Source organism: Trachurus japonicus, chromosome 8 (assembly GCF_045865225.1).
Source record: "Trachurus japonicus isolate A0001 chromosome 8, Traja_1.0".
Taxonomy (NCBI): domain Eukaryota; kingdom Metazoa; phylum Chordata; class Actinopteri; order Carangiformes; family Carangidae; genus Trachurus; species Trachurus japonicus.
In genome coordinates, this window is record NC_140914.1 from 4,168,971 (window position 1) to 4,273,859 (window position 104,889).

Consider the following 104,889-nt stretch of genomic DNA (forward strand, 5'->3'; position numbering starts at 1 on the left):
TAAAAAATAACTCACTAATTCAACACTGACTAATGTTATTGACCAGTTGACTATGTTTGATATTACATCAGTCTTCTATACTGTTTAATTATGATCAATGAAAATAACTAGAAATTTCTATTTAGATTTAAAAAAAAAAGAAAAAAAAAGAACTAATTCCAAAAAAAAAAAGTATTTAGTATATTTGTTTGTATTCAGTTCCACAACTCACTTGTTTTCTGTGATAACATTTACAATTGTAATTTATAGATCATTTAAATGTAAAGATATGACAGATATGTCACCTTTAAATTAATGTTTATCAATGAAACAAGTGAATTCTAATGTGTAAAGTGTTAAATTATAAGAATTAAAAACAAGGAAAGAAATAGGCTAGAATAAAAAATCAATTATGTAATATAATTGTGTTATTTTTATATGTATATCGAGTTTTACAGTGAATAATTTAAATGTTGATAATTGAATGTTTAACAGCTATTTAAAATGCTTTAAAATTGATCATAATTTAACACTACAGGTCAACACATCTTTGTTTAGACGTCAACTGTGTTTGTTTGAATCTTTTTTCACCCGTGAGCTCAAACATGAAACGTTTGCACTGATGGTGAGTTACAGGAGTTTATGAACTTGAACCTGACAGGACTGTTTATCATATCACACGTTTATCTGTTATCGATCTCTCTTGCCTTGAAATTCCAATTGCACTAAGATACTGCAACTGTGATTTTATTTACCGTATGCATATAGCTTACATGAAGGATACTGCAAACTTACACTTTCATTTGTATAAAAGATTCTATTGGGCTGCACTGTGCAGGCGACCCTGACTGTGTGTGTTTCGTGTCTGTTTGTCATGGTGTGCATTTAAAAACACTTGTATGATATATACAATGATTTGTATATTGGGCCTTTTGTCTGTTGAATAAATTCTTGTTTCCTAACATTTTGTGTTATGGTGTTGTGTGATATCAATGTGTGATTGATTGGCTCAGTGTGTGGGAGTAGTAGTGGTAGTGTATTTATCAGAATAAAAACATAAAATAACATGATTATCAGTTATTATTATCAGTTTTATTAAGTTTAAATCCTCTGCTATTAGAACAACGCAAGGTGCGACAAAAAAAGATTACATACTGTAATCCCATGTTGTTATTGTTGTCCAAATGTGTATTTATTAACGTGGACACACATCACATTGTCGTCGTCCAAATGTGTATTTATTATGTATGTATTTATGGACAGTTAGTATGTGTATAGAATGTGTTCTACCCCATGTGGTACAATATTTTATTCCATTGTTGTTCTTTTTAAAGGTTGCCTTGTACAATCTGGCAGAGGGACAGTCAATGAAAACTATCTTTTTAAGCTAATTCGGGTGCATTTACATGTGTTTTTTCTCTACAATGTTTATTAATGTGCATTGTCCCTTTTCAAATAAACTAAACTGAAACTGAAATCTCAGAAACTCTGACAAAAAACCCTCTGTTTTTCTTTAAAAAAAACAGTAGTTCTGATTAAGTGACTATATTATAATTTATTTGTTAAAAATATAAAATAAAAATAATGCAGAATGTTTAGGTTCTAGGTTCTGTTCTTAAAGCAGATACCCAGGGGGCAAAGCAAAAAAACGGACACGGAGCGTTGTAAAAGGTTTGACACCAGAAATGATCTCTAGGAACTTCAAGGATTAAAACCTGGGTGGACAACCCGGTCAACTAGCTGCTGGAAAGCTACAGGGGCCAAAACCCCTTTCTTGGGTCATTTTGTTGGCGAAATGATGTAAATGCAAATATTTAGGTACTACAATGGCATAAATAGTCATACAACTATAAAATTTGGCAGAGAGTATCTTGACACATAGGGGGAGGCAGGAAAAAAAGATTCTGGGGTTTGTTGCAACTCGATTTTAAGATATCACCCTCAACATCCCAAAAAAGACAAAAAAAAGTACTGTTCGCCTGACAAATTCTCATGGAAATTATTATTTTTCAGCACTTTATGGAGAATATCTATGCTTAACATGTATATAGAAAATTTCCTTAATTCATAAGCTTCCATTTGAATCCCAGATAGCCTTTCTACTAGCTACTGGAAAGCTACAGGCTGTCTCCAAACAATGCAACACCTGTTGTGAAAAACTACATGTTAACTGGCCTGATCAGAAACCATTCTGTTTCTGGCAGGGGTGGAAAGTAACGAGTTACATTTACTCAAGTTACTGTAATTAAGTAGCTTTTTTGTGTACTTGTACTTTTTTGAGTAATTTTTAAAATCAGTACTTTTACTTTTACTTGAGTACATATTGTTGGAAGAAATGTACTTAGTTACATTTTAAATAGCTTAAGTTACAAAGTAAAAAATATATAGTGTGGGTTGTCAAAAGTAGCTACGCTGCTGCCGCCTCGATTTCTCCCCCTTCACAGACGCACACAGCAGCAGGCAGGTCATCTATGCAGGCAGGTACACACCTCTTTCCCCCTCACCGCTACGTGAGTTAGTGCATAACAGGGCTCATCGCTATATGTTGTCGTCTTATATTAGCCATTAGCCACAGCTAGCGGTTAAAAGCTGACGTTAATGATTAAAGACAACGTTATCAGGCATGTCCATCTATTCGGCTACGTTTATGGTGACCGTGCCAGACACACCGGGGCTGAAGGCCGGACCGGCGGTCCGTTGAGTTAAATGTAGGAGCCCAGTCAGATCCATGGCCATGCTCAGAGGAACAGACAAGCAGCCCACTGCTTCAGAGCAGTTACAGTAAAGAGGCAAGAGAGAGAGAACCTACAGTAAAATCCCCCCCCTCCTCCTCCTCCTCCTCCTCCTCCTCCTCCTCCTTGAGAGCAGACAGGAAAGACAGTAGCCTAAAAAAAAAAACAGGTGTGTGTGAGTGAAAGAGGGAGAGAGAGATTTTTCGTTTCTTTTTTTATCCATATTGAAAATGGTATTGAGTATCGAATATTTTCCTTAATATCGATATTGAGTTGGAAATTGTAGTATCATGATCATGATCGTGACAACCTTAGTGCCAGTAACTGCAACTGTCCATCTGATTGGCTCTGGACAACTGCAGTGTCAGAAGGTCAGAATCAAGTTGGTGCCACAGGAGCTAAAAGATGATGGAGACCAGTGTATCGATGGAGAAGGGACACATTTGGAACACAGAGACATGCACGGAGAATGTGAGGCCAATCTCTGGCCATTATAGCCCCCCCCCCCCCCAAAAAAAAAAAAAAAAAAAAAGTAACTAAGTAACTTTTACTCTGAGTAAATTTTAAATGAACTACTTTTTACTTTTACTTGAGTAGATTTTTACACCAGTACTTTTACTTTTACTTGAGTAAAATTTCATCAAGGTAACTGTACTTTTACTTGAGTAGATTTTTTTGGTACTCTTTCCACCCCTGGTTTCTGGTCTCCCCAAAGTGAACAGATAGATAGAGAAGACCGTTGGCCACAGCAAGTGGGGCTTTGGAGATAGAAAGGCTATCTTGGACTCAAATGGAAGCTTATGAATTAAGGAAATTTTCTATATACATGTTAAGCATAGATATTCTCCATAAAGTGCTGAAAAATAATAATTTCCATGAAAATTTGTCAGGCGAACAATACTTTTTTTGGTCTTTTTTGGGATGTTGAGATATCTTAAAATCGAGTTACAACAAACCCCAGAATCTTCTTTTCATGCCTCTCCCTATGTGTCAAGATACTCTCTGCCAAATTTTATAGTTGTATGACAATTTATGCCATTGTAGTACCTAAATATTTGCATTTACATCATTTCGCCAGCAAAATTACCCAAGAAAGGGGTTTTGGCCCCTGTAGCTTTCCAGCAGCTAGTTGACCGGGTTGTCCACCCAGGTTTTAATCCTTGAAGTTCCTAGAGATCATTTCTGGTGTCAAACCTTTTACAACGCTCCGTGTCCGTTTTTCAAAAAACTGGGATTTTGCCCCCTGGGTAAGAAGTAGCTAAGTGATATATTTGTGTTAATCTAAGTCTTAAATAGTTATATCTTCCGACAGCAATCACTTACATAGAGTGTTTGGTCTGAAACACGGGTCTGTCAGTCACTCTGCTCTGCTCTGCTCTGGGGTGTTCACACCAAACGCGATGAACGCGATTTTTTCGCGCGACAAATGAGAATCCGTCGCGCTATCGCTCGTGTTTTGACGCGTGACGGTTTTGTGTAAATTCGCGTCATCGCGTCATCGCGTCCCCCCTCCCCTCCCCTCTACTGTCAATCCAGCTAACAGGACGGATGTAAAAATGTGTTGAGACACAGAAAGTGCACTCATTTTACCGTAGGCTTGACAATGGACGAGGTGAAGCTGATCCTTGACGTCCTGGTGTAGCAGGTAAAAAAAACTCCGCTCAGCCCTGCTCGTATCGCGGCCGTTGTACCTACTTCAGACTGACTGTTGCTGAGTTTGAGGACTTGCTAGCAGCTAGGGTTGTTGCCAGGATCTCCAGGCAGGACACCAACTAAGTTAAAGTTTTACAGGCGCTTCATTTCAGCTGCAGAGTGCCTGTCCATCTGTCTCCGGTGAGTAGCAGTCGGTAGCAGTGTATTGTTGTGTCAGAATCTCAACGCTGATAGGCTGTCGCGTCACAGCGTCACGCAATGTCGCGTCAAAAGTTCAATATTTTCAACTCGGGCGTTGATGCGATTTTCGCGGCATCGCGTCCATCATGCCGCGTGTGACGCGCGTATCGCGTTGCCCGGCGCGATTTCGCGTCTAATCGCGTCTGTGCATTGACTTTACATGTAATCTCGACGCGCGACAATGCAGCATCACGTTTGGTGTGAACAGGAGAAAACTTTTCTCGTATCCTACACGTTTTATCCAATGAGGAGAGAGAACGGCATGACAATAATATTATTGACCAGTTGACCAATATTTGATATTACATCAGTCTTCTATACTGTTTAATTATGATCAATAAAAATAACTAGAAATTTCAATTTAGATCTTTTTTTTTTTTTTTAAATAAGAACTAATTCCAAAAACAAAATTAACAGAACTATATTATAATTTATTTGTAATTGATTTTAATTTTTTTATTATAATTATTTTGTTCAGTTTAATTAAACGTAATTTTTTCATTGTTTATTTGCATGGTTTCAATTTTGTCAGAGCCCATAGTTCCCAGGTTCCGTGAACGCAGCACCGCCCCCGTTGAAATGAATGTGGTGTTTTCTGATTGGACCTCATCCCGGAAGTCGGAGGACAGTTCCTCTCTCTCTGTGTTTTTGGTTGAATTCGTCTCGTTTCCACCTCCAGGTTTCCACCACCGACCTTCACCAGTGTTTCTGTGCCCGCGTCTGGATGGACCGGAACGGCGGCGTGTTGTCGAGCTGCTGCCGGGTCCTGGTGCTCTGTCTGTGGGCCGCGGCGAGGGCAGAGCCGCCGGAGGAGAACCGAGGAGGAGGAGGAGGAGGAGGAGGAGGAGGATGGTGAGTTCACGGACACAAAACTGACGTGTTGCTTCTATGCCATGCTGTTTCTAAAAAGCCTTTTATTTTCAGTTTTCAGTCTCTAAATCTCTATTCTGACATTAATTAGACTAATGATGTCTGCTGTGATCCCCGTTTATGTTTAGTTTATGTACAAAATCTGCAGATTTAGTGTTGGTTTTTCCAGTGTGATGCTGTTGTAACACTTCCTGATTCACTTATGCTCAATTTAGTCCTTCTTCCATATGTGAACAAGTACCTAGCAGACACAGACCTGTAGCAGACACAGACAATTTATGAAGGAAAAAACTAATTTTGATATAAGAAAGTACTTCCCCCTCCATTTATATAGCTCTGTCTGCTTTGTGGTTAAAGGGATAGTATAATTTTTTTAAAGTGGGGTTGTATGATCTACAAATAGCCCCTAAATACTTTAATTGCAGTAGAAGACTCTCTGCACTCCTCCCGTTAGCAACGCCAGCCCATAATAGCCCTGCCCAGAGATTTACAACATACATTGTTGTGAACAGACCCAAAGAAACGGCCTATTTTCACAGCCTAAAAGAGGTTTTACGTGAAAAAAAAATACACAGTTCCATCGTTCGCTATAATATATAATTTTTTCCAGCCCTTCAAAGTGCAGAAAAAACGCAGTTTTTATTTGGCCGTTTCTTAGGGTCCATTCACAACAATGTATGTTGTAAATCTCTGGGCAGGGCTATTATGGGCTGGCGTTGCTAACGGGAGGAGTGCAGAGAGTCTTCTACTGCAATTAAAGTACTTAGGGGCTATTTGTAGATCATACAACCCCACTTTAAAAAAATGCTACATCCCTTTAAGGTTATCAAACTTAAATCATGTTTATCATGTGCCTATGTAGATTTCCTTCATGCAAGTTGTCAGTGCTAATGTTTTAGATGGATCTGGGTTAGTTGTAACAGCAATTTAGTGTGTTAACCTACTCCAACCTGTTTTGCAGCAAGAAGGTAACTTCAATTCAAAAGGACAAAACACTCAAACAACACAGGACAGAGACGTGTTGCTGAACCATGCTGTTTCTAAAAAGCCTTTTATTTTCAGTTTTCAGTCTCTAAATCCCATTCTGACATTAATTAGGGTATAGTATGGATGTCTGCAGTGATTCCTGTTTATGTTTAGTTAAGTGTAGGAAAATCTGCAGATTTAGTGTTGGTTTTTCCAGTGAGATGCTGTGTGTCTGGTTTACTCCTTCCATATGTGAACAAGTAGCACCCTGTAGCAGACACAGACAATTTATGAGGGAAAAAACTAATTTTGATGTAAGAAAGTAGGCCTACTTCCCCCTCCATTTATATAGCTCTGTCTGCTTTGTGGTTAAGGTTATCAAACTTAAATCATGTTTATGTAGATTTCCTTCATGCAAGTTGTCAGTGCTAATGTTTTAGTTGGATCTGGGTTAGTTGTAACAGCAATTTAGTGTGTTGTTATTAACCTACTCTAACCTGTTTTGCAGCAAGCTACTCTGACATTAATTAGGTTATTGATGTCTGCAGTGATTCCCGTTTATGTTTAGTTTATGTACAAATTTAGTTTAGATTTAGTGTTGGTTGCAGTGTGATGCTGTTGTAACACTTCCTGATTCACTCTGCATATGCTTAATTTTCTTCCATATGTGAACAAGTAGCAGACACAGACTACTTTTGAGGGAAAAAACTAATTTTGATGTAAGAAAGCACTTCCCCCCTCCATTTATATAGCTCTGTCTGCTTTGTGGTTAAGGTTATCAAACTTAAATCATGTTTATCATGTGCCTATGTAGATTTCCTTCATGCAAGTTGTTAGTGCTCATGTTTTAGATGGATCTGGGTTAGTTGTAACACCAATTTAGTGTGTTAACCCACTCTAACCTGTTTTGCAGCAAAAGGACAAAACACTCAAACAACACAGGACAGAGACGTGTTGCTGCTGAGCCATGCTGTTTCTAAAAAGTGTTTTATTTTCAGTTTTCAGTCTCTAAATCCCATTCTGACATTAATTAGGTTATTGATGTCTGCAGTGATTCCTGTTTATGTTTAGTTAGTGTAGGGAAATCTGCAGATTTAGTGTTGGTTTTTCCAGTGAGATGCTGTCAGCTGTGTCTGGTTGTAACACTTCCTGATCCACTTATATGCTCAATTTATTCTTCCATATGTGAACAAGTAGCACCCTGTAGCAGACACAGACAACTTTAGAAGGAAAAAACTAATTTTGATATAAGAAAGTACTTCCCCCCTCCATTTATTTGTGTGATAGCTCTGTCTGCTTTATGGTTAAACTTATCAAACTTAGGAATCATATTTATTGTGTGCCTAGATATTATTATATGTATCTTAGTAGCGTATATATCTTTCATGCAAGTTGTTAGTGCTAATGTTTTAGTTGTTATAACTGTAAGGTAAGCAGGTCTGGGTCAGGTCTAACAGCAATTTAGTGTGTTAACCTACTCCAACCAAAATTTTAAATGCATTTATGTTTTCTTTGAATTCCATATTGCTTAGGGTCTTGAAAGACAAAGACGAGAGGGTTAAGGTTCAGGTTATGGCTGACTGTAACTAATTTACTTGAGACACACACCTACACAGTACACACCTTTACACACACCTTTATGTAAAAAAAAAGAAAGTAATTTAAAGGTCCAGTTTTAAAGGACCATAATTGTCAAGGTTTATTGGCAAAATCTGAATCTACTACCCATGAATATATTTGTATAAGTGTATAATCGCTATAAAATAAAATCTGTTTGGTTTCCATATAATTATTATTTTATAAATATAGCAAGGGTCTTGCTTTAGAGAGTGTCACCACTCACTGACTGTGGTTCAAATCAGACGCAATACAACAATACACATGCTCCATAAAAATACGGTGTAATATAACTGTAAAACATGTTGAGAGCATGATGACACAGGGATAAAAACAAACAGACAAACAGATAAATTAAGTTAAAATACATAAATAATAAGCTAAACCTAAAAAAAAGAGTAAAAAATTGCACTATAACTTATTTATTTAAAAGACAAACAGCAGCAGGACACACTCCTGCTCAGCAACCAGTCAATAAAATATAAAATATAGTTTTAATGACAATAAAAACCGTCACATGAGAGGAAACTGTAAGAAAAGTAAATCTAAACTCAGTCATGGAGCTCACAAACTGAGACGGTTAATGTCTAAGAAGACAATTCATTATATAAAGTGACCGACACAGATGTAGTTATTATAGCAGACAGCTCAATGTGGTTTACATTAAAAAAAAAACATTAAACAGTAAGAATTGGAAACGGGGGAAAAAAAGAGAGAGGAAGGAAAAAAGAAGAAAATAAGACTAAAATAGAGCATAAAATATGAGTTGAGTTGATTCGAGAGAGGAGACTTTACTTTCGTTCATTTAGACTACGGGATGTACCCAAAAAGTGAAAGTAAGGAGCATTTATGGGTACAAGTCGGGAACCGGCCTACTATACATATTTCAAGGGTGCTGAATCCCAAAAAACTGGTACCCAAGCGAAATTGTGAGTTTTTGACCTTCTAATTTGCATATCAAAATGGCCACCAAATTGCCTATCTTGCTCAGTCGTTGGACCATTTTCCCCAAGTTTTTTTGTAAGTAGGCAATCAAAGATGAGGAAATTAAGTTTCTAGATCGATAGTCTAGGGTCAGAGCAAGGATATAGTGTAGGCTCACTGCTTTTTTTATGTATACATGTCATATGTATACATATGTCATATCAACAGGGAAAATTTCAGAGTAACATTTATTGAATATTTATATCCACTTTAAAAATGACACATAAATGCTTAATTCCACCTTAGAAGTTATACATTTGCATGTATATGCATAAAAAAAGCAGTGAGCCTACACTATATCCTTGCTCTGACCCTAGACTATCGATCTAGAAACTTAATTTCCTCATCTTGATTGCCTACTTACAAAAAAAACTAGGGGGAAATGGTCCAATGACTGAGCAAGATGGGCTTTGGCGGCCATTTTGATATGCAAATTAGAAGGTCAAAAACTCAAAATTTTGCTTGGGTACCTTTTTTTTGGACTCAGCACCCTTGAAATATGTAAGGTAGGCCGGTTCCCGACTTGTACCCATAAATGCTCCTTACCTCTTTTTTCTGAAATCCGTCTATCCTGTATTTGTGTCACCTGATGTCACATGATGAGTTTTATTTTTAAACCTTTTGATTGTACAAAGAAACACAGTTAATAACGAGGGACAAAAGTCTGAACAGAGACGGAGCGGCTCCTCCATGAGTCACCTGGTTAGAAAGTTAGAGGTCACATACCAGACACACCTGAGCTGCTGTCAGGTTCAGTACAGACCGTACCGATGACATCGCTCACCTGACGGATCGTCTCAGCCGATAGCGAGGAGACCTGACGGCTGCTTCAGACTTCAACGTGTTTCACTTTGTTCACATAATGAAGATTTAGTTTCAGGAGTTTCTTTAGTTTCTTCGTGTTTCCAACTCTTTTACTGTTGAACTTCAGCCTGAAGCATTGAAACAGTTCTTCCTCACCTTTTTTTCCCCCCCAACCATTTCATGACTTTTATTTCAATTCTTTAAATGACAGATTTTTAAAAAATATTAGAATTAGAATTAGAATTAGAAAAACTTTATTGTCCCGCCAAGGCAGGAAATTCATCTTTGGTCTCACTTATAGACAAAACAGTCAGAACACAAACTCTTGCCAGCAAGGCTCACATGAGACAAAACAAAGTCAACAGCGGTCACATCACATACAGATAGTAAAAATAAAAATAATATAAAATAAAATAAAATAAAATTTTTACTATATTATATTTTACTACATATTTTTGTTCATATTTCCACACATTTTTAACTCTTTCACGTCATTCAGCCTCCTCCTACTTTTACTCTTCAGCTGCTGCTTCTTCTACATTAGTTTTGCTTTAACTGTCAGTTTTCAATATATTTGAACTTCAGTTTTTTTCTGTTTTTTCAACTTTTTTTAATTTGCTTGCTGTTCCTTTTATGTACTTTGGCTGTGAGGCACACTGCAGGAAATGTGCTGTATAAATAAAGTGTCTTATTCTTTTAGAATTTTAAACAATTTAGACATTTTTCAACATTTCGACCTCCTTCTCACATTAAATCTTCAGCTCCTGCTTCAGTCACATGAACACAGCTTCAGTGAAGTTTAATAACCGTCAGCAGACGTCAACTTAACATGTCAACAATGTGCAGGATTTACAACATTTTTTAAACCTTTTAAAGCCGGTCTCCTCTCATTGCTCACTGGTTCTACTTTGCAGCCATGACTTCAGCTACTTACGTTTATTTACCTGCATTTTCTACTTATTCATAAAATACCAAATACTTACAGCATTTATGGAAGTGACAAAAAAAAAGACAAAATCAATTATATTTACCATAAGCATCAAAAGAAGTCTACAAAAAAGATTGAAAATAAATATATTTAAAGTGAATTGAGTTTACAATCAGATGCAACAAAGAAAAGTGTCAAATCTTCACGTTTCAGTGGTTTTTAAAAATAATCTTTAGAAGTTTTGCCTCAATAACTAAATGTTCAAACCAGTCGTGTGTTGATTTTTCTGTGCTGCTGCTTCAGCTATGAGATAATAACACAACGTTACCACACAGAGTTGTTTTAGAGGGAAACACAGAGACTGAAGATGAAAAACTGTCCCTGAAGGCAACGCGCATCAGCGGTTTTGCATGAATTTCCCTCTACAACAACTCTGTGTGGTAACGTTGTGTTATTATCTCACAGCGTGGTGAATGTGCAGCTCACAACTTGTCCACCAGAGCGTTGTGGAGTTGTTGGATTGTGTATTTGATGAGTTTGATGATGAGGGAAACCATGAAATCCCATAATGAGCCTCCGTAGCGTAGCTCTGAGCAGCTCACGGCTCTACTCCGCCGTTCTAAAAATAGCTTGCACCGACAATTAAAGGTAACGAACCTACTGCTATGACTATAGGGATTATGGCAATGGGCCAATTTGACAAAATGTTGAACTATCCCTTTAAATGTTCTTATCCTTGTTTCTAAACTCTCTGTTGTCAGGTCACTGCCTTCAGATTTCCGGTTGGAGGATGAAGGTCCCTGTAACATCGACGTGTTCGACGGCTCCTCGCTCTCGTACCAACAGTTCATCGAGAGGTAAAAACGTCTTTGTGTGTGAACTGAAGAAAGAAATTAAAGCAGAAGTATGCGATCCGGTCGTTTTGAAACCGTAAATTACAGCTTCAAGTCACGACTTACGACTTTGTAGGGTTCCAGGCAACCCACTCGTGTTTCTCCGACCTGTTTTACCTGTGAAAGTCACTATAACGGCCACTCGTAACTTCTGACCCGTGAACTCGTACCAGATCGAACTGGTACCACTTCACAGGTCGGAAAAACACGAGTTACGAGTTGCCCTGAACGCACCATAACAGTCCTCGTCGCTACGTCGCCACATTCACGCGCATCCCTTGGCTGCACACACAGCCCTGCATGCCGTTCTCTCTCCTCATTGGATAAAACTTGTAGGATACAAGGAAAGTTTTCTCCTGGGCTCAGAGCAGAGCAGAGTGACTGACAGACCCGTGTTTCGGTCCAAACACTCTATGTAAGTGATTGCTGTCGGAAGATATAACTATTTAAGACTTATATTAACACAAATATATCGCTTACTTCTGCTTTAACCGAAAGTGTTTAAAATAAAAACAAACAGTCTGACTGAGAGGAACGTCGTGTCCCTGTCTCCGTAGATACGCCTACAGCCGGCCCGTCATCCTCCGAGGCCTCACCGACAACACGGTCAGTATCTGCTGCTGTTGTGACATCACAAAGTCACAGGAAGTCTCGACGGCTCAGACAGTTTCTGAACGCATCTCTGTCTCTCTCTCTCTGTCTTTAAACATTTTTTTTTTTTAGAAATTCAGGTCGCTTTGCTCCAAGTCGAGTTTACTGCAGAACTACGGCGACCGGAGAGTGAGACTCAGCACGGCCAACACCTACTCATACAAGAAAGGTACCTATCTATCTATCTATCTATCTATCTATCTATCTATCTATCTATCTATCTATCTATCTATATCTATCTATGTATCTATGTATCTATCTATCTATCTATCTATCTATCTATCTATCTATCTATCTATCTATCTATCTATCTACTGTATCTATCTACTGTATCTATCTATCTATCTATCTATCTATATCTATCTATGTATCTATGTATCTATGTATCTATCTATCTATCTATCTATCTATCTATCTATCTATCTATCTATCTATCTATCTATCTATCTATCTATATCTATCTATGTATCTTTCTATCTATCTATCTATCTATCTATCTATCTATCTATCTATCTATCTAATCTATCTATCTATCTATCTATCTATCTATCTATCTATCTATCTATCTATCTATCTATCTATCTATCTATCTATCTATCTATCTATCTATCTATCTATCTATCTATCTATCTATCTATCTATCTATCTATCTATCTATCTATCTATCTATCTATCTATCTATCTATCTATCTATCTATCTATCTATCTCTATCTATGTATCTTTCTATCGTTCTATCTATCTATGTATCTTTCTATCGTTCTATCTATCTATCTATCTATCTATCTATCTATCTATCTATCTATCTATCTATCTATCTATCTATCTATCTATCTATCTCTATGTATCTTTCTATCGTTCTATCTATCTATCTATCATTCTATCGTTTGTTCTATCTATCTATCTATGTATCTTTCTATCTATCTATCTATCTATCGTTTGTTCTATCTATCTATCTATCTATCTATCTATCTATCTATCTATCTATCTATCTATCTATCTATCTATCTATCTATCTATCGTTCTATCGTTCTATCTATCTATCTACTGTATCTATCTATCTATCGTTCTATCTATCTACTGTATCTATCTATCTATCTATCTATCTATCTATCTATCTATCTATCTATCTATCTATCTATCTATCTATCTATCTATCTATCTATCTATCTATCTATCTATCTATCTATCTCTAGAAAAATGTCTGTAATATTTACATTTTAGAAGCTTTTCATTATCAGTTTGTCCTGAATTATTGACAAGAATGATTGATTTACATTCAGACGTTCTAAATTCAACTTTTTTTTTTCTCCAGTTTGATTATATTATTTTATTTCCTCCATTTATTTCTTATTCTTGTTCAACATAAAACAGAATAATCACAGAGGAGTGAACTGTCAGGTTTCTACCTGGTTGTCCTGACATGTTTTTGATTGATTGAACTCTTTATTTAAAAAAGGAGAGGCAGAAGACAGTCATTTAATAAGTCAATTAGTTTAAGGATGCAGTTACTCAATAAATAAATAAAAGGAGAGACGCATAGCCAGAAACTTGTTTTGTTTTATCTCTGTCAGACGCCGTTGACTCAGATCCGCCCGTCTGTCTGTCTGTCAGTCTATTGTTGTTGTTTGTTGTTGTTGTTTACTGGTTGATGTGTCTGTGTTGACTCTGTTCCAGTGGACGTCCCGTTCCAGGAGTACGTGGATGTTTTGCTGAAGCCTCAGTCGGCCGGCGCCCTCGGCAGCGGTGAGTTCAGACCTGCTGTAAATAAAATGAACTGTTAGCCTGTTAGCGTTAGCCGTTAGCCTGGTGCGTTGCTTTATTGTGTCCCCCAGGAAACAAAACATTAACAAAAAACCACTTCTGTTGTGTGTTGTTGTGAGTTTTTGTCAAACTGATGAAGTTGTTATTATGGTGCCACATGAGAGACATTAAAGGGGACATATTCTGCTCATTTCTGCTTCTTGATGTCTAAAAGTAATGTTAGTAACATGCTTTGGCTAGAAAAACCAAAGTACTGAGCACAGCTGGTTCTCTACACACCAGTTTCACAGCCCTGCTCTAAACGGTCGGTTTAGAAGCTTCGCTCTGGTAGCTGAGGTAACCATGGTAACCATGGGAGCGAGGGCTTGAATATTCACATCACCCGACTTGTGAAATTAAAAACGGCTTGTTAAGAGACACATTTTCTGACTATGGTAGTTTACAAAATGTTGACGTAGTTGTCAAAACTGACGTTAAAGGGGTGAGGACGCACTCTGGATACGCAAATACACATAGTAAAACAATGAAAAAGTGAGTTTTGCACAATATGTCCCCTTTAAAGGTTGTTGTTCTTACAAGAATGAATAAGGAGATGTATCCGTTTTCAAAAATGAAAGTTTACTAAAAGAAAAAAACAGCCTGAAAATGTGAATTATGTGAATTGCCTGAAAATTCACATAAAAAAAACGACTCGAAAAGTAAATTTGTAAATGATAAAGTTTCAGAAGGTTGAAGGTGTGGATCCATGAGAAGATGTCAAAACCATCTCCTCTCTCAGCTTCTCTCTGGAGCTCTAGTAACAACAGGTCGGTGTCAGCCAATCAGAAGAGAGGAGGAGGCTCTGAGTCTCTCTTCTGATTGGCTGACTGTTATCTAAAGAGATCCAATAAAAAAAAACAGAGCAGATTTCAGAATAAAACACTCAGAGAAACCAAATCCTGCAAGTTGTTGTTGGATGGTGTTGTCCAGGTGGTGAGGGGGCGGGGCTTAGTTGTGACATCACAATGTGACAGGAAGTCCTGACGGCTGGTTTTAAGGCTCAGTTTCTCAGTTTCAGGAGAATCCAAAAGTTCATCAAATACAAATTGAAGGAGCAGAATCTCACACACAGACACACTAACTGCTGATGTTGTTATAGTTTAGTTAGTTTCTTTCTAACCTCCAGCTTCCTTTTCCTCCTCAGACACTCTGTATTTTTTCGGAGACAACAACTTCACCGAGTGGCAGCGTCTGTTCGACCACTACGAGTCTCCACCGTACGTCCTGCCGCTCACCAGCGGAGCCTTCAGCTTCGGCATCGCAGGTCAGCAAACACCACGACAACACACCACAACAACACAACACAGCTACAGAAGAACAGGAATAAGATTGACAGGGTTCCCACGCATCCTGGAAAATCTGGAAAACCTGGAAAACGTTTGACCAGTTTTCCAGTCATGAAAAACACATGAAATATGAGAAAAACAAGTCAAACATCCTGGAAAAGCTTAAAAGTTGTCCTGGAAAATGATTTATCACAGCTACCACAGCTCTATTTGACTTTTTCAGACCCTGCTAAGGATTTCGTTTCCCAAAAAAAACCATGTCTGTGCTGTTCTATGATATATTTTTCATATTTTTTTTTGCATTTAAGAGATTATTTCATAAGTTAGAGCCATAGACTGCACATCTTTAAATGAGATTTCTGGGAGCGAGAATGAGAGAGGAATAAACATAGAAACAAACTGATTAAATTTACAAAATTAGGTACCATTGACGAAAAGAACACAGTGTATGCCGTAAAAACTGTAGCAGCTGAAAATGTCCTGGAAAAGTCCTGGAAAACGATTTCAAGAGAAGAGTGGGAACCCTGATTGACTCTCAAAGGGAAATTAATTCGTCTGTCAGCTCGTCTACCAGTTGCAGAAATCTCAGAGGAATCTCACTCACTGAAACCATCATCATGATATAATAATATAATAATATAATAATAAAAGATAAATGAATCCTGTGTTTGTGTCCAGGAGCAGGAACAGGAGTTCCCTTCCACTGGCACGGCCCAGGTTACTCTGAGGTCGTTTATGGAAGAAAGGTACATGATTCTGTCAATGTCTACCTACTTCATTCATTTTTTCTGCTGTTATATGTTTTTGTTTATAGTACTCATCTTATAATGACCGTGGGATATCATTGTAATAATAATCAGTTTTTTCTTTTCTTTTCTTTTTCACAAGTTACAAAGTTATTGATATGAACAGGGCTGCAACTAACGATTATCAGTATTTAAACGATTAATCATTTAGTTGTTTGGTCAATAAAATGTTGAAAAACATCAATCAGTGTTTCTCAAACCACCAGACGACATCGTCCTCAAATGTCTTGTTTTGTCCACAAACCAAAGAGAGACTCAGTTTATTGTCATAAAGGAACAAAGAAACCAGAAATATTCACATTTAAGAAGCTGAAATCAGAGAATTTGGACTTTTTTTTCTCTTGAAAAACTACTCAAACTGATTATTAGATTATCAGAATAGTTGACAATTAATTTTTTTAATTTAAAGGTGTACAGAAATGGCCGTTTGTCCTGTTTGTCGTGCCGAGTTGTCACGAGTTGCCACACGAGTTTACCCGAGTCAGGAAAACTAATTTGATTGGTCGTTATCAAGCGGGCGGGATATTCAAAGCTTGGGGCGAGACCGAGCTCGGTGTGTGTGTGTGTCTCAGACGTTTGAATGACGGATGACGGATCCAATATCAGTGGCTGATGAATCGTGAGCAACGTGATGTATAATCCGTGCGCCTGCATTATCCAATACGGAAACCCCCCCCCCCCCACATTTTCATCCTGGATTTACTCAAAAATAGAATTTTGCACAAAGTTTGGGCTCCATCGTCTGATAGATGAGTTATTACACTAATGTTAAAGGGACAGTATTGACTTTATTGGCTTTTTATTGACAAATATCGCTTTCATAAATACGTATTTCACTAAAGTGGAATCGCGCCCGCATACAAACGAGCGCTTTCTCGTACCTTAGAATGAGATGTTACAAGTCGTTACAAACATACAGGGGGGGGTTCACCGAACCTTCTCTGCCATGTTGAATCGCCATGTTTTACGTTCAGTGTCACCGTGGCCGTCAGTAACCACAAACTCGGGCCGCCGGAGCTTCTCGGCTCGGGGAGAAAGTTTTCCAGACAGCGCCTGTTAAAACTGTCACCACCGTGTAGCTAGTGTGAGGAAGGACGGAGGCACTGGTGTTGCCTTCAGGTGCAGTCAGACACCTGAATGACGCCGTGAGTGACGCCGTCGGCAAACCGACTGGATGTTATTTTACTCGACGAGAGAAAGCCGGTAAAACGTGGGTCAGGTAAACAATACGACATCGCCATGACAACATATTGTCACGCCTGTATTGTTTTGCCTCGTGCTGGCGGACCGTTTGTTTACATAGAGGCTTGTTTATCCTGATACATGCAGCGTGTGTTGTTTTTCTGACTTCTGCCCGAGTTTACGTAAACGCAACAGCAAGAATACGTGCCGACATGCAACCGCACCGCTAGATGGGGGTAAATGTCACATACTGTCCCTTTAAGACCCACAGTGGAATCAATTGATTAACTGTTGCAGCTGTAGAGATGAATAGTCCCTCATTGTGACCGTGTCCCCGTTGAACTCGTCCTGCAGCGCTGGTTCCTCTTCCCGCCGGACAAGGAGCCGCACTTCCACCCGAACCGCACCACGCTGTCCTGGCTGACGGACACCTACCCCAACCTGCCGCTGGACGAGGCGCCGCTGGAGTGCACCATCCGCCCCGGGGAGGTAACGGAGTGGACGACCCGCTGACTGACTCCCCCTCCACCAGTGTTGTTTTTGGCAGGCATTTTAGATTTAGTCTTAGTCTTTTTGACGAAAATACTTATTAGTTTTAGTCAATTTTAGTCATTTCTACTGTATATGTGATAGTTTTAGTCGACGAAAACTTAATTCAATAAAGGAATGGTTTTACACATAATGTTTCCACCCAATGGCAAATACTTTATGGTCTCTAAGGATTATGCATCAGCCTACACACAGATAAAGTGGTAACAGTAGCCTGGTGCATTCAGTTTTTTTTCTGCTGGATTATATTTAAAATACGTCCATATATCTTCTGGTGGAGTGACGGCAGGTGTGTTGAGCAGAATGCGCTGCATGCCAGGTGGTGGACGTGACCACACAAGGATGGGATGCAGCAGCGTTGCAGATACTTGTTGATTTTAATTTACAGATTACACGCACAATAAGCAGAAATGTTGTGCATTTTGAACGTCTGACCACCCGTCAGCGCCGCTGAGTGGCTGCACCGCGGTCACCGGAGCAGCTGATCACCACCTGCTGCTCTCTGCTGCTCTGATCAGAAGCACCGGGCGGCGGTGCACTGCGGCTCGTCTCAGCAGCGTTGTTCTGTTGTTGACGGAGCCGTTGCTAAATCATGTGAAGCTTAGAGTCTAATGACAATCCATAATATGGAATTTAGAGGCGATCACAGCCCTACCACCAACATTTACGTCTGTTCTCATCTCGTCAACGAAAACTCACACACGTCTCGTCATGTTTTCGTCATCTGAGAGCAATGATGTTTATCTCCTCACCGTCTCGTTATCGTCATGAAAAAAAGAGGCGTCAACGAAAATATTTTGTCATCGTTAACGAAAACAACACTGCCCTCGGCCCCCTCCTCCTCCTCCTCCTCCACGTCGCTCACCTGCTTCCTGTTTCCTGTCTCTCCTCCAGGTGCTGTATTTCCCCGACCGCTGGTGGCACGCCACCCTCAACCTGGACACCAGCGTCTTCATCTCCACCTTCCTCGGCTGAGCGTCGTCTCCACGGCGACGGGAGGAGAGTCGACCGACAGAACCGATGTCAAACCTCATCTCTGTGGTTTGACGTTGATGTTTTAAAGGGGTGTGGTGGCAAAAATGAGTTCTCTTGGTTCAATGAAGAATTAAAAAGAAACAGGGGAATTGCTGTTTTTTTTAACCATCTTTGACCTTATTTCTAGCATAAAATACGATCATTTACTCACCCAGATAACTTACAACAACATACAACCTACAGACCCCGGATGTTGATAACAGCTAACCCCGGACTCAGAGGGGAATAGCACTAGCCTATCAGAACTAAATATTGGTGAAATTAAGGAGTTTCTCTGCAGATAATGTGTTATTTAGAGCCTGTAGACTCCATTATACGGATATACGCGCCTCTCGGCTGGAGCTCATTTCATCACAACCACTTGTAACGACACCAAAGTTATCTGGGGGAGGAAATGATCGGATTTTATGCTAGAAATAAGGTCCAGATTGTAAAAAATGGTAATTATCCTTTAAATTCAGGGATGAAGCCGCTCAGAAAAACTGAAGAACAAAGACTCAGACGATAAGAATCTGTCTCAGAGAGAATTAATTTAATTTAATGTGTTTACAGATTTTAAATCATTGTTTGATGATGAGAGGGGCTGAAGATCAAGGACCAACCACAAACCTGCAGCTCCAACTGTAATGTTTTAATTTAACTGAATGAATGAATGAATGAAAGGACCAAACTGAGCAGGTGAAAAATAAATGTTATTTTTGACAATATTTTTATTGGTGTTAAGTCTTTTTCTTTTCTTTTTTTCCCTAAATAAAATAAGTAGCAGAGTAATGGATAATAAAATCACTTCATAAAACATGAAAATGAGCCGGAAATGTTTCAATCTGCAGGATTATTGATAAATGAGTCGATTCAGTTCAGAGGCTGAAAATGTTTTTAATTTGAATTTGATTCTTTAATCTGAGAAAATTCAAGTTGGCCGCCGCCATGCGACGTTTAATGAGTGAAAGAAACAAAAACAACGACAGACAGAGAAAAGAAAACATGAACATTTTACTGTGAACACTTTCAGGTCACATTAAACAGAAACTCAAACACACGACATCCACAGATACAGAGTCTGAAAAACAAAATGTATGTAAAAAAAATAATAAAAAGAAGAAAATTCACTCGACAACAAACTGAGTTTAGAAAATAAAAATCACAAAGACACATTTAAGTAAGTCATTAAAAAAGGAAATAGATTTTAAGTGACATCGGTGTAAAAAACAAGAACTGGAAACACACACACACACACAGTGACGGGACGTTCCAGTTTCCTCTCCTTCAGTTTGCCAGCAAACGCATCGTTGGTCCTAATTTTACACCTGAACCGTTCAGACGGAGCAGCAGCTTCCACGTGTAATCTGATTGACCTGACAGAGTAATCTGATTGTAGTGAGCCCATCCATCCATCCATCCATCCATCCATCCATCCATCAATAAACCGGACCAAACAGGATTCAAAAACCACCTGCGTCTCCACGGTGACGCTTTACATCCACTACGTTGACGCTGAGCTGATTAAAACACACACACACACACATATAAGCTACAGGAGGAAGTGACAGTGCCTCCGGTGGCCGAGACGAGAATTACAACAACAAAGCTCCTGACAAAATCTAAACTTTTGTGAGTTGTCTCTGTGTTTCCATGGTAACAGCAGTGGATCGAACAGACGTTTTTAGAAGGACGAGATGCGTCTGCTCGTTAAAATCTAAAAATTTAATGAACCAAAACACTCGACACGTCTCAGACTTTATATAAATAAACTCAACTTTAACTTTCTCACTGATGAATTCAAACATGGACGATGAACTTAGAATAAACTCCAGGTCAAAGAAAAACAAACTTTAGACTATTTGTTTCTTTATTTCTGTAACTTGGTTTGTTTTTAATTCATTTCTCTTTGTTCTTTTTTTGTTTGTTTGTTTTGTTTCTCTTTTAAACATTCTTTTCTGTTTTGTTCCATAAAGTGCCAAACTTTTATTTCCTGGAAATAAACGTGTCTACATGTTTGAATTAGAGGAAGAATATGACTTTATATTTTCAACACGGGACGGTAAGAGTTCATTAATTTACTAACGATCTTTTCTCTGCTGCATTAATCAGTGGGAAACGACACATTTGTCTCCAGGAAATAAAATTAAAATCTACTGATTTGTCTGTTTCTTGGTCGATAAACTTTAGTAAAACGTAAAATCAGAGACGGAGCTTCTTCGGCTTCGGCTTCGTCAAAATAAAATTCCCTTCCTGCTCGTTGGTCAGTAATCCTCCACCCACCCGTTCTCCATGATAAAAGCATCAATGACTTCCTTCATGGCCAGGTTGGGGATCAGCTGGTCCTGGGTCAGCGGCGACCGCGTCACCGGGTCAAAATGTCCGACACGCTGAAACAGAAGAGACACAATTTAACACACACTAGAGCTGTGAGAACGAATTTGCTATTCAAACAGAATTATTAAAGGGATAGTTCAATATTTTGTCAAACTGGCCCATTGCCATAATCCCTATAGTCATAGCAGTAGGTTCGTTACCTTTAATTGTCGGTGCAAGCTATTTTTAGAACGGCGGAGCAGAGCCGTGAGCTGCTCAGAGCTACGCTACGGAGGCTCATTATGGGATTTCTTGGTTTCCCTCATCAAACTCATCAAACACACAATCCAACAACTCCACAACGCTCTGGTGGACAAGTTGTGAGCTGCACATTCACCACGCTATGAGACAATAACACAACGTTACCACACAGAGTTGTTTTAGAGGGAAATGCAGAGACTGTTGATGAAAAACTGTCCCTGAAGGCAACACGCATCAGCGGTTTTGCATGAATTTACCTCTAAAACAACAATAAACCTATAATATAACCAATTTGCCAAAATGTTGAACTATCCCTCTAAGTATTTTATAAATGGGAACGGTGGAAACTGATGTTCCAACGCGTTCCTTCTGCAACAACGTGGAAGCGAAAATCTTTGGTTGATTAAATTATTGGTTAGATTATTTTCCACATTTATGTTACAATTAAAAAACCGAATTTAAATAGCTTGTCTGCATGATGAGTTGACGGACATTGTTGATACTGGCACTGGGTTCAGTGAACAACGTCTGTTTGTAAACGGCAGTGGCCCGGTCCCCTACTTATATTTAGATAAGTCTTTATTGTCATTACATAAGAGTTAGGGTTAGTCCAACAATGCAACGAAATTGGACCACACTCCCCCCTCGATGCTGGACAATACAGTCACACAATAAACCAGCAGCAATATATAAATAAAGGGACAACCAGGAGTTTCTCCATCGGCAGAACCAAAAATTCTGCGACAATAAAAAAGTCTCATATTAATGTGGATGAATCTACGCTACCCACACTTGTTAATGGGCCCATTTTCTATAAATATATGGTTTTGTCTCTATGGTTATTTTGTTATTATTAGTGGTGGAAATGCTGGTCGAGCCGACCAGCGTTTCCTTACTTTCGGTTTCACGGACGCTGCCCGGCGAGTCATGAGAATAACGCCGCCGAATCTCCGTTTATGGTGGGAACTACGACGGTATGTGATCGTCTTCCAACCTCTGACTTTAATTCTTGATGAATAAAAACATTCTTGGCGAGACATCTGTCTTGCATCGGTCCAAGAATTTCACCGTGCGCGCGGAGGCTCATGGTAAATGTAGTGTGAGAACACTTTGCTTTCCAAAACTCCTCGTTGTCCCTTTAAATGAGTTGGTAGAAAAGTGCAAAGTGCAAGGAGGCAGGTCATCATGGTCACAATAAAAAGATTTAAAACAATACAAGAAAAAAAAGTCCTAAAATAAAAAAGTACACTGATATGGGAAGTGCAAACAATCTGTATGCAGTATGTTTAATATATGAACCTGTGTATTATTTGAATGGCTTTATACACGGCAACAGGTCCAGTTTAATGTAAAATTTTCTACAATATATATAGTAGGGGGTCCCTGCCCTGAAAAACGGCCTCGCTTTAGTGGACGCAGGACGCAATAATAAACTGGTAGAGGTGTAAATATAATGAGTTAAAAAAAATATTAATAATTTGAATATTTAACATAAGAAGTGTTTGAAATTCAAATCTGATTTGACACTCACCTGCAGATGCTCCTCGATGTCTCGGCGGTCGTACGTGACTCCGCTCGGCGTGATGCACGGCTCCCTCATCAGCTCGAAGCTGATCTTCCCGCACAGGAAGTCTGGGATCTCACGCTTCTGTCAAAACACACGTCACAAATAAAACAAAACAAAACAAAACAAAACACAACACGCCGGCGTTAGATGTTCAAGTTCTGAGACAAAACAAGACAGACGAGACGGGAAAACGGAGCGTCGGCAGCAGAGCGACTCGCTCACCTTCCTCTTCTCGTCGACCTGACAGAACAGCTCCTCCATGTCCGACAGGTACTTGTCCTGCAGAGACACAGAGCTCAGACGTTACGGCTGCTTTCACTCCACTGTAAGAAACTGTTTCTCCTGTCATCGTTGATTTTATTGATTCTATATCGAATATGAGAGCCGAAAATAAATTGAATATATTTATCTACTGTATAAGTGAGTGCAGGTTTCTATTTCTTTTTTGCGACATCCTTTCTTCCGTGCACCCAGATCTGTTTATGTTTAAATTTTCTGAATTTTCAAAAAAGCAGCTCAAATGGTAAAACATTCAAGGCACAAAGGGTAAGGTCAGATAATAACATGAGAAGTCACAAGTGTTCCTGGAAAAATACATTTGGGATACAGAAAAAAACAAAAAAAAAAACACAATAAAAAAAATAATAATCCTATAAATAAATCTGAGGGAAACCTACATGTTTGGTGTGGATCTCGTTCAGATTGTGTTGAATGCCGTCGTCGGACTTGTCGTCTTGTTTCTGTCTGCAGCCGTCCAGCTCTCTGTGGACACAACAGGGTTATTATAGTTCACTAAAACTAAGACTAGCAGTGAAAAAATAAGTTTAGTAAACTGAAATGGAAATTAAAATGATAATTGTTCCAATGAACGAAGTAAAACTCAAGTAAATTTCATCAGATAACAGCAGCTTAGTTGTAGTTTTCTTGTCGATGTCTAAAGCTGCAGGAAGAAAACGACTTGGAGTTACGACCCACAGCGAGATAAGAGTGAATGGAACCTGATGAGGACTGATGGGAACATTATGGGATGGATGCAACTAAAAATGGAACAAGTTCATCTTCAGAGGTCTGACAGAGGCTTTCTCCTAAAACCTGAACTACAACTAAGACTGAATAAAAAACTAAATAAAAACTACAAATAAGACTAAATAAAAACTAAATAAAAACTACAACTAAGACTAAATAAAAACTAAATAAAAACTACAACTAAGACTAAATAAAAACTAAATAAAAACTACAACTAAGACTAAATAAAAACTAAATAAAAACTACAACTAAGATTAAATAAAAACTAAATAAAAACTACAACTAAGACTAAATAAAAACTAAATAAAAACTACAACTAAGACTAAATAAAAACTAAATAAAAACTACAACTAAGACTAAATAAAAACTAAATAAAAACTACCACTAAGACAAAAAAAACTAAATAAAAACTACAACTAAGACTAAATAAAAACTACCACTAAGACTCAATAAAAACTACAACTAAGACTCAATAAAAACTACAACTAAGACTAAGACTCAATAAAAACTACAACTAAGACTCAATAAAAACTAAATAAAAACTACAACTAAGAATAAATAAAAACTACCACTAAGACTAAATAAAAACCAAATAAAAACTAGTAAATTCCTCTAAAATAAGAACTAAAGTAAACCTGCCTCCTCTTCTCGGCCTGGATGAGTTTGCTGAGATAGGCGTGCAGCTCGCTCTCCTGGTTGATCCTCTTCTCCTCCAGGCTGCTCCACCGTTTCTTCTTGGCCGTCCTCAGAGCGCTGGGGATGTCGTCGCCGAAGTTCAGACGCTGCTCTTTAGCCAGGTTGTAAGCTGGAGGAAAGAAAACAAAACAAAACAAAACAGCACATGAACAGAGGTGTCTTGTCTTCATTTATGATCGAGCTGATGATCAGGGTTGTAAAGTTAGAGCTAGGAAATGTCATAGAAGCTTCACAGAACACGAGTTTTACAAAAAATCTGGACACAAACACTAAATTAAGCAACAAATTAAAAGATTATTCAGGGTGTATACAGGAATCTTGAAGTTAATTTTAATACCTTTTAAAGACTTTTTCAAGACCTTTTCAATATTTTTCAACACCTCACCGCCACTTCAAGCTGTAACCATTTACATCAGTGACACTTTTAATGTAACAGTTTTAGTTTGTGATAAAGACTATAGACCACTATGATACAACAGAATTCAAAATAGGCTGGGATAATAAATAAAAGGCAAAGTTTATCAAAAAAAAAAACATTGCTCTACTCTCAAAAAACAAAAACAACAATCTTCTTTTCTTTTTTATGTACCAGTTCATCTTTGTTTTTTAATAAAATGAATAAATTCAAACACTTTCACAATGTTTTTTAGGACTCAAACTCTTGGACAGCTAATTCAGAAAAAAATACCTTCAAAATGTAAGACTTTATAAAGTCATGAAAAGACTTTTTAATACTTTTTAAGGGTCTTAATTTTCCCCAAATTGATTTATCACCTTTTAATACTTTTCAAGACCCCGCGGATACCCTGTTATTTCTACAAGGAGGAAATAAAAGTAAATGCATCAAATGAACTGGACAATCAGGGTAACGAGCTCCAAATGTTTCATATCTAATGTAACTTTAACTCTGATTTTATTTGATGAAACTTTACAGCTCCACATAAAAGAAGCAGCAGGAAACAAAATTCTTCTTCTAACTTCACAAACCGTAAAGTTTCAACCATAAGAGGTCAAATATTGATGTTGATTTTATTGTTAAACTCTATAAAACATTATTTTCTGGGCTGCTGTTGTTCTAAATGTTCAGTTTTGGTTTAGTCCTTATTTTATCACTGGTCCATTGCTCTTCATACTGAGTCGGTATAGTGGCATCATGCAAATTGGCCCATTGCCATAATCCGTATAGTCTTAGGAGTAGGTTCATTACCTTTAATTGTTGGTGCAAGATATTTTTAGAACAGCGGAGCAAATACCGAGACTGCTTGATGAAAAACTGTCCCTGAAGGCAACGTGCATCAGCTGGTTTTGCATGAATTTCCCTCTAAAACAACTCTGTGTGGTAACGTTGTGTTATTATCTCGTAGCGTGGTGAATGTGCAGCTCACAACTTGTCCACCAGAGCGTTGTGGAGTTGTTGGATTGTGTATTTGATGAGTTTGATGAGTTAGAAACCAAGAAATCCCATAATGAGCCTCCGTTTGTAGTGTAGCTCTGAGCAGCTCACGGCTCTGCTCCGCCGTTCTAAAAATAGCTTGCACCGACAATTAAAGGTAACGAACCTACTGCTATGACTATAGGGATTATGGTGATGGGCCAATTTGACAAAATGTTGAACTATCCCTTTAAACATGAAACACTCTTTTTCAATATTTTAATCAACATCAGTGTATTATTATTTTAGTTTTCTACAGACAAGATATTTACTATTTACACATTCTGATAGTTTCCAAAGGGAAAAAAAGATGAAAATAAAAATAAAGATGATGTCTGTTGTTTCTCTGAGTACGAGCTCAGCAGACGATCACATGTTCGAATCCCCCCGACCCCCCGGTACCTTTCTGCAGGTTGCCGATGGCCTCGTCGTAGTTCTCCGTCTCCAGGTGACACTGCCCCATGAAGAAATGCGCCTTCACCGATTGGCCGTCCAGCTCCAGGGCGTGTCGGCAGTCGGCCAGCGCGCGGTCGTACTGCTGCAGCTTCACGTGGCACAGCGCTCTGTTGGTGTAGTAGGCCGGCACCGACGGACAGTGGGTCTGGGGAGGGGGAGACACAGAGATACAGAGATCGTGTTTCCATCCACCTGTTGATCCAATTATCTGAAGATCAATAAAAATATTAATGCAAATAACGCCGGTTCAAGTGCGTCTCCATCTAAGACCTTTAAAATCAAATAAAAAGCAGCGTGTAATGACGTCATGAGCTGTTTTGCGATCAATTTCGATTCTCTTATGTCCCGTACATATTGTGGATGTGGAATTGACAATAAAGCTGAGTTTGACTTTGATATTCCTGTATCGAATTGATTTCTTGCAGTTTAAGTTGGTTCCATTCATGTTTGTACTAAACTGCAGGACAGAAAGACGTCCATCCTTCATCCTTCTGTCGCCTGTTCACCTGCAGCTTTTCTTTGTTTACTCCGCTGTTATGTGTCTATAACAGCTGGAACACGGAGCAGAACTGACATGAAACATGATCACAACTCACATTTATCTGGTAAAAAACTGTTTCCAGGATCAGAATTTGGCGCATAAACTTTGTATCGATCAAGGTGAGATCGACTATATTAACTTTTTACAATATTCATGATGTTTAATCTAATTTTACTGTTTCCATGAGGCTTTTTTAATTCAATATTGCTTAACGCGAATAAAAACATGTGGATGGAAACATGGTCACAGAGACACAATAGCTGCGTTTCCATCACAGGTTTTCACAAAATAAGAGCGATATTTCTGAAATTTTCGAAACAGTACAATTGCTATTTGCAAGTGTTGCAAACTCTCGTAAAGTCTAGTCTCACGATATCCCATAATTCTGTTAAATTCTTGTCCCGTGAGACTTAATTTTGAGGAAGATGGACATAAGGGTTTTACGTTTCCATGGTGTTGGGACAGCGATCTCAGCTGTTATTGTTTTTAACAGAAGACGAAGGCAGCAGTTGACTGCTCAAAGGCAAAACCCCTATATTATATTATATAATAAATATATTATTTATTATTATATTATGATGTGTAGCAGCGGCCACGAATCAGGGTTTTCTGGGAGAGGATGTGAATGAGGATTTCACAGACGAACTATGGTACAACATTTCAGGACGCCCTGGGATATGTTCAATCAGCTGTGTGATTCTCCAACTGAAATAAGTGTTTCCATTACACGTGCTTATAGCTGAGAACTTAAAACTTTATCTATTTTATTTTATTTTACTTATATTTGCTCTTGCTTTTAACTCTGTTTTTAGTGTTTTGTTTGTTTTTATTCTGTCTTATGCTTCTTTTTTTAATGTTTTGTCTTTATGTAAAGCACATTGAGTTGCCTTGGTATGAAATGCGCTATAAAGATGCCTTGCCTTGTTACAGTATATCGATACGTCTGAAAAAAATAAAAACACTTTATGAGAGCGTAAAAATGTCTTAGCGATATTTGAAATGTAGGTGTTTTCATTAAGCCTGTGCATATTCTCATTTGTCCAGGTCATAGTATCTCAAAGGAATTTTAAATCGAAAGCAACCTGACTTGGTTATTTGTCTAGGAAGACGTTTCACCTCTCATCCAAGAGGCTTCATCAGTTCAAATAACCAAGTCCAGTTGCTTTCGATTTAAAATTCCGTTGAGGGTGTTTCCATTACCAGTTTTTTATTTCCATATTTAGGTTTTGTGTATTTCTACAGCTACTGACTGTCCATCTCCTCCTTACTATGGCTCTGCTGTAGCAGGCTGCAGCCTCCTGGTACTTGCGGCTGAGGAACAGCCGGTTGCCCTGCTCCTTCAGCTCCTGGGCCGACACCGACGAGCTCTTCTCCGGACTCTCCGACATGATGTTGCTGCCGTGGACCGGGCTCGCTGCTCCGCCGGCAGCCGCCTCTGCCTCCGCGCTCCGCTTCCCGATCCTGAAAACAACATCATCATCAGGCAGCACAGACACCCATCAAGACTATTGATCCAATACATTTTCAATAAGTCAACATCTGAGCTTCAGATAAAGATCACACATTGAAAAGAAAATCTGATTTTTCTTTAGTTAATTCATTAAAAATGGTGACATTACCCAGGGCTGGATGGTTCTGTCCATTTAAACCACAGTATAAACTGAAGCATAGACAGCATATAGAAGTTATAAATACTGAAGAGCAGCGTATGTGTGTTTTGTGTGACCTCGATATAGTGAAGGATGAATTTCACTCTCTGTTTCAATGTCCTCTGTGTCATTCAGGTGAAGAACTAGATTTATTGAAAAAGCATGGACTCTGGGATAGAAAACATTACATCCTACACCAGACTACAGACTATTATGTTTTAGTTATTTTGATAAACTGCATGAGTCTATTGACACATATTTATGAGGAGACTTGTTATCCATCTTGATTTGTATTGTCTAGTGTATTGTAATCCCATGTGAGGCTCGGCACAGTAAACAAATCAATCAATCAATCATACATACTATATATCATATAATAAGTTATATAATATATAACATGTAAATGTTTCTACAGAAGTAAAACACTCTTGAGCAGCTACAGTACTGTGGTGGTTATCGATCAACAGAACTGAACATTTATTTAGAAAAACTGCAACAGGAAGATCTATCTATCTATCTATCTATCTATCTATCTATCTATCTATCTATCTATCTATCTATCTATCTATCTATCTATCTATCTATCTATCTGTCTGTCTGTCTATCCATCTATCCGTCCGTCCGTCCGTCTATCTATCTATCTATCTTGTTGGCTAACTCTGGCCCACTTACAGTTTTTCTTTTAACTCTGTTGATTAGTGGTGCACTGTCCCTATGAAATAAACTAATAAATGAAATGAAATGAAATGAAATGTATCTATCTATCTATCTATCTATCTATCTATCTATCTATCTGTCTATCTGTCTGTCTGTCTGTCTGTCTCATAGGTCTGTCTATTTATCTGTCTGTCTGTCTATCTATCTACCTATCTACCTACCTACCTACCTGTCTGTCTGTCTGTCTATCTATCTGTCTCATAGGTAGGTCTATCTATCTATCTATCTATCTATCTATCTATCTATCTATCTATCTATCTATCTATCTATCTATCTATCTATCTATCTATCTATCTATCTATCTATCTATCTATCTATCTATCTATCTATCTGTCTCTCTGTCTCTCTGTCTGTAGACGTTTAACAGGCCTGGATCGATGTTTCCTATCGATCCGGGTTGATTGTTCCTGTCTGTCTCGATGCTAACGTGTAGCCGCCGTTAGCCGCCTCCCTGTGGTATCGATCACCTCCGCCTGTCTCACCAGTCGGTCGGTGTCTGTCGGTAACTGTCGGTGACCGGACTCTCTGTGGTTTAACACCGTCACCTTGACGACGACGTCCGCACCGGAGCAACAGACGAGTTTCCACCGGGCAACGAACCATCAACCAACCGTTAACTGTGAAAACACGACACACACACACACACACACACACACACACACACACACACACACACACACACACACACACACACACACACACACACACACACACACACACACACACAAACAGCAGGTGAGCTAACGTTACCTGTCTCACCTGCAGCCGCCCGCCGCGTGACGACACTCTGCTCTGGCCGCGAGGAGCTGGTGGTGACGTCACGTCTGTGACGCTGTTGTTGTCACATTAAAACCAACGGGTTTTAACGTCCGTTAGCTCGCAGGCTAACGGCTAACGGCTAACGGCTTTAGCCACAGGTTGGAGAGACGTGCAGGCACGAGCCAACTGATGTTTTGGTTTTGGTCTGTGACGTCAAACGCGTCATCGGCGCCAGACCATGGATGACACGCCCACCCACAGGGGAGAGGAAGTGGGGCTTTTATTTTGGAAACGTTCTTTGTTTTTGTTTTTATCACGGAAGAAATTGCTTTATTTTGGGAGAACTTTTTTTATTATTACCCCCCAAAATGTTTTATTTGATTAAAAAATAAATGTTTAAATTATGTTCTCTGAGCCTGAAACTATTTTAGGCTTTTCTTTTCTCTTTTTTTAAATGAATATATATGAATTTTGTGCATATTCTCATTTGTCCAGGTCATAGTATCTCAAAGGAGGTTAAATCGAAAGCAACTGGACTTTTTTGTTTTAGTTATTCCTAGTCAAATAACTAAGTCCAGTTGCTTACCTCCTTTGATATTAATTTTATAAAAACCTCACACTCATTGACATTTTCTAATTATGATTTTATTAATTATTTCTAAATAAAGCAAAATTTTTAAATTGTAGGTTTTTTTTTTTTTTTTTTTGGTAGCCTCTAAAAAATATTATTATATTCATTTCCCTTGTCTGCATTTTGTCTTCTCATAGTTCAACACCACCAGAAGTGAGAGCTCTTTATGAGATTCATGTAGTTTTTATCTCGCAGCCAAAGATTTTTATATCTGGATGCGTGAATGTGACTGTCACCAGCCCTCCCTGGCGCCTTCAATAAAATGAATTATCCATTGTTAATAAGTGAAGAGCTGTAATCACTAAATATATAGTTCACATGTAGCCTCCATTTTCTTCCCTGTAATAACATGCAGTGGCTAAAATATTAATATCTGAACTCTATTTTATATATTCACTTATAAATGCTTTTATTTTGTAATGTGAATAATTATTGCCTCCCAGGTTAACACAGTCAGTGACCAAATGTATAAATAGCATATAATATAAATATATTTACATCCCATATTATTACACATAATATTTACATAGGTATTGGTAAACATGACATTAGAAACACTTTATCAGTAATAATATCTAAGCTTCCTGAATACTGATTATACATCTTATTTATTGACTAAGTGGAGGAACACACAGGAAACAGTGAGGCTCAAACCTGGAAGTGAAAATATAAATATAACACGAATCACAACAGAATATCTCCATCTTCCTTCACCCTGTAAATATGAGAGATAAGCCGGAGATAAAGAGCTAAACACATTTTAATTAATCGACCAAGCATCATCACAGCTTTCAAACATTTGCATAGTTTTTTAAAATCTTCTCTCTAACAACATGACGGTAGTTTTGGATTCATGAGCATAAAATATTTACTTCCATTCATTGTGCAAGTTTTTAAAACGTCTCCTCTGGATTCAAACACCACGAGTATCCAGCATAGTTTATTAAAGTTGATAAAGTGCTAATGCAACCACACGGCGAGTCTCTGCTGCGTCTCTAAAACTAAAACACTTCATTTATTTATTTAAACGAACCTACGTGTTACAAATGTGCAGTGAGACTGAATAACACTGAGGAGATTAACACTGTGGTTGGTGTTACACCTTGGCAGCCATTTTGGAGCCACACCGCTAACTAACATAATAATAATAATCGTAATAATCATAATAATAATAATATAACGTCTATTCATCTACCACCAGTGCAGGCGTTGCAGTCTGGACCGAGGACCAGCCTGTGCTCTGACATAGACTAGACGGGATGTACCCAAAAAGTGAAAGTAAGGAGCATTTATGGGTACAAGTCGGTAACCGGCCTACTTTACATATTTCAAGGGTGCTGAATCCAAAAAAACTGGTACCTAAGCGAAATTGTGAGTTTTTGACCTTCTAATTTGCATATCAAAATGGCCACCAAATTGCCTATCTTGCTCAGTCGTTGGACCATTTTCCCCAAGTTTTTTTGTAAGTAGGCAATCAAAGATGAGGAAATTAAGTTTCTAGATCTATAGTCTGGGGTCAGAGCAAGGATATAGTGTAGGCTCACTGCTTTTTTTATGTATACATGTCATATGTATTATGTCATATCAACAGGGAAAATTTCAGAATAACATTTATTGAATATTTATATCCACTTTAAAAATGACACATAAATGCTTAATTCCACCTTAGAAGTTATACATTTGCATGTATATGCATAAAAAAAGCAGTGAGCCTACACTATATCCTTGCTCTGACCCTAGACTATCGATCTAGAAACTTAATTTCCTCATCTTGATTGCCTACTTACAAAAAAAACTAGGGGGAAATGGTCCAATGACTGAGCAAGATGGGCTTTGGTGGCCATTTTGATATGCAAATTAGAAGGTCAAAAACTCAAAATTTCGCTTGGGTACCGTTTTTTTTGGACTCAGCACCCTTGAAATATGTAAGGTAGGCCGGTTCCCGACTTGTACCCATAAATGCTCCTTACCTCTTATAGAAGGCCCTTTTTCTGAAATCCGTCTAGACTAACATGTAAAGTGCATCATGTGATCGTCTCTTCTACGTGTTTTCGCCGTCATCGTACTCTACATGTGTTGGCTCGAGCAGCTTCTTTGTTTTGGACGACGGACGTTTTCTCGGAGGCGAAGCTGCTCTGAAGACAAAAACTACAAACATTTCACTGCCTCGTTCATCTGTCATGTGGTTTCCAGTCCTGAGCAGGAACACACAGTTTAGTTTAGTTTAGTTTTTTGCACAAATGAGAACAAAATAAAACATTTATTGAAGGGACAGTTCAACATTTAGTCAGATTCTCCTCTCACCATAACCCCTGTAGTCATAGCAGTAGGTTCATTATACCTTTAATTATCAATTATCGGTGCATGTTGTTTTGAGATCGGCGGGGCAGAGACGTGAGCTGCTCAGTGAACACAATGGAGGTGAACGGTGCAGGTCCCCTACTGCCCCTCATCAAACTCATCAAATACACAATCCAACAACTCCACAACACAACGCTCTGGTGGACAAGTTGTGACCTGCACATTCACCACGCTATGAGATAATCATGTAACATTATGTAACATCACGACACATGACGCAAATACTCGAAACACTGGTAACCCTTTAATTTACAGGCAGTTAATTACGTGCAATGTCAAAAAATAGCCTAGAAATAACAATTAATTGCGTCATGTCTAGAAATAATAGTCTATTTCATAGCAATGTAGAGAAATATAGCCAAGAAATAACGATTTATTGCATAAATATCACAGAAATATCGGTCAATTTCAAGGACTTGGTGGAGAAAAATTCTGACCTTTCCCAAAAACTTAGGTTTTGCGTATTGTAAACACATCCACTGACTGTCCAAAGCACGAAAAGCATGTGTAATCTTTTGCCTTTATGGAAAACATGACATTACTATGAAACTGACCGTTATTTCTAGGCCTTTTCTAGACATTATGACACAATTAATTGTTATTTCTTGACATTATCACCAAATTAACGGCCTATAAATTAAAGGGTTACTGGAACTACTTGCGCTTTTATGTAGTTTTATGTAGTTCCGGCTGCATTTCCCTCTAAAACAACTCTGTCTGGTAACGTTGTGTTATTATCTCATAGCGTGGTGAATGTGCAGCTCACAACTTGTCCACCAGAGCGTTGTGGAGTTGTTGGATTGTGTATTTGATGAGTTTGATGAGGGGCAGTAGGGGACCTGTACCGTTCACCTCCATTGTGTTCACCGAGCAGCTCACGTCTCTGCCCCGCCCATCTCAAAACAACATGCACCGATAATTAAAGGCCATGAACCTACTGCTACGACTATAGGGGTTATGGTGAGAGGAGGATCTGACTAAATGTTGAACTATCCCTTTAAGAGTGAGCAATTTATTTTATTTTGGTAAACTGAGTTCAGGTGGCGTGGTTTGATGAACCTTCAGAATAAAATCCTGGAGATAAACACAAGTTGTTTTAAAATGTTTTTGATCCCTCCTCTGTTGCTCACCCTGAGGTTTCTCAGATTTTTCCCTGTTAAAAGGGTTTTCCATGGAGTTTTTCCTCAGTGGATGTGAGAGATTAAGGACAGAGGATGTTGTTATGACGCTGTGTAAAGCCCTTTGAGACAAACTGTTGGTAAAAACGGGCTATACAAATAAACTTCACATAATGACTCACAAATCTGGACGTCCAGTATGTGTGTGCAAAAAAATGTTTTTTCCTTTTGTTCTGTACTAAACTAAACTATTCTTTCACATTCTTGTTGGTTTGGTTTTGTTCATGAGGCGTCTCTTCATGCTCTGCTTGCTTTTCTGCAGGAGGTGGAAGACTTTGAGTGTTTCACAGGGTTTGAGGGTGTTTACAGATGTTTATGTTCTACAGGCATGAAATAAAAGCTACTGTTGGAAAATTAAAAAGAACATAATTAAAGTGCTCCAGGAATGTGTATTATGTTGTGTTTGTGTTGTTTTTGTGTGGCCAACTTTTTTTTGCACTTTGCAGCTGCACCTGAATAAAAGCAGCAGAAACAACCGTGTTTCATAGGGAACTACTTTTGTCCACCAAAGAAATAGTCCCTGTGGAGGAAGAAGACAGAGTCTTGGAAGTCGTTCTACGTCCCGTCAGAGTCAGTGAGATGTTTCTGTCTCAGAGCAGCTCTCAGTTTGTTCAATAGACCGAATCTCCTTGTTGTTTACATTCTACTTCCGGGTAGAAAACCAGCACGTAATTTGAATGAGATCAATAGTAACGAACGAGAGTTTAGCTATATATCATATTTTTCACGCCCTATCAGCGTTTAGACAAATCTGAAATGATTGAAGAAACATTACTATTTCTGTGTGTGTGTTTTGTGTTGCTATGTGTTGTAATTATTCAGTTTGGGGGAATCACGGTGTCTAGAAAGCATCAGTGGCTCAGCTGACAGGGACAGCTAACGGTAGCTAAGCTAACAGCGGTAGCTAAGCTAACAGCAGGACGTCAGCTGTTAAAACCCTCCCGTTGTGGGACACGACATGAAACTACTCCAGTTAGCTCAGTCATGTTGGAACTCAGATATCCGCTGGAGAAAATGTTTTTTCATGGAGCGTTTATTGAGTCACTGAGTTATTAAAGTTAAACAGTTAGCTAACCGTTAGCCCGGCTAATCTATGATAACCATGACTAATTACAAAAATGTGCACACAGAAATAGTAATGTCTGTCCAATCATTGGTTTTATAGACTTTACAAACATCAGATTAGTCTAAACGGTGATATAGTAACATGAAAAATATATATAGCGAAACTCTCGTCCGTCACTATTGTTCGAATGCTGGTTTTCTACCTGGAAGTAGTTGTAAACAACAAGGAGATTCGTCCTATATGATATGATGTAAAAAAGTCCAACACCGAGGAGACGTGGACCTGTCCTCGCTCCGTCTCACAGCTGTTGGACCCGATCCCGATCCCGATCCCGGTCCCAGAGGTCAGAGGTCAGAGCGGTCGAGGCTGGTGCAGACCGGCCGTCTCGGGGCTCAGGGCCGGACTGTGCGTGGCCTTGGAGGGACTCCAGTTCCCCAGAGACGCCTGCACGGCCTTACGGTGAGCCAGTCTGTGTGTGATGGAGAAGCCGGCGTTTCCCTCCAGCTGAGACAAAACCACCAGCACCTGTCTGAGAGAGAGAGAGGAAGTCACATGACTGAGCACACACACTTAGTCTGTGTGTATATGTGTTTGTGTTGTTAGTGGCCTGCACTAGAATCTGAGTCTGAACCCGAATCAAACCCAACTTTTAAAAAATGTTTAAAACCTCTCCTCCCATAACAACCTGTAGGCTGTTATATTGCAGATATTAAAATGGTTTAACTGGATGTTTAAGCTATATTTAATTTAATTGTAATATATATATATATTAATAATTTATCTTTGTGAGGGTCTAAGGGCAGAGGATGTTGTTATGATGCCATGTTAAGCCCTTTCAGACAAACTGTCTGTAAAAATGGGCTATACAAATAAAATTGCCTTGTCTTGTCTATTCATTATATTTTGATTGAAAGGATTACCGTAAAACACCAAATAAGGGCCCGGGCGTTTATTTGCTTAAATCGCTCAAATCAACAGGCGTTTATTAGGGACCTGCGTTTATTAGGGACCTGCGTTTATTAGGGACCTGCGTTTATTAATAGTGTTCAACCTGGACCTCTTTCTGGGGAAAGAGGCTTCACTCTGTGGCGGCAGGCGGCGGTGGAACGATACGTGCGTTTCTCGAGGCATTACTGTAAATACGGCCAGGGCGGACTCGTTCTCTCTCTCGCTGACCTCCGTGGTCCTGACCCGCACAGGTACCAGGAGACTGAGACCCCCCGTCATGTCGGTCCTTCACCCTTCTTGATCCGCCGCAAGTTGCAAAAACCCTGCGGATGTCCAGTCTCTCCACTCCTCTCCCACACTTCAGCACCTGTTGGCTCGCCTCGCACCACCGTCCTTTTTTTTGTTGTTGTTGTTGTTGATTGAATGAAGTAGGTCTATAACTAATAACAATGCAACGTATAGCCTAACTAAATAGGACGCGCATGAGTAATCAGAGAACAGTAGGCTGTTTACGCTACTTTTAAAAGGAGTGAAGTCATTTAAAACGAGGAGCGAGCCGAGCCGAGCCGAGCCGACACGGTGCAGCCCAGGACAGGAGCTGAAGTGCGGCTGAGAGGAGGACAGACCGGGCAGGAGCAACCAGCTGACGTCTCGTCGGTCCTCGGCCGACTTTAATGTCTCGAGACACCCGCTATATTTGCATAGAACAATGTTTGACCCGCCGTTTATTTGGGATGGGCGTTTAATATAAAAAATATTTTGCTACACCCGGCGGTTAATTGGGACCGGCGGCAATTTGGGACTCGGCCATTATTTGAAGTTTTACGGTAAGTTAAATATCAATTTATTTAACTTAATGACCATATTCTTATATTTAATGAAACCTGATGCAAAGATGTAGTTTTAGCACTTAGCACTTTTAATGGCATAAGTGGGCTTTATTTAATTTCATATCAATATTAGGTTTATTTAGAAAAATGTTTGAAGAATTTTTTGGGTTGTTAAATTGATTATTTCGTTTTTTGAAGTGACTGAACGAACCCTGTCGGCTCGTCTTCAAGGGCTGTGATGATTTTAAACTGGCTTCAGTCTCTAATCTTTGTATTCATGTGTCCATGTCTGTGTCGGGGCGTGGGAGTGGGAACGGTGTGTGTGATGTGAGGGACGAGGAGCGGCGTGCTGCGTTCAAGTGTCACAGTTTTAAATTGGTTAATGTTTAAACACAAACACATCTTTCTAATCTGCAGGTTTTAAAAAAGCCAGAAGTAAAGATGTGTTAGTTGTCCCTCGGGCTGGATGTGTGTGTGTGTGTGTGTGTTTGTGTGTGTGTGTGTGCGTGTGTGTGAGTGAACCTGTGCAGCGGGGGGATGCTGTCGATGGTCTTGAGGCTGCTGCGTGTCGACACCACGTTGAAGCTGTCGCTGCAGTCACACGACACGTGCAGGTGGTGACGGGGATGACGGTTCTCCACCATGACGATGAGCCCGGCCCAGCCGTGGGTCAGGTAGTAGCAGGTCATCCCCTCCCGGCCCTACACACACACACACACACACACAGATGTTTGTGTACGAGCCTATGGTTAATAAAACAGTTAAAGGGGAACTATGTAAACTCAGTTACCGTACTTTTCAGACTATAAGCCGCTACTTTTTTCCCCGCCCCGGTGTCCCAGCTCTCGTCTCTGCGGCACCGCGACACAAACGCGCTCCGTAACCCGTAATGTTTTGTTTATGACGGTTAAGACTACACAAACACACGCGTCATAACATCGTATATGTTATGTAACGTTATCCACTGCTCCATTTATTGATTTTTCGCCGGCTTCCTTGTAAACAAATGCACATGGAGGAGAGGAGCGTAACCAAAACAGAGGAAAAGCGAGTGGACTTGCACAGTTCCCTACTGTCTTTCTGTGTCTTATATTCAAGTGCGGCCTATATATGTATTTTCTTTTAAATTTTAGCTGGTACGGCTGATACTCAGGTGCGCTCTATAGTCCGGAAAGTACGGTAACTTTAAATATATTCATTTTCAAACTTTTTTGTAGACTTCTTTTTCTGTTTACGATGATGATGTTATTGTAAATACCATTATGATTTTGTCTTTATTTGTTACTTCTATAAAGGCTTCAAGTATTTCATGTTCACAAAACACCATGAATAAGTAGAAAAAGCATTTCCTGAAGAAAATGCAAGTGAATAAATGAAAGTAGCTGAAGTTATGGCTTTAAAAAAGGGTTGACAATCCTGCACATTTATACTGGAATCTAAGGCCGCGTTCAGACTGCCAGCCAAAATCCGATTTTTAGCCCATCCAGATTGGAACTGGATGGCTCTTTTTAAGTCTGAACAGTCCCAAATCACATGAAATCCGATTTTTGCAAAACGGATCGAAACCACCTCCAGGAGGTAGTTTCAGATCGCATTTGGACAGATGCGTCTCAGTCTGAACAGCTCCAAACACTCAGATCGGTTTTGACTGTCCGTGACGTCACTCTCCGCGGCGCTGTCACAGGTCCCGTATGGTCCCGTGAGCTCCAGTTAAATATCAATTTCCTCCTTGTTACTTTTCTTTTATACAAACTACCGTGTTGTCGGCGACAGGAGTGACGGCGACGGCGCGCTCCAACTCTGGGGTGCTGGAGTTTCCCGTCTCTGTGGCTGCACACGCACACGCACACACGCACACACACACACACCAGTCTCTGGTACACGTACACGTACACACACCAGGCGGGCTGAGGTTGAAACTAGCGGGGCAGTGCGGCTGCAGCACCGGGCAGATCACTGTGCTGCAGCTGATCTGCCCGGTGCTGCAGCCGCTGCGTCCGGGAGGCATCGCCTGTCACATACAGCGTAGCCTCCGCTCCGACGTCGTTGCTACAGCAACCTGTCAGCTCGGTCAATAATGTGGCCCAGTCTGAACAGAGCCAAATGCGATTTGGACACTTGCTAAAAACAGTGTGGACAGTCAGCCCTAAAAATCGGATATGAGAAGGAATCAGATTTGAATCAGATATGCCTGCAGTCTGAACGCGGCCTAAGTCTGGTGTCTCCTCCTCTGTGTCTCTAACCCTCCTCTCCTCCATGTGTTTCATCTGTTTCCAACAACGAAGCCGGTGAGAAATCAATCCATGGAGCGGTGGATAAGGTTATTTATCATCTACCATGTTACCATGTTGTATATCTGTGTAGTCTTATCTGTCATCAACAAGAGATTACGGGTTACGGGTTAGCGCGTTACGTTTGTGTGGCGGTGTCGCCGTGGAGACGAGAGCTGGGACACCGGGTCGGAGGCTCTGATCTTACAAGGTTGGTTTTCAGCCAAGAGACGCTCCATTCTCCCTGGAACTAGTTACAAGGCATCGGTTTAAAGGGATAGTTCAACATTTTGTCAAATTGGCCCATTGCCATAACCCCTATAGTCATAGCAGTAGGTTCGTTACCTTTAATTGTCGGTGCAAGCTATTTTTAGAACGGCGGAGCAGAGCCGTGAGCTGCTCAGAGCTACGCTACGGAGGCTCATTATGGGATTTCTTGGTTTCCCTCATCAAACTCATCAAATACATAATCCAACAACTCGTCCAACAAGTTGTGACCTGCACATTCACCACGCTATGAGATAATAACACAACGTTACCACACAGAGTTGTTTTAGAGGGAAATTCATGCAAAACCACTGATGCGTGTTGCCTTCAGGGACAGTTTTTCATCAAGCAGTCTTTGCATTTACCTCTGTTTTTGTGAATAAAAAGTTTTTGCAGCATAAAAACACAGAAGAACATGAACATGACAAACACACTCCGCCTGCTGAGCTTCTGTATCAACAGTCACCTCGTGTCTCTCTCCTTTGGTCTCCGTCAGCTGGACGATGGCGTCGGCGATGGTGGTGTTGGACGCCGTCACCTGCTCCACCATCACCAGCCTGGAGCTGTAGACGGCCAGCGTGAAGCCCGGAGCCTCGGCCCGGCCCCCGCCCGCTGGAAACACACAGCTACAACACTTAGACAGTGTCCCACAGAGGGAGGGGGGTTAAAACAACTGGACTACAACACATCTAGGAAACGCTTTAATTTACAGGCCGTTAATTACGTAATAATGTCAAGAAATAACTATTAATTGCTTCATAATGTCTAGAAATATCCTAGAAATAATGGTCAATTTCATAGTAATATATAGCCAAGAAATAACAATTGATTGCGCAGAAATAGCCCAGAAATATCGGTCAATTGTAACGACTTCTGGCCTTTCCCAAAAAATCCAAAGCATGAAACGCATGTGTAATCTTTTACCTTTATGAAAAACATGACATTACTATGAAATTGACTTTTACTACTAGGCTATTTCTAGACATTATCACGTAGTTAACAGCCTGTAAATTAAAGGGTTTCCCACATCTACAGCTGTCGGTGCAGTTAATGTAACAAGATGATTAATAATCAATCATCTGAAGTCACCGCAGCTGTTCAAAGTTAATAATTTGAGGATTTATTCTTGTTTTCAAATTAAAATGTGTTTACTTTAGGTTGTGTTTGTTTTTGCTGCTTTCTCTTTGGTTTAGGAGGCAGGTGATGTGGTGAGGTGTGTTGTCAGTCTTGTTTACATAAAGTCTTTGGATCAGGTTTCAACTCTTCTTTTGACATTTCCTTGTTTGAGGAAGTTGTTTGAAATGATTAAATAAGCACATAAAGCCTCATGCAGCAGCAGCAGCAGCAGCAACATTACAACCTTCATGACGGAGGATCAGACTTAGTTTCAGACACGTGCTCCTAATAACATGGGAACTGGTTGTGTTGTGTTTGACCTCCTGCAGAGAATTGTTGCTGCTGCTGCTGTTTTGTAGTTACTACCTTTAAAGGATAATTCCAGGTAAATTCAAATAAATAAAAAAAACTGTGGTTTTGTGGGATGTAAACAACCTTGTAGCGCCACATCATGTAATAATGTAATAACGCTGCATTTTGTAATAAACTTAACTGCATTTTGTTAGAAGTTGTTACTATTGCTTTACTACTCTATTTGTAGCTGTTAAATATTTTACCCCATGTCTTTACCCCATGTATTTTTTTAATATGTATTTAGTATTTCTACCTCATATGTATTTTTTAGATTGGGTGGGTGTCTTTAGCTTAATTTTATATAGTAGATAAGTCTGTAATTTTTTAGATGGATCAGTTTTTATTTTCTGTTGTTACAATGAATTAATGATTGAATGCACTGCTGCTGTAACAGCTGCAATTTCCTGTGAAGGATTATTAAAGTATGTGTCTGTCTGTCTATCTTTTCGTTATTACAAAATTCGGGTGTTGCACTTTTTTTTAAATGAAAAACAATGTAATAATTCTGTGCATTATGTAACAACTTATAACAAAATGTGTCAAAGTTTAGTACATATTGCCTTTAAGAATTGTATTACAAAATGTGGCGCTACAAGCCTAAACAGCCTAAGATCCGTCAGCTCCCATTCTACGCTGCTGTGGTGATGCATGGACAGACAGAACTACTGTAGAACAGGAGACAGTTAAAAGAAAATCTAAACATTCATTCTTTTAGAGCTAAAATATTAGAAACTAGAGCCCCAGGTTGAATTTACGTGGAATTGGCCATTTAAGTGTACCTGTGCAGTGTGTTTTGACAGATCTTTGTCATGTCAATAAAGCTTGTTTGAATCTGAATCGAGCCGACGGAGCCTGACAGGAGCTGCGGTGTGTTCATGTGTTTACCTGCTCCCTCTGTGCTGCTGCTGCTGCCGCTGCTGCAGCTGTGCCAGTGGTTGAAGGCGCAGCACAGCGCCGCGTACTCGCCCGGCTCCAACATGACGTCGCAGCCCACGAACCTGCGGACGGAGCGGCGGCTGTGAGCGAGCAGACGGCCCAGAGCCAGAGTCCCCGAGCCGTCGTAGGAGGCACGAAACACCAGCACACACAGATCCAGGAGGTGACTCTCCGCCGTGTCCCAGCGCCTGAGGAGGAGCAGGGAGATCAATACCTGATTAATACCAGACCAATACCAGATCAATACCACATCAATACTAGATTAATACCAGATTAATACCAGATCAATACCAGATCAATACCACATCAATACTAGATTAATACCACATCAATACCAGATCAATACCAGATTAATACCAGATCAATACCAGATCAATACCACATCAATACTAGATTAATACCACATCAATACCAGATCAATACCAGATTAATACCAGATTAATACCACATCAATACTAGATTAATACCAGATTAATACCAGATCAATACCAGATCAATACCACATCAATACTAGATTAATACCAGATTAATACCAGATCAATACCCGATCAATACCAGATTAATACCAGATTAATAACAGATCAATACCAGATCAATACCAGATTAATACCAGATTAAAACCAGATCAATACCAGACCAATACCAGATTAATACCAGATTAAAACCAGATTAATATCATATTAATACCAGATCAATACCAGATCAATACCAGATTAAAACCAGATTAATACCAGATCAATACCAGATCAATACCATCAGACCAATACCAGATCAATACCAGATTAATACCAGATTAAAACCAGACCAATACCAGATTAATACCAGATTAATACCAGATTAAAACCAGATTAATATCATATTAATACCAGATCAATACCAGATCAATACCAGATTAAAACCAGATTAATACCAGATCAATACCAGATCAATACCATCAGACCAATACCAGATCAATACGACTGATAACAGATCAAATGAAGTCTGGACTGACATTTCATACAGTTTAATTACTATAATGTACATTTCTGTTTTTTTTTACGACTTTAATCTTCTTGATCTTCGTCCAAAACCAAACAAAACATGATTTGTGTTGATGTAATAATTAAAGGGACAACGAGGAGTTTCTATTTGGTTATAAAAAAGTCTCATATTAATGTGGATGAATCTACGCTACCACTTGTTAATGGTCCATTTTAGATAAATATATGGTTTTGTCTCTATGGTTATTTTGTTATTATTAGTGGTGGTGGAAATGCTGGGCGAGCCGACCAGCGTTTCCTTACTTTCGGTCCAAGAATTTCACCGTGCGCCCGGAGACTCATGGTAAACGTAGTATGAAAACTCCTCGTTGTCCCTTTAACGACCCTGACCTCTTGTTGTCGTGTGGCTCCGTGCTCCTACCTGCTGCCCTGCTGGAACAGCGCCAGCTCCACCGACGTCCGCTCCAGAACCGTGATGGACACCACCGTCACCGGGACGTCGGCTCCTCGGGGGAAAACGCCGGGGACACGAAGCTCCTGCCAGTCGGAGTGGATCTTACAGATGTCGACCGAGTCAAAGTACCTGATGGAGACAGACACACAAACACACACAGAGGTTCTTCTGTCTTCTACATCTCCAGGAAACAAAGTGAAGCCTCGTTAAAGGGACATTGTGTAAGTTCTCCTGTTATCTAATCACGAAAATCGATTATTTCGTTCAAAAGTACATTTTTCAGAGATCTAATAAACATTTCTTCAGGGCTGAAATCATCCGTTTTATTTATTTATATAATCAAACCACTTATTCCATCTCTTCAGACATTCTGGTTCTTGATTTCTGACTCTATATGTAATTTTTTCCATTTCCAGAATATTGTTTACAGTTAATTTCCAGTTGTTAAAAGAAGGTGAGATAGATTTGAGAAGAGAACTGAAGAGAACAAATTTGTGTATGTATATATTGTATTTTTGTTTCTATTTTATGCCTTTTTTTTTTCCTCCAACTGTCTTTGTCCCACCCCCCCTCCCCTTTTATTATTAATACTCCCCTTACTATTATTATTATTAGACTACTATTATTAATATTATTATCTTATTTTTATTTTTTATTCTTATTTTGCTTTTTATTTTATTTTATTTTATTCATTTATTTTTCCTTTCATGTTTTTCACTAAAAAATGTCATAAATGTTGCAGGAATGTTCCAGTGACTGATAAGATATGTGCTGGAATATGAACTTGAATTCTGCAATAAAGTATTAAAAAAAACGAAAAGAAAAAAGTACATTTTTCATTCATCAGTAATCCCCCCGTAACGCAGTGAGGAGGAATGGAGCGTTACACTGATGCTGCATTCACCTGCAGTCGGGCAGACGGCCGTCGCTAACAAACCAGATGTCATTTTAGTCACAGAAGTCCAGAGAAAGACGGTAAAACAATACCACATCGCCATGACAACATATTGTCAGGTGTATTGTTTTGCCTCGTGCTGACGGACCACTTGTTTACATAGAGGCTTGTTTATGCCGTTACGTGCAGCGGCTGTCGTCCGTCTGCCGTCTAACCGATTTCATGTGAATGCAGCATGAAAAATACGACTGAGTTGCTTGCGATCTACAACCGCACCGCTAGATGGGAGGAATTCCTACACAATGCACCTTTAACCCATCGACCAATCAGCCGTCGGTTTACCTGATGAAGTCCCAGAAGTCCATCCAGAAGAGTCCGTCCTCGGCTCTCTGGGCGCTCAGCTCCCTCTTCAGCGGCGGCGGCCAGCTGGGCCAGTCGTCGGCCCACGGCCCGGTCCAGGAGAACCGGCCCCACGGGTTCCTCAGCTGCAGCAACCTGGACCAAAGGAACCAGGAGAACAGCTTGTTTACACAATATCTTGATGATTTGCCTTGAAAAAGTCTTGATAGCCCTTGAGCTTTTCCACATTTTGTCATGTTACAACCACAAACTTAAATGTGTTTTATTGGGATTTTATGTGATCGACCAACACAAAGTAGAGCTTCATTGTGAAGTGGAAGGAAAGTGATTCATGTTCAAGATAACAGTGTGGCAGCTGGCATATGTGTTCATCCCCTGAGTCAATACTGTGCTGAACCTTCCTCTACAGTTCCAGCTTTAAGTCTTTTGGGGTTTGTCTCTAGCAGCTTTTTTACAGCTTCTGCTCACATTCTTCTTCTTCTCTGCAGCAGCTCCAGTTGAGTCAGGCTCAGAATGGATGGAGAGCGTCTGTGAGCAGCAGGTTTCAAGTCTTTACCACAGATTCTCAGTAAGATTCAGGTCTGGGCCGTTGTAACACATGAGGCGCGTTTCCACTGCAGGAACTTGGGGGTAATATTACGGGGCCAGCCCTGTTGGTGCATGTCTCCACTGCAGGAACCTCCCCCACAGGGCCGCTTACAGGAACCTTTACGGGGCCGAACGGAGTCCCTGCCTGGGGGTCGGTACTCGGATCGGCCCTGAAGAAGTCCTGGTGGGGCTGGAGATTTACTCTGTGCTGATTGGTCAGACTCAAAGCAGGATCATGTGATGCTAAGAGGAAGCCCCAAAATAAGATGCATAACTCAGTAAAAGACGAGAGTAGCAGTAGACCTGGTAAAAAAAAAAGAGTGGTAAATAGGCGATCGCGGGATTACGTGACGAGACGGCTTTTTTTTTTTTAATACAGCGTCTATACTGACAGAAAAAAACAACAAGAGCAGTAAAAAAACAAAAACAAAAACAAAAACGCTGCACAACGACCACACAATGATCGAAACTGTTGCACGTCGCCATCCGAGCCCGGTGGGTCCTGTCTGCAGTGGAGACACGGCCACCGAGAGGAGAGGGCCGAGTGAGAGGACGGTTCCTGTAGAAGTTCCTACCCCCTCCTTTTACCAGGAACTCCTGCAGTGGAAACACGGCTATGGATCTTGGTCTGATCTAAACCAGTCCACTGTGTCTCTGGCTGTGTGTTCAGGCTGGCCGTCCTGCTGGAAGCTGAACCTCTGCCCCATTCTCAAGTCTTTTGCTGCCTCTAACAGCTTTTCCTCCAGGATTGCCCTGTATTTAGCTCCATCCATCTTCCCATCAGCTGTGAGCAGCTTCACCCACAGCATGATGCTGCCATCACCATGTTTTACACTGGGGATGCTGTGTTCATTTGTGCTTGTAACGTGACAAAATGTGGAAAAGTTGAAGGGGTGTGAATACTTTTGCATGGCTCTGTAAATCTGTGTAGTGTTGAAACAAAAAAACATTCTTTTTTTTAAAGATAAAGAGGAAGTGAGCCTGGGGGTAGATTTTCAAAATAAAGCACTTCACCGTGTGTCCTCCTCCTCACCTGTGAGAGTCCACGTCCCGCACGTCGAGGACAGAGTAGGCGTGTCGCGGCCGCAGACCCAGAGACTCGTACTCGCTGTCGTCCACCTTCATGTTGCCGCCGCCACACGACGCCCCCATCAGGAAGCTGAGGGAACAGACAGAGTTTATAATATAAATATTTATCAGACATGTCTTTTTACTTATAAGGTCTTAAAGGAGGAACGCATTCCTGCTCATCACCTCAAAGACTATTTCACTACAAACTCTCAGTTCCACACTTAGCAAAAAAAGGCTCATCTGTACAAGGTTATAAAGGACGTCTGAAACACCATTTAATTTTTGTTTTGTAAATGGAACTGCTCTGGCGTAAGTAATGGATGTTCTGATATTTTATCTTCTTCTGCAATCTCCTTGAAATTATTTCTTGTTTGTTTTATTTGGTTTGTTCTTTAGTAGATGTTTTTTGTTTGTTTTTAAATTTTTAAATTGTACTCTTTATGGTTATTCATATATTTCGATTATTATTCTTTTTGTGTAATTTCCTTGTAAATTTTCATTTATTTCTATGGTCTATATACTTCTGATTGTTCATTTGTATATTTTGTTTTCTTTATTATAATATTACTATATTTTATTGTTAACTATAGGTGGAGGCACCTGATAAGCTCCTTGAGTTTTCGCCTCTTCCTGCACTTTAAACAGGGTTCCTACAGCTTAAGCCAAGTTAAATTTAAGACTTTTTAAGACCTTTTTAATGCCACTTGAAATTAAATTTAAGACAGACATGCATTTGCATTAAACACAAATGCAAGTTAGGGACAATTTTACCCACTTTCCTATGTGGTCCAAGGTGAAGTGACTGCTACATGAATGATTGGGGAGGGGGGCTATGAGTGGGTGAGTGACATCATTACTTATAAGTTTTACTATTTTATTAGTTTTCCTATCATTTTATTGCATTTATCGATTTTTACTGTTTATTACATTTTTTTTATTTATTATTATTTTATTTTATTTTGTTCTGTATTCATTTTTTACTTTTAATCTTTTTAGTCTTAGCATATTTACGGTATAATTTTAGTTATTTTTTATCATTTCATTTAATTATTTTGTTTTATCCAGTCCATAGTGTTTCCTCACGGCAAATTGTAGAGTAAGATAGCGCTTCAGTTGCCTTCTTTTAAAGCTTTATAAAGTGTGTGTGTGTGTGTGTGCGCACGCACGCACGCGTGTATCTGCGTTACTTTGGGTTTTTATTTTTGCTTTGTTTTGTCTGCTTTTATCGTGTAAAGCACTTTGTGCTACATATCTTTTGTATGAAAAGTGCTCTATAAATAAAGTCTGATTGATTGATTGATTGATCATTTAACAGCTGTGTAGTTGTGGATAGGAGATGATAAACTAAAAAGGACACGTTTGCTTGTTCGTATGTTTCCATCCAAAGTGATTCAAATAACTGGGAAATGCGCATTAAAAGAAATTTGAGTTCTGTGTGTTTCCATTAAAAGTACGGACTTTGGTGAAAACTACAAACCCGCCCGAGTTTACCACAGCTGTCCCTTCAAAATAAATGCATAAAAAGTAAAAAAAAAAAAAAACTCGGGAGCTGGTGGCGGTGAGAGATTTAGCGTTGACGGCCGCCACTAACTTCTCTATGTCGGAATGTTACCAATTATTTTGAGATTTGAGACTAATTACAATCATAAAATCCCACTTACCAAGTGTTAACATTTTTAAGACGTTTGAAAAATTGATTTAAGACATTTTAATGCCAATTAAGGCCTTGTTTTTAGATCAATGAATTCAATGCCTTTTAAGACTTTTTAAGGATCCGTAAGAACCCTGTTTAAATTGCTAAATTGTTACTTTCACTTGTGTAATTTTTAACTGTGCAAATAAATAAAATCTAAAAAAACCTCCTCCCTCTCTCACCCTGCTTCTTTGGAGCTGAGCATCTTGGCCCAGATCAGGTCGGTGTCGATGGGCTCCTCTTTGGGGTTGGTGGCGCTGAGCTGCAGGGCCAGAGACTCGCACGGCGCCCCGGTCAGCGTGGACAGACCCTCGATGGCGCGGCCGGCCTGCAGGGCGAAGTACGAGCCGTGCAGCTTGGCCAGAGCTTTTTCTATCAGAGGAACCCAGAGCTGCTTCCTCTGTGCCTGTGGAGACACAAAGATTCATGTTTGTTTATGAAAGGTTTCCTGTTAATACTTGATATCGCAACCAACTGAATAGCGTTCTTTAGCTCGGCCCTTTACGACTGTGCTTTTCCTTCTATGGTCGCTGAGAAATATCAACAACTTTACGGCCGAGTATTAGGGCCACATTGAGAAACCTTTTTTTTTTTCCCACAGACTTGGAGGATAAAGTCATAGTCAATGTCAAGTCATCATATTACAAGAAAAAGTCATAATTCTATGAGAATCAAGTGGCAATTTTATGAGAAAAAGTCATAATTTTACAAAAAAAGTAAAAAAAGAAAATATGAGGGGAAAAAGTAATGATTTTACAAGAAAAAGAAAAAAATCATAATTTTTCGAGAATAAGTGGCAATTTTATGAGAAAAAAGTCATAGTTTTACGTTAAAAGGTCATAATTTTACAAGATTAAAGTGGTAATTTTATGAGATAAGAGAAATGTCACAATTTTACATAGAAAAGGTCATAATTTTACGTAGAAAAATTCAGAATTTTACAAGATTAAAGTGTAGAGTGTAAAGAGGTGCAGAAAGGCGGTTCACCTGAGAGAAGAGGAGGTGGCCGCTGTCGTCACACGGCAACATGTCGTCCACCAGCACCGTGGTCCAGGAGCCGTCCTTACACAGCCGCACCTGATAGGCTCCTTCGGCGCAGAGCGAGCGCGTCACCATCACCTTCTCCACCAGCTCCGGACGTTCAGCCAGGACGGCCAAGGCACTGAGGAACCTGAGGTCACACACACACACACACACACACACACACACACACACACACACACACACACATGATGACCTCATTATTTCATGGTGCCATCACCTCCGTAACCCTTTTCTGCCCATTAAATAAAAACTTTCAGGCTGAGAGATTAAAGGTCCAGTGTGTAATGATTGTCAAGGTTTATTGGAGAAATCTGAATATACTACCCATGAATATATTTGTATAAGTGTTTAATCGCTATAAAATAAAATCTGCTTGGTTTTCGTAGCCTTATAATTATTCTTTTATATCTACATATAACAAGGGTCTTGCTTTAGAGAGTGTCGCCATCTTGCGCCGCCATGTTTGTACCGCAGCATGTTTGTACGGAAAATCCATTTCCAACAAACATTTAAACAAGTGGCTAGTGGCTTAAAATTAAGGACTTTAACGAAACTTAATGAAACGTCTTTAAAGGGACAACGAGGAGTTTCTCCATCGAAAGAACGAAAAATTCCGCGACAATAAAAAAGTCTCATATTAATGTGGATGAATCTACACTACCACTTGTTAATGGCTCCATTTTCGATAAATATATCGTTTTGTCTCTATCGTTATTTTGTTATTATTAGTGGTGGTGGAAATGCTGGGTGAGCCGACCTATTCATGAGAATAACGCCGCCGAATCTCCGTTTATGGTGGGAACTACGACGGTATGTGATCGTCTGACTTTAATTCTTGATGAATGAAAACATGAGTCTGTCTTGCGCCGGTCAAAAAATTTCATGGTGCGCGGAGGCTCATAAATGTAGTGGGAAAACGCTTCGCTTTTCCAAAACTCCTCGTTGTCCCTTTAAAACTAGCAATAACATTCACGTTTGGTGGTCAGAGGTCAAAGGTCACAGCTAGGGTGACCTCACAAAACACTTTTAAGCCACAAGACATCGCACATCGATAATGACAGACTGGGACTAGTCTAAGTGGCGGAGGGATACGACCACGAGGCGGCGGCGGCGGCTCTCGGTTGCTTCCTGTTTCCTGTTTCCTCTCACCAGCAGTTACCCAGAAGTCCCTGCAGGATGTCGGACGGGCGAGGCATCCGGAACACGGACCACTTCACCGCCCGCTCTCGGAAGTTGCAGCAGTTGATTTCTTGTGGACGAAGCCACTTCCTGACGCGGTGCTGGACGCTGTCGCCGGTCGGGAAGCCCACGGACTTCGGACTGGGAGGGAAACTGTCGTCCACAAACGTCACCGCGTTCTGAAGAGGAAGAAGAAGAAGAAGAAGAATCGTCATTACAGCAGAGAGACAACTTGAAACTACGACAACTTTTCCCAGACGAAGGTGATTGTCGTCACTGTTGTTGTTATATAACCTTTACCTTCTTCTTACTGCCCCCTACTGGACTGGAAGTGTGAATGCATTTGCCCTGACTTCACTTCATTACTGTAAGAATCGTCCACTTGATGATACAAGCATGACATTTTTACTCTGTAAGGGTCATTCTTTTGGCGGCCATATGGCGGCCATTTTTCAAGATGGCTTCCAGGTATTGTACCAATATGTCCGATGTAAACATGTAATTATCAAAATCAGCTGATTTTGGTCAAAAGTATTTTATTATGAGTGTCACATTTCATTATTACAAGTGTTGTTTTTGTCATAACAGCTGTGAAATGTTGTATTGAAGATGGCGTGAAAGATGGCCGCATTGAAACCAGTTGGAATAACTCATGATCTATTAAAAATACAGTAGAAACACAGTTTTTTAGTTCTTTACAAAGGTTTTGGGGGGTTTTAGATCCCAATAGACCTGTTAGTTTTCTTGTAAGAGCAGAACTTTAGTAGGTGGAAGAAAGTTGAACCCCAAAAACCTTCATATAGAACCAAAAACTGGTTTCACGGCGGCCATCTTGGACGCCATCTTCAATACAACATTTCACATGGCTGTTATGACTAAAACAACACCTGTAATGATGAAATGTGAGACCCATGAAATACTTCAATTAATTGATAATTACATGCTGATATTGGACATATTGGTACAATACCTGGAAGCCATCTTGAAAAATGGCCGCCATATTGAATTTTCTCTTTTTTCTCAGCGCTCTTTTCCAAAAGAGTGATGCTTAGCGAGTATTGATGCCAAATTTCATGCTTCACTATCACCAAGTGAACGATTCAAATGGAAAACGACATTAATCTGCTGCACAGTGGAAACAATGAAGCTGGTGACATCAGGGGCCATTGGGGTTTTTTTCTTTCCATAAAAGAAATGAGCATTGTTTTTTTAATTTTCTATACAACAATTATCACAACATACAACCTCATGAGTTTGGCCTCGTCCAGTTTTCTCCCTGAACTCAAATATTTTCATTCTTTGTCTCAGTTTAATGCTGATTTTGCCTCTTGTTTTCAACTCGTCGTCTTTTCTCTTTTCTCTCTGTTCTCTGTGACTCATGAGCTCCTTCACCTCATGTGGAAACTATGTAACAGCCGGAGCTGGAGTCGTCCTCGGTGAAGACGGTGGATACTCAGACGACAACAGCTGGATGGCGTCACGGCCCAGGGTGGAAACAGCTGTGCACATCTGCTCCGGTCCAGAGAGCAGCTACGCAGCTACGCTCACATTAACTGGTGTGTGGGTGAAACATTGTGTTTTCAGATTCTGTTCAGTTTGAACACGACACAACTAATTCAAACAGAAAACAATAACAACAACTTCCAAACCTCTAAATAAAGAAGATCAAAAGATGGGTTCCTCTTTTCTACATCTCAGTGAATTATTTTTAATCCACTAGTACAGATTTACTCTGCAGCTCCAGTTTTATTCAGATGAATGTTTTAGGTTAGAAAATATCTAAAAACCTCATGAAAACATTCCAGATACATTTTAAGATTCAATAAAATCTAATTTTAATACCAGTGCGTGTCTGAAACAGCTGAAAAAGAAAGATGGAGGCTTCACATTTGTCCTGTTCTACTACAATTTCTTCTTTATTTTGTCTTTGTCATATTTGTATTTGCACTTTTCTTGTTCTTGCATAAAGACGCAAAATCTAAATCCTAGGAGGTGTGATTACTACTTGGCAATAATAGATTTCTGATACGGATTCTGGAGTTGAAGTTTCATACTAGAAGTTGATCATCTTTCAGATTAAATCTTGGAACTGGGTTCAAAAGAGGAATTTTGGAGAGAATCCATGTTTTAGTTTTGATCTTGTTTTGGAAAATCAAAGATTTCACAGATTTTCACAGCTTTTTATTTTTATATTCTTTCTTTTTAAATTCTATATTTATAAAAACAAACAAACAAAAACCCAGCACAAATGTATTATGGATTACCTAAATTTGGGATTTCCATGATCCAGATTGGAACAACATGAAGTCGATATTTTATAATATGCTAAAGTAGTGAACAAGGCAATTTCTGTACTTAACGAGTGAGACCGGCGCTGAGTCCGAGCGTTTCAGAGCAAAGCAGGAAAGAGCCAGAATGGAGGAGCACAGGCGGCTTGTACAGTATGAGATAGTTATGGAGTTTTTTTATTGATCAAAACTAACAATATTGCCCCACTGGGGTTTCATTTCACATTAAAAGCCCTTGAACTACACTTGAGTTGTGAAATCAACCAAACATCATAGTAACACTGTAATTGCCTGGATATCTGCTTTCGTATCCCTTCAACTGTCATTTTGAGATTTTAATGTTGTTGTATGGTTTTGCTTTGTTTTGGTCTTTTTTTTTTCTTTTTTTGTTTTCTCCCTTGCGTGTCTATATTAATCTTCTTTGAATATATTTTTATTTTTACAGGTTTGCCTGTTTTTTTTTTTCTTTCTTTCACGTGTGGAATTTTTGTTGTTGTTGATGTTGTGGTTGTTTGTTTGTTTACCACGTTCTGTGTAGTATAAGGCGTTTTTATGCTTTTGGACAAAGCTTTTCCTGTATAAATTGAAAAAGTACGACGGAGCATTAGGGCCACAAACTTCGAGAATAAAGTCGTAAATTTACAACTTCATTCTCGTAATTTACGATTTTATTCTCATAAATGTCTGACTTTATTCTTGAGGTTTTGTTTTGTTTTTCTCAATGTGGCCCTAATACTCCGTCGTAATAAAGTAATAAAGATATCTTTAAAAAAAAAAAAAGAAGCCCCTGACATAGAGAGCCGAAGCGGAAGCAGGAAGTAGGAAGTAACGGCCCCATGGGTCCTCAATTCGAAAAAAGTCTCCATACAAATGAACGAGACTCCGAGTTTTATTTCGTGATCCGATTGAATTGTGTCATGAGAAAAAAATATTACCTCTACCTGTTTAAAACATCACGTTTTGTGCCGAGAAATCAGCAGTTTATCGTAAAACGGCAACAGAAGAATGTATTTTGTGTGACGACGCTCTGCGGACTACAGATCTGGTGTCCCACAAAAAATACGTCACCAACTGACACGGGAAAGGAAGGACGCCATGTGGTGACGCGACCTGTAGTCTTTCTGGTTACGGACTCTTCGGAATTTTATTTTACAATAGTTTTACGATAAACTGCTGATTTCTCTTCATGAAACGTGATGTTTTAAACAGGTAGAGGACATATTTTTTTCTCATGGCAAAATTCAGATTCAACGGATCACGGAATAAAACTCGGAGTCTCGTTCATTTGTATGGAGACTTTTTTCGAATTGAGGACCCATGGCGCCGTTACTTCCGCTTCCGCTTCGGCTCTCTATGAGCAGAATAGTTCGTCTTCAAACCGACTAGACTTCATCACAGTGAATGGCCCTGGTTGTTGTTGTTGTTGTGTGTTTGTGTCGCACCTCTCTGCAGAAGCTGACGATGTTCTCCCACAGCTCCTTGGCCTCTCCCTCGTCGCTCTGCCTCAGCGCCTCCACCAGCATGCTCTCCTTCCTGCGGTGCGGCGGCGGCGGCGGCGGCCTCAGCAGCGCGGCGTGCTGCTGCGGCGTGTGGCAGGCCAGGCAGTGCTTGGCCCGGACCTCGTTGATGAGCGTGCACGCCGGACACGACCACTCCTCCGTCCTGTTGACGGGCGGGAACAACACGGAGGAGGCGTCGGCCGCCGGCGACAGAGGCGACATCTCCTCCTTCAGGATGCTGAGCCTGCGGCCGGACGGCGGCGGCTGCGACGGCGGCTCGGGCTGCGACACGGCGAGGGAAGACGGAGACGGGCTGATGCTGTGAGTCTGACTGAGGCAAACATCTGGAGGAGGAACCTCTCTGCGGCTGCAGGGAACCGGGTGGTTGTGACCTGACGATAGAGAGGTCACAATTACTGGTTTTCATTATATAATCGTTAAAGGAATAGTTCACTCAAAATTTAAATTAACTCATTATCTCCTCACCCTCATGTGGACTAAGGGCTGGGATAAGTTTCAGAGTCCTCCGTGGCTTCTCTGAGTTACAGGGGGTCTCGGCGTAGCAGTGCATGTCCATATGACGGTTGCAAATGGATACCAACTGTCTTCGTCACAAAAAGACACACCAAAAAACATCCAAATACCTCCATGCTGCTCGTATGTAATGTCCCTCTTGTATGGAAGCCCCGATTCCCGGTTCGTCCAAAGAGGAGCTTCGAGAAGCTTCCGCTACAAAACAAGCTTGAAATATAGACTTATTTAAAATTTTTTCGGAACAATTTCGCATTTCGGGGCTTCAGCACAAGACGGACATTACATACGAGCAGCATGGAGGTATTTGGATGTTTTTTGGTGTGTCTTTTTGTTACAAAGACAGTTGGTATCCATTTGCAACCGTCATATGGACATGGACTGCTACGCCGAGACCCCCTGTAACTCAGAGAAGCCACGGAGGACTCTGAAACTTCTCCCAGCCCTTAGTCCACATGAGGGGGAGGAGATAATGAGTGAAATTTCAATTTTGGGTGAACTATCCCTTTAATCGCGGTATTTAACGCCACAATTAATTAATCGTAAAGATTCCTAAATACTGTCAGATGATGTCAGAACCATATCAGCAGATGTGGGGCGCCAAAGTGAAGGTAAATGCGCAGATACCGGTTCATTTATATTTACAGTACCTAACATCACACTGAATTGGGAGGAATTTAAATGTAAGTTTGTAATTTGTAAAAAGAATAAAATAAACTTAAACAATTTGTATAGATGACACTTAATGACTTAAAGGGATACTTCACCCAAAATCAATAATTCACCAATCATCTACTCACTGCTACAACAAGGTAAAAAACAGAGATCACTATAACTTTTTCTGAACAACTTTTTCATGTGGCGGCTTCAGGACACTTGGGTCAGTACAGACGAGCAGTATGGAGGTATCTGGATGTTTCATAGTCTGTGTTTTGGACGATTCAAAGGTGAACTCTATCCACTGCCATTATATGAAAACCCGTTACCAGCCGGACCCCCCCTGGAACTCCTAAAGCGTTTTGATGACTCTGAACGTTCTCCAAACCCTTCCTTGGCATGACGGAGAGGAGATGATTGGTGAATTATCGATTTTGGGTGATAATTATATATAGTAACATTTGAAGCATTTCCCCAGGGGGATTAATAATTGGTCATATATTAATAGATACTTAAAATATTTAGCAATTTAAGTATATTTTGCTATATTTGATTTTACACATTCATTAATAATTGTGATAATCGTAACACCGTGACTATTTCTAAGTCTATAACCGTGACATCACTACCTGACGAGGACGAGGAGGGCGTGGTCGTGTAGGACGCCTCCACGGGTAAACACTCTCTGGTGGATATGGAGAGCGAAAGCCCCCCCGCCGCCGCCGCCGGCTCCATCTCTGTCTGCTGCTGCTGAATTGAATTGAATTGAATTGAATTTATATTTATTTACGTGTCGTGCACCAATTAAGGCGCCCATGCAGCCTATAAGGGCTTACAAGACACATTATCATCATATTTAGACACCAAACTAAATCATCAGAGCACAGACAAAACCAAACAAAAACAGAAACCACATGGAGTTCACATAAATAATTCACTCTTTCTTTTTGACCAGGCACTTTTTATGAAAGTAGCTATAGTAAAGAACCATTCCAACTTTACCTCATCATCAACCCAAAACAACTCAGGTTTCACATTTTGCATTTTCTGAAACAAAAACTGCCTGTTCTGGCTTCGTCATATAACGGACAATGAAACACAAAATGCAGTTCATCCTCAATTACATTTAAATTACATAATGTGCAGAGTCTTTCATCCTCAGGTACTGAGTTAAACCTACCAACTTCTATTGCCAGAGGGAGAATCCAGCCCTCAACTGGGCACATAAAGATCTCTTGGATCTATCCAGTGGCAAAGTCACATAGGGTTCTGAACAATATACATTTTTCAATTGGCAATAGGTTCTGAGCTTTGGTTTAAACCAGATATCATTAGCCCATTTTTCTTTATACTCAAGAAATAACTTATGTTTTACAAAATTAACATTACAAAGCAAACCTGCTGCTGCTGCTGCTGCTGAGCTCCCGTCTGGTCGCAGACGTCGGGCATGAGCAGCGCCTCGGCGGGGATCTGGGGGAGGGACAGTTTGCGTGGGCCGCCGCAGGCCGAGCAGGACATGGAGGTGGGCGTGTTCTGCAGCGTGCACCTCAGGCAGTCCCACGTCAGGTCCTGCTGCTCCGCCGCCGCCTGCTGCCATAGATATATACAAGAAGACTAGATGACTCACCCACCGCTGCTGCCCAATGACAAAGCGTAGCCAGTACGGCGGCCATCGTGGGACGGGCAACTCTCTCCCTCAGAGCATTAAAGGGATAGTAGCATTTTTTTAAAGTGGGGTTGTATGATCTACAAATAGCCCCTAAGTACTTTAATTGCAGTAGAAGACTCTCTGCACTCCTCCCGTTAGCAACGCCAGCCCATAATAGCCCTGCCCAGAGATTTACAACATACATTGTTGTGAATGGACCCAAAGAAACGGCCTATTTTCACGGCCTAAAAGAGGTTTTACCTGAAAAAAAATACACAGTTCCATTGTTCGCTATAATATAATTTTTTCCAGCCCCAGGGTTAGCGCCCGCCGATCAGCAGTTGGTTCGGTCCGAATAAAAACTGTGTTTTTCCTGCACTTTGAAAGGCTGGAAAAAATTATTAGTGCAGAGAGTCTTCTACTGCAATTAAAGTACTTAGGGGCTATTTGTAGATCATACAACCACACTTTAAAAAAATGCTACTATCCCTTTAAGTCTATGGTGCATGTTCTGCTATAATGACCATAACTTGCTCAGTTTTTGTCCGATTTCAAAACGGTTTGATTTTTTATGAACGTTTATGCAGTTATGATGCAGCATACTTAAAGCAGAAGTAAGTGATATATTTGTGTTAATATAAGTCTTAAATAGTTATATCTTCCGACAGCAATCACTTCTATAGAGTGTTTGGTCTGAAACACGGGTCTGTCAGTCACTCTGCTCTGCTCTGAGCCGAGGAGAAAACATTTATCGTATCCTACAGTTTTTATCCAATGAGGAGAGAGAACGGCATGCAGGGCTGTGTGTGCAGCCAAGGGACGCCGTGAATGTGGCGACGTAGGGACGAGGACTGTTATGGTGCGTTCAAGGAAACTCGTGTTTTTCCGACCTGTGAACTCGTACCAGTTCGATCTGGTACGAGTTCACCGGTCGGAAGTTACGAGTGGCCGTTATAGTGACTTTCACAGGTAAAACAGGTCGGAAAAACACGAGTGGGTTGCCTGGAACGCTACAAAGTCATAAGTTGTGACTTGAAGCTGTAATTTACGATTTCAAAAGCCTGCCTGGAACGCAGCATTAGCCAAAACGACCGGACCACTTACTTCTGCTTTAAAATCACGGATCATTTTAATCATGTACTTTTATTTTGTAAAAGTAACATTATAGTGACATTATGCAAATAGTTAAAGTAATAGCTACATACTGATTTATTTTTCATAGAGTTATGAATCGTTTTTTTTTAATGAAGATGACTGGATCACCTATCTACTGCACTGTAACTGCAGCCAGAGGCAGAGACAGTTGCCCGTTCCAATATGGCCGACTGTGAGCGACGCCTGCATGTGTGTAGTCTGATCGATCTCCCCCCTTGCCTGCTGCTGCTGCTGCTGCTGCTGCTGCTTCCTGCTGTGCTGCCGGCTCTGCTCGGCGGCCGGCGGCCTCAGGGGGCCGGAGCAGCTGCTGGAGCGCTGGGGGCGGAGCTGGAGCTGGAGCTGATGATCCTCCAACGAGTCGTAGCCGCAGAGCGAGCAGGCCGGGCTGCCGCGCGAGTTGGCCAGCGTGCAGCGAGGGCAGGACCAGCCGCCGTCCTCCCTGCCCGACCCCCCCGGCCCCGTCCAGCGGGCGTCGGGGCGGCGCCGCGGGGCCTCGCAGATGGAGCAGCGGGGGGCGCCGGCTGCGTTCAGGAAGGTGCAGCAGCCACAGGCCCACTGGCTCCTCTGCATGGGCATCGAACCTGAAGAGAAACTGGAGGGAGAACAGATCAATATGTATCAGAATCAGAAAAACATTTGGTAACACTTTACTTGAATAGGTATTCATAAGATTGACATAACACTGTCATAACTAGGGGTGGGAGAAAAAATCGATTCACATATATATCGTGATATCTTTTTTGACGATTTTTAAATCGATTTTTTTTGGATTCTTTTTTTTTTTTTTTTGAAATTTTTTGGAATATTGTGCAATGTGCATTTGTTCGCCTTTTTTACATACAGAGAGTACAGGTTTTGAAAAGGGTTTAAGTTCACTTTATAATGGAGTATGTTAATTTATAGGCCACTACAGTATTTGTGTGCGGATAAATGTTAAAAATTCAGACTAAAAATCGAGAGAATCGGCAATATTGTAGAATCGCAATTTAAATCGAATCGCCATCCAAAAAATCGTAGAAGAATCGAATCGGGAGAAAAGCGTATCGTTCCAGCCCTAGTCATAACCATGACATAACAGCTGTCATAAACATCAATGAATACTTATGACAGCTGTCGTTAAGTGTCATTTGGTAAGTTATGTCACTTTTGATGCAAAGTTGACATTGTTTGAGATGTTTTTGTTCTGACAACTTGACATAAAGACAATTTAAACTGTCATAGCAGACCTAATGGACAAACTTTAAAAATGATGTCAAGTTGTCAGAACAAAAACATCTCAAACAATGTCAACTTTGCATCAAAAGTGACATAACTTACCGAATGACACTTAACCACAGCTGTCATAAGTATTCATTGATGTTTATGACAGCTGTTATGTCAATCTTATGAATACCTATTCAAGTAAAGTGTTACCAAACATTTATTGTCCCCTGCAAAGAGCTTTTTTGACGTGTTCACAGATAGAAAAAGAAGCACAAGTTAAAAACACAGTACATACAATACAGAATAAAGACTAACCCTAACCCATAAAAAGAGTTCATGGTGAAGTGATGAGATGAATGATTTTTTTCACTAAGTTTGTCCTTGCTTGAGGAGCCTGTAGTGATTCCATTCATAACCATCCAAGAGCGTCTGCACCTCACACAACTTTTAGACGGCATTGATAAAGATCTGCATGTATAAGCACTATCCAGGCTGTATGAGGACAGACAGAGGTGTAAACATGTGGACATAAAGTAAAGTACCACTTCATACGCTCCACTGTGACTGATGGAAAGGTGTGTTTGGAGGATTGTCCAACTGACCAGATGGAAACAGATTGGATGACTAAACCTGCAAGTTTGCTAAGTTTATGTTTGGAGATGACAAAAAGAAAATTATTATTTTGTAAATGAGATAGATAGATAGATAGATAGATAGATAGATAGATAGATAGATAGATAGATAGATAGATAGATAGATAGATAGATAGATAGATAGATAGATAGATAGATAGATAGATAGATAGATAGATAGAACTTTATTCATCCCAAAGGAAATTCTTCTGCCAGGATGCTTCAAAGGGAAATGTGCAAGGAAGATGTTTTTCTTTTTTATGTAATAATGTGAGAGCAAGTGGGGGTGTTGTGACGTGTTGTTTTCATTGATGATGGGCAAACTTAATTTGTGATGGACGCTGACAGGCCTGTCTGCTGGGCATGGATAATAAATTAATAAATAAATATTATGTTTTAGGTTTAGGTTGGTTAGTTTGTAGGGAATCTCTACAAATTTGGACTAAAAGATGAACTGAATTACATTTGGTGATCAAAAGGTCAAAGGTCAAAGCAAGCTGCTGCTACTTTTCAAGCATTCGTTGTTAATTGATTTGAACATTGGCCTTGTTGTTTGGTACACGATAACATGTATTAATCATTTTATCTGTCTTTACTTTTCTCTCTTTTTAATATGTTCAAAATAAAGAATAATCAATCAATCTATCCAATCTCCAGTCTGACTCTGGGACTTAACCTGGAACTAGTCCGTGGTGGCGGAGGGATACGACTTCTCCTCACAGGTAATAATAATTAAAGTTCTGAGCTGATTTTGTCTCATTATTAATAGTCACGTTCACGTGTCGGCAGCTGAGCCGTGGTGAGGAGCAGAAACACGAGAACTGTCTTCATGTGAAAACTCTGGATTCAATCTCTGGAGAGCAAAAGGCAGAAAGAAGCCGCCGGAGCCGCAGCAGCAGAGGAGGAGGGAAAAATCCAAATATAAACGACTGCATTAACACTTCTTGCATTTTCTACCCTGTGGCGGCTCAGGGGGAGAAAATTAAAATGCATGAATATGGAAATGATAGAACAGAAGCAGAAGAAGAAGAAGAAGAAGAAGAAAAAGTAGAAGAAACAGAAGCTGCACCACAGTTTAAACTGTTTCTGTTCCCTCACGTTCGGTCTCGGCCCGACGCCAAACACAGAGACACAGCCACACGTCTGAGATCCGTGCTGCTGATTGTGCTCGGAGCAGACCCAGATTATCTGAGCTGAGCCGAGGACGGCGTCGGGCCGGAGGAGCCGAGGTGGAGGAGGGGGGGCGGGGGGTGGAGGGGGGGTTGTCTCTGTGGAGACTGGCCCACATTTTCTCAGTGGCTTTGGCATCGGGCCTGAAACTCCCGGCACAGAGCGACCTGGACGGAGCGGAGCAGAGCAGAGAGCTGCAGAGCTCAGGTGTTTCACCTGGAGCACAGACACTGTTCCACAGTCAGATCACCTGCTGCTGAATGTTAATATTTACTACACTATAAACTTCACAATATTATCTGTCCTCTGTCTTCCATGCTTATGATTTTTTATGAATTTGCACTTTAAAGAAATAGTTCACCAATAAATGAAATCTAGTCATCCCCCTCATGCTGATGAACAGGGCCGTTGCTAAGAATTCTGGGCCCCCTGAAAGAATACTTAAGTGGGCCCATGACTTTTCCACTTTTTTTTTCTTAGACTACGTATGTATTATCATTTTTTATTTAGCCTACTTTGTTTTGATGCTAATGCAGATTACTATGAGTATTAGTCAGGGTCTTATGCAGAATAAATCAGTCATACAAAGATTAGACTACTGGGGTTTTTTATGGGCCCCACTGGGCGCTGGGCCCCTAGAATTATCATCACCTCTCTCCCCTATACAACGGCCCTGCTGATGAATCCGCTGGAGTAGTTTTTTATTCCTCAAAGTGCATCTGGAGACCCGGGAGGCCGGTTCCTCGTCCAACCAAAACTTTACTGTATATGAGAGTAATAGGGCCCGACACAAAAACGTCCATAAAACTACACAAAAAACATTTAATATTCCTCCACACTGCTCGTCCACTGCAATCCAAGTGTCCTGAAGGGAGACAGTCCAGAGTTTACTGGAAATGACGACATTTAGGCAAGTCCGGTTTCCAGTAAACTCTGGACTATCTCCCTCTTGGATTGCAGTGGACGAGCAGTGTGGAGCAGCAGATATTTAAATTCTATTCTTTCTATTATAAACCTTTTTTAGTGACCAAACAGTTCATTAATTAATCATAGATAACTGTCAGACTAGATGAAGCTAGAAAACTTACATGAAAGTTAGGCCAACTTTTAATTATGAATTATATTAAATTAACCTTCTAAAACAGAGTCAAAGCTCCTGGATAATTTCCTGATAATTGAGGTGTTAAGGGCTTCAAAGCTGTTATTAATCAGCAGTTATAAAATGTGTCACCTTACTCCCTCTAGATCTTTATCTGATTGGTTTAATCGTGATTTTTTTTTTCTCACCTCAAACACTTTTGTAATTAAGAAGTTTGTTCTTATGAATCAGGTCTGACAGTTTGCAGCTTCAGTGCATTGACTTTATTTATAGAGAAAACACCATTTTTTTGTCCTGATGTCTTCTTTCACAAGACATTTAGACACGAGTCTGAAGTGTCGCATGCTGCACCTCGTCCTCCACCCGCTGTGACGGTGCACGGGGAAAACGATTTATGTTCAACATGAAATGATGGAAACAGTTTTCTGCTGCACAGAAGCTCAAAGTAAAAGATTCATCATCATTTAAAGCTTCAAAAGACGTTTGTGTTAAAGCTCCATACAGTATAAAGGTAGATGTTTGTGTTAAAGCTCCTTCAAAATAAAGGTAGATGTTTGTGTTAAAGCTCCATACAGTATAAAGGTAGATGTTTGTGTTAAAGCTCCATACAGTATAAAGGTAGATGTTTGTGTTAAAGCTCCTTCAAAATAAAGGTAGATGTTTGTGTTAAAGCTCCATACAGTATAAAGGTAGATGTTTGTGTTAAAGCTCCATACAGTATAAAGGTAGATGTTTGTATTAAAGCTCCATACAGTATAAAGGTAGATGTTTGTATTAAAGCTCCATACAGTATAAAGGTAGATGTTTGTATTAAAGCTCCATACAGTATAAAGGTAGATGTCCATGTGTAGTGTGATTATAAAGCAGCTCTAGGTTCTATATTAATACTGTGAAAGTATCAAAGCCTCAGTCCACAGAGAAATGCACACAGCCTGTATTCAGAAACTGAGCCTTTAAAAACCAGCCGTCAGGACTTCTGTCACTTTGTGATGTCACAACAAAGCCCCGCCCCCTCACCACCTGGACCCACCATCCAACAACTTGCAGGATTTGGTTTCTCTGAGTGTTTTATTCTGAAATCTGCTCTATTTTTATTTGATTATTTTTTTCACAGGAGAAAAAGAAAATATTATTATACTATATTTATATTATATATATGATAATAATACAATAATAATAATTAAATACGTATTTTTAATGATTAAATCTCTCTTCTTTCAGGGCCTCCAACAACTTTGCAGGATTCTTTTTTTTTTTTGAGCGTTTTATTCTGAAATCTGCTCTGTTTTTATTAGATCACTTCAGGAAACAGTCACTGTTATTGAGAGATGTAAAACCACGCTGACATGGACTGATCAACATTTCAAAATAAAATATGAAGCTTAACAATCTCTGGAACTACTGATTTTTGAGACTGAGAACAAAAGTAATTGAATCTATTTTATGAGTCTCTGTGTTTATTGTTCTTTTCTTCCAGACGTCCCTGTTTATGAAGTGCACTCTGATCTCTCTGCACCAGACGTGATGCTGAGTGGTCTGGTCTGCAGATCTGAATCCCCTCTGGAAAGCTCATATGAGCTTCTCCAGACCAATCGTCTGCCCTCCAATCACCAGGGATTTCCCCGGTGGCGTTACATTTCCTGTCAGCGAGTAACTTGACTCTCGCTGGCCGGGACAGTGGGGCAGCAGAGAGGGGACGGACGCTGCCGGACGGAGGAGAGATGCCGTACGAGACAGAAGATACAGGAATAATTCATAAGTGGAGGTTTGAGGACGCTCGGGGAGACTGAGGTTTATTTTATATCGACCGGCTCGTGAAGAATTCATGACGACGTTGCTCCACTGTAGAATATGAATTAAATATCCACTCCGTTCAGCCGCTGCATTAAAAGGCGCAACTTGTGGCGTATTGTCATTAATAAATCATCATAAAACTCACAAAACGACGGTCGCAGAGAGGAAGAAACTCACATCGGGAACATGTGTCTGGGTCCTGTTTTCTGGAGCTCAGAAGACACCGACACTCAGAGAGACGTGTCAGAGCAGCGGCAACAACAGCTGGAAAAAGTCCAGGGACGTTAGTGAGGACGTGTTGAGTCCGGCTCTGTCCTAACTTCTTCAAAACTACTGTTTTAAAGGGATAGTTCACCCAAAATTCTAATTTATCTACTCACCCTCATGTGGACTAAGGGCTGTGAGAAGTTTCAGAGTCCTCCGTTCCTTCTCTGAGTTACAGGGTGGTTCCTTGCAGCAGTATTTGTCCATATAATGGTTGTCAATGGATACCAACTGTCTTTGTCCAAAAAGACACACGACAAAACATCCAAATACCTCCATGCTGCTCGTCTGTAATGTCCCTCTTGTATTGAATCCCTGACATGAGAAATTGTTCCGAAAAGAATTAAATAAGTCTATATTTTAAGCTTGTTTGTAGAGGAAGCTCCCAGTGTCTCAGTTCACTGCTCTTCCTGTGTCAGTGCAAAAAGAAGAAAAAAGAAAGTTGACCACCATTATATGGACATGCACTGCTACGCCGAGACCCCCTGTAACTCAGAGAAGCCACGGAGGACTCTGAAACTTCTCCCAGCCCTTAGTCCACATGAGGGGGAGAAGATAATGAGTGAAATTTGAATTTTGGGTGAACTATCCCACACATCCTCTACGACTACTATATAGCTACTGTAAATTCTCAAATAAAAGCCGAGTGTCAAACAGCAGGTGAAGCAAACAAAAGCCTGAAGCTTTTTCTATTGGAGGATTCACGGTTCTCATAATATCATCAGTCCGACACAGATGCTGCAGATCTTAAAGGGATAGTTCAACATTTTGGCAAATTGGCCCATTGCCATAATCCCTATAGTCATTATAGCAGTAGATTCGTTACCTTTTAATTGTCGGTGCAAGCTATTTTTAGAACGGCGGAGCAGAGCCGTGAGCTGCTCAGAGCTACGCTACGGAGGCTCATTATGGGATTTCTTGGTTTCCCTCTTCAAACTCATCAAATACACAATCCAACAACTCCACAACGCTCTGGTGGACAAGTTGTGAGCTGCACATTCACCACGCTATGAGATAATAACACAACGTTACCACACAGAGTTGTTTTAGAGGGAAATACAGAGACTGCTTGAGAAAACTGTCCCTCTTGACTATTCGAGTCATAGAGAGAGACTTACGAGATGTAATATTCAGACATGCAAACTTGTCGTAGGAGGAAAAGGTATTTTTTAAAAGTAAACTACTACAAAAAGTCCTTTTTAATAACTTTCTAGATCAAAACCAGATGGTCGAAGCTCATCGTGGCTTTTTCTTTTAACGTTTTAACATGGGAGTCTAACATGGGATTGACTCACTGTTGGAGACTCACTCTAGTGGTCAGGGGAGGAACTGCAGCTTCTCTGAGGTTGATGCTCACTAACTGGATGTAAGTTTATAAAAACACCTAGAAATGATTATATATAAATTATTCATTTTACCTTCAAAAGAATCAACAAAAATCTCTGTTTTTATCCCCAAATTTTGCCCCCAACATCAGCACACACGCTGTGTTAGTTCTGAGCGAGCGAACTGTTTGGTGACCTCGGGTTCGCATGTCTGCTTTTTTTTGCTGATAATGTCGTTACAGAGGGTTTTAAATGAAATATTAAATGGCCTGTGGCGTCGAGGCTGCCTGCTCTGCACCGGTTCACCCAGTGTCTCAACCTCGGGCTGTGGAAAACACAACATGTTTATCAGAGGAAGTGAAGTGTCCCGGGGTTTTGTTTATGAGCAGATGAGGAGGGTGTGAAGAGCCGAGTTCACACTGAATCTACACGTAAAGGCTGAGACACGACCACACAAACACACACAAACACACACAAAGACAAACAGAGATGAACAAACAGGGTTCACAGGAATTTTCTCTAGACTCGAGTATTAAACTGATGTTGGAGGACAACAGCAGGTTTCTGCAGCGTGTTACAGTGAGAGCGTCTCAGCTCAGAGGAGCACGACTCGTTAAAGAGATAGTTAACCCAAAATTGAAATTTCACTCATTATCTCCTCTCCCCCTCATGTGGACTAAGGGCTGGGAGAAGTTTCAGAGTCCTCCGTGGCTTCTCTGAGTTACAGGGGGTCTCGGCGTAGCAGTGCATGTCCATATAACGTTTGCAAATGGATACCAACTGTCTTCGTAACAAAAAGACACACCAAAAAACATCCAAATACCTCCATGCTGCTCGTATGTAATGTCTGTCTTGTACTTAAGCCCTGAAATGCGAAATTGTCCCGAATTGGGAAGAGGACAGACCCTGGTTCGTCCAAATTTGACGAACCGGGAAGAGGAGCTTCGAGAAGCTTCCGCTACAAACAAGCTTGAAATATAGACTTATTTAAAGCAGAAGTAAGCGATATTTTTGTGTTAATATAAGTCTTAAATAGTTATATCTATAGAGTGTTTGGACCGAAACACGGGTCTGTCAGTCACTCTGCTCTGCTCTGAGCCGAGGAGAAAACTTTTCTTGTACAGGGGTAGACAATAAGGGAAATTTGCCACTGGCCCGCTTTTGAAGATCACTGGCCCCACCATTCTAACCACTGGCCCAGGACAATAGGTATCGATCCCCATATTAACGAAAAACAACATATCCCAGCCAATTCCTGCGGTCTCGCCATCGAGGCTGGAACTTTCTGATACCATTACTAGTCAATTTCCAACATTCTTGATACTTATTCAATACCACAATCTTGTAGTTTCTTGAGATTTTGGGGGATTATTTTGTTATATGTATTTTAGTGATTATGTATGAGTTGGTATATTTGTGTTTAATTTTTGTATGTTGTTATTTATTTGAGTCTGAGGATTTATATCCTGTATCAGATATTTTTCATTCAATTTCATTAAAGAAGGTCAAAAAAAGTGCTTTTAAATTCATCAGGCTACTTTATTTAATAAATAAATAACTGTTTCACATATTTAGCCTCCACTGTGGTTTAACAATGAAGTAAAAACAGAGTTAAAATGGTAAATATGCCTCAACACAAACATGAAGTTATGTAGTCATTACTTTTATCCTCCAAGTAGTTCAGTGATATAACTGTTGTTCTCATTCATTCACGTTTAGGCTGTTTCCACAGATTGGTGCAAAACTGACTCATTGTTTCATTTTCAGCTCAGTTTTGCGTTTACACACGTTTTTTTGTTGTTGTTATTATGGTCTAAATGTCACGTGCACCACCGCTGTGGCGCACACCGAACAGCTGGCGCCCCAGCGCGAGCTCTGGCCCGTGTGTAACGTTCGCGTCGGTCCCGACAGGACTCGACCCGACGCGCTGAGGAGGAGGGAAGTTTCATGGTTAAGAAAAAGGTTTTTATCGGTTCTTGTGACGACCTTCTATCAGCAGCAGTGAGTGAGCTGGAGCTGCAGCTGCAGCTGCTTGCAGGTGGTGCTGACGTGCCAGGGCACAGCGCTGGCTGCGCACAGAAAGTAGATGTCTCTGTCGTTGATCGGGTCGGGATCTCTTAGCACTAATTACCGAGACGATTTGACAGTTATCATTTCAAACCACAGGGATTTAATGTGAAATTAGATTTATTTATTTACTTGTTATATTTTTTTCAAGGCATTATTTTCACTGGCCCCACCGGGCCAGTGTTTGGAGCGTTCTGGTGGCCCTGACGGTTTGAAAAGTACGTCCGGGCCACCGGGCCATTTATATTGTCGACCCCTGTTGTATCCTACAAGCTTTATCCAATGAGGAGAGAGAATGGCATGAAGGGCTGTGTGTGCAGCCAAGGGATGCGCGTGAATGTGGTGACGTAGGGACGAGGACCAATAGATCCATGACGAGGGCGGGCGCTGCTAACTCCATCGGCTGACAAGAAATTAGCCAAAACGACCGGATCGCTTACTTCTGCTTTAATTTTTTTCGGGACAATTTCGCATTTTGGGGCTTCAATACAAGACGGACGTTACATACGAGCAGCATGGAGGTATTTGGATGTTTTTTGGTGTGTCTTTTTGTTACCAAGACAGTTGGTATCCATTGACAACCGTTATATGGACATGCACTGCTACGCCGAGACCCCCTGTAACTCAGAGAAGCCACGGAGGACTCTGAAACTTCTCCCAGCCCTTAGTCCACATGAGGGGGAGGAGATGATGAAATTTGAATTTTGGGTGAACTATCCCTTTAAACTGATGTTGGAGGACAACAGCAGGTTTCTGCAGCGTGTTACAGTGAGAACGTCTCAGCTCAAAGGAGCACGACTCGTTAATGAAATATAAAACTCATTAGGTCTGATGTTACACTCACTGATGTTTATTATCTGAACCAGCACGAGTCTGTTGACAGGTTTTCTGCTCGTCTGAGAGAAGAGGCATTTTTCCTCAGGGGGGATCCCACTGTTCCTCGCATTCGCCTTCACGACCACAATGCTTTGCCAAATGCTGCGTTTAAAGGGATAGTTCACCCAAAATTCAAATTTCACTCATTATCTCCTCCCCCTCATGTGGACTAAGGGCTGGGAGAAGTTTCAGAGTCCTCTGTCCCGTCTCTGAGTTACAGGGGGTCTCGGCGTAGCAGTGCATGTCCATATAATGGTTGTCAATGGATACCAACTGTCTTCGTAACAAAAAGACACACCAAAAAACATCCAAATACCTCCATGCTGCTCGTATGTAATGTCCGTCTTGTATTGAAGCCCCGACATGAGAAATTGTTCCGCCGGTCCGCGTGATTTGCACTGACACAGGAAGAGCAGTGAACTGAGACACTGGGAGCTTCTGCTGCAAACAAGCTTAAAATATAGAGTTACTTAATTTTTTTCAGAACAATTTCTCATGTCGGGGCTTCAATACAAGAGGGACATTACAGATGAGCAGCATGGAGGTATTTGGATGTTTTTTGGTGTGTCTTTTTGGACAAAGGAAGTTGGTATCCATTCACAACCGTTATATGGACATGCAGTGCTGCACGGAGCCCCGCTGTAACTCAGAGAAGCCACGGAGGACTCTGAAAATTCTCCCAACTCTTAGTCGAAATTAGAATTTTGGGTGAACTATCCCTTTAATGACTCCCCGGGAAACTCAGACTGCTCTCCCTCTCTTCCCCTCTTACCTGCGCTCTCGGTGCCTGCTGGGTCGGGGAAGCTGCCGAGGGATGAAGCTGCTCTGGCTGCTCCTCAGACAGCCCATGACGGGGGAGGGGGGCAGGGCTGCACCCCGGGGGGCAGCTTCACCCTCGGCCTCGTCAACGAGGGAGGAGGTGGAACTTCCCATGATGCCGCTGGCTCTAAGTGGAGAGGCCCTGAAAGAAGAGAGAATAAAACACTCAGAGAAACTAAAAATCCTGCAAAGTTGTTGTTGGATGGTGTTGTCCAGGTGGTGGTGAGGGGGCGGGGCTTAGTTGTGACATCACAAAGTGACAGGAAGTCCTGACGGCTGGTTTAAAGGCTCAGTTTCTGAATCCAGGCTGTGTGCATTTCTCCAGGGTATATACCGTAGATGACCATTTAGTAGCCCGGGCGTTTAATATGCTAAATCGACTTGGACCCCAGGCGTTTATAAGAACCAGGCGCGTATTTGCAACCGGCTACAATTTATTTTTGCAATGAGCAGCACCAGACCATCATGCAAAGAACGAAGAGGTCACCATAGCACCACTGGAACAAAACTACTTTTTCCCCCGACGCATCTTTATTGACATCAGACAATAAATACAAAGACAGTTTGTCTGTGTTACCGCGACACAGGGAGCTGATCAGAGCAGTGTTATGAACGTTAACGGAAGGGGGGGTCGATAATAATAATTTCAACACTGTACATTAGCGCATTTATCTATATCCCTATATCCCTCAGTCTAGCGCGCCTGTGTTTGTGTGTCTGTGTGTGTGTGTGCGCCTGCATGCGGGAGAGAGAGCGAGAGGAGGGGCTGACTGACAGAAGAGGTGAGAGCCGGTGAAGCGCTGTTAAAAAAAACAACTTTTGTTTTCTGTGCAAGACTATGGTAAACACTTAATCGCCCGGGCGTTTAATTGAACCGGCGTTTATTATGCCAAATGAGGTCGGACCCCGGCGGCTATTAGAGCACAGGCGCGTATTTGCACGCGGGCGATTATTTGGTCATCTACGGTACACAAATCTTTGAGTCAATTTACTACCATTTAATACCTTTTTTCACTACCTTCAGATTTTTTTTAATACCACCACGACATCGAGTTGCACCAAGTATCAATCAGAAAGATTTTATGACATGTACATAGATTTTATCATCCAACACTTACTTACATCATTACCATTACCCAGGAGACTCGGTTGCACAACAGGGCATTAGTTACAGTAACCCACTTCATGTGGGACCTGAGGGCGTTAGCCCCCATCCAATTGATATTAATAGTTTTAAGACACACTTTACAATATGCCTGTCGGTCGTTTCCGGTGACAGGCCTTATCCAACCTTTGAAGTTTGGATCCTGGAGCCAGGCTTTTGAAAACTTGCATTTTCCCATATTCGAAACGTTTTGCCACATGCTAAAATCCGAAGAGATTCACTAGCACTTCTATCCGCCTGACAACTATGCGCGCGAAGACGATTTTAGATTTCTAGCGGCCAATGAATACAATGAATTGATATGACGTCAATATCATTCCCTTTTTTTTTGAAGTAGCGGTGCAAGCAAGTAATGCTTTATTTATTTTATTACGCCTATTTCATCAAAATAAAACCAGTCATTGTCCAAAAGAAAAAAAATAATACCTATTCTTTAAAATTAATACCTTTGGACCAAATTTATCACTTTTTAAGGCCATTAAATTTAGCTTTTTTGATTTATCACTTTTTAATACTTTTTAAAACCCCGCGGACACCCTGTTCTCTGTGGACTGAGGCTTTGATACTTTCACAGTATTAATATAGAAGCTAGAGCTGCTTTATAATCACACTACACATGGACATCTACCTTTATACTGTATGGAGCTTTAACACAAACATCTACCTTTATACTGTATGGAGCTTTAACACAAACATCTACCTTTATACTGTATGGAGCTTTAACACAAACATCTACCTTTATACTGTATGGAGCTTTAACACAAACATCTACCTTTATACTGTATGGAGCTTTAATACAAACATCTACCTTTTACACATATCTAAATCTTTAGTTGCAGTCTTAATGGGACAACGAGGAGTTTTGGAAAAGCGAAGCGTTTTCACACTACATTTATGAGCCTCCGCACCGTAAAATTCTTTTGACCGGCGCAAGACGGACTCGTGTTTTCATTCATCAATAATTAAAGTCAGAGGTTCAAAGAGGTTCACATACCGTCGTAGTTCCGACCATAAACGGCGATTCAGCTGTGTTATTCTCATGACTCGTTGCGAAACTGAAAGTAAAGAAACGCTGGTCGGCTCGACCAGCATCTCCGCCACCACTAATAGTAACAAAATAACGATAGAGACAGAACGATATATTTATCGAAAATGGGCCCATTAACAAGTGTGGGTAGCGGAGATTCATCCACATTAATATGAGACTTTTTTATAACCGATTAGAAACTCCTCGTTGTCCCTTTAATTAAAAAGATGTATATATTAGTGTTAGAAAATGCACATTTAACATTTTAGACAAGGTCAGAATGATTTCCCATAGACAACCACTGTAATATCAACGTAATATGTACCTGAAATCTAAAGTATTGGCAACATATTCTATTAAAAATGACTTGTATTTTCACATAACATTCAACACTGGCTGTCTTTGTGAGGTAGTCCTCCTGACCTTGTTTAATATATTTAATTCTGCAATAATTCCAAAAAACAGATGGTAATAAAACAAAACAAATAAAAAAAATAAAAAGATAATTAACCGTGAATTATGATAAAACTTATTTAAAATATAAAGAATTAGATTTTCCCTGATGTGCATGCATTTCACCTCTGTCTTGTGTATTACCGTATGTCAAACAGTGACAGATGTGATTGACGGATCAACTGTCATGACACAAGTGACAGAAAACTGAGAGCTGATGCATCAAATGTTGTTGTTTCTTTTTTTCAAACCGGAAAGAGGAATATTCTTGATATAGATAAGATAAGATAAGATCCCTTTGACCTCAGACTGCGAGCTGTGTGATATTGATCAGTTTAAAAAGAGCCACTCAGTCGTCTCGACTCGACACACACAACAGGGTATAGGGTGACATTGCTGCGACTCAGATGGAGGAAACACACAGATGTCATCATGTACTGTCATGTGCTGCTTCAGCTGCCTCGGCTCCCTCCACTGTTTTGTCCTTGAACAAGGACTTAATCTCTCTAATAACCTCAGGAGCTCACACTTTAAAACACACACACACACACACACACACAGACACACTCCTCTGAAGATTTCTATTCTCAACCAAAATCCACTACTGTTTGTTTGCAGAAATGTAAAACCACACCACCCAGTCTCCTTCTTCATCTGAGTCTTTTATCTCCAAGTGAGAAAACAAAACAACCAATGCAGTAACAATTGTAATTTAAAACAGTTCAACCTGTGCTAATGCTGTTTGATGTGGTTTGCAGTGCACCCAGGTGAATTCCTCTGTACCTCGATGCAGATGCCTCCCTGCTGATACTGAAGTTCACATCAGACTTTATAGGTAACCTGGTGCACCTGCAGTGAACAGCTGGTGGCTGCTGGACGAGAAGCTGCAGCGCGAGCGGCACCGAGGAGCTGGAAACAGCCGGTGTCCTCCAGGAGGAGGAGGAGAAGGAGGAGGAGGAGGAGGAGGAGAGCAGGACTCACCTGACCGCTGCTGCTGCTGCTGCTGCTGCTGCTGCTGCTGCTGCTGCTGCTGCTGCCGGGACGGGCTGAGCATGAAGAGGACGGACGATCCTGTCAGCTGTCTGAGGTCTCCATGCATCCTCCTTCCTCCCTCTAAGCGCCCATATGCACAGTCACCACCGCTCTGCTCACCATCACTGTCAAGCCACAACAAGTCATGATCACTTCCTGTTGCTGCGTTCAAAATAAAATGCCTACAGGAACTATATTTCTAACTGGCATCAAAACAGAATATGAAGGAAAACAACCATCTTCTGCACTTGAGTGTGTCACATATTCACTGTTCTCAGGTTGTGGAAAATTGATTGTCATTGTTTTGATAATTAATAAATTGTTTGATTATGCTCTTTTTTTTTTGAGGATTTGTGCTTTTTTATGCCAAATACTATGGTAGTATCTTATGGTGTCTCCAACCATCTCGTAACATGTACAAGCAATAGAGAAAAGAATCTGCAGATTAATCAATGATGAAAAAAAATTATCCTTAGTTGGTGTTTAAACTTACAGATAAAGTGGTTAAGTTTTGTTTTCATTCACAAATAAACTAAAACTTCACTGTAGGAATCTCATGAGACACCAGTGGACTAGTTGGACTGTTGGATGTCAGCTCATTACTGTGGTACAATATCATGTTAGATTATTAGATTAATTAACAATCAAATTATAATAACTGATTCATTTTAATTAATTGCTAAAAACTTCAAAACAAGTCCCTTTAAATTACATGCAAAGTCTGACTAACAGGCTAAAATCTACAAATCTCCAATTAGTAATGCTATTAAATGAAAGAAATTACATAACTGCTTTGATGATTTTTTTTTTTTAATTATATACTTATTTTTTAAAGCAACAGTGTCAAAGTCAGCCCAGCCTTGCTTCACAAATGTGTCATAAATGACTGTAAACTAAATATCTCTGCCTTTGACAAAATGTTCATTATCTTTTAACTTTTAATTACTCAGCCATTTCAGAAATGACCAAAAATAAACATTCAGCAAAAACATCATTACCAACCATCCCAACTTAATCAATTAATTCAGAAATATGTTAATTGATACAATTATACGTTACATAGGTTATATAATATGGGCTAAAAGAGACCATCTTTAGAAAATAACATAAGAAGAATCTAAATAAAGTCTAGTATTTGTCCCTGTCCATCCTGTCCTCTTGACTTTTATTTTGAAGGCGGCTTCCTGTTAATGGCGGCCTTACTGTTTTCAGCTTGTCGCTGCTCTGCTCCTTCGGTCCTCCGCCGCTGGCGACGAGCTGCTTTTCCTCCAGGGACACCGGGCAGCCGTCCGTCGGGACATATCGACCTCTTCATCCGGTCAAGGCGAATATCTTCTTCGGTCCAGGACCAGGACTCTGGAGGCTCAGTAGGACCCAGACTTCAGTTTAGTTCCGCACCCTCAAACCAAACTCCATTCAAAATGTACCATAATAACATCACCAGTCTTCATAGTAACGTTACTATAGCTACACGTACGCCGTTAAACGTTAATCGAAGTTCATTTCAAACGAACCGTTGCTGCTTTCTGGTTAATTCGGGACATAAATAATTCACCAACCGACATTTTATGAAAAGAAAAAGAAAACTTTGTGTGTCTGTTATGATCTAACCACTACACTAACTCATAAAGAAACTATTTCAGTCGTTAGCAAAGTAATTAAACACTTTTAGATTTAGCTGATAGTAACGCGGTTAGCTGTTAATCCGTCTTGTTAATTTAACTGATTCACCGTGGTCGCCATTTTTTCCCCCTTCTTCATAAAATGGAAAAGGACGTGTTTCGTTGGCGGGAGTTTCTTCTTGCCCCGATCAGCCGAACAGTTCTGCATTTGTTCGAGTTTAACAAAGTTCATCGTGTCCGTAGTTGGATGATTCTGACAATTGCCGGTAATAAGACGAATCGCCGGAGTCATCCATGTTGTTATTTTGTGCTGTCTCAAGGAAGTTTGTCCCGCCATTATGGTTGCGTTCAAGGAAAAGGCCAACAGTCGGACTTGCCAGGTTTTGTCCTAAAGATGAAAAGACATAGCCTACAAAACAAAAAACGATAAAATAGGCTACTGCAGCAATTTGAATTTTAAAAATATATATTTGAGATTCAGCGTGACCTTCAGTTTCCACTGACGCCAATCTTTGTAAGTATAAACCATAATGCTTTTCTCAAATGACTAGATTTAAAAGTAGCCTATTTTCCTTGCTGTTTACAGTTCGGTTAACATAGCAGCTAGCTAGCTTCTTTCCTAGAACTAAGCTAGGAATGAAAAGAAAGCTTAATTTTGTTGCTAATTTACCACTATATTTAAGCCATTTAGAGTATTTCTATTTTATGCTATTTTTATACTGCACTCCATCTCAGAGGGAAATTAAGTAAATTTGTATTATAAACAGCTAAATACCAGAGAAATATTGTATAGTTTCATGTTGGAGTGGCAGAATATCAATGACTGTATCTATATATAGTCATTGGAAAGGACTGAGGCAAACACTGGCACAGCTTTGCAGAGGAAACAGGTTATGTAACGCATCATAAACAGTATTGTCTCATCTTATATATCCCTGTTTGGAAAGAGACTCATTACTTCTGCACATGTGTTTGTACAACAAAGAAAGTACGCCCATACTTTTCAAATCCTGTTTTAGCTTAAGGGTGTTGGGGGCATCTGTGGTATGCAAACTACTGTTACATCGTAAAAAATGTATAGAAATTATATTTATAGTTTTATTTACCCATAGGATAGTAAAACTCTGTTTTTGTAATAAAGGGGCAAAAACAATCCAACTGGGTGTTTTGCAGAGAGAATCAAAAGACACCATTAAAGTAAGGGAGAGACAAATGAAAATATGATTACTGATTTTATTTGGTTTCAGGACAAATGAACCTCGAGGTATACAGCCAATCAAATATATGAGAGTATACAGACAGTAAAGGCATAAGCAAACTAAGCACCTGCTTAGGGCCCCGGACCATTATGGAGCCCCCAGAGATCAAGTCACTTTTTAAAGCTGTAGTGTTTAACTTATGTCGATCCATAGAGAAATTCTGCGTAATTACAAAAATCTTTAATTGTTGCTGTTGCAGTTTATACAAAAACAGAGGATGTGTTTACAGTAAATGCATTGTCTATCGGTTTATTTTGTTACTTTTAGTGGGCCTAGGTGACATTCAGTATCCCAGTAGTCTCTCAATTTTATTAATTAAACCTCAGGCTGCACTTTTAGCTGAATTTGGTACCATGTCAGAATAAAAACCATAGATGGGTAAAAACATGCCAGGCTATGATGAAGATTCGTAATGACAGATTAGAAAAACAAAATACATTTTTAGGTTAGTAAATAATCCATAATCCGTATTATTGACAGTAATAAAGGGCCCAAAAAAAAAAAAAAATCCTTAGGGCCCCATGGAGACTTGGGCTGGCCCTGAGAGTATAAATTTGTTGTTGTTATTTGGCTTTATTCAGGAGCATTTATCCAACCTGACCGACTCATCGTGAAACCGAGGACGTAGACAGAGAGTAGAACACTGATCTGCCGCAGGTGATCTGTTTTGTTATTGCTGTGCTGATTTTATGCTGTCCTGCTTTTATAATTGTACTGTATTTTGTGCCACTATGTTTGCATGTCGCTACTATGTGTGTAATTCACAGTCCATCCATGTGTGTTTTTAACTTTCTGTCCACTGCTATTGTGATGTCATCTGTCTGAGGTCTTTGCCTATGTTTTCTTAGCAATTTTGCCTGGTTAAATAAAGGTTGATGAAGAGGATGAAGAGGATGACTCCGGTGGTTGGACCCACACTGGAGGAGGCTGCCGTGACGAAGCCCGGCTGGGTGGTGGTGATCTGGGCCTGGATCCAGAACTGATACCGTGACACTCGGGTGAAGCCTGATGGAGCTTTGGGCAAAGCACAGCTCTTTCCGATTATGAAACTCGCCACTCCACCCTGGACCCACCTAGAGCCAGTTTTAGTCATCATGGGGCCGCCAGCGTCGCCCTGCACAGGATTAACACGACGGTGTTGGTACGTAAGGGGTCCATGTTGTCTAATGTCTGTTAATGTTTTATGTACTGTATTGTATGTTTGGTATGTGCTGTATTGCTCTGTGTTGTATGTATCCAGGCTCCCTCAATAAGCTTTCAGTAGCTTCAATGGGAGACCTGATTCACACGAAGTACGTTGTTGTGTGTGTGTGTGTGTGAATTAAGTATCTGTCATCATAAAAAAACATGCCTTTTTACTTCCTAATGTCATTACTGTGTGTGTCTTAGGCCTTTTCCACACGAGCCCGGGTTATTTTGTAACTGTGAACATGTGTTCCCCGGTTTTGCGTTTTGTTTTCTCCCTGTAACAAGTTACAAGTCGTTTATCTAACATCACGATTAGGCCAAAGCTGTTTAATGACGGTAAAAATCAAACATCTGGTAAATATCCTGCATAGTTTCTCTTTTCTGTGCTGCGGCCCTAGCAACGGCCCTAGCAACGGTCTGTTATAGCCTACTTGACGACGGTTATTATACAGAAGTAACAGACGGTAGAACGCAGCGATTGACCAGAGCAGCATTCAATAGCCGTGTAATAAGCAGAGTTAAAGGTGTACAGAAATGGCCGTTTGTCCTGTTTGTCGCGCCGAGTTGTCACGAGCTGCAACACGAGTTTACCCGAGTAAGGAAAACTAATTTGATTGGTCGTTATCGAGTGGGCGGGATATTCAAAGTTTGGGGCGAGCCCAAGCTCCGTGTGTGTGTGCGTGTCTCAGACGTTTGAATGACGGATTACGGATCCAATATCAGTGGCTGGTGAATCGTGTGCAGGCTGACGTATAATCCGTGCGCCTGCATTATCCAATGCGAAAAAAAAAATACACACTTTCATCCCGGATTTACTCAAAAATAGAATTTTGCACAAAGTTTGGCCTCCATCGTCTGAAAGATGAGTTATCACATTAATTTTATGATCCAGAGTGGGCTCAAATTCAGTTTTCTTTTCTGTACACCTTTAAAGCAGAAGTAAGCGATCCGGTCATTTTGGCTAATGCTGCGTTCCAGGCAGGCTTTTGAAACCGTAAATTACAGCTTAGGCAACCCCAACTCGTGTTTTTCCGACCTGTTGCCTGTGAAAGTCACTATAACGGCCACTCGTGTTTTTCCGACCCTTGAACTCGCACCAGATCGAACTGGTACGACTTCACAGGTCGGAAAAACACGAGTTACGGGTTGCCTTGAACCTCGTGCCTACGTCACCACATTCAGGCGCATCCCTTGGCTGCACACACAGCCCTTCATGCCGTTCTCTCTCCTCATTGGATAGAACTTGTAGGATACAAGAAAAGTTTTCTCCTTGGCTTACAGCAGAGCAGAGTGACTGACAGACCCGTGTTTCGGTCCAAACACTCTATGTAAGTGATTGCTGTCGGAAGATAGAACTACTTAAGACTTATATTAACACAAAAATATTGCTTACTTCTGCTTTAATATTAGCGAGCTAAAATGGACGTGACAAAGTTGGTGTTGTTTATTACTATGCGGTCAGCTGTGTTTGGTCATGCAGTTGCTCATCTACAGAGGCGCCTGGACGAGTGTGTGTATGGAGTAGTTTTATTACATAGCTCGTGTGGACGCGGAATTTCACTTAACAAAACTTCTGTTTTAAGAATACCCGTGTTCGTGTGGACAAGGCCTTAGTAGGGCTGCAGGATCAGCAGTAAACAACCTATTGTGGTCATTTTTGGCCGATAGAGAAACAAGGCAACGTCAGTGACTTTCAAATCACTGCTAAAACACATTTTAATTGATATAGCTACTCATGATGTCTTTTTTTTCTCTTGTTATCTTTTTATTGTCTCCCTACCATCCTTTTATTGCTTTTATTGTTTTTGTCTGAATTTATGAATGGATATGTCCTGCAAATAATCTAGATACCAAGAGGTGAAAAGCTTCAAGACAGACTCACTTTGCAGATGCCCCTCCCTCCTGAGGAGGTGGCGGCACAGATCATGTTGTCCGTGATTCCTTTGTTGATTTTCTTGCACTGACTGTTGGAAATGACGGGAATTTTCAACTCCTGCAGCGGCTTAGTAGAAGGAAGAGGTGCTGAGGAAGAGAAGAGGTGTTAGCGTTAAAAGACATTAACTGAAGGTTTAAGAAGAATTAAGTCCCTCTCACAATCTGGGAGATATTTTGAGATGACTTGATCCAGTTTCTCGAAGTAGAGAGCTCGGATCTACCAATCTACTGAGCACCATCTTGGAAGTGCATAACCACTTGTAATGAAGGAGAAAATGTTTTAAAACCTTTATGTCGGGGTGCCGTTTAGCTTAGTGGGTAGAGCAGGCGCCTCATATGCACACTCTATAGTCCTCACTGCAGCCGGTTCTAGATCAAATCCAGATTCAGGTGGCCTTTTGCTGCGTGTCATTTCCCGTCTCTCTGCCTCCCCATTTACTCTGTGGACACTGACTGGTCAGGAGAAGGGACTGCAGCTGCTGCTTCTCCATGTTTCACTCACTGATATTGATATTGATACTTACTGTTAGTTTGGGGTCTTCCCCAGCCAGTGACCCAGACGTCCGTCCCATCCTCGTAGACGCTGTCAGCTGCTGCCAGACACACAGGTCTGATGTAGTCGTTGAATGTAACCGGTGAGGACAGTTTCACCAGGGCGATGTCGTTATTGAACGGGGTGTTGTTGAATTGTGCATGTCTGATGATCAGGCTCACTGTCCGGCGCTGCTCATGAGGATTTGGGCCTGCTTGTGCGTGACGTCCGAGGTAAACCGTCACACCAGAAGTGTAGGTGCTGAGAAAAACAACAAGACAACATGTGACTACTTTTTAATTCCTCTGTTTGGACAGGTGAGGTGTTTGATGTGTCAGAGCTCACCCGCGGAGACACTGAGCGGCCGTCAGGACCCACTGGTCGGTGATGAGGGAGCCTCCACAGAAATATACGCTTTCTACACTGACCTGCCATGGCCACGCCCCCTCAGCAGCATCCTGACCTCCTACGATCGTTGTGTTGAGTGGCCCGATGCCACAAACTGAAGGTAAAGGGTCAAAGTTCATGTTTGTTTGCTGCTTATCTGTGAAAAATCTCCACATGAATTGAATCAATTCAGATTAAATCTTTTATAATGATTTAACAAACCTCTGTGGAGACACTGTGTCACTCTCCACCTGATGTGTTTTAATTATTCAAACCTTAACTGAGAAATTAAATAACTAAGCCGAACTCACCGTCTGACTGAGCGTCGATTCCTGTGGAAGAGACACAAGAAATAAACATAGATCAATAGAAATAACAGTATTATAGAAGATGCCTATGTTTTTATTGGTATATGAAAGACCTCTCCCTGTTTTCTTTTCTGTCTATTCACACAGAAAAGAAACTTTACACCATGTAGAAGTGATAACAGTGATTCATATAAACACAGCATCCCACCATCATGTCTGGGAAACACAGTTATATGAAACACAATATATCATGTTAATCAATCATTGACCTTTAACAGTTTGGGGAGGAGGACTTTGTTCCTTCTTTATGCTCAGCTACAGAGCTGCAATTAAGATTAACAGGTTGAACTTTTCCTTTGAAGTTGAGGCTGTTGACATCCTAAATAAAAATCTAAGAGTTCAAAAAGATATTCATACTTATATATATATATAGCGCACACCTCCACGGCCGGCTCGTGCCCTGAAGCGATCGTTTCGGTGTCTGGTCTGTTTTATGCATGAGCCGCGAGTGAATCGGGTCAATTTTCAAAATAAAACACCGCGATTGGCGAATACGAGAGGCCAATGTATGTGCGTTTGTAGCTTATTTGTGTTTATTTATCTAAACAGAGAGCGAGAGAGATGAACACACACACACAATTGATAGATTTTGTGATGACTGCTCAAAGTGAGAATGTTAGTGTGAAATATAACTACACTACACATTGTTGTTTTCATTAAAAAAACATTTGTACAAAGCAAGCCTATCCACTTTTCCATTTTGATAAGAGTATTAAAATGATAATTCAAAGGTAATTTAGAATAGATAAATATGCGATTAATCGCAAGTTAACTATGCGATTAATCGCAAGTTAACTATGCGATTAATCGCAATTCAATATTTTAATCGATTGACAGCACTAATTTTTTTCACTGTCATCACTACAAATACAAATCAGATGATCAACACTGATGCTCTGCTGAAACCAGGTCAATTTGATATTAATATTTAACAATATTTTTTATAATAAGGCAGCACTCACCTGTGAGTGTTGACACCAACAGCACGGCAGCACAAAGCAGCTTCAGCTCCATGATGCAGACGGTCTTCAGACTGAGTCGAATCACAGTCAATACTGACGGAGGGAGAAGTGACTAAAGAAGTGAAAGTCACTGTTTTTAAACACCTGTACATGTGCTCACCTGACTGCACCTGACCTGATCACGTGACCACCAATTGTTAGCTGCAAAAACAATACAGTAGCCTATACATGTCATATGACATTAATGGGGCTGCCACATTTTAGACGTTATTGCTGAGCAAGCAATGTTAGAATGATCGCCTGTTAACCAGTCCCTCCAGGAATTCGCGAATTTGCAATCACAACAATTAACGCAAATTCAGCCAATCCCCGCAAATTTTTGCGATCTTGCAATTTTGTACAATCACCACAACTTTTCCGCAAATTGGACCAATTGTCGGTGCTTTCCGCGAGTTACACAGCAGAGAGTGCGAGTCTGGACGGAGCGGTGGTTGAAAGTGAGTCCACGGAGGAACAGCGTGGCTGGGCTGACGGCAAGAAACTTGATACAACATGCACAAAGTGATAAGTAAAGGAACACAAGCTGAGTTGAATGTGTTGAGTGTGTGAGTTGTCCTGGTTGACCACCCAAGGCTGTGTCAACCCCGCAGCACTCGCCGAGGGGGAATCCAGTGAACTAAAGGAATCAGCAAAAGGCATGCAGGTATTGAGGACAGCTACATGTACCTTGGGATCCCGCAAAAAAAATGGGAACCACAAAGCCGAATACCTACACAGAGGAAGGCAAGTCCTGTAAAGTCAGTTGAACAGAAAGATAATTCATCCAGACTGGAATGATCCCATCCAACTACTGGCCAATTATTTTCCTCTACCAGTTGCTGGTAACAGTGACTTGGGACTGCAATCTGTCATTTGGACTTGATAAGTGTGGTCGGGTGGTTTCCAAGACAATCAAAAATCAACATAGCAGGTGCTGAAGACAGCTACAGTGCAAGCACCTTGGGATCCCACAAGCAAATGGGAACCACAAAGAGGCTGCAAGGAACTCAGCAACAGCCAAATACTTACACAGAGGAAGGCAAGTCTTGTAAAGTCAGTCAGTGGGGCTCTGTAAAACAGCTCGGCCAACTGCACAAGCCACCATCCAATGCAGCATGTACCAAGGAGTTGCTCTGTCCCTGCTGCTACTCTACACATGCCCGATTCCCCTCAGCCAGATTGGTACAACGAATGGCTATGCAGAGTGGAGCAACCATCAGTCACCTCCTCCATTGGTGAAGACTACCAAAAGGTAACATGGCAGATGTTGTGGACAGCTACAAGTACAATGGGATCCCACAAGCAAATTGGAACCATGTAGAGGTTGTAAGAAAATTAGCCACAGCCAAATATCTATACAGAAAAAGGCAAATCCTGAAAAATCATTTCACTGGAAAGACCAAGATCTGGGCTATTACCATCTATGTCCTGCTGGTCATCAGGCGATAGAGGCCACTGATATCAAGATAAGGAAGCTCTTCACAGTGCATGGAGGGTTTCACTCCAAGTTGAGCCCCCTGAGGCTGTACTCCAGGGAGAAAGAAGGAGTCCGAGGATCAGTGAACATCAGGGCCACAATCCAGGATGAGACAACAAAGATCAATGAGTATCAGCAAGATGGTCTGAGTCGCTCAGTGAACACCCTGCACAGCAGAAGCCCGAAGAGGAATAAGAATTCAAACAAAAACAAACCCTTTGTCCATGAAGAAGTAATAACAGTGATATGAACACGGCATTCTGATAAAATTACTGGGAAACAGGGTTATATGGATAATATAAAACACAGTTCATTATGTTAATCATTGAACTTTACCATTTTGGGAAGGAGAACTTTGTTCCTTCTTTATGCTAAGCTCAATAAAAAGCTGGCAATACAGAGAGTTACACTGAAGTTGAGGCTGTTTATTGTCCAAAATAAACATCTAAAATTTCAAGAAGATATTCATATTATTATGAAAATGATTGGATGGAGAATCAAAAGACACCGGAAAGTAAAGAAGAAACAAATAAAAGATGAATATTGATTTTATTTGGTTTCAGGACAAATTAACTTCCAGGTAAACAGCCTATCAAATATACGAGAACATAAACTTTGTTGTTGTTGTTATTTGGCTTTATTCCGGACCATTTGTCCGACCTGATTGACTCATCATTAAACCTCTTATGAGAGGACGTAGAGAGAGAGCAGAACAGTGAGGATGACTCCGGTGGCTGGACCGACACTGGAGGAGGCTGAGAAGGTGACAAAGCCCGGCTGGTTGGTGGTGATCTCGCTCTTGATCCAGGACTCATACTGGGACACTCTGGTGAAGCCTGATGGAGAAGTGGGCATCGCACAGAAGAGTCCGATTATGAAACTCACCACTCCACCCTGGACCCACCGGGAGTCAGTTTTAGTCATCATGGGGCCGCCACCATCACCCTGCACAGGATTAACATGACAGTTACGGTTAGTAGAGGAAGAAAGTAGTGGTAACATTCGATCCTGTTATTTATTATTTATCACAACTAATTATGAATGTACTGTTAGCTTAGTATTCGTCTTTAGCTGGGTACATTACTTTTTGCATGTGTCCTATATTCCAAAGTTGCAGTGAGTTGAACCCTCAGGGCCACGGTATTTTAGCATCACTTGCAATAAACCAATCAGATTCCTTTTATAATGGTGTTGATTATATTTATTTATCAGCATGTAAAGTAAGTAAAGCTTGTTGTCATGCCTTTTTACTTCCTAATCATTTGCTTGTGTGTTAGTAGGTTACAGGTCAGGACATGTAGGAAACAGCCTATTGTGGTAATTTTTGGGTGATAGAGAGACAAGACAACGTCAGTGACTTATGACCTTATGACCTTTCATTTGACTGTCAAAGAATAGGTTATTATTTTGTTATTGTTATTAGGGCCGCGGGCAATCGCACCGGGCACTGGTCCCAACAGCTATGAAATAGCTGCAGGGACCAGTGCCCGGGCGAACTCGAAGAGTTGCAGGACATATTATATATCAAAACGTGCGTCCTGATCGGGATCGGTGTGCTATTACTTTTCTCAACAGTGTACGAATTATTCGCGACGTAAGTCGCGAAATACTGCGCAAAATTTTTGCATGTAAGTCAATGGGACGGGCGGGAAAAAAAGAGCGAAAAAGACCAATCATCGGAGTTTAACAAAAGTCTACTGCTCAGGCATACTTTCACCTAGAGACTCCATTTAAACTTTAAACAGTAGACACAAGTCTTGTGTATTGTCGTATTACTCCACGTTTTGATAGGTCATATAGTTTTTGATCAATCCCTGATCAATGACCATGATCATTTTTGGAGAAATTATGAGTTTATAATGGGTGTGTATTGCATGGAATGTTCGTGTCAGAGTGCGTGACATCATCGGTTAGAGTGGGAGAGAGTGAAGAAACATTCTGTATTTTTTCTGGATAAACTGTCAGCACGGCCACAATTTTCACTCTACACACATAATTTTTTCAGAATTTGTAAGACAAACTTGTTATCTCTCATGTCATGTGCTCAAAATATCAGAGAGACTTACAGAATTGACAGAATCAGCCTCTGAGTGCGGCCACGTCTGTCTCTGCTCCTCATTGAGTCCAATAAATATTTTCTGAGAGGAGCAGAACGGCCTGATGTTTTAAAACTGCCAGCGTCGCCAAAATATTTACTGTAGAAACACCAAATCGTACCGAAATTTTCAGGAAGTCCTTAGAGCAACGTTGATCTGTGTTTTGTTCTGATAGGAGTTACCGTTTTCTCACCCTAAGCCTAATTGTGAGGCCGGTTTAGAGGCAGAAAATGGCTCTTTTTCTCCACGTTTCTGTCTGTCTCAGCCTGCGGGGGCCCCTATCGCCGTGGTAACCTCTTTGATCCTCAGGCCAGAGCTCGTTAACTTCATAAACAATCCAGCTGGCACTCGTTTAAATGTTTATAAACACAGACACAGCTAAATCAGACTGACACAGGATGCAGCTACTAACTAACTATGTGTCAAGTCAGTCACACACACAGACTCTAGAGCCAGCTTCATGTGATTACAGTCACACACACACACACACACACACACACACACACACACACACACACACACACCTTCATGTGATTAAAACACAGTTAACGTGCAACAGAATTTAAACTTAAACCATGATTTAATCTGGTTTTAAAGTTAAACCTTGTTGGTGTCACACACACACACACACACACACACACACACACACACACACACACACACACAGGTAACCTAATGTGGTTACAGCTCCTCCATATCAGTGCTTATAGAAAGATGATCATGTGTCTGTCTGATCAGCTCTGTCTTGCGCTTAAGATCGTGGGTTTGATCGGGATCGGGGTGCTATTACTTTTCTCAACTGTTTACGAATTTTTCGCGACGTAGTCGCGAAAAACTGCGCAAAAATTTTGCATGTAAGTCAATGGGACGGGCGAAAAAAAAAGAGCGAAAAAGACCAATCATTGGAGTTTAACAAAAGTCTACTGCTCAGGCATACTTTCACCTAGAGACTCCATTTAAACTTTAAACAGTAGACACAAGTCTTGTGTATTGTCGTATTACTCCACGTTTTGATAGGTCATATAGTTTTTGATCAATCCCTGATCAATGACCATGATCATTTTTGGAGAAATTATGAGTTTATAATGGGTGTGTATTGCATGGAATGTTCGTGTCAGAGTGCGTGACATCATCGGTTAGAGTGGGAGAGAGTGAAGAAACATTCTGTATTTTTTCTGGATAAATTGCCACCACGGCCACAATTTACACTCTACAGACATAATTTTTTCAGAATTTGTAAGACAAACTTGTTATCTCTCATGTCATGTGCTCAAAATATCAGAGAGACTTACAGAATTGACAGAATCAGCCTCTGAGTGCGGCCACGTCTGTCCCTGCTCCTCATTGAGTCCAATACAAATATTTTCTGAGAGGAGCAGAACGGCCTGATGTTTTAAAACTGCCAGCGTCGCCAAAATATTTACTGTAGAAACACCAAATCGTACCGAAATTTTCAGTAAGTCCTTAGAGCAACATTGATCTGTGTTTTGTTCTGATAGGAGTTACCGTTTTGTCATGCTAAGCCTAATTGTGAGACCGGTTTAGAGGCAGAAAATGGCTGTTTTTCTCCACGTTTCTGTCTGTCTCAGCCTGCGGGGGCCCCTATCGCCGTGGTAACCTCTTTGATCCTCAGGCCAGGGCTCGTTAACTTCATAAACAATCCACCTGGCGCTCGTTTAAATGTTTATAAACACAGACACAGCTAAATCAGACTGACACAGGATGCAGCTACTAACTAACTATGTGACAAGTCAGTCACACACACACACACACAGACTCTAGAGCCAGCTTCATGTGATTACAGTCACACACACACACACACACACACACACACACACACACACACACACACACACAGGTAACCTAATGTGGTTACAGCTCCTCCATATCAGTGCTTATAGAAAGATGATCATGTGTCTGTCTGATCAGCTCTGTCTTGACCTTAAGATCGTGGGTTTGATTCCCATGTTGACAGAGATGGCACAACCCGCAGTAGCTCCCGTGGCCCATTCAAAATTTCCCGAGAGGAAATTTTCTAGTTATTATAATTATTGTGGCGTCATAATGATATACATACAAAGGGGTGAAAAGCTTCCAGACAGACTCACATAGCAGATGCCCCTCCCTCCTGAGGAGGTGGCGGCACAGATCATGTTTTCCGTGACTCCTGCGTAGTGTTTCTTGCACCGAGTGTTGGAAATGACAGGAAGTTCCACCTCCTGCAGCGGCGCATGAGAAGCAAGAGACGCTGAGGAAGAGAAAAGATGTTAGCGTGAACAGAACGTTAAGCCCGAATCACACAATGCGATTTCAGCCTGATTTTGTCGTGGCTGACACATTCCCAGTGTCGGGCCTGGTTATGGGCGTCTGGAACGACTGACAACAAACAACTTTGCTCTACAATGCCCCAACGTAAAGTCTGGCATGTTAGAAATTTTTGCATTTCTTCTAGTCTGACATCTCCTACGACGTGAAACTTGATGTTGACCAATAGGATGACAGAGAGCTCTGATGCACTGTTAACATCCAGTGGACATGTGCTTCATGTTTTGAGGTGAACACATTCATTAACTTTCCTCATGTTCTCTGTGATGAACAGTGATTGACAACTTGTTGTGACGCCTCACCGATCACTTTGAATTCGCATAGGGTCGTAATTGATGACTGGTCGGGGTCATACTTGACACGGCAAGAATTCATGCCACTGTGATCGTTTATCTGACATTGTGGCCATCATGAATGACCAACAAATCATGTAGTCTGATCCTGGCCTTAACTGAAGGTTTGAGAAGAACTAACTAAACTCCTAACCTTTCACATTCTGGGGTGATGTGACCACTTTTTTGAAGTAGAGAGCTTGGATCTACTGAGCGCAATCTTGGAAGTGGCCTGACTCCGCCCCCTATCTGATAAGGGCAGAGCAGCTAGAGCTTGTGAGGAGCTGAGACTTGAGTGCATGCTGGTTTGTGGCAAACATAGGCTGAAGCTGCCTGCCACTCAAAAAGGCCAAGCCCTCATTTATATAATTTTTGACATAACCACTTGTAAAGAAGGAGGAAATTATCAGTACAGAACAAATGTGTTTTTGTTAAAACATGTTTATTTCTGCTGTAAAGTTAAAGAACATTTTAACATGGGAGTCTATGGACTCCCATGACTCCCTATGGACAACTCTACAACACTCTAGTGGCCAGGAGAAGAAGTGCAGTTTAGGGCTGCCACGATTAGTCGACTAGTCACGACTACGTCGACTATTAAAATCGTCGACAACTAATTTAATAGTCGATGCGTCGTTTCTTTTCTTTTTTTTTAAACTTTGTTTTTCTCTCAAAACTGCTGGGGCACCTTCCACACACGCACCCACCGCTGCAGCCGCCCACCACACACACACGTGCACTCACCCACTCAAGGTGAGTTTACAGGTGGTCTCTCTCTTTTCTCTCTCTACCGGTCTTGTCCCTCATCAGGCGGCACCGGTGAAACCCCCCGCCCCCCCGCCGCCGCCGCCGCCGCCACCGCTCCTCTCCCTCTCTCTCTCTCTCTCTCTCTCTCTCTCTCTCTCTCTCTCTCTCTCTGTCATTTTAAATGAGAAGCGCTACTAGGAGCGGTACCGCCGCTCCACCGTTTTAAATCACTGACTGAAAAACAGCCGTTCGTCATTTAAAAATAAAATCACGGACTTTGAGACTCGGTGTTGGAGAATATTGGAACGTTACCGCGTCCGGTCACAGCGTCCTGGTCACGTAATGAGCGCTCATCTTAACGAGGAAGTCTTCTCTCCCGGCGTAAAACTACGTCAATATTTTCCGGTAGCTTCTCATCACAGTCCGCACCTTGCAGAGTTTGAGCTGCACCTCAGTTTCACTTGTTTTCATTTGACAGTTTCACACAGAACTTTCTGTTGAGTCTTTCCACGTTTCTCCCTCTGTGACAGTAAAAAGGACATTTACATTTTTTCAGACAAGACGATTGTCTTATAAACTATTTGATTTTTTTTTAACAGAACGACTCCTATTATTTACACTGAGCACAAGTTATATTTGATTGATAGGCCTACCAAAACTTTATTATTGTGAACAATTCCTTAGTTTCAGGTGTCCACATCATTTTATTTAAATGCTATGTTTAATGCCAGAGACAAATGAAGGAAAGACAAAAAACCTTTAAGTATTTATTTTGGTGTTGTTTAGGCCAGTGCCTTATCCTTATTTTACTCAGCTGTTTGCACTTTATGCTACAGTTAAAGCTGCATATTTCATTAAATGTTTAATGAACTATCATCTTAATTGTCTTTATTTTTAGTTAGCATATAGGCTACCTTAAACACTTCAAGCTGAAAGCTAATGATGGTATATAAGAGCAGCTGCATGCTGGTGCGATAAGCTGTATGTTTTACATTCAATTTACGTATGATCCGATTAGTCGACTAATCGAAAAAAATAGTCGGTGACTAGTCGACTATCAAAATAATCGTTTGTGGCAGCCCTAGTGCAGTTGCTGCTCTCCATCTTTCAGTCACTACTTCATATTGATAGTGATACTTACTGAAGATCTGGAGTCTTCCCCAGCCGACAACCCAGGTGTTGGTCCCGTCCATGTAGACGCTGTCAGCTGCTGCCAGACACACAGGTCTGATGTAGTCGTTGAATGTAACCGGTGAGGACAGTTCCACCAGGGCGATGTCGTTATTGAATGTGTTGCTGCTGAATTCTGGATGTTTGATGATCTGGATCACTGTGCGGCTCTGCTCATTAGGATTTTGGCCTGATAGTGTCATACGCCCGAGGTAAACCATCACATCAGAAGTGTTGGTGCTGAGAAAGACAGTGAGACAACATGTGACTACATTTTATTCCACTGTTTGGACAGGTGAGGTGTTTGATGTGTCAGAGCTAACCTGCTGAGACAATGAGCGGCCGTCATGACCCACTGGTTGTTGATGAGGGAGCCTCCACAGATGAAACTATTGGATATGTGAATGCTGGCCTGCCATGGCCACGCCCCCATATCAGCATCCTCACCTCCTACAATCCTTGTGTTGAGCGGCGCGGTGCCACAAACTGAAGGTAAAGAGTCAAAGTTCATGTGTGTTTGCAGCTTATCTTTGAAAGATCTCAACATGAACTGAATCAATTCAGATTAAAATCTTTTATAATGATTAAATTAAACAACTGAGCTAAACTCACCATCTAACTGAGCGTCGATTCCTGTGGAAGAGACACAAGAAAAACACATAAAATAAATAGTAATAACAGTATTATAGAAGATACGTGTGTTTTTATTGGTATAGTATTAAAAACATAATTTCACATTAAAAATAAATTATAAGAAAAGCACAATTTTATACAGTCGTTACTGAAAAATATACAATACAAGAAATATATGATACAACTACTACTGTAATAATAACAATAATAATGATTATTATAATAATTACAATAAAATGATAACCATTGTTTGTGAAGAAGTGATAACAGTGTCATATATTTCTAACATAATTTCTGGGAAACATTGTCATAGAGCTAATACTGTAACTACTGTTAATCGTTTTGGGGAAGGAGTTGGAGTTTGTTCCTTCTTTTTATACTTTTTTTCTTTAACTCATTTTAATATCCTGTTTCTTTTTTATCTATATTTAGTTGATATTTATTTTTTGTACTTGTTCTACTTATTTACCTGTCACACCAAGTCAAAATCTTTGTGGGTTTTGTGATGTTTCAGTGTAGGAAATGAGTCATTTCTAATGTTAGATTGATAAATACACAAACATCACTTTGGGAATGATATTAATTCTCCAGAATTCTCAAATGGTACAGGTATATTGACGATGTATTTTGTTTATATCAAGGCAATCTGAATGAATTACGCGACTTTGTTGCATTATTGAACTGTTTTAATAGTAATCTTCAATTCACTGTGGACTATAGCCAGGAGAGAGTACATTTTTTGGACATGTGGGTCAGCAAGACAAATGGTACTCTCACAACTACCTTATATCGTAAGGATACTGACAGAAACACACTCCTTCTGGCGAACAGTTTTCATCCTACCCCATTGAAGAGGGGTCTCCCTAAAAGTCAGTTTTGTAGACTTAGGAGGATCTGTCAGACCACCGAAGATTTTACAGAGAAAGCGATGGACATGAGAGCTAGATTTGTCCAGCGTGGGTATCCTGAGGAATGGATTCAGAAAGCTTATGAAACCGTCCTGATAAAAACTCGCTCTGACTTGAAAAAAAGTCAGAAAAAAGAAAAGAGTTTTTCTGTCACCTATATTACCTCGTTTTCTCCCCTGTCACATGTCATAAAACCTGTTTTTAAAAAACATTGGCACATTCTACAGTCAGACCCAGAATTGTCTTTTTCGTTTAAAGATCTGCCGTTATTTGTGTACAAGAGGGGTAAAAACTTGAGAGATTTACTGGTTCATGCTGACGTCACTAACCAGCAACCCACGCAGCTACAACAGCGTCTCATACACCCCCTTCCCACTGGCAACTATCGCTGTGGCCACAGTGCCCAATGTAACAACACATACAAAACCCACCACTTCAGCCATCCTCACACAAACAAGAAGTTCCCCATCAACAGCATTATCACATGCGATGCCACGCATGTTGTGTATATTCTTTCTTGTCCGTGTGGTCTAGTGTATGTGGGTAAAACCATAAGAAAATTAAAACAGCGCATTAGTGAGCACAAAAGCTCTATACGCCGGAATGATAGGGAATACCCGGTAGCAGTCCATTTCAATGACGCCAGACATGACATCTCCTCCCTGCGCTTTTGTGGTATCGAAAAAGTAGTCCCACCACGCAGGGGGGGGGATCATGACTTGCTGTTAAAACGTCGTGAAGCATTCTGGATTTACAACTTACAGACTCTGTCACCTAGAGGTCTGAATGATGAGTTGCCTCTTCATGTGTGTTTGTAATAATTTTGACATGTTTCTTCCTAACCCCCCTCTTTGGCTAAAAAATTGTTAAGAAATGTGAAGAAATTTGTAAAAATGTCTAATGTTTATAGTAAATTAATTATGTTTGCATTTTCGATACTTTCGATATGATATGATGTGGTTTTCGATGTGGGGTGATGTCTTGCTCGGTCTCCTCACATGCAGGCCTATTTCAGATATGTAGGCTACTTAAATCGCTATCAAAGATGTTTTTCTAGAGATTTTTTCTATATTCTGTGTCTCCCCGAGTGCCCCTCAGGGTCTTAAAAAACCTTAAAAAATTCTTAATTCGATTTTTTTCCTAATGTATGAGATTCTGTAATGTAATGTGTATTTTGATATAATGTGTATATTTTGTTTACACTGTGTGTAACTTTTTTCCTCTGGGGTGTTGTCGCGTGAGGACGCTGATTGGTGCCGAGGCTATTTATACCGCCTCCTCCCTCACACACACCTTTAGAACCTGACGAAGGTCTCAGGACCGAAACGTTGCTCAATAAAACCTCTGCAAGTGATGACAGTGTGCGGGAGCTTTTTCTCATGTCTCGAATGATATTAATAAAATGTCTGGATTTCCTGTAAATATAAAGTTAATCAATCCGTTCTGTCACCACAAAGACAAATCAGCCTATCAACACTGATGCTCTGCTGAAACCAGGTCAATTTAATATTAATATTTTACAATATCTTTTATAATATGGAGCAGGCAGCACTCACCTGTGAGTGTCGACACCAACAGCACGGCAGCACAAAGCAGCTTCACCTCCATGATGCAGACGGTCTTCAGACTGAGTCGAATCAGAGTCGCTACTGACGGAGAGAGAAGTGACTAAAGAAGTGAAGGTTGCTGTTTTTAAATACCTGTACATGTGCTCACCTGACTGCACCTGGCCTGATCACCTGACCACCAATTCTTAGCTGCAAAAACAATATGTCATGTGACACATTATAATCACCCCCTCAGGTGGAATGGGGCTGCCACATTTTAGACTTTATTGTCCAGCAAGCAACATTAGGATGATGGCCTGTTAACCACGCAGAAAAACCCTCTGCCATGATTAAACATATAAAAGACCTGCTGTTACCCCTCTTCCTTCCAGCCACCTCTACCCACTTTAAACCCGAATCATTAGATAATTCAGTCATTTCCCATACAGGCGACCATTCAGTAATGACATTGGGGTGTCATTCAGACTTGATAAGTGTGGTCTGATGGTATCCAAGAGAATTGGTCAGAACTTAAGGAATCAGAGTCAGACTACAAAAAAGAAACTCTGTGAGGCCTGACAAACCAATCTGTGCACCACAGAGATCGACTACAAGATAGCCAATAACGTGATGCCTCGCAGATGGATCCTGGAATACTTGAACTCTACATCTTCAACAGGACTCTAGGAGCCTTCATCACGAGTTGCTCTGTCCCTGCTGCTGCTCTGCACAGACCTGAACCCACTAAGCCAGATCATTACAAAGAATGGGTATGCATACTAGCTACAGAGTGGAGCAACCATCAATCACCTCCTCTACATGGACAAATTTAAACTACAGTGACACTGGTGACCCAGACACCGACACACCACCAGAATCTTCAGCAACAATGTTGGGATCTCATTTGGACTTGATAAGTGTGGTCGAATTGTTTCCAAGAGACGGAAATTGGTTAGACCTGAAGACTATAAGAAGGCCACCAAGCTAATGTGGAGGATAGCTAAGAAAATTCGCCACAGCCAAATACCCACACAGTAAAATGCAAATCCTGAAAAGTAGTCTGAATGGAAAGAACAAGATCTGGGCCATCAACACCTACGTCCTGCTAGAGGCCACTGATATCAAGACAAGGAAACTCCTTAGCCTACAGTGCATGGAGGGTTTCACTCCAAGTTCAGCACCCTAAATCTGTGCTCCAGGGGGAAAGCAGGAGGCTGAAGATCAGTGAACATCAGAGCCACAATCCAAGATGAGACAACAAAGATCAATGAGTATATCAGGAAGATGGTCTGAGTTGCTTAGTGAACAACTTGCACAGCGGAAGCCCAAAGAGGAAGAACATTTTAAACAAAAACAAACCCTTTATTTATGAAGAAGTGATAACAGTGATTAATATAAACACGGCATTCTGATAAATTACTGGGAAACAGGCTTGAATAAATAATATAAAATACAATGCATTATGTTAATCACTGAACTTTACTGTTTTGGGAAGAAGGACTTTGTTCCTTCTTTATACTAAGCTCAAGTTACACTGATGTTGAGACCGTTTGCGTGCCAAATAAAAATCTAACATTTTAAAGGTTGAATATGGAAAATGTTTATTAAAAGATAAAAAATGTTTTTCAAAAATAACACATCCACAGGGCATTTAGAGGGGTGCAGAATAGAAAGTATTGCTTTTCCATAAATATCATGCATAGTTCTCCTCTGTGCTCCTCTGATCAGAGTGACCTCCCTGACAACAGGGACTATCTTGATCAATAGATGGTGGTATTCTGCTCATTCTCCATATTCAACCTTCAAGAATTTACTCATGCTGAACTCAGAGAATAAGCTGACGGAGGCAGAGATATTCTTTAGCTTCTTTTAGCATATTTATTTGAGACTAGCACACACTCACATGTTTCTTGAGTCATGGAGGAATGAACTCCCAACTTCCACCATACAGAAAACAACACTGGGCGTGGCTTAAACAAAACGTGATGACACAGCATCAGCTTCTGGCCTTTACGCTTACGACTCACTGTGGTGAAAACAAGATACTGCATCTATACAAACAGCAGTACAATCACATCTCACATTAACAGTCTTAATATGTATAGTTGTAATATGAAAATAACTGGAGAGAGAATCAAAAGACACTGGAAAGTAAAGAAGAAACAAATTAAAATATGAATATTGATTTTATTTGGTTTCAGGACAAATGACAATAAAGAAGAAACAAATGAAAAGATAAATGTTGATTTTATTTGGTTTCAGGACCAATGAAAGTAAAGAAGAAATAAATTAAAAGATTAATGTTGATTTTATTTGGTTTCCGGAGAAATTAACCTCAAGGTATTCAGCCTATCAAATGTATGAGAACATAGACTTTGTTGTTATTTGGCTTCGTTCAGGAACATTTATTCAACCTGACTGACTCATCATTAAACCTCCTATGAGAGAGAGCAGAACAGTGAGGATGTCTCCGGTGGTTGGACCAACACCAGAGGGAGCTGGAGCTGAGTAGGTGACAAAGCCCGGCTCATTGGTGATGATGTGGCTCCTGATCCATGACTCATACCGGGACACTCGGGTGAAGCCTGATGGAATATTGGGCGAAGCACAGATGAATCCAAGTATGAAACTCGACACTCCAGCCTGGACCCACCGTGAATCTGTTTTAGTCATCATGGGTCCGCCACGATCACCCTGCACAGGATTAACACGACGGTTAGTAGATGAAGACAGGCTCAGATTTATAACTTAAGTAAAAGTAGTGATTCCATTTGATCCTGTTATTTATCCTGTAGCTAAGTGTTTTAAAATTATGGTGGCCCTGAGGGCTGAATTGCAAAGACCCAGCTAAAGAGGCTAAGCCAACAGTACATATTTGCAGTGATATCCCAGTCTTGCAACAATGTCATAATCATTAATTATTATAACAAACCAAACAAACTCACCTTACAACACTGAAAGATAGTGGTCTTCACAACTAATTGTGAATGTTTCTTAAGCTGGGTACATTACTTTTCTGAATTTGTGCATGTTTGTGTCTTTGTACATGTTCCAAAGTTGCAGTGAGTTGAACCTTCAGGGCCACCATATTTTAGGCATCACTTGCAATAAACCAATCAGATTCTTTTCATAATGGTGTTTATTGTATTTATTCGTCAGCATGTAAAGTATTTAAAGCTTGGTGTAATGCTGGACAACACACAACATGCATTTTTACTGTACTTTCTAATCATTTGCTTGTGTGTGTGTTAGTAGGGCTGCAGGATATGCAGGAAACATCCAATTGTGGTAATTTTTGGCAGAGAGACAAGACAACATCAGTGACTTATTTCAAATCACTGCTGAAACAGATTTTTAATGATGTACTCATGATGTTGTCTTTTTTTTCTTTATCTTTTTTTATTCTCTCCATGGTGTCCTTTTGTTGCTTTGGTTGTTTTTTTGTCTGAATGCATATGTCCTTATGACCTTTGATTTGTCTGTCAAAGTACTTAGTGGTTATTATTTTGTTGTTATTATTATCATCATTATTGTGGTGTCATAAAGTAGTGAAAAGCTTTCAGACAGACTCACATAGCAGATGTTCTTCCCTTCTGAGGAGGTGACGGCACAGATCATGTTGTCTGTGATTCCTGTGTAGATTTTCTTGCACTTTTCGTTGGAAGTGATGGGAATTTCCAACTCCTGCAGCGGCTCAGAAGAAGGAAGAGGTGCTGAGGAAGAGAAGAGATGTTAGTGTGAACAGAACAGTAACTGAAGGTTTGGGAAGAACTAAGTCCTAACCTCCGCCTCCTAACTCATAGCCGATCCAAATCAGGGCAAAGGCGCGGAACCTGAGAGGAGCTGAGACTTGGGTGCATGCTGGCTTGTGGCAAACATAGGCTGAAGCTGCCTGTGATTATGTAAATGAGGGCATGGCCTCTTTGAGTAAAGTAAAGTAAAGTATGCCTTTATTAATTTGTGAATTTCCCCGTCGTGGGATGAATAAAGGCATACTTTACTTTACTTGACTCAAAGAGGCCACGCCCTCATTTACATAATTTTGAACATAACCACTTGTAATGAAGGAGGAAATTAACGGTACAGACCAAAGATGTTTTTGTTTCTGCTGTAAAGTCAAAGGACATTATAACATTGGAGTCTATGGAGACTGGCTCACTCTAGTGTTCAGGAGAGGAACTGCAGCTGCTGCTTCTCCATCTTTCAGTCACTGATATATTGAGATATTGATACTGGATACTTACTGAAAGTAAAGAGGTCTCCCCAGCCGGTGACCCAGGTGTTCGTCCCGTCCTCGTAGACGCTGTCAGCTGCTGCCAGACACACAGGTCTGATGTAGTCGTTGAATGTAACCGGTGAGGACAGTTTCACCAGGGCGATGTCGTTATTCCACCTCCTGGGCTTGTTGTGTCCTGGATGTTTGATGATCTGGCTCACTGTGCGGTTCTGCTCATGAGGATTTTGGCCCGATTGTTTGTAACGTCCGAGATAAACCATCACATATTCGGTGCGTACCCTGAGAAACAGATCAAGACAACATGTGACTACTATTTAATCCCTCTGTTTCAACAGGTGAGGTGTATGATGGGTCAGATCTCACCAGAAAAAACACTGAGCGGACGTCAGGACCCACTGATCGTTGATGAGGGAGCCTCCACAGTAGAACCAGCCGAATATGTGAAAACTGACCTGCCATGGCCACGCCCCCTCAGCAGCATCCTGACCTCCTACAATCCTTGTGTTGAGCGGCACGGTGCCACAGTCTGGAGCTAAAGGGTCAAAGTTCATGTGTGTTTGCTGCTTATCTGTGAAAAATCTCAACATGAACTGAATCAAATCAGATTAAAATCTCACCGTCTGACTGAGCGTCGATTCCTGTTGAAGAGACACAAGAAAAACACATGAATCAATAAAAATAACAGTATTATACTATGTGTGTTTTATTAGTATATTAAAAAACATTTCACATTCAGAGTAAATTCTCAGATAAAAAAAAGTACATTTTTATGCTGTTGTTACAGAAAAATACACAAAACAATAAACAGACAGAGCCTTCTCCATCACTGCCCCCTCCCTCTGGAACTCACTCCCCAAACCCATCCGCACCTGCACTCACCTCTCAACATTCAAGACCATGTTAAAAACACACCTTTTTAAATCAGCTTTTAATACATAATTTCTGTGTGTGTTTATATTGTTTTCTATGTTTTATTCTGACTTTGCTGCTTTTAACTGAATGTATATGTCTTGTGTTCTTAACTGAATTTATTGTATGTAAAGTGTCTTTGAGCTTCTGGAAAAGCGCTTATAAATAAAATGTATTATTATTATTAAATATATGGTGGGCCATTCTACCGAATTGGTGCAAACTGCTGTCCCTGAACAAAAAAACTATAAAAGCATTTAAGTATGCAAATTTTAAATGTTTGAAACCCAAAATAATATTTAAGATATCAGTATGCTTGAATGTTGTGTAAAACTTTGTACTACTGTTTCTTCTTTATTTTATTAAATTATCTCTATTTAGTTGACTTTTTTTTTATGTGTTACCTTTTTAAGTCAAAAATCTTTGTGAGTTTGGTGTTGTTTCAGTGTAGGAAGTAATTCTATTGTTAGATTGATAAACACAAACAGCACTGTGGGAATACTATTAATAAATTGTTTGGATTTCCTGTAAATATAAAGTTAATTATCCGTTCAGTTCAGATATTTTTCCTATGTTGTCACTACAAATACAAATCAGCTGATCAACACTGATGCTCTGCTGAAACCAGGTCAATTTAAAGCAGAAGTAAGTGATATATTTGTGTTAATATGAGTCTTAAATAGTTATATCTTCCGACAGCAATCACTTACATAGAGTGTTTGGACCGAAACACGGGTCTGTCAGTCACTCTGCTCTGCTCTGAGCCGAGGAGAAAACATTTATCGTATCCTACAGTTTTTATCCAATGAGGAGAGAGAACGGCATGCAGGGCTGTGTGTGCAGCCAAGGGACGCCGTGAATGTGGTGACGTAAGGACGAGGACTGTTATGGTGTGTTCAAGGAAACTCGTAACTCGTGACCTGTGAAGTCATACCAGTTCAATCTGGTACGAGTTCACGGGTCAGAAGTTACGAGTGGCCGTTATAGTGACTTTCACCGGTAAAACAGGTCGGAAAAACACGAGTGGGTTGCCTTAAACGCTACAAAGTCGTAAGTTGTGACTTGAAGCTGTAATTTACGGTTTCAAAAGCCTACCTGGAACGCAGCATTAGCCAAAACGACCGGATCGCTTACTTCTGCTTTAATATTAATATTTTACAATATTTTTTATAATATGGAGCAGGCAGCACTCACCTGTGAGTGTCGACACCAACAGCATGGCAGCGCAAAGCAGCTTCACCTCCATGATGCAGACGGTCTTCAGACTGAGTCGAATCAGAGACAACTGACAGACAGAGGGAGAAGTGACTAAAGAAGTGAAGGTCGCTGTTTTTAAATACCTGTACATGTGTTCACCTGACTGCACCTGGCCTGATCACCTGACCAACACTAATTAGCTGCAAAAACAATATGTCATGTGGTGTTTAGCTCAGTTGGTAGAGCACCCGCCTCATGTGTTGAGGCTATAGTCCGGCCCTATCCTGCGTGTCATTCCCCCCTCTCTGCCTCCCATTTGCTGTCTCTCGCAACTATCCTGTCATTAAAGGCAAAAAAGCCCCCCAAAAATATATGTCATGTGACAGTGACACTTTATGATAATCCCCTCAGGTGGAATGGGGCTGCCACATTTTAGACTTTATTGCTGGGAAAGCAACATTAGGATGATAGCCTGTTGGTGACAGCAAAAAACTCCTCTGCTATGGTTGAACAGAATAGACCTGCTGTTACCCCTCTTCTCTTCAAGCCATGCTATTTTCTGCTCTACCCATTATGTGGTCAAATAGTATCCAAGAGGTCAGAGGTGAAAGAATAAGATTACCAAAAGGCAAGATGTTAAAGCAGATATCATCGGCACGGCCGTTTCGGCTAATGCTGTGTTCAAGGCAGGCTTTTGAAACCGTAAGTTACAGCTTCAAGTCACAACTACGACTTGGTAGCGTTCCAGGTAACCCGTAGCTCGTGTTTTTACCGTCCTGTTGTCTGTGAAAGTTCCCTATAACGGCCACTCGTAACTTCCGACCCGTGAACTCGTACCAGATCGAACTGGTATGACTTCACAGGAAGGAAAAACACAAAGTACGAGTTTCCTTGAACGCACCATGAGTTAGCAGCCCCCGCCCTTGTCAGGCATCAATTGGTCCTCGTGCTACGTCACCACATTCACGCGCATCCCTTGGCTGCACACACAGCCCTTCATGCCGTTCTCTCCCCTCATTGGATAACACTTGTATCCCACAAGGAAAATTTTCTCCTCGGGTTACAGCAGAGCAGAGTGACGGAGAGACTCGTGTTTAGGCTGAAATACTTCATGTAAGTGATTGCTGACGGAAAATAGGACTATTTAGGACTTATATCAACAAAAACATTCCACTGATATCTGCTTTAAGTACCTTGGGATTCTGCAAGCGAATAGGAACCACAAAGAGCATACAATGAAATCAGCCACGGCCAAATACCTACACGGAGTATGGCAAGTCCTGTAAAGTCAGCTGAACAGAACGATCAAGAAAGATTGACCAACACCTACAAAACGCCCTGCTGGTCATCCAAATGGCATCGACCCCATCCAACTACTGGCCAATTACTGTACCTGTCTCTGTACAACATGGAAGCTCCTGATGAGCAGGGCCCAGATACTGTAGGGATTGGGGGTCCAAAGCACCAGTTGCTGGTAGATAAAGCAGTGACCTGGGACTGTAGGCCCAACAAACCAATCTGTGCACCATGGGGATCGACTACAAGAAGGCCTATGACTTGATGGATCCTGGAATGCTTGAACTCTACATCTTCAACAGCAGCCTCCATCATGAACTCACTGGGGCTCTGGAAAACAACTCTAGAGGCCAACTTCAAGCCAACTGCACCATAGTCACCAAGTCACCATAAAATGCAGAATGTACCAAGGAGTTGCTCTGCCCCTTCTGCTGCTCTGCACAGGCCTGAACCCTCTCAGCCAGATCATTACAAAGAGTGGTTATGCATACTAGCTACAGAGTGTTGCAACTAGGGGTGTCATCGACTAAGGATTTTCATAGTCGAATCTGATTCGTCAGATTTTGCCTTTCCGTCATTGATTCATCATCTCATTTGTGGTTTTTTCCGCTCTGGAGAAAAGAGTTAAAACACCAGAATAAACACATTTCACATGTCAGTTGGCATGAGATAACAATAACAGGACCTTCTCCATCCATCCTTTTCCTGAGCTCACGTGCATGACATCACTGTCTCTCTTTTGGAGACGGTGCAGCAATGACGAGTATGAGTGTGTGCTGTGAATTAACAAGTGCGTATGGGGAATGAAAACGTGAAGTCCCAAATGGTCGACTATTCGGGGACAGCCAACCATCAATCACCTCCTTCACATGGATGAATTTAAGCTACAGTATATGACACAGGTGACCAGACACCGACACACCACCAGGATCTTCAGCTACAATGTTGGGATGTCATTTGGACTTGATAAGTGTGGTCAGATTGTTTCCAAGAGCAGGACATTGGTTAGAAGACTGAAGAATACCAAAAGGCAACGTAGCAGATGTTGAGGATAGCTACAAGTGCCTTGGGATCCCACAAGCAAATGGGAACTATGAAGAGGCTGTAAGAAAATTAGCCACAGCTAAATACCTGCAGAACAAGGCAAATCCTGAAAGTCATCTGAATAGAAAGAACAAGATCTGAGCCATCAACACCTACATCCTGCTGTTCATCAGGCGATAGAGGCCACTGATATCAAGACAAGGAAGCTCCTCACAGTGCATGGAGGGCTTCGCTTAAAATCCAATGGTCTGAGTTGCTTGGTGAACACCTTGCACAGCAGAAGCCCAAAGAGGAAGAACATTTCAAACAAAAACAAACCCTTTGTTTATGAAGAAGTAATAACAGTGATTAATATAAACACGGCATTCTAATAAAATTACTGGGAAATAGGATTAAATAAATAATATAAAACACAATGCATTATGATAATCATTGGACACCATTTTGGGAAGGAAAACTTTGTTCCTTCTTTATACTAAGCTCAATAAAAAGTTTGCAAAAAAGAGAGTTACACTGAAGTTTAGGTTTTTTAAATCAAAAATCAAAATCTAACATTTCAAGAAGATATTCATAATGTTAGGAAAATAACTGGACAGTTCCTTGGATCCTTAAACTGTAATGTTGCACATTGCACTTGTTTTTTTGTTTTTGTTGAATGATAGTTTATTTTTCATTTTTGCTTTTATCTATATTTAGTTGGCAAAAGAAGGGGACCAAAGATTAGTGAGCATTAGAGCCACAATCCAGGATGAACCAAAAAAGATCCATGAGTACATCAAGAAGATGATTAGTGAACCTTTCTTAGCAACAGTCCGAAGAGGAAGAACATGGACAAGAGGCAAGAAGGGAAATACAAACCAGCTTTGGGTTTTGCAGAGAGAATCAAAAGACACCGGAAAGTAAAGAAGAAACAAATAAAAAGATGCATATAGGTTTTATTTGGTTTCAAGACAAATGGACCTCAAAGTACACAGCCTATCACATATATGAGAACATTGTGATGCCCATAGCCTACTTGTCCCCTTGTGATTGTCTTTCTGTGTGTCAGCTGTTGGGTGTGTCCTTGCTCATGTGTCTCTTGGTGTGTCTTCTTCCTCCTGTCTGTCTGCAGGTGCTTCTCTCTCTCTCTCTGCTTCCCTCCTGCAGGCACACCACATGTTGGTTTGGTTTGGTTATGCTGCCTTAAGTTCTCCTTTTGCTTCTGTTTCACACGATCAACATACCTTACATCACTGATTTCACTGATCCTCCACACTCCATAATGTAAATATTTTCTTTGATGATTTAATTTGGTTAAATTTGGTTCAATAACACATTCATTAGAACATTTACATGGTGTTGTCTCCCTTTTTGTTGGGACCCTTTGAGCCAGGTCATGACATGAGAGAGGAGAACAGTGAGGATGGTGACTGATTGGTAGTGAATTATTTTGAAGTCGCTCCACAGTTGCCATCTTGGAAGTGTCTGACCCCGCCACCCAAACTCCTGGCTGATCCAAAACAGGGCAAAGGGGCAAAGCTAAGTCAAAGGACATTGTAACATGGCAATCTATGGAGACAGACTCACTCTAGTGGCCAGGAGAGGAACTGCAGCTGCTGCTTCTCCAACTTTCAGTCACTACTCACTGATAATGATATTGATGTTGATACTTAATGTGAGTCTGGAGGTATCCCCAGCCAGTAACACATGTGTTCGTTCGTAGATGTTGTCAGCTGCTGCCAGACACACAGGTCTGATGTAGTTGGTGAAATTAATCAGTGTGGACAGTTCAACCAGAGCGAGCGATGTCGTTATTGAGGCTATTGTTGCTGTTGATTATGGGTCACTGTGCAGCATTGCTCATTAGGATTCAGACCTGATTGTGTGAGATCTCCGAGGTAAACCATCAAGACAACATGTGACAACTTTTTAATTCCTCTGTTTGGACAGTTTAGGTGTATGCTGTGTCAGCTCACCTGGCTAAACACTGAGTAGCCGTCAAAACCCACTGGTTGTTAATGAAGGAGCCTCCACAGATAAATGAGCTTTCTACACTGGCCTGCCATGGCCACACTAATGAGCACATCAGCAAGATGGTCTGAGTTGCTTGGTGAACACCCTGTACAGCAGAAGCCTGAAGAGGAATAACATTTCAAACAAGAACAACCCTTGTTTATGAAGAAGTAATAATAGTGATTAATATAAACATGACATTCGGATAAAATTATTGAGAAACAGGATTTAAATAATAATAATATAAAACACAATGCATTATGTTAATCATTGAACTTTTAACCCATTTTTGGGGGGAAGGAGGACTTTGTTCCTTATTTATACTCAATAAAAAATTTCAGCTCAATAAAAAGCTTGCAATTTATTTATTTATTTGTTAGGATCCCCATTAGCTGCGCTCTAGAACGCCGCTAGTCTTCCTGGGGTCCACAGTTGCAATAAAGAGAGTTACACTGAAGATGAGGCTTTTTACATCAAAAATAAAAAATGTAACATTTCAAGAAGATATTCATAATGTTATGAAAATAACTGGACAGTTCCCTGGATCCTTAAACTGTAATGTTGCACATTGCACTTGCAATTTTTTTTTTCAAGATTGTTCCTATTTCACGTTTGCTTATTTCTACATTTAGTTGGCAAAAGAAGGGGACCAAAGATTAGTGAGTGTTAGAGCCACAATCCAGGATGAACCAAAAAAGATCCATACATCAAGAAGATGATTAGTGAACCTTTCTCAGCAAAAGTCCGAATAGGAAGAACATGGACAAGAGGCATGAAGGGAAATACAAACCAGCTGTGTGTTTTGCAGAGAGAATAAAAAGACACCGGAAAGTAAAGAAAAAACAAATAAAAAGATGAATATAGATTTTATTTGGTTTCAAGACAAATGGACCTCATGGTATACCGCCTATCAAATATATGAGAACATTGTGATGCCCATACTTGTCCCCTTGTGGTTGTGTCTTTCTGTGTGTCAGCTGTTGGGTGTGTCCTTGCTCATGTGTCTCTTGGTGTGTCTTCTTCCTCCTGTCTGTCTGCAGGTGCTTCTCTCTCTCTCTCTGCTTCCCTCCTGCAGGCACACCACATGTTGGTTTGGTCTGGTTATGCTGCCTTAAGTTCTCCTTTTGCTTCTGTTTCACACGATCAACACCTGCATTCATGCAATCTTCACTCACGCATACCTTACATCACTGATTTCACTGATCCTCCACACTCCATAATGTAAATATTTTCTTTGATGATTTAATTTGGTTAAATTTGGTTCAATAAAGCATTCATTAGAACATTTACATGGTGTTGTCTCCCTTTTTGTTGGGACCCTTTGAGCCAGGTCATGACAACATAAACTAAGTTGTTGTTATTTGGCTTCATTCAGGAGCATTTATCC

The 104,889-nt window shown here is 40.7% G+C and overlaps 4 protein-coding genes across 5 annotated transcripts; 1 reads left to right on the forward strand and 3 right to left on the reverse strand.

Moving 5' to 3' along the window:
• Positions 1-5,267: 5,267 nt before the first annotated feature.
• jmjd8 (jumonji domain containing 8) lies at positions 5,268-18,989 on the forward strand. The gene is made up of 9 exons (XM_085783373.1): positions 5,268-5,456; positions 11,535-11,630; positions 12,224-12,272; positions 12,390-12,486; positions 13,993-14,061; positions 15,263-15,382; positions 16,083-16,150; positions 17,747-17,881; positions 18,836-18,989. Exons 1-9 carry the CDS (start codon positions 5,329-5,331, stop codon positions 18,914-18,916), a joined length of 843 nt encoding a protein of 280 aa, XP_085639499.1. The 5' UTR covers positions 5,268-5,328; the 3' UTR covers positions 18,917-18,989.
• A 1,849-nt stretch (positions 18,990-20,838) lies between these two features.
• On the reverse strand, positions 20,839-30,602 carry LOC146982379 (E3 ubiquitin-protein ligase CHIP-like). Of its 2 annotated transcripts, none has more exons than XM_085783371.1 (8): positions 30,376-30,602; positions 28,519-28,711; positions 26,656-26,854; positions 24,761-24,930; positions 23,777-23,857; positions 23,322-23,378; positions 23,064-23,180; positions 20,839-21,345 (listed from the first exon to the last, which is right to left on the reverse strand). In XM_085783371.1, exons 2-8 carry the CDS (start codon positions 28,636-28,638, stop codon positions 21,220-21,222), a joined length of 870 nt encoding a protein of 289 aa, XP_085639497.1. In that variant the 5' UTR covers positions 28,639-28,711; positions 30,376-30,602; the 3' UTR covers positions 20,839-21,219. The 2 variants fall into 2 exon arrangements, with proteins under 2 accessions (XP_085639497.1, XP_085639498.1); XM_085783372.1 differs by having other exon boundaries at positions 30,367-30,545.
• A 5,255-nt stretch (positions 30,603-35,857) lies between these two features.
• Positions 35,858-73,275, reverse strand: LOC146982380 (calpain-15-like). Its single transcript, XM_085783377.1, has 17 exons — positions 73,250-73,275; positions 69,577-69,765; positions 58,622-58,966; positions 57,922-57,925; positions 56,994-57,161; positions 56,201-56,315; positions 54,327-54,775; positions 50,567-50,775; positions 49,361-49,544; positions 48,556-48,779; positions 46,643-46,768; positions 45,004-45,156; positions 43,734-43,895; positions 42,282-42,520; positions 40,393-40,538; positions 37,912-38,090; positions 35,858-36,140 (listed from the first exon to the last, which is right to left on the reverse strand). The coding sequence occupies exons 2-17, from the start codon at positions 69,735-69,737 to the stop codon at positions 35,963-35,965; spliced, it is 3,042 nt and encodes a 1,013-aa protein (XP_085639503.1). The 5' UTR covers positions 69,738-69,765; positions 73,250-73,275; the 3' UTR covers positions 35,858-35,962.
• A 10,351-nt stretch (positions 73,276-83,626) lies between these two features.
• Positions 83,627-95,500, reverse strand: LOC146982381 (chymotrypsinogen B-like). The gene is made up of 7 exons (XM_085785517.1): positions 95,263-95,500; positions 92,837-92,929; positions 90,352-90,372; positions 90,063-90,225; positions 89,711-89,979; positions 87,274-87,413; positions 83,627-84,014 (listed from the first exon to the last, which is right to left on the reverse strand). Exons 1-7 carry the CDS (start codon positions 95,498-95,500, stop codon positions 83,754-83,756), a joined length of 1,185 nt encoding a protein of 394 aa, XP_085641643.1. The 3' UTR covers positions 83,627-83,753.
• Between the last annotated feature and the right edge of the window lie 9,389 nt (positions 95,501-104,889).

Bases quoted from the DNA above. Each gene is read 5' to 3' on its own strand.
- jmjd8 (XM_085783373.1), top strand. From the start codon at position 5,329: ATGGACCGGAACGGCGGCGTGTTGTCGAGCTGCTGCCGGGTCCTGGTG. The intron at 16,151-17,746 runs GTACATGATTCT...CTCGTCCTGCAG, and splicing joins AGGTCGTTTATGGAAGAAAG to CGCTGGTTCCTCTTCCCGCC. The intron at 17,882-18,835 runs GTAACGGAGTGG...TCTCTCCTCCAG, and splicing joins GCACCATCCGCCCCGGGGAG to GTGCTGTATTTCCCCGACCG.
- LOC146982379 (XM_085783371.1), bottom strand. From the start codon at position 28,638: ATGTCGGAGAGTCCGGAGAAGAGCTCGTCGGTGTCGGCCCAGGAGCTG. The intron at 24,931-26,655 runs GTACCGGGGGGT...TCTTTCCTCCAG, and splicing joins CATCGGCAACCTGCAGAAAG to CTTACAACCTGGCTAAAGAG. The intron at 21,346-23,063 runs GTGAGTGTCAAA...CTTCTGTTTCAG, and splicing joins ACATCGAGGAGCATCTGCAG to CGTGTCGGACATTTTGACCC.
- LOC146982380 (XM_085783377.1), bottom strand. From the start codon at position 69,737: ATGGGAAGTTCCACCTCCTCCCTCGTTGACGAGGCCGAGGGTGAAGCT. The intron at 56,316-56,993 runs GCTCAGCAGCAG...ATTCAGCAGCAG, and splicing joins ACGTCTGCGACCAGACGGGA to CAGACAGAGATGGAGCCGGC. The intron at 40,539-42,281 runs GTAAACACATGA...GTGTGTTTCCAG, and splicing joins CAGCAGCACAGAGGGAGCAG to CGGGCGGGGGCCGGGCCGAG.
- LOC146982381 (XM_085785517.1), bottom strand. From the start codon at position 95,500: ATGACTAAAACAGATTCACGGTGGGTCCAGGCTGGAGTGTCGAGTTTC. The intron at 87,414-89,710 runs GTAAGTATCACT...TCTCTTCCTCAG, and splicing joins GGGAAGACTCCAGATCTTCA to CGTCTCTTGCTTCTCATGCG. The intron at 84,015-87,273 runs GTGAGTCTGTCT...AATCCTGTGCAG, and splicing joins GAGGGAGGGGCATCTGCTAT to GGTGATGGTGGCGGCCCCAT.